The sequence below is a fragment of the Ochlerotatus camptorhynchus genome, unplaced genomic scaffold (assembly GCF_037179485.1).
Source record: "Ochlerotatus camptorhynchus isolate MF236.1 unplaced genomic scaffold, CSIRO-AGI_Acam_v1.1 ptg000087l, whole genome shotgun sequence".
NCBI lineage: Eukaryota > Metazoa > Arthropoda > Insecta > Diptera > Culicidae > Ochlerotatus > Ochlerotatus camptorhynchus.
The window spans coordinates 2,974,007-3,118,185 of record NW_027040577.1 but is presented as its reverse complement, the minus strand read 5'-3'; the positions used below and the strand labels follow the sequence as shown (position 1 = coordinate 3,118,185).

At 39.8% G+C, this 144,179-nt stretch overlaps 1 protein-coding gene across 4 annotated transcripts; it reads left to right on the top strand.

The window, feature by feature from the left end:
• Window positions 1-23,073: 23,073 nt before the first annotated feature.
• C15 lies at window positions 23,074-130,094 on the top strand. Of its 4 annotated transcripts, none has more exons than XM_065218492.1 (5): window positions 23,074-23,781; window positions 37,181-37,506; window positions 56,293-56,388; window positions 80,852-81,077; window positions 129,487-130,094. In XM_065218492.1, the coding sequence occupies exons 1-5, from the start codon at window positions 23,609-23,611 to the stop codon at window positions 129,683-129,685; spliced, it is 1,020 nt and encodes a 339-aa protein (XP_065074564.1). In that variant the 5' UTR covers window positions 23,074-23,608; the 3' UTR covers window positions 129,686-130,094. The 4 variants fall into 4 exon arrangements, with proteins under 4 accessions (XP_065074564.1, XP_065074562.1, XP_065074566.1 ...); XM_065218490.1 differs by having other exon boundaries at window positions 80,849-81,077; XM_065218494.1 differs by lacking the exon at window positions 56,293-56,388.
• The last annotated feature ends 14,085 nt before the right edge of the window (window positions 130,095-144,179 follow it).

Genomic DNA, 144,179 nt, shown 5'->3' with positions numbered 1-144,179 from the left:
AAGTAAGTCATGACTTTTCTCTGCAGCTATATGAATTGTAGTCAAATGGATATTGGTATTACATTCACACTTCCAGTATTTAGTTTAATTTTGATATTGCATGTGACAGCTCACGCCGCCGCTTACCACAGCCGTTGATTGCATTTTTTGGAATCCCTTGTACTTTTACTTTTTTACTCCAGTCAGAACCACACCGATAGTCTTCCATGTTATTCCTGATGTGTTCCACGACATTTTGACGTATGTCCATTATCTTTATATGATGATCTTGAGTTCCTAGTTGCATCGTATAAAACTGTGACACCAGCGCGGAAAATAGAAAGTGCTCATCTCCGGGTATTTTCTTACCGATCATCACCCAATTGTCATATCGCATGTACTCTATTTAGCTGATCTCCATTCACTTTTACTGTGTTGATTCCATGCACAGTGGTTGAAAAGTACATTTTGACGCTCTTAATTAATAGCACCATGGAGAGTGGATTTAGAGTTCCCATATTCGTTCCCATAGTAACCGGCTCCATAAACAAACTTCCCACTTCTCAGAGCTTATAAAATTCAAGAACTGCACATTTTCTTTTCGGTTCCCAGAAGGCAAAACTGAAGCATCAAAATCTTTCAAATTCAGTTAAACTTGTGAGTCGATAAGTGTTTTTCCATAGTGCTCATCACTGTTGTTCATCAAGCGTGAAGCAATTGTGAAAGAAAATATCAAATTTGCGGTAAATTTGAAAAAAAAAGGTAACTTGGAGTGTAGAGCACACTGCCCACTGGACGATTCTGGGTTTATTTGATTGTACGTCATTTCCAAGTTATACAGTGGGGGAAATTCGTTTAAACGCAATGTCATTTTTGCGTTTATTTTCAACACAAAAGATCGAGACAAAAAATCAAATATAGTTTGTCATAGCCCATCAGAAGTCTCGTATTTGAGAACACAATTTGATTGGAAGTTCATAATGACTTTTGAAAAAATCCCAAAAAAGATGATTTTGGGGGGGAAATTCGTTTAAACGCACTTTTAGTTTTATTAATCAAATCGAGTTCACAGTTCAAAAATCAACAATAAACAATAGTTAATACTTCGTTTGCTTTCCGTTTTTCTGAATAGTTTCGAAAATTCTGTTCGGCATTGATTTCACCAGCTTCTGCAGAGTTGTATCAGGTATCAAGCTCCAGGCTTCTCTTACGGCTGACTCAAGTTCACGAACTGTTTTAAACTGCCTTCCGCCTTTGTAAACCTGTCGTGCCAGGATGCCCCACAAGTTCTCGATAGGATTTAGATCCGGACTACGAGCTGGCCAATCCAAAAGACTGATGTCTCGTTCAGAAAACCATTTCAAAGATTGCTTGCTGACATGAATTGCTGCATTATCCTGTTGAAATACGAAATTTTCCGGCATAAAGTCTTCAGTAAACGGGATCAAAACATCTTCCAGAAGCTCCAAGTACTTTCCCGAATTCATCCTGGTTGAAATGGTGGCAATAGGGGTCTTTCCATGGATCGAAAAAGCGGCCCAACACATTAGAGTACCACCTCCAAAGTTCCTGCTCAACTTAACCTGCGGAGATTTCCTCAAATCGTGCCAATAATATGCGGTGCAGTCTGGGCCGTCCAAATTGAATTTCTTCTCGTCAGAAAAAATAACATTGTCCCATTCCGTAGTCCAAGACATGTATTTTTTAGCGAAATTCAATCTGGCGCTAATGTGGGCCGGTTGAAGATTGGGTTTTTTTGCTTTTTTGGTGTACTTTAAGTGGCCACTTCCATGTAGAATCTGCCGTACACGCCTCTTAGAAATGGAAAGCCCCATTTCTTGCTTGATTTGCGCAGCAGAGAAGTTTCCAGAGTCTCCCATTTGTATGATTTGGTTTCGGACACGGTTGGTGATCTTCGAATTTCCCTTTGTTTTCTTTTTTACGCCATACGTCTTGCCTTTTTTCAGCAGGTTCCTGATTGCTGCTTCCGATCTGTGGATCACACGTGCAATTTTGCGATTGCTCTCACCGCGACTTTTGAGTTCTCGAACCAGTATTTGCTCCGACTGGCTTAAATACTTTCCTTTACCCATTTTGCCGAAAACAAGCAACAACTACCGCGCAACGCAAATTTAAACTCGTGTTAATGGCGAACGAGGGCTATACAGTGTAAATATGACAGATGCGCAAGATAACAGGAGCATAGGTACGCTCAATGCGGCTTTACGTTAGTGTGCGTTTAAACGAATTTCCCCTCTAAAATCACCTTTATTGGATTTTTTCAGAGACCACAATGAACTTCCGTTCAAATTGTGTTCTCAAATACGAGACTTCTGATGGGCTATGACAAACTATATTTGATTTTTTGTCTCGATCTTTTGTGTTGAAAATAAACGCAAAAATGACATTGCGTTTAAACGAATTTCCCCCACTGTATATAGATACATTCATACCATTGGCATTTTGTATTTGAGATAAGACAGAGACAGGATGCGGAGGGCCTGCTTAGGGGGAGCGTAACCCATGTTATGGCTTCCATTTATTAAATAGTTCAGATAGGTTGGAAATGATAGGTTCATGGTGAGAAAATGTACCATATGGTACCCGTTCACTGATCAAAATTAGATTCAAATCGTCAGGCCCTGCCCTGGAATAAGGGGATTGACGATGATTTGTCAAGTTTCATTTTGCATTTGCATATAATTGTAAGTTTAGGTTTGCTTTTGTAATTGTAAGATAGATAGTTTGCCTCAATTGAAACATTGAGTTGTATAAACTTGACGAATCATACCTCTAAAATAGTAGTAGTTACAGTGCCACATTATCTAACAACCACTGCCTGCAACTAATGTTGGTGGGGTCGGCAGGCCTGATTACGGATCAAAACTAACATAACTCTAACACTGAAATGATCCCGAAACTAACGCTCATTCATTTCACTTTGAGTCATAAAGTAGTTTTATTTATTTTCCTACTAATCTATCTACACACTTAGTTTTTTCTACCGAGCTCGGCTGTGCGGGTCTCGGCGGGGAGGGGGTTTCGCTGAGATCTCGGCGGGAGTGACATTTGATTGCTGAGTCTCGGATAATGCCTTTTCTAATAATCTGCCTACGTTTCTTTTCTTTGTTATCTACTTTATTCCCTTTTTATTTTTCTGCTCTTCTTTCCTCTTCTCTTCTTTTGTTTTGTTTGTTAACATATAACTAATACTAATACCTCCTTGTTTTCTCTCTAATTTGTCTACTATGTCCCACCATCACGATGAGAGATGAGCTACCGTACATGGTAAACGCTCATATACACTCCCAAAATAGTATGCCGCAAGTAAGTATATCACAGAGGCAACTAAAGATCCAGAAACAAAAACCGATAACGCTGAAGATAATGAGCTGTGGTGATTTATATGACTATATAGTATTATTTATTTATACTAACCTAAACACAACGTGGGGTGACCCAAATCCAAACGATCACTAACCAACATAATAGACTTATCTTTTTTTTTTAGCAGATGTAATTTCGTATAGTTCTGTTTCTCTCTTTTCAGCAAAACAACAACAACAAAAACCTCTATAACTCTTCTCCATTCTTTTAATCTCCTACTATTCCTTATAAATGTATCGGAAACTAGTGGGACTGTCTGTGGAAGAAGGTCGTTATGCTATACGGTCTAGCATAGGCCTACGCCCAGGTTTCAGTAGGTACACACTCGCTTAACGGCAGATTGGTTTATAGTGGTCGACCAGAGTGTGTGCTGATAAATTAAAAAATTACAATTACATCAGTATTTCATACATCAGCTTGAATTACGTTGATCGATATTACATTTTTTTTTAGCCGGCGCCGGTGGTGTAGTGGTAAGCGTGACTGCTTTCAAAAACCGCAATGGGTCTGGGTTTAATCCCAGCCGAGGCCGGTGGGATTTTTCTGAGGCATAAAAATCTCTGGTCACGTCTTCCTTCGGAAGGAAAGTAAAGCCGTTGGTTCGGCCGGGTGTGTTGAATGGGTGCGATATCCTACGCAGGTGTGGAAGCTGCCTTCCTGCACATTCGATTGCCGTCAATGGATGGCAATCGATGTCTGTCGGTGATTGGCACTAGATTGCGGAACAGAGACCGACGTTAAATAAAGAAAAGAAGAAGTATATTACTTTTTTTTTTTGCTGTGTAATACACCAGCCAGCAAAGTTCAACAATCCATCGTTGCTTATGCCTTTGTTGTCATTTGGAACCAGTTTTGCGAGGTAGGCGACGATTGTGCGTATTTCTCGCGTAACTTTTGAAAAGAGCCTATTTATAGCCTGAACAATACGTAAAGAGCAAATTGAAACATTGAACGTCGCGTGAAAGTGGAACTTAATGAAGGCCTAAGTACTTTTTCGTAGTTTTTAGTTTTCGGATTTGAAAGATCGTCGGTTACAGTGGCCTGCTTACTGAGCAGAAAAACGCGGTCCCAAGTCCTTACATATCAAAGAGATGTATGGTAAAATCGCTTATGTTTCGTGTATTTTGCGAAACTCGTTGTTGTCGTTGGTTCCGGGTTTGAATGGATACAAAAATTTGAGCAACGGTATTATGTGATATGAGGGGCTCGGTGGCCTTAGAGCAACCGTTTTTGCTTACTGAGCAGAACATCATGAGTCTAATCTCAGGCCCATCCACATTCAAGATTCGTCAATCGTTTTATTTGTTAATATGACTACATGGTAATAACAGCAACTCGGTGATTAAAAAGGTGCTCGTCTGCCTAGTGGCAAACGTTTTTGCTTACTGAGCAGAAGACCGTGGGTTTAGTCCCAAGCTCCTTCGCGTTATATGATCGTTAGGACATCAATTCAGCTTATCGTTTACCAAAACAAACCCTTCTGCAAACCCAACCCTCTTATCCAACATCCCAGTGATTCCTCGTGGAAGTGCAAAGGTTTTCTCGGCTTCCATCAAAGCGAGTGTCATGTCAACACAATCCTTCCCATTCCTTTCTTGACCTGTGTTCGGGCGCGGCCGGCGCTGGTATTGCCTAATTTAAGATCACCAGTTTTTACACATTGAGGATGATTGCTAGTCCCAAGCATCGTCTATTGGTTCTCTGTGTAATTACAGCTGATCTGGCAATAACAGAGTAGCAACCGTGGGCAGTCAATCAAGCTCAAGCTCAAGCTCAAGTTAAAAAACAATAAAATTTATTGTAATGAGACCAAATTTGTTCGAGAAATTTGATTTTTATATGGTTAAGGTAACTAACAACCCCCCTTTTTCTATTATATTGAACATAACAATAAGTTCTATTGTATTTTTAATGTTTTAAACAATAACATTTATTGTTGCCATAACAGGTATTATTGCATTATAACAATAGGTTCTATTTTTTTGTATGGTAAATTTTTATTCGGGAGGTCATGAAAAATTCGTTGCTCGACGATAAGTACGTTTGATTGAGCTGAATTTTGCGTCTATTATGACTCAATTTAATGTCAAAATTGACGCTCGTATACGTCAGTCTCAGAGCACCTAAATTTATATGAATTTTTCTTAGTGTGTAGTAAAATTGTGATTATTGATATATTAGCTGGCTCCGAGTGGATGGCCCATCGGAAGTTCCAGAACATTAGTAAAATTGATTGCTACGTAAAGTTCATCAAAGTAGGTCATGACATTTCTCTGCAGCTATATGGAATGTAGTAAATTGTGATTTTTGTTATATAAATGTTGGTAATTGGTTCTGAGTCGTCACCAAATGACTCGCCGGAAAGCCTGAAAGATTTGTAAAATGAATGGATGGCTGGGAAAATTTCATCAAAGTATGCATTGCTATATTTACAGGACTCTGCCTGATCAGTAAAGGCACGCTATAACCAAGCTGGAGGCAGATAGTTCGATTCCCAGTCTGGTCGAGGAAATATTTTTGATTGAAAATTTTAGACTACCCTGGATATATAGTATCATTGTGCGTGCCACACAATACACAATTTTATGCATTGGTTGGGCTAGTGACCTCTCAATTAATAACAGTGGAAGTACATCTATAACACTCAGTTGAGAGCCGTTCCAAGGTCACTTTCACTTAACCACGCATGTATGCATTACCGTTATCAAATGGATATTGGTATTACATACACACTTCCAGGTTCAAACCTGGCACGTATTTAGTTTAATTTTGATATTGCATGTGACAGCTCACACCACCGCTTACCGCAGCCGTTGATTGCTTCTTTTTGAATCCCTTGTACTTTTCCTCTCTAACGTCGTATTTCATATTCCTCCAATCAGAGCCACACCGATAGTCTTCCATGTTGATGTGCTCCACGACATTTTGACGTAAGTCCATTATCTTTGTATGATGATCTTGAGTTCCTAATTGCGTCGTATAAAATCGAGACACCAGCGCGGAAAATAGACAGTGCACATCTCCGGGATTTTTCTAACCGATCATCACCCAAGTGTCATATCGCATGTACTCCATTTTGCTGATCTCCATTCAATTTTACTGTGTTGATTTCATGCACAGTGGTCGAAAAGTACATTTTGACGCTCTTGATTAATAGCACCATGGAGAGTGGATTTAGAGTAATGACGTCGTGAGCAAAGTTAATGAATATGACATGCTTCATCTTTTGAACACATGGGTTTTGTGATTAATCCCCCTAAAAGTGAAATGAAAAATTTATTTATTCACAATGTCGAGATAAATGGTTGATGCCTTCAGTAAAGTTGTATCAAAAATGGTTACAAACGACTTGGCTGAAGACATAAAAGTCGTAAATTCCACTCAAATCGAGATAGAGAGCGTTGCTTGAGGACGAACCCCCAAAAACACGTTTTTCATCAAAACACATATTTTCTTTAATTTTAGGTCTTCACTATGTTCAACAAAGTTGATTGGTATTCTAAAATACACATCTTTTTAGAACATATTATACCTGCATCATTTTAATAGGATGAGTTATTGATAAATGTTCTTCTATTTTCCTCATATTTTGGACTTGCGTATCGTTCTTAGGTGCAAGAACGTGCAGATGAAGTCAAATGCATCTAAAACTACATTAAAAGAGCTTTCAAATGGTGGTAAACTTGTCCGTCCACAACCGTCTGCTGGAGAGTTGTGATCAAAACGAACACCCGTTGATAGGCTTTATAGAAGTCATGTAAACAACAAGAGGATACTGTGTTTTATTCCCAGTAATAAATTCGTTTCCATAGTAACCGGCTCCATACACAAACTTCCCACTTTTCAGAGCTTATAAAAATCCAGAAATGCACATTTTCTTTTCAAACGGTTCCCAGAAGGCAAAACTGGAGCATCAAGAACGAAAAAATCTGTCAAATTCAGTTAAACTTTTGAGTCGATAAGTGTTTTTCCATAGTCCTCATCACTGTTTTTCATCAAGCGTGAAGCATTTGTGAAAGTAGGGGAAATGGCTTTAATGTTGGCCTATGTATCTAAGATTGGGCCCATCGCTAAAAATCTAATATTTATCAATTTTATCTGGATGAAAGCGTCATTAGGACGGTACTAATAGATATTTTTGGTAGCAATTGAAAATTTAGTCGATTGCTGAATTTATGTATGAGCCCAAATTACGAGCATGTGAAACAACGTAGAGGAAGAAAATTGCAGAGGTTCGGAATAGCTACCAGCTTAATGAGCTAGCATTTACAATACAAATATAACCTACCTAACCTGGTATTACTTGCCAGCTAGTATTCATAAAGTATTGATACATGGATCAGCCGTGATTGAACATTTCCTTGTTCCAATCGGTCAGCTTTCTGAGGAAGCACAGGAGGCAAGGAACAAGGATTGGAAGAGGTACATGTATTTAACCAAAATTACAACGAATAAATTAATAAAACTTTTACTAACCGCAATCAAGATCGCTTACAAATCGTGATCTATTGAACTGGCTCCCTAGTATCATCAGATCCATTGATTACTAGCATTTGCGGTTTGCCTAAAAAGCACAAGAAGCCATTGTCGAGCGATGCTAAACAGCTGCTAACAGAAGAATCTAAAGCAAACGATAATGATTATACTAATGGTTATGAAAAACTTATGATTATGAAAATAATGATGATAATTGAATACAACACAAAATATTGACAACAAAAATGCAAAACCAATCGAACAAAATTAATTTAATCAAGAAAAATATGTGGATATGTTGAAGTTGATTATCTTTTTTATACTGCTTTTATCATAAAACAGAGTAAAGATGTGGATACTTGTTTTGATCACAACTCCCCAGCAGACGGTCGTGGACGGACAAGTTTACCACCATTTGAAATCTCTTTTAATGTAGTTTAAGATGCATTTGACTTGTTGTAGAGCAAATAATGACAATCATTGAAATAGAGGTACACAATCGCGCGTAATAAGTATTCACAATCGATAAGAAAAAATCGTTGTGAATATGTTCAAATAAAGATTGGTCAGCATCAAAACAACAGCAAAGAGTTATGGAAAATTTTGAAAAGATAATCGTAAGAACAGATTATCAAATAGCAAGCACATGCCTCTTTGGTGCAAATAATGACTTAGCTTCAATGCGCAATGACTTCTCAAACTATCTAGCGGAAAGTCGGTTAAGACGGACACAGTTGAAAAGATGGACATTTACTGCTTTTAATCTTCAAAATGTGTTTTTTTTTAGAATAAATAAGCACTGCATACCTTTAATATGAACAAACCTTTTGATTTAATTTATGATAAAAGGCTGTACATACAATATATGTTATTAATTATTTAAAGCGGTAAGTGTTCATCTTCCCTTTTGCGACCGTTTGTATAAACTTTCCCCTACATTATTATCAGGTTAGGGATGTACCTAATGGTCTTGGTTTCTGAAGGTGAGCTAGCAATTTAGACAAATTATCATTTAAATCCATTACTTTCAAAGCATTTACGGTGATTTCACATTTTTTTATCTTGAACTAATTTTCCTCTAAGTTGCAAATTAATATTCCTATTTTTTCATTACCTTACATCTGGTCAAACTTTGGATACTGGGGAATTGATGTTCCAACATTCAGACATGTTCTGGGTTCTTAAAAGCTACACACTTAGAAATACGGAAATACCTAATCTTACAAGTGACGGAATCAATTTTGTCAGCCCTTCTACACAACAGTATTTTTTTTTTTCATCTTCTAATTTCACTTAACCTTGATTCGAATTTTTTCACGTTCGTCATCAAGATGAACTTTTAGCCATATTTTGATGCAATAAAACCACTGAAAAGTTCAAAGTAATACATAAGGAAGAGGTTTGGTTTGGTTATTTATGTTAAAGAGCTTATCAGACTTAGACTGGAAGAAAATAAAAAGTGTCAAAAAAAGGGGTTGACAAAATCGGAAATGCACAAGGCGCATGGACTTTATTTGCCCTCCTTACAAAAACAGGTAAATATTTTATTTTTACTGTATTTTGAGATACATCTAAATCATTGAACATTGAGTGCAGAAATTGGCAAAATAAGCTGAAGCATAGGCTGTTGATAAAATTACGATTTTAATGTATTTAATTCCGTGAACAACCATTTGATTTATAGGAAATCATGTATTGTAGTCATTATTTACCGGAAAATATTGCAACAATTACAATGATGTATAAATATTTTACTCTGTGTTTTGATTTAAAAAATCACCAGAATTCAAGGGATATTAAGTTAGATCGTTCTTAGTCGTCGACACAAGCAGCTGTGTGAATTTTTGAAGCGAGTCACGCGATAGTCTGTTTTTCGATAGCAACTCATTGTTGCGGTGCTTGCTCATTGCTTGCAGATCGTTCGTTTTTGTCGTTGCCCCGTTGGAAGCAAACAACTAGTGGAGATGTCGGTGGAAATAAAATTCAACTTCGCACATACCAGTGTGAAGCCATCTATCGAAGAAATTGCGAATTTTGTGAAATCACTGTTCGCGGATCCCACTCAGATGATCGCAAAGCGGAGGAAAAATCTATATTCATCAAGTTCAAATCAGAAGATATGATGCTGTAGTACTGACGGTAATTAAAATTATCCATCCGTAATTATTGTAATTAAAAGTAATTACAGTTAATAAAAGTTGAAATTTCATAATTAAAGTACATTAATTACATTTTTAATTAATGTACTTTAATTACAAAATTTCAACTGTAATTAATGGAGTTGAAAAGTATGTAATGTTCTACATTGTGTAATTAATGTAATTAAAGCATTAGTTAATGGAATTAATTTAGTTAAGGGTAATTGCGTGCCCAAATTCTCAATTGAAAGGGGAACATATTACATCAAGGGAACAAAAATGTGTGCTTCATTTGTTAAATGGAGGGGTCATCGGATGAATTCCTGTCCCAAGCGGAAGGATCGAAAGCAGCCAGTACAACAACGAACAGAAGAAGAAAACCAACAACGTAATGTGGAAGAGAGTATGTACGCTGGTGTAATGAATGGAGGTGCATCGCCAAACGAGGAAGCAGTTGAGGTCCTGAAAGAAGAGGTGGTAGTGATGGATGTGACGTCCCCAGACGCCGAGAAGAAAAGTGGAGAGGAAGCAACCGCTGCTGAGAAACAGCAGCCACCTGTTACTACATCAAACCCTGATAGTGGATTATACTGAGAAGGAGCGGATAAAGGACAACGAGGAGGCCAAGCGGCGGACGCTGCTGAAGGAAAAACAATTGGAAGATGCAAGGGAGTAGAGGGCAAGGATGAAAGCGGAAGCTAAACTGAAGTTGCCGACAAGAAAGAGTAAGAAGAACTCATTATCAATGTCCCTCATTAACATTTTATTGTAATTATAAAATTAATTGATGGTTCTCGGCACCATGGAGTCCTTTTTGAAATTTGAGATCAACAAATAAACTAATTGAAAAAAGAGATACTAAGAATAACGAAAACGATAATACATATACTTGCACAACCCTAGATAACACGTGTTGTCACTTCCCCAGTCACCATCGACAACAGTGGTTATTCAAACAACAGTATTCCTCGAGGATATCTTATGTTATGAATAAATTGATATTCATAAATTTTTATTTAGCACTCAGCCATGCGCTTTTGGCCTTATGAATTAGTAACGCATCAAAACCGCTTTGCTTTGTCCGTGTGAAAACTCATTGATCTGTTAGTACCGCCTTGTGTTCGACATCAATAATTCATCGAACAAATTATTGTTATTGCGAATGGCATTTTATTGCTATGGCTTTTTGTTTTAGCCACTCTTTGTTGCTTTCTCCGATCGTTTTCAGAATCCTAACAACCATCTTTTCTCCAGAACCTTATTGATACCATCACTCTGAACTGACGAGCGAAACTTAAATAGATGGAAAACTCTTCCAGAAACGATTTCATTCTCCCACCCCCAACTCGTGGGTAAAGCAAATCCTCGAGCATTTTCTCAAACAGCAATCAGCGAGGCAGGCAATTTATAATTAATTTGAGAAATAAATGAAAAATTCATGCGGCTTCTCTCACGAGCTATAATGCAATAGTAAGGAAAAAAAGAGAAGGCAAAACAACACAAGTGGAAACGAAATTAAACTTATATCACTCTTCATTTGACTTAATAGCGTTTTACAGATTCATTTACAGCCATTTTTATTCGCTCACACATTTACTGATACATTCAAAGAGAAGGGAGGAGAACTGACACCAACACGAGAGCAAAATTTGCATCGCCTCCATTACACACACCAACCCAGCCATTGATTTCAATGTATAGGTTACAGCGACCGGAATCACAGGGTTGAGCACAGCCCTGCGGATGAAATGCATTTTCCATTCTACAAGTAGCAGGCGGTATCTGAATCCTAATAGTTGTGTTGGTGCAGACCTATAACTGAGCAACAGATACACAGAGAACAGCAACGCAAATCACAATCGTTAATATTTAAATCGTAATTGAATACATTATTTCATCATCTCCTACAACAGAGACCAAATTGAAGAAAATAAATTTAAACAATAAAATAAAATGAGTTTTTCTTTTTCGATCATCTGTTTCTGCTGGCGCTCTTAAATGGCTTCGGATCAAATGGTGCAGAAACAAAGCAAGCCGCGAGAAATCAATTTTCAGGAAAATTAACTCCATCAGCAGAATTGGCCAGAGAACTGCTACAATGTGGCACAGAATTGCACTTCTGGAGAAAAGCCACAAAATGGGCCTCTTGGTGGCATCAAGCGAAATTGAATTTCTTGCCGTGAGTGAGAAAACAAAAATCATGTTTGCTCTCAAAGTCAATTGAAACAAATGGTGATTGCTTAGAGAGAAGAATGTGCGATACGATATTCATCATCATAGCAGGCACATCGAAGAGGCAAACGGGTGTGTCTGCTCGAGGATGTGCAAATGGGAAAGAAGCGAACCAATTTAAATGCAAGTTGAATACAAAGGGATATAAAAGCAATTGGCTTTTATTATGCGAAGTTTTTTTTTGTTGTTTTATTTGTAGGAAGGTACCTTCCTATTAAATAAGCAAGCTGAAATAAGTTGTGCTGCGAAAATTACGTTGGAAACAACATTGTCTTTTATTACTCACGATGGCGGGCATTCGCAGAAAATTGATTCTTAGACCTCAGCACTTGAGTTTTAGCATTATTATTATTATTATTATTATTATTATTATTATTATTATTATTTTGTATCAATGGTGATTGATTTCGAAACGAATCTTCACGCTAAACAAATGGCATATTCGTAGAATGTGAGCATAAATTGTTTGAAACCTGCTTGGATCCGTTATACGAGATCTGTAATAGTAGTTCTTGCAGCAGCCTGTAGTTAACAAGCTTTTTAACGTACAAAACCTCCATAAGATAATTTACTTCGTTTATTGATTACGTGGGAATCAGTTTCAAAATAAAATCGTAAAACAGCAAAAAAGGTTATCTTCCATTTAATTCCACTTAATTTTGGTATCCATGACAGATACGTATTTCGACTACAATGTGCAGTCTTCATCAGTGTCATTCCCACTAAAAAAACTTCGTAGCTATGATTAATTTAAAAAAAATCAAAAATTTTCGGAAAACCATCATCTGTTCATGCCGTGATTGCTTACGGATTCGGTTCAAATTTAATGCAAAACTGTTGGATAATCTTACATTCCATGGTTTGATGGTATAGTTAAAAACAAATGGGTACGTTTAGCAATATAACATAATTTAAAAGAGGTGATTGACCACAGGATGGTTAAAACCTATATAATCAACGCAGCCAACATATTTAAAAATATGAAAATAGATCAAAAATATACAAATGTCCTCGTAAGCAAACAATGCAAGATATAGTTCAGGGGAAAAAAGTCAGGAGGGGCTAGTTCGAAACGTAAACAATTACATGGATCGTCGGTTTCTCACGAATGACAACACACTAACATCCCAAGTAACATTGCAAGTTTTATCGAGGTTTTAAAGCATTCTACAAGTGTAAATTAGGGGCCTCCCTTAGCTCAGCCGGTAAAGGCACAGCTACAAAGCAAGACCATGCTGGAGGTGGCTGGGTTCGATTCCCGGTCCGGTCTAGGAATTTTTCGGGTTGGAAAATTTCTCGACTTCCCTGGGCATAGAAGTATGATTGGACTTGCCACACAATTATACCAATGCATAAATGGTACAGGCATCGAAAGCTCTCGATTAATAACTGTGGAAGTGCATCTAGAACACTAAGTTGAGAGCACGCAATAAGCTAATATGCGATATGCAATAAGCTTGGAATGCGAAGAAGAAGAAGAAAAACAAGTCTAAATAATGGTCTACAGAACCCTCATAAAACCACAATTGCTACTTGGGATGTTTCCTCTGATTTTGTGTATTGTCCGCTGCATCTGACTCAAATTGTCTCAAGCTATCGTTACGGACAATCCGAAGCTATAGCTAAAGGATGTTCAAGATTTGCTAAAAGACAAAAACTGTAATCACGTTGACCATGATGCATGAGTTTTAATATTTTTGTAGTAATAAAAGTTTTAATTTAATAACACCAATTTGTTTTACTCTGTACTGTTTCGGAATGTTAAATAGGCTGTTGATAAAATACGGAAACCGTTTCTCAAAGGCTTTAGATCAACCATCCCCCCATCCCATCCTCTGCGTAGACATTCGTCTATACCAATATTTAAGAATTTGCATGGACCGTAGATATACGCAATCACCACCTTCATCATCTAACGTTGTTTAACCCCTTTTTCCCATTTCTAGATCTTGAACTAAGTAAATTTCTTACGATCTTGGAAACAGTTTGAACATTCTGGGTCATAACATGGTTTGCTTCTAGGAGTTGTCTCATCGTTGGTATAAGTAAGATAAATGAATTTCCCTTTACGATTAGGTCACATTGAAACTGGAAATATGGGATCTCACATTCCCAAAGTCCTGCACCACCCACAACATAATTTCAACTGTTATTCTTAAAAGCAGAAAGTGATAGCCGGAAGAGAGAAACATTTGCAATGCATTAGAGTACATATTATTAGATTTATTTCCTTGATAGGCCGAATTGAGGGCCCAGTTTATGTCCCACATCCCTATATTATTATTTTGTTGTACTAAAATCGATGTTTGCACCATTTTATGAAGAATTGAGACTTTTTCCAATTCCATACACATCTTTTGGTCAAAACTGATATTGGGAAACTTTTTGATTCAGAATCTGCAGAGCGCTGTAGTATCCAACATAAAGAGATACGTTACGCATTTAATGATATTTAGCAGTATTCCGAATGTCAATCCTATGAGTAACCCAAACGTTTATCATACTTTCGAATTTCTGTCTGAAGGACACGTAGTAACAATCTGAGCAGGTTAAAACCAGCTGAACGAACACTGACTAGCTTGGAACAAAACAATCACTCAATCGTTTTCTTGTATGCCTTAGAACTTTATTGTCTATTTCTACCAAATAGTCAAACTGGTGGGTCAGAGCTTGAGAGCAGCGGTAAGTGAGAGATTTTGGAAGAGTGAGTACAGGAGTTTTCGCCTTTCAAGTTGCGATAATGTTCGCTTCCGGGCATTTCTAAAGCTACGCCATCCTCGGCAGCCAGACTTGATGTACTAAGAAGTTTTTGGCTCTCATCTTTAAGCTTTCAGCACCTACACCATTGTACAAAGTACAACACGAAAAAAAATAAAAACCTAATGTGATGTGATGTGATGTGAATGGAGCCCACCATCAGTGCAAAGATTACCAATGTCTGCAGATACTTTACAGGTTGTAAAATTCTGCCTGATGGTTTGTTGCAGCAGGGTGAATCAGCTTCATTGAAGACCTTTGGAAGACAAAACACCAGATAGCCATCTGTAATCACGTGACAAGGCACTGGCAAATCCACGAACTCTCGTCCAGTCAACAAATCCTTTGATTCCCTTAGGCTGCTTCTCCCCAACCTAATATACAATAAAATGTTTTAAAATATATGATTTACAGTAATGTTCCATTTTGTCAACCCCTCTGCATCCGAATTTTAATTATTTTAGCTAATAGGAATTATTATTTTAACTCTTTTTATTTGATAAGATAAATTTTAATTTTTCCACGTAAAGCTAGGTCTACCCTCTTTTTTCCAATTAAACTTAAATTTATAAACTAGTTTGATCACTCACGGTCCGCCGGCCGGACGTAACATAAACTTGAATGGAAGTATCGAATAGTCCTCCGGTTCCGAAACTGCGTGTAATTAGCAAACTCCAGAGACATAGACTTAGTATATCCTTGGGAATTAGTTGAGTTACTGTTATAATTTCACCATATTCCACTAATGAATGAATTCCACACTATTTGACAATTGTATGCTGGGCCGAATAGAAACATTTTAACCGGATCTAAAACCGAATAATAGAAGAAATAAAAGTCAAGCGTCCGTTCACAAGCAAAGCCTACTTCGTGAAAATCGACTTTTCTAAAGATCACCAAAAAGTCCTTAGCAGCCAACTTTACCACCGAAAGCAAACAGCTTCCGAGAGTTTTATATCCACTGCATTTCCGCAGCCATCTACGCCGGTCAGCACACCAGTGCCACATCCTACCGATTGCACTACAGTTCCGTCCGCGTGAATCACTTCCGGAGCACTCTCTTGGCTGAGCGAGGTGAATACACTTCTGTCGTTGCACATGTTGCTTACTAGCACCACTGTCCACAACCCAGCAACTGTGCATCTTCTCTCCGGCCCTTAACAATACCGCACAGGAACTGTTCTCAGTGGTCTGCTTGACCTTCGGGCGATCACCCTAGCGATGTGTCTTCTTGTTTTCATCTCGCTTGTCATTGTCACTTTTGTTCTTCAGGGCTTGAAACCACAAACAATCTTGCAAAAGAAGTACACAATCTCCGATTTGTCTTTCAATGCACTGTGCGACTTCACGCTACTCTTCAACGCCTTTGCGTCACCAGATGATCCTCCATACCGCTCCTTTCTGCGCACGTACTCGTCCAAGAGTTTGGACCGGACCGGACCAGACCAGGTCATATCTTCATCTGACCTGCTTTCAAGCGCTGTCACCAGATCTGGCAAACTCCTAAAAATCGATTTTCAGCTGATTTTCCAAATCCTGCCCGGCGTTCTTCAATCTCGAAGAGATCATCCAACTCGAATAGGTGCGCTTCCAAATCACCTCCTTCTCGTAAGTTTAAGTTACATAACTTTTAGAGAAGGGACACCCTAGAAGTCACGGTAACTTTTTCGTGATACTTCTGGAAATTATCCCAGAACTCGTGGGCTGACTGTGCTGTCTTTATGAAGCTTTATTGGTTGTCCACAGCCCCATAGTTGCGCGCCCCTTTTTGTCATCCTTGGTCCATTGGGCCGTTACAGGCTCCGGCTTGACACCATCGATGACGTAGAACAGCTCCTCCCTGGTCAGGAGCATCTCCATCCTGAATTTTCAGGACTGCCAGTTTTGATTACTCAGCTTCGAAAACTTGCTGATTGTGTCCATTTTCCTGGCTGTTGTAGGAACGGTCACGTACACCGACACAAACAAGCAAAAATGTTGCACCGACTGTACACCCGCCGATGATGGTGCCTTGCCCGTTCCGAACGCCTAACCTCCAACGAAAAAACGGTTCCTCGTTTTACGCAACAAATAACCGTTTTTCCTTACAACCTCCACTGGGCCCATAACTTGTAGGCCAAGTTGGACAGGTTCGACAGTTGATCTACGTCGACTGAAAACTGACAGGAACGGACACGAAATACTTTCGGGAGAATGAAAAACACGCTGTTGCAAAGTTACACGTTTTATTCAGAAATGAAAAAATAAAATAAAAACCTACTGACTCTGAAACTCGCTCAATGCGCTCATGTTTCATGTCCTTGAAAAATATTTAAGAAATTTTAAGAAGTGCCCTCAAGGTGAAAATAACATACTTTTGTATTTTGTAAACGTGCGAGTGCTCGTGTTACAAAAGATGGCGTGAGTACTGAAAGGTTAAGGCAGCCATCGTCTGTCCTAATTTCTGAGATAATGACGAGCACGGTCCTTTTTCTCTCAGCTACCTTCATATCAGCTCCTGGCCAAGGATAGGGAATAGCTCGATCTCTTTCCGAACTTGAGTAGTCTAGTAGACGGAGCCTAGCGTAAACAAATTGTTCGCATCAGCTCACGACCATTCAGCTTGTTATGATTAAAGCTGAAATAAAATATGTTTTTTCATAAGTGACAAACAATAGTCTACTAAGACTTTATCTTAGTAAGAAGATGACTTATGGCAGACCTGCCCAACCCTTCTAAAGATCTGGGCTAAAACTTAAAATGATGAATAAAATTGGACTCGAATGATATAGTTGCTACTTATCGCTGGAGTATATTTCAGCTACCAGAAAACATTCAATAACAAAACTGATTTGCCATGTTAATTGTAATTAATCAAATTTCATGCGATTACACAATAGTGTCCGAGATTTACTAGAAAATTTGAAGAGGCAGTGCAAGTCTGCAATCTTGCCGTTGATTTGAGTTACATCGTATCACCTTAGCTCAGTCGGCAAAGGCGCAGCTATAAAGCAAGATCATGCTGAAGGCGACTGGTTTCAATTCCCGATCCGGTGTAGGAATTTTCCGGGTTGGAAAATTTCTCGACTTGCCTGGACATAGAGTACGGTTGTACTTGCCACACAATAATACTAATGCAAAAATGACACAGGCTTCGAAAACTCTCAATGAACAGTTGTGGAAGTGCAAAAAGGAACACCAAGTTTCGAGCCGGCGTAAAGTCCCAGTAGGGATGAAACAAATCCAAAAGAAGAGATGACATCGTATCACCTAGTATCGTATCAGAAGGGGAACTTCGGATCAGAAAGTGGCTCCACTTTTCATTGGAGAACACTATTTAGCGCACCTAGCGGTAGAAGGCATCTTCTGTCTGTAGCTAAGATAGGCAGCATGATATGATAGTGTTCGTGTGGATAGAAAGCCCGTGTGAAACGCTACCACAACGCATCGCTGGTTGAGCAGAAAAACGTACCACTTTTGGATTCACCGATTTGTTGCACTTCCCCTTCTGTTCTGTGCCATGGGACATGATTTTTTTTAAAGTTTGTATGGGGCTGCCTCCATAGTCATGGATAGGTAAAAGACGGGGAATGGTAGTGACGATGAAAGAACACGACAGATCCTCAGAATATTTTCAAACCCCTGGGATATTGAGAACATTTGAAATCTTGCAGTTGAAACAACTATCTGTGTTTAGAGAATTCACAAGTTTGAAAAAGTCTACGAATTTTCAAAATTTCCAAAGATCAATTAGTTTGAATTTTAATAATTTGTAATTTTGAAAAATATTTTGGTAACGGAATTCTCGCATGCAATTGAAAAGCATGCAATCGGATTCCATGCTAATAACAATGTAAAATAGTTAATTTCAAGTTAATGTTTAAATTTATATTTTATTATCCCCCCTAAAATGTAACTGTGGTGTGACAAAGGTAATAATATTCTTTTGTTTCGGTCTCGATCTTCGGAGCCGTAATTTTATTTTTTACAATTTGACAAAACATGCTTAAATTCAAGTCATGTAGGGAGGGCCCAAGTGTTCCCAATTTACTCAAGGTAGTAGTAGTAAAATTAAATTTTATTTTCTTTGATGAAAGTGTTTCATTTGCTATTACATTTCATTGCATTTTTAGCCTAAGAGCTTATCATCATTGAATTTAAAGATCGAGGTAGGCCGTGCATTGAAACTGACGTGTTTTGAATTTGCTGCTGCTTTATTTTCCGAGATGTTTATTGAAAATTTAGTGCAATAAGTCCTTTAGCTGGTGCATTTTGGACACCTGAAAACTTTTTTCAATAATTTCGCGTGTGGTTATTAATGCAGTGTTTGGTTATTTAAAAAAAGATCGAAAGGGTTTTTAAGATTACCGCGAGTGGACAAAACGGGTTTTTTCTTACTTTGCCGCCGCCGCGAAACGTTGCGAAAAAGCAGATCTCCGATGAATTTTCTAATGTACGCTGTTGAATCGTGTCCATTTGGGTTTAGTTACAAGTGCATTACAAGTGTTACAAGTTACAAGATATGTCCAGGAGGTAACGGTGATATCCAGTGGAAGTAAGTTAAAATCGAACGTGCAAATTTTCTCTTGCAAAATGCTGCTGCCTGCAAGCCAAAATGGGCGCGTATCTATCGGAACCACTAACAACGAAAGATTCGAGCGAGGAGGCAATTGATTTGCTTGCTTTCGGTTCCAGCTCGATGCAAGGCTGGCGGATCAGCCAGGAGTAGTAGTTTCTAGTGAAAGAAATGATCTCCATCACATCAATAAACATAACCACGAGCAACGACGAGGAACTGCATCCCAAACCCCATGATAAGCAAGGAGTGGATGCATCCAACGAAACTTTTAAGCGCAAAGAATCATTACCAACATAGGAAAAAATTCCGTAAGATCCTTCCATTGCATTCGAGGGGGGCGATGCGAGTAGATGAATTCAGATGCAAGCGATGAAAAAAAGATTTTTCTTAGATTGATTTGTTAGCGTGAGATTTTTCGACCATCTAAACTTTAGATTCAGATGTGTCGCACCCCTAGATTGCATTATTTTATGATTCTTCAATATTGTACAAATATTTACACATAACAGACAACTACACATAGTAACTCGGAGCGTTTGGTACGGTATGTCCACGCATCCTTCCACCCCTGTAGATTCAAGAAATGTTCCCATTCATTTCCAAGAATCATCTTTGCGGCAAATACAACGCAGTAGGCCTGGCCGTATTGATGTTTATATCATATCTCAGATATGCTGTAAACATCAATTCAATTCGAGACAAGGTTTGTTTACAAAATGGAGATAAGGCCATTTCAATTGTTGGTCTTGAATTGATGTTTACAGCATATCTGAGATATGATATAAACATCAATACGCTCAGGCCTACTGCGTTGTATTTGCCGCATTTTTTTATAGTCACTTTAACGCTCTTGGGTCATTCGTGACTTGTCCGGGGGTGAGATTTGAACTCGTGACTTTGGCGTGAGTGGTATGGATGCTAACCACTACGCCGGGGTCACCCCACAAATGATTTTAAATTGGCCTACCGAAGATTAGTTAGATAATTGTGGGACCGAAGATAGTACCAGAGCAAAGTTAAAAAGTTGAGCACGTTTCTACGAGACCTTCTTGTCTTAGAGTTAGCTCTATGGTATAATCGCACTTCATTCCCACTCAAAACTAGCAATAGGTTTGTTCCCGTAATTGCTTTTTGCTTTTGCTGTAAGATGCTGTAATGAAATAATACAGGAATCCCCGATTTGGGCGACGGGTGGTGCCTTCTACCTACCGCTATTTCTCAGCTTTCTTTCAACCAATTGAGCTGATGTTTTGTATGTGATTAGGGCCAACCACAAACTTGATACTTATAATTTAACCAATTGTTGACAGACTGTTGCGAAATAGCGGTGGGTAGATGGCACCACCCCCCGCCCAAAAAGCAAAAAAAAAACAAACTTTAAACAACTACTCTCTTTAAGACAAGGGGTAAGACAGCTCCTAATCATGAGCAATTTCAGAGTTGCTTTTGAGGCACTTGAGTAACGCACATTGCTCAGTGAGCAAGATCACTGTCATTTGCTTTCTCACTTTTCGCATCACAGCAACATATGAAGGTGCGAAGCCGAAAAGCTGCTGTCAAGCAAAACAAAAACAAAAAGGAAACATTTGGTAGAAGAACTCGATCCGCCTGACCAAATACTCCAGATCCGGCAAATTATACGTACCCTGCATGTCCTCTTATACTCGCCGAAGCGATCCCATTCCCAATGCTCAACAATCTGCCGCTAGATGAAACTACGAACTAACCACTAGATTCCCATGGCGCCGTTCTGTTGCGACCGGACATCCTACCACTTCTAGTGCTTCTGCTGTGCTTTCTGAATGATCGTGATGTGGTCCGCTTTCTGCGATACACCACCTAGATTCTTCTGCAGCCGTCGACGGAAGTGTTTGTTGAAGATTAACGTAACTACTTTAAAGAAGATATTTCATCCAGAAGGATAAAAATTGTTTTGTTGTTTTATTTGTTATTCTTTTAACTATTGTTTATTATATTCGGAGCATGTTTCGTTCTTCAGCTAAATGCCGGTGATTGCTCGCAAAGATTTTTCGTTCTCCTCGGTGGAGCCGTTTTCTAAACAAATTCTGGAATTCACATCGTTTCAGTAGCCGTTCTGAACAATTCTTTTTTGTTTACAAGCAAGACTGACGCCTAATATGTAAAGGGGGTAAACGGAGTAAGCCAAAAGATAAAGAGGCAACAAATCGATGCACTTCGATTTAATTTTGAGGTACATTGAGTTACTCACGAGTTACTCGCTGCAAAAATGCAACTCAGAGTTAAGCTGTCTTACCCCTTGCTTTAAGACGATAACCTAGCAGCACACTTGTCTCTGAATAGTTGTTGTTATTTGTATGTAGTTTATTTCAGTTACAATCAAGTTCCAGCAACTTCATGATGGAAGTGTATTGCTTGGGTAGCTGTATGTAACGTTCAAAATTTTAAAAGCATTTTATGTATTTTTTTTAGTCTAGTGCATAAATTTAAATGTTCATCAAGGCCACAAAAGAGTCAAATGAATAATATTAATTAATAAACAGTCATTTTATTTTATTTTTTGTCATTATTTACATTTGGAACAAAGGCCTTTTTCACATATTCCGCGAAAATTAGCAGTGCACCTAAAATATGGAATTTTATATCTTAGATAATTTTCTTTAAATTTGTTGCAAGGAGGTGTTTCGAAAGAAGAAAAAAATCCAATGAAAAGGATCGATTCTTTCGATTTTACAGGAATTTGAAATCGCCCATTAAACTGGGTGAACGAAAAAACAGCAGGGATCTCTAGTTCCAAATCAATTTTATTGAATCCATAATAATCCGGTAATTAAAATTCAAATATAATCTAAGTTGTATTATAATATGTTTATTATACAGTAATTTTGTTATCGCACAATGATAACAGAATTAATGTTGATATCAATCTTAAATGAAAATTCCATCTTCAAATTACCAAACAGCAACTGCATGGAAAACAAGCATGGTAATCTAAAACACAAACACACATACCAAGAAACAAATCCCTAACGCTTCCATCAACTCGAGTAGAAACATTTTCCCATCCCAAGTTTGCCAGCACAATACTCCCTCCTCGATTCGGTCAGAATCTCAATAAAATGTATTCATTTTCACCATTCGTTCCTAAAAGGACATGCACAATTGCTTATAAGCAAATCATGCTCTCAAATGAGATAATACTCGCAACTCAACACACAATATCAGACAAACAAGCAAAACAAAATAAAAGACTGTATCGCCACAACCGGTTCATAGCTGACAGTTTAGCATTTGCATCCAAATTAGCACCAATACCCGTAAGTGTAGAATACGATATTCATGTAAACATACAATATGATCTTTACATGTCATTGTGTTGGTGACGCCTCGCGGCCCAATCAGAGAGTTGCTTCAACTGCTTTTTGCTTTGTTTACTTTTCTTTCATACGTTGTTTCGTCCAGAAGGCGTGGCTTTCTCTAAAGTATGCAATGTTCAGAGATGTTGGGCGCGTGAAGCAGCAACTTAATGAAAACCAGCAACGAAAAACAGTTGTACAATCACCGTTCGTCAGTTAGTGCTTCGATTGTCATTTGTGCGCAACCGTTCATTTTCGGAGATTTGCTTTCGCTGTTTGCGGGCGAATGGCAGCGTGAGCGCGTAAAGGGAATCACGGTGATAAAGTTTTAACTGTCTGTTGTCGTTGCTTTTTTACCTGTTCGTTCGCGGTCGCTGGATGCAAAAGACACATTCGCAGTTGTTTGATGATAAAAGTTGAAGAGCTATTAATTGAAAGAGTGATTGTAAATTTTGGAAAAGATTGAAGATTGCGGAAAGAGGATTTAGTGTGCACGTTGGTTGAATAATTTACAGTTTGTTTGAGTTGACATTGTGCAAGTAGCTAATTAGGTTGTTTAACGGTTCGATGACCTGTGAGATTAATGGTGTGAATTATGTGGAGATGTGTTTCGACGTTTAACCATTTTTAGCTGGTTATTGGCTTATAAGAAAAGTGTTTATCAGGAGAAAACCGACGGTGAAGGTGAATTACTCTTGGCTACCGTGAGCAATTGGAAATTTGGCAAAATTCCGCCGCTATCGATAATGTCGTCCGCTACTCACGAGGAGGAGGATCTGGATCATGAACAGGAGATAAACGTGGATGCAGATTCGGATTCACACTCGCGAATGTCCTACAACAGTAATGGTTCCGAGGATATAGATCTGGATGGTGATGGGAATGGAAGTTCCTGCTACGATGAATCGGATATTGCTAGGTAGGACTTTTGTTTTGAATTTATATCTTACGTAGTAGGTTGATGGTAACGTAACCTTTTCAGTGCAATGCATTTAGTCAGTGTTACAATGTTTAGACCAGTGATCCACTTACTAAGGCTAGTATGGTTGCATTCAACCCTGGGTGAATTCCCCACCGGTTGAAAAACGCTATTTCTACGGTATTAGATAAAATTAATCAGACATCAAAAATATACTAAGATGCATAACGAACCTTGTAAGAATAATTGGAAATCATCGGTTTGATGTATCATGACGATTGCTTGGAAAACCGACTTACGATCCGTGTGTCATATACCATTCGACTCAGCTTGACGAGATCGAAAAATGTATGCAAGTGTGTATGTTTGTGAGTTACACGCTCGTTCAATTGTACTCAAAAGTGAGTAAAATTCGACACATTTTCGTTAAAAGTGGAACTACCCTAAAAGTGAGTAATCTCATGTTTACTCACTTTTGAATTAATAAATAAAATAAGCAGAACTGAGTATACGCTACTCAGTTTAGTATTTATTTATCCTTTCAGAATATCATCCTATCGTTTTATGCTGATAGGATGAAGATGATAATCATCGAAAACATGAACATTTTATAGTTATAAAACGTTTAAATCATAAAGATTAACGTAATTAAATTATTGAATTTTTTACATCGAAGTTTGACTATCTGTGATAGTTTACTGGGGCAGCATCAGTTCCATTACTGTTCATAGCTTCTTTTAGACAATCTTTCGTAAACTTTCGGTTACCGATGTTGATCATTTGAACGCTATCGTTTTAGGATTTCCGATCCGGAAACGTTGAAGTTTTTTTTTTGCTACTCTCAATACTCTCTGGGAGCAGCGCTACTCCCGGATATTTCTGGGTTTTTATTGTCTGAAAACTGAAGAAGCTGAATGTTTGAATAATATTATTTCACGACTTTTCCTACAAAATAATATACCTTCTTGTTGTTAATATGAAGCTCAATCCCTCGGAATTATTTGCACCGAGAATTGATTCAGATGATCCTGAAATAAGGTTAAGTGGGTACATGCGTGAAAAATAATAGAAATTTCCCCGTAGGAAAAATAAAATTAAAAATTACTTACGACAGTATGTGGAACTCCGATTCAGTAAACCTGTTTCGGAGGAACGAAGAATGTTGCCTACGGATGCTTTGAGCTGCTGATTGCAGAAATTCCACGGATATTGTTCGTGAAAGTTCTAACTTGGGTAAATACGGTTCTCAGATGTTTATGAGATTTGATCTTACTCATAAGTGAGGAAAGTTTAATTTTTATTTAATTACAGTTAATGTTACTCATTTTTCTTAATTGATGTTACTCAGTTTTTGACATTTAGCATACAAATACGAAACTGAGTAAAAGTTACTCACTTTTGAGTAAAATTGAAGGAGCGTGTATAACATTTTTAGAGGAATATTTCTCTACTTGATGCAACAAACACCAACGTCCCGTAGAACACTATTGATTATTTTTGGAATCGATCAACTGGTTCCGAAGCCATATGCTGTATCTATGGGTGAGGCAGAAGGAAACTAGTCGACACTGTCATTCTCAAGGTGTTCTTATGCACGTTGAATCATGCATAAGAATACCGTGAGAATGAATGAGTTGACTTTAGTGTGATTTCGTTAACTGGGCTAAAAGCGCAGCTCAGTTAGCAAAATTCCATTAGTTAACTGGGTTGACTTGTTCAAGGTAAAAAAAAACCTTGAGGGGAACTTCAATGTATGGTTTGATCGACGTTTAAAAAGGTGAAGTATATTAAACTGAAACAGTGTAAAGTGAGGTATTGTTATTTTCACATCACAAAAACTCGTGAGTTAAGAAACGCTTAACGCTTTCGCTAAAAACGCTTTCAAGAATCGATATAAGTGTGAGATGAAAATAATTTAAAATTTATTTCAATCAACACTTAGTATTCCGCTCACCAATAATGAAAACGAAATGTGAAACCAAATGTGACGTATATTTTTGACGTATAACAGCTTTTTGGACTACAGCCCAGTTAAAAAGCAGCCCACTTAAAGAACGCCTCACCTATAGGTACCATACATCGGTTCCAGAGACATGGTTAGAACATGTTCTGCTGAGTATGGGCCTTAAGACAGGACATGAGCTGAAACGTGCCAAACACATCATGCGACTCCTCAAGCTGCGGGTACCACCGGGAAAGTGGCCATAATCTGATGTAAACTACGGTTACTTCAAAATTCAAATACACGATTATTTGCACCGGGATATTCCGAATGTTCCATGTTCAAAATCAACCATGTGTGAAAACGTATTGCATTAAACATTATTTTACCTCTCTTCCCTAAATGCAGGCTTGAGTTATTTTGTCGGAATTTGAAAAAGTATGGTAGAGCACTACTTCATCGTAATCGCCCATTTCCGTTCCGCAAAAAACATCTATAATATCAATGATTTCACCGTGCACAAATCAATAATACGTTTGTTTCTATGCGTTAACTCATAAGCTACCAAATAGTCGAGCGCGTTGTATGAATATTTTACACTCATTGTTCTCCAAACAAAGGAAGCACTCCTAGCAAATCCATTTGTTCTGCCTTCATTCGTAGAATGACGGAAAACCAATATGAAACGTTAGGACGGAAAGGAAACTAGCAAATTGAATAAGTAATTAAGATACACTGAGGCAAAAGAACGTAAGAATTCCATAAGAACCACTCATGAATGTCAGCCACAAGAAATCGGTATGAATTTTATTGATTTGCCTTTATGAAAAATAATGTTGGCAAAAAAAAATAAAACGGAGCAGACTGAAACCGAACCATGAACGTTGAGATTACGGAGCCTGTGTGTTTACCACTCGTCTTTCAACGCTAGGAAAAATGAAATGGTTAAAGGCGTGTAAGAGCTACCACCTGTTAGACGAAAATCATTCAAAAGTCATGCTTATGAAATTCATACGAGGCCGGCGCCGGTGGTGTAGTGGTAAGCGTGACTGCTTTCTAACACCCCAATGGGTCTGGGTTCAATCCCAGCCGAGGTCGGTGGGATTTTTCTGAGGCATAAAAATCTCTGGTCACGTCTTCCTTCGGAAGGGAAGTAAAACCGTTGGTCCCGGCCCATGTGTGTTGAATGGATGCGATATCCTACGCAGGTGTGGAAGCTGCCTACCTGCACATTCGATTGCCGTCAATGGATGACAATCGATATCCGTTGGTGATTGGCACTAGATTGCGGAACAGAGACCGACGTTAAATAAAGGAATGAAGAAATTCATATGTGTCGTTCAGAAGTCGAGCCTTATGAAATTCTTAAGTGCATTTGCCTTAGTGTAGATTTCTAACAATATCTCTTTAATTTGTGACTACTTAACAGAAACGTAAATAAATTTGGAAGCCATGGGGGAAATGGCTCTAATGTTGGTCTATGGATCTAAGATTGGGTCCATCGCTGAAAATCTGTTATTTATCAATGGATACTTTTGGTCGCTATTGACAATTTAGTCGATTGCTGAATTTATTTATGGGCCCAATTGACATTACATCCATTTCCCCTATATAGTAGAATCACTCAATTTTTGGGTTCATATCCGTTCGAAAAAGAAAGGTAATCTGCGGTTTGTGCTTATTACGATGGAAATTAGATCAAAAATCTAAGAAGGATCATATCTCTCCCCACCTACACTGGGCCAAATGAACGTAAGAATTCCATAAGAAACACATATGAATTTAAGCCACATGAAATCAGTATGAAGTTTATTGATTTGCCTTTATGAAAAATAATGTTGGCAAAAAAATAATAAATCTGAGCAAACGGGAACCGAACCACGGACGATGCAATTACGGGATCCGTGTGTTGACCAATCGTCTTTCAACGCTAGGAAAAATTAAATGGTTAATGGCGTATGTGAATGGCGAAAATCATTCATAAGTCACCCTTATGAAATTCATATGCGTTGTTCATAAGTCCGGCCTTATGAAATTCTTAAGTCTATTTTCCTCAGTGAATGGCAATTATTCAGGTTTTCCCTTTTCTTACAAAGGCCTCGCTTGGAAAACTGACTTTCAATCCTAGATCAATCGACTCGGCGATATCGGACAAAGTATGTATGTGTGTGTGACAAAATTATGCGAGATTTTTATATCAGCAACCCCTGAACCGAATTGGACTCAACAAGCGATAAACGACAGGTATCGTGTCTCATTATTAAATATTTTTGAAATCAGTCAACTAGTTGAGATATCGGTTTATCGGCAACCACTGCAATAAATATGACGTTACAAGAACTAATGGCAGGTTTTGAATAGAACACTATTGAATTTATTTATTTTTTGATTTAGTCAACTGGTTCCAGAGAAATTGCCGAAAATTTTCTAGTAAATACGGATTCAATTTTGCAGAGATCGGTTTCTGTGTTCCGGTGAAGACGGGTTAAAATTTTCCGAGAACGGTTTATTAGTAGAGCTTTCATCTCGGGACGTGTATGCCGGGATTTTTGTTTTGCGTTTTTTTAAAGGAATTTGTATCGGGATGTGAGATTTGAACCAGTGACTACTATCGTGAGCAATATCCAATGCATCTATTCATTTATCTATTCCCTTCAATAGGCGTTTGATGCAATTTTGAAACGGTGCCAAAAACGGAAGATTTTGTGGTTTTATTGTCGAAATCGAACCATTCCAAAATCTTACGTTTTACTATTCCTCAGGAATCTATCTCAGCATTCCGTAATTAATTTCCGTTAGGTAGGGGAAATGGCTACAATATTGGTCTATGGATCTAAGATTGGGCCCATCGCCGCGTCACCGCGGAACCGTACTAATGGATATTTTTTGTCGCTATTGAAAATTTATTCGATTGCTGAATGTATGTATGGGCCTAAATTAGGGGCATTTAGGCCGACATTACATCCATTTCCCCTATGTTGTTCAAAAATTTATAATCTCCTTAGATATTTAAATTACCTCGAAATCATTATCACATTTTTCTTGGAATTCATGTCAGGAATTTTTGGAGTTCTTGTCAGAATTATTTTGATATTGTTGTCAGAAATCCATTGATATTGTAATTTGAATAATTCTCAGAGTTCCTATGAAATTATGCTCACAATATCCTTTGGAATACTCTAGAACTTCTCTTTACAATTCCAATGAAATTATCTTCATAGGTAGCGTTAATGTTGGCTCATTTTTAATACTAGGGTGCTTCATTTTGAGCACTCTCCAGTTTGAATCATATCCCCAAAATATGAGTACACTCCGGTCTTTTTTATATTTATAGCCTACAATGGTCCATATAATTATAGCTTACATTGGTTCATGTAGGCATCTTTTAAAAATTCTGTATTTACACCAAAAATTTATTATTTTTTTAAAAGTATACCATAGGTAATCGTATGGCTTGAAACGGATAATGTGATTTGAATCAAGTTGATTGGTTGTCTCGATAAAAACGTACCGTGTAAATGGTGACTCAGCGGCACCAACCGTGTTAAAAACACTGTGTTAAAAAAACGCTTACAAAAACCCGTATAAATAAAGAATTTAGTGTATGTGCTAAATATAATGAAGATTGATGAAGGTGTATATTATTTGTGCGATCTCAAAACCTTCATTCATCTATATATTTGTTTTGCATAGACTCATCTAACATTTGTTTAAATGAAGCACCCTAATGTTATACCCTTGGAATTCTTCAAAGAATTCACCATAAGTTCTTTTCGCAAAGACCACTGAATTCATTTCCAAATAACCTTGTCATTCTCAACGAAAGTCCTTAAGAATACTTTCCAGAATTCCCTGAGTTCTCTGCAAAGTGCTCTTTTAATTACGCCCATTGATTAAATGTCTATGGAATTAATGGCGTGGAAAAGCTGCTAGGCAGAGACTATGAATTTGCTCTTTTGACTTGTTACCCTTTCTACCTATAAAAAGTATGCAGCTTGAAAACCGAAGGGCTAGGTGTCAATCGACTTAGCTTGAGGTGATCGGAACATGTATATGTATATGTCGTGTTTCTCGTAAACCACTGCACCAAATTGGACGCAACATGCTCCATCGGAATCGATCCACTGGTTCCGGAGATATGTTCCGCTGAATACGGGCCTCAAAACAAGAAGTTAGCTGAAACGTGCCATACACATCACGCGACACATCAAAATACATTAGAATTCGAAAACATGCTCAATGGTGGTCACATTGAGTGCCTAGGTCCTCATTGGCCACAACCGGTCATGGTCCGGGTATCCCCGAGAAAGTCAAATCACATGAGAATTCGATAACAAGGTCGATATGAGCCATAGTAAGCGCCCAGGACCACATTGGCCACATTTGGATATGTTCTAGATGCCTTTGGAGAAGTGGTCAGAATCTGCCATGAGTCAAAACTCATCTAGCGACGCCTCAAATCACAGTAGAATTCAATAACAAGCCGTTTGACGATCATATTGAGTGCCCAGTACTTACCACATTAATCACACCCGTGTGCCTCGAGGAAGTGGTCAGAACCTGACTTCCGTCAAATCTCATGATGCAATATATCGAATCTTATATTTGTAAGAAGGTTTCGATCTGATCATAGGGGGATAAATCCAGGTTTATGTTTTAACGTCGGTCGGTCGCAATCGAGTGCCAATCACCAACGAGCGTCGATTGTCAAATGGTGACTAATAAGTGACAGCAATGGAGTGCCAGGGGGAGGCTTCCACACCTGGAACCTATTGAACCCATGGTCCGGGAACAAGGGCTTTACTTCCCTTCCGAAGGAAGACGTGTCTAGAAATTTCTTTGCCTCAGAAAAACCCCAACGACGTCGGCTGGTTTTGAACCCAGACACTGGGGTAAGAAAGCAGTCACGTTTAATCCTTTTCGCCTTAGTCGGCGACCCTTTTCACTACCCCCTCACTACGTCGCCAAATTCATACTGAGCCGTAGATATGTGTATCACTGACAAGTGACATTAGCATGAAAATATTCGTTCTATGAGCAAATGGTTGAAAAATTCAATTCAATTTATCATTACTAAAACACAAGGTCGTGGTAATTTTCCGGAATAGGGTAAGTGAAGACAGCAATTGATGGTTGATGAGTTTTATTCTGATAATTACGATAAACTTAAACGCAAATCTCATGTTCACAATGTCGCATTCGCATTTGCACAATTTCGTTGGAGGTACAAGTCCTTGATTATCGTACGAGTGGTACAGGTGTCCATCCGTTACTTCATAGGTAGCAATATGGGATGCCTCTTAGATGGAAGTGATACAACGTCCAATGATCGAGAACTGTCCGGTTCACGTCCTTTCAATTGGTGAAGATAGTGTATATCTTACATCCTGTATAAAGGGAGAGAGAAGGATAAGTAATTTCCATCTAATTCCACTACCTTATTTGCATATCCTTGACAAGGATATTTTTGAAACTCTCAGGGAATAAATAAACACATAGGGTTAAATACCCCATTTCCGACCTATTAAGCACAACCCGCATTTAATTCTTCTTAAACTAGCGCAGTGTTAATGAAAGAAAAACCAATCGTTGAGATATTGTCAAAAGTCTAACACTGCCAAACTCGGATTCTAAACTCGGCCTAACGCATTGAAACGCCATTCAAACGCCAATGAAATCATATCGGCCTATCGGATGAAAATAAAAATTGATTCGGTCGGAGCGCTTCTTTTGTTTTTGGGAATTATGGGTGCAAACCTTCATATCACGCGTTCTCATTGACTTCGTTCCGTAGCTTATTAACTAAAGTATCGTACCAAATGCATAATTGACTTGTTAACTCTGAAATCATGGATTTATTTGAAGTTTTCTACTCTATAGGCCCAAAATGGGCGATTAGGCCGAACTAGTTCTCTACCGTATTAGCAGTTTTTTGAAAAGTTGGTTTATTCAACCTCCTCTACTAGGCTAAATGCCCGCATCTTGGACTTAACGCTACCCATCAAATCCTGTACACTTGCGCCATCTTTCTTACACACTTTTTCCACTCTTTCTTCAAATTCTTGTCGTTTTTGAAGGAGCTTGCAATAGAGCTAATAAACTATAGAGGAAGAATAGCGCTGCCGTCGCTGTCGAAACATCTTTTCCTTACATCTAATAGGGACACAACTGTCAAAGCGAGAAAAAATTATGAAGTTTGACAGGTCTGTACCCGGTATTATTCAACATTGGAACAAAAGGAACACCAGCGCAATTCTTGTTCTATAGAATATTAGCTCTATTGAGCTTGCCCTTCATAATCGCCCAGAATGTTTCTATTGGGCAAAGTTCTGGCGAGTTTGGCGGATTTGCCTCCTTCGGCACAAAAACAACATCTTTGGCTTCGTACTACTATATCACCGGTTTTGCGTAATGGCACGATGCCAGATCCGGCCAAAACAGAGTGTCACCTTCGTGGGACCGGAGGAAGGATAGCAGGCGCTTCTGGAGGCATCCTTCTTTATATATTTGGTCATTATGTACGGCTTACTGAATTTACCGCACCCACTTCTTATTCCGGAACATCCAGGCGGGACTTGCCGATGAAAAACACCAGGTCGAAGATCTGCTTGACGTCCGCTTTGATGTAAGTCTCATCGTCCATTACGATGAATTTCGGCTGCACCAACCACTCGCGGTAGAGCTTCCTGGCCCGGAATGTGGTCACCGTATTCTGTTTATCGGTTCGGTTAGGTGCCTTCCTTACCTTGAAGGCATGAAGTCTGACCCGCTTTATTGTCTGCTGGACGAACCAGACGGAAGAATTTACCTTCAATAAATATAGTAGTTCGTCTGCCTCCTTCATGGCAGGACGTTCAAAACCACTGTCTTTTATTCAGACATCCGTAAACACAACGTAGGAAAAGTTCTGCCCGTGCGCGATCATAATGATGCCGAGACCAGCCGTTCGATACGCGTGGGCAACGCTTTATCATATTTCGATGTGATTGTCCTTTCCGTTGCAATTCCGGAGAAACATTTCTTAGTGCATCGGCATCAACTCTGAGGATTCTTCTTCCCTCCCAGCTACGATGGTGTGGCCACCAAGGTAGCCATCTAGCAGAGCATGTTCGCTCTTGGCTCATCGTAAACCGCAGGATTCTTGACCGAGAAACATGCTATGTGATCACTGCAGTGTCATCAGTTTATTATACGGACGAACAATACATCGAACCAGCAAAAGAAAGATCACAACAGAAGCCGTTTTACCCAGTTTGCCTACGCTGTGGCAATATTGATGATTTATTGCCCCCGACAATGCATTGACAAATGTTTTAGAATAATTCTAGTTTTTTTTTTTTTTAATATCTTGTGTAGTACCAGCTGTGTGTTGTATTATATCCCAATACACTATCAATAAATATAGTAGTTCATCTGCCTCCGTCATGGTAGGACGGTCAAAACCACTGTCTTTTATTCAGACATCCCTGAACACAACGTAGGAAAAGTTCTGCCCGTGCGCGATAGTTATAAACAAAAGAAAAGGTTGCATTTTTTTCGAGTACAATTTTAGGGTATCGTATGTTGGATTTTGACCCATTTCAAAAACAGGTCACTTTCCAGTGGTTCATAAAACTTTGCCAGATATGGCCAGTGTGGTCCTGGGCACTTCAAATGGCTACCATAGAACTGCATTTTGAATTCTCAGTTCATCGATTCTAAAGATATTCATAAGTGTTCTATAAGCTATGAAAACTTTCATTTGGTGGTTGTTGCGTCCAATTCTGTTCATTGGTTGTTGATAAATACGGCGTGTTTTTTTTCAGATCCTGTTACGTTCAGATCTCCGAAACCAGTTGACGGATTCCAAAAAGATGCGAAACTTTCTATGAAACCATGTAACCTTTCATTTGGTGGTTGTCGCGTCCTCGAGCTAAGTCCAAATGACAAAATGACAAGAGATTAACGAGCTGAACGATAAAGATGTCAGCAATTGAAAGCAATAATGATAGAATCTTCTTATTTTTCGTGAAAAACGGCCTTTGTAATATAGCTCACTCGGGCCGGTAGTAGGAAACAACCAAATTGTTGGCAAGCTGCTTCACGCAGAAAAGCCGAAGGTGATACGCGTGTGTTAGTGGATTTTTTTTAGCTATGTCTTTTCTCGATTGCGATCATACCAACCGGTGGAAACTAACGATTTTTCAATTGGCTCACTACTTGACTAGCCTATTGGTCCCAGGCAAATCGATTAGCGTACCCCATTTCAGTCAAAATTCTAGCACTACACTATCTTTGTTTTGATTCGCTATGAAAGTTTGACAGATAAAATGAGGGGTTCGTGGATTTTCCTATGTTTCGAGGGGTGCATCGATTAGCTTGGGACCGAAGAGAGTACCAGAGCTGAGCCAAATAGTTGAACACGTTTCTTCGGGACATTCTTGACTTAGAGTAACCTCTATGATCATACTATGTCTTCAACCATGTAGATTGCAACAAAGCAGGCAAGCAATATATCATAATCCTTCTACCACTCCGATCGAGGTGTGTTGTTGTGAGAGTTTGTAGCGTTAGTCGTAGCAAGCGTTTTGTCTTTATCGTGTTTGGATTCGCTGAAAATATCACATCCTAGGTTTACTTTCTTATCCGAGGGCCTCACTCAGCTCAGTCGATATAGGTGCAACTATAAAGGAAGACCACGCTGGAGGCAGCTAGGTTCGATTGCCAGTCAGGTCTAGAAATTTTTCATGTTGAAAAATTTCTTGAGTTCCTATGCATAGAGTAAAGTCTGGAACGCGCAAAAATTGGTCAACTTCAAATTGATGTATTTCTGTTAAAAATGCATTAATAAACTCTAAAATGCTGCATTTGGAAGTTGAGTGTATATTCAATTGTTGCTATGATGATTTTTCACCGTTTGCTCTCCAGTTTCCAAAATGATGTCCAAGCAAGAGGAGCAGCGTGTCAAAATTTTGCTCGCGCAGCAAGATAATCCGACATTCCCGCACGCCAAGTTGGCAAAATTGCTGGATGTGGCCAAATTGACAGTGATAAACGTTTTAAAAGTGTTCGGGAAGCGTCTGTCGACCACCAGGAAGCCTGGAAGCGGCGGCAATCGTAATCCGAACGGGATCCTTACCTCTCCATCCGGGATGTCGCTGGCAAGCTCAATGTCTCCCATACTACTGTGCAGCGGGCCATGAAACGAGCCGGGTTTGTCAACGTTTGAGAAGGTGAAGGTGGTGAACCGAGATTACAAACAAAACACGTCGGCAAAGCAGCGGTCCCGAAAGCTGTTTACGAATCTGCTCACAAAGTTCGACTGTGTCGTCATGGACGACGAAGCTTATGTGGAGGTGGATTTCAAGCAGCTTCAGAGACAGGAGTTTTATACTGCATCAAGAAAAGGGAAGGTGGCTGAAATTTTCAAAACCATCAAATTATCAAAGTTCCCGAAAAAATATCTCGTCTGGCAGGCCATATGTACGTGTGGTCTAAAAAGCGGCGTTTTCATTACTACGGGAACCATCAATCAAGAGATCTACGTACAGGAGTGCCTGGAAAAGCGGCTGCTACCATTCCTAAAGCAACATAATATACCTGTTCTGGCCGAACTTGGCGAGCTACCACTATGGGAAAAAGGCAATCGAGTGGTACGATGCGAACAACGTAGTTGTGGTACCCAAAGACCACAACCCTCCCAACAGCCTAGAACTCCTATCAAACGGTATTGGGCCTTGGTCAAACGGAATCTAAAATAAACTAATAAATCCATGGAAAACGAGCAGCAGTTTAAATCTAACCACTGCGCAATATTCAGTGGAAGGGGTTAAGCGGAAGGCACAGCAGTTCGAATTTGGCAAACCAAAAGAATAAAAGAACATTTGTTCCTTTAAACATATGTATTGAACTACCAAAAGAAAAATACGAAGATTTTTGTGATATGAATTTTGACTGAAAGAAACGATTTTTGTGTCGACTAATTTTTGCGCGTCCCAGTCTTTATGATCGTACTTACCACACAATCATACTAAATCAAAAATAGTACAGGCTTAGAAAGCTCTCAATTAACAACTGTGGAGTTGTGAGCCAGCGTAAAGTCCCTGTGGGAGCGTAATAAAACAAAAGAAGACGATGAGCTTTCCTACATCAACTTTGATGCTACAAACTTTGCAACTGTTTACTTGACGATTAGTTTTTATAATGAGATTTCGCGGGATTTCCAGTATGCTGTATGTGATTGGTTTTGACGGCCCTAGCAGATAAGTAGTTTAAAAAAAAACCATTACAGACGTAAGTAATAACATGCAAAATTATGTACGTGAAAATAACAGTAAACATTCTTGCCCATCTGTTTTCCAACATAATTTTGTTATTGAATTATTTCGTTGTTCAACTTGCTTCAACCATAGAGGTAAAGCTAATAACAGAAGGTCTTGAAGAAACATGCTCAACTTTTTAACTCAGCTCTGGTGCTCCCTTCGGTCCCAAGTTAATCGATGCACCCCTCGAAACATAGTAAAATTCACGAACCCCTCATTATATCTGTGAAACTTTCATAGCGAATCAAAACAAACATAGTGTAGTACTAGAATTTCGACTAGAATGTGGTACGTTAATCGATTTGCTTGGGACCAATAGGCTAGTCAAGCAATAAACCAATTAAAAAATATAGTGTTCAAACATGGATGCTCCACGGTGGATTCAATTTGATGAAATGTTTAGAATACGTTTGATATTTTGGATGACATTCGATTGATTTAATTGACACATAATTTGACTTCTCTTCTATTCAGGGCTGATAATACAGTTTGTTCCGTCTTGAAGCATACCATCAAAACAAATATACCACCATCATAGCAAGTTATGACCATCCTAACAAGTATAAATTGTCCTAAATGTTTCAATAGATTTAAATTGAAATATAGATTCACAAATTAACCTAACCCGAAACAAACTCCCAAAATTTTCATCAGAATGATTTATTACTCCCAATATTACCTCCACATCCTGTCCTTTTAAAATTCTGTGTAAGTAAAATGTTGCATGTACGTTAACGGTAGCATATCAACTAAGAAATTTCACCCCTTTTATCCAAACAAGCACTGAGTGCCGAAATACGTGCTTGCAGTAAACCGTTAAAAGCTAAACGTCTCATTCGTAAATTATTAATCACGCTGTGAACTCTCAATACGCATAGGTCCCCCGCACCGAAAACTATCTGCTCATGTTATGAATCCGGGGTAAATACCGAATGCGAAACCCAGCCAGCCGCACTATCTTTCATTATCTGAATTTAAAATTCAATTTATTATAAACAATAAAGATTACGAATTCATGAGATTCACTTGGATTTAAATGGGAAGAAAGATTAAAATCGGTTTGTCTTGTTGCTCTTAAAAGAAGAACAATTCCTACATGATAAGGTAATTGTGATTAACTTTCTTCCTTTTGCTCTCTTGGCTCTTCTCCAAACAGTGATCATCAAACCCCCTCGGAACCGACGACTCGATCTCCCAACGAAAACCTGACCTTCAGCATATCGAGGTTACTATCGAAACCATACGACAGCCACAAAGACAAGGACATTTCGGAGGATAGCGATAGTCAAAAAAACGAGAACCACATTTCTGCCGCCGGACTTCAGTATACGGCCGGCGCTCTCTACAGCTATCCAATCTACCCACCCAGTCATGTGCTACGAGTGCCTCCCCAACGGGGACCCTGCAATCCACTGTCCTGGTCGCTGCCTCCGCTACATCCGGCTGCACTGGCCCACCAAGCCGTCAAGGACAGACTAGCCGGTGAGTAAGCGTGCGCGCTCCCTATTATTATTATTGACACTAATTGACTATGGCATCGCCGTCGCCAAAGCACCGATCTTGGTAACTTTGTTGTATTAAGGCGACTGGTCCCTCTTCAACTTTATAATAATTTCCGGTGTGTTTCAAGATTTGAATCTCCGAAAAAGGTGTGTTATTTTTGATCTTCCAAGATTGTTAACTAGCAAGGTGAGACACTCTAGTTGGGTCACGACATAATAAAATCGAAACACTGATGCAAACGGAGACGCAAACCAAGCTATCAATTTCAACCGTTTACCAACACGACATCATCGTATTGCCACCGGTAGCAGCTAAGTTGCTCTCAAAAGTGTCTATGACTGCTGATGACGTTAATTGAGGCCTCTGGGTGAACTGTGTTCGGATGGTATTTTTTTTCTGCGTTTAGTTTTACACTTCAAGACGTTTCACCTAAAAACATAAATTTTAAATTATTTTTACTTGAAAGTGCGAGCATTATTCAATGTGCTACGTATGTGATCATTCCCTAAATTCGTTACATAACAGTATGAAAGCTGCAGGAAAAAGCTGCCCAAGATTTAAACATATCTATTTTCAAACCGACATTCCAGATAAAGAATGTTTTAATTTATTATCGTGACAACTATATTTAACCATATTTTATATGAATGATAAAACACATAACCGTCCCCCAAATTCCATTGCACACGACATCAGTTTTTTCATATATATTTTTTTTTCTCTACTGAATGAAAATTGACCGCCTGACATTCCTGACCCATCGGAACAAGATTATTAGCGAGAATTAAGACGACCTCCCGAAATCCTTAATAACAGGTATAAGAACGGAACACTTCAAACATGTCCCAAAATTCACATAATAGGATCTTCCTCTTGTGTTTGACCCTATACTTTATACAATCAACAAAGCGTGCGCGATCATTTTCTTCTTTCTCTCACTCTCAGCAATATATGATGTTGTTCCTTTTCGTCTCTGGTCTGGTGTGGTGTCAGTGTGGGTGCGGATGATGTTAAATTATAGGGTTTTTATCATCGACTTGCCGAAGCTTTGCGGAAACCTTCTGTTACTTTTTTTTTGTATACAGCCTTCAGCAGCAAAGTAGACTTCATTTTTTGTGACAGCTATATGAACAGCCGATACCAGCTGTTCACCATCTCGTGACAAGCCGTTGAAACATGAAAAGTTTTCTACTTGACGGTTAACGACTGTTTTGACGGAGATGGATTTGGTAGTGTCTTCAATTTATTCACACAGCATTCTACATCGAAACTACCCAGTAGAATTCTTACCTGAACACATACTATCAAAATCAAAGTATTTCAGGAATGACTCAGCGTCCAAACAGTTGATCACTGGCCAGACATTTTTATCTCTCCTTCGACAACACAACCTATTAATTTCAATTAACGTCAAACGTAAATGATTGGCTTTCCAAAGATGCTACGGGAAGAGGAATGTGTTGACAAATTTTTAGTTCTGCCTCACTGCCACCACACGAGATCATTCAATCCGAGACAAAACAAACAGAACAAAACGGACCACTGAAGCAAGCAGAGCAGACAAGAGCATTTGGGTTATCACCTAGTTGCCGAACAAGTTTCCGCACTTAAAAGATTTGGACGCCGCCCGGAAAACACGGGTGGTATCGGTTCATCGAATGGTATCGGCTCTTGTCTTTTATTTTCCATTCATGTTATTCGTCTGGCTCTGGTATTTTGTCTTGATTTAGTCATTCATTCATTCAAGAAGTTCAAGACCTCTTACTGGAGGGTTCTGAAAAAATAGAAAAAAGGATAGGTGTGAAAATGTGAAGCCATAGAATTGAATTCTTTCTGAAAGTTTACACCAGCAAAATGAACTGAAATTGATAAGTTAATTTAATCTTCATCTAACGCTGTGTGGAATGGTGAACGTTGTAGTTATTATCGTAGTGGTGTGATAATTATTTAATACTTGAGAGTGAGAGTGTGCCATTTGCCGCGTAAGAATTGATACTACAAGTGCCCCGTTGTCCCGTAACGTGGGTAGATCACCTTTTCGTGGTACGTTACGGGATCTACCACCGATTCCTAGTCCTGACTACTTCAAACTAGGGGAACAGAATTTTTCAGTAATCCAAGGAACACATCTTAGTCCTTGTTAATTTTTATGCCTTGTTGATACTGACAAGACTCGGCTTTGTCCACCGAGAATGATCTTGAAACAAGGAACAAATGAGTTAGTTAGTCTTCATCTATGTGATTCCTTATCTTCTATTCGTTGTTCCCTAGTTTGAAGTGGTTAAGACTAGGGCTCTGATGCATGGTCATTATCGGTGTCATTGTTTAACTTTGTTGCTAAGGAATCCAATTTTGACTGACAAAGGGGCGCGCCTTTGGAGGATGTTTCAACACTCCGAAGGGTATAAAGAGCGGGACCTTTCAATTAGAGTTGCATCCTTGCGATAAATCTAGATAGAGCTGGAATTAGGGCGTAACAGCCTTTGTAAACAATGACTTCTCTCGTTGATTTCTAGGAATTCAAGGCACGCCTACACAAACCAACATATCCATCGGGTAGGGGAAGTCTTCCCCTACTCGATGGTGATGTTGATTTGCCACTGAGAGCCATGGCTTTTAAGAAATCACCGAGAGAAGTCATTGTTTACAAAAGTTGTTACGCCCTAATTCCAGCTCTATCAAGAAATGCGAGAATGACAACTGTAAAAAAAATCGAATACTTCATCATTTCTCAATAGTGATGGATACGACATGTACTAAACTAAGGACACGGGATATAGGGTTAACTATCCCATTTCCGGCCTATTAAGCACAACCCGCAATTAATCTTTCTTAATCTAGCGCAGTTTAGCACCAAACGGAATGTTATTATTACTGATGGCTTCCGTAAGATTTGATAAAGAGAAACCAATCGTTGATATATTTCCAAAAGTCTAACATTGCTTCTTGACGCCAAACTCGGCCTACGGATTCTAAACTCGGCCTAACGCATTGAAACGCCATTGAAACGTCAATGAATTCACTTCGGCCTGTCGGATGAAGATAAAAATTGATTCGTTCGGAGCGCTTCTTTTGTTTTTGGGAATAATGGGTGCAAAACTTCATATCACGCGCTCTCATTGACTGCGTTCGGTAGCTTCCCAACTAACAATTTTCGCAAAGTAAACGCTTTACTCATTTCATTTAAACAGCCTCAAGCTGTATTCAAATGTTATACGATATGAGGAAACCTTTATTCAACCTCTATACAAGCAAATCTGGCGAACTTAGTCAGCTACTTATGGCTGTTGGGACGGTTGGGACAAGCTCTTATTGCATATCCATTAACGCTTATATACAGCTGTTATCCAGCTGTTTAGTTGTGTGTGGACTTGAAAGGCGCTTATTCAGCCTTTTCCCGGTTATCCAATAATCACTACACAGCTTTGTCTTGAAGCCGGATTAAATATTGTCCACGATATTTTTTAATTAAGGAATCTATTGAGTTTATATTTTGCTGTAAATCAAATTAATCCAAATGAGTCACAAGCAACACCACTAAATTATTTACCCTGCACCGGAAATCTCGAATCGAACTCGAGACGACCGCATTGGCAATCCTTGACACTAACAACTGTGCTACGCCAACACTTTGAACTGATGTAAAAAAATCAACATACCCTTCTACAACAAAATCGCTGAGTAGAGGCTTTATAATAGTGTACATGACTCACTTTTATCGACTAGTTACTTCACCTTTGTAAAGGAGCAGAGTAGAAGCTGTAAAACTGCACACGTCTAAAAATAAACCTAGCTGACTGTAAAAATGCGTCCAAAGTAGTGCTAACACAGTTGATTAGCTGAGTACAGGTTGTTTAGTTGTTGAAAAAACACTTTTGATGTTTATGTTATTCAGCAGGAGTAGTTGGTTGTGTAGAAGCCATCAAATGAGTAATATATTCACTTTATTAGCTTTGTTTTGCAGCTACAAGTTGAAAGTTGATTAGGATGTGTATAAAAGTGACATTAGCGTTTATTGGCTGTTGTTATTCAGTGAGATTGGTAAATTGAATAATGGTTGTGAAAAAGTTGAGTAAACGCTCTACAAAACAATTTTGCTAGCTTCTGCTTGTAGCTGTATCTGCAGCTTTTTTCAGCTATTTTACAGCACAACGCTGCAAAAGTTGGCTTACAAAGCAGAAAATGTTAGTTGGGTTATTAACTAAATTATTGTACCATACGCATAATAGACTTTTTAACTCTGAAATCATGGATTTATTTGATGTTTTCTGCTCGATAGGCCCACAATGGGCGAATAGGCCGAAGTAGTTCTCTACCCTACTACAATAGATCAAATTACTGGTCGCAGTGGTGTTAGGTCCCGAACAGAAGAAAAAAAAGTGCCCCGTAGTGATTATTGTCTCATTAAATTTGTTTTTTTAGCAAGTAACAACAACCTTAGCGTGACTAAATGAAGGCCTAATATATGGACAACTCATCGCATATAAAACTTCATTGTGCCTTAATAAGCGCAGAAGGTGGAGTTTCTTTGCAACTTATGTTTGTTGCAAAATATTTTGCAATTCAGTTGCATGTAACATGATGTTTGGATGACACAAGTTGCAAATGAGGTTTCAACTGACTTAGCTGTAATGTTTCACTGAAGCATTTAAAACAGTACAGTGATGCTTTAGAATGCATGTGAATGGCAAACTATTGAAGCATTTCTTGTTTTTATGTTAATGTGGTATGAAACATAAATAACTTGAATATTAAATTCATTATATTTATTTATGGTGGATTACATATGGTTGCCAGTCTTACCAACAGCACTGTAATTGTGCGCATTACGAGTCGGAAATTTCAGTACAACAATATTTATTTGTGGGTTTGGGTGTGTTTGTGTCTGTGATTAATTTTTGGTTTCATTCTAATCGAACGACTTTAGCAGGAAGATGAGTTCTTAAAACTCAAAATTATGCTTAAAAAAAAGTAATAATGAACGGGAGTGTTAGTGGTGTACATAATGTACCCAGGCACTTTATTGGTGGTCTAAGGTGAGGCGTCCACTGTTGTGAGCCGATCACCGATGTTCTGACAGGCTGATAGATACCACACCACCGTCACTCTAGTCAACATACCTACAAGCACCCTATTTCGTGAACTGACCAAACCCTAAGCCACTAACCTATATAGATTCTAATCAGCACATCTAATTTAAAATAGTAACTTTGATGTAACGATTAAGGCCTAATAAGTGGTTGTTTAGCCTTAATTAACCAAATAAGCGATTTTTATTCAGTAGCAATAGTTCCTTTCAATTTTCATTTTTGAGCTGACTACAAGCTTATCAAACGGGAAACTGCTGAAAAACTAATTTGAAGATGTATTTTATGCACCTAGGGTAGATGAGTCAGTTTTAGCACTAGCTAGGCCAGAACAAATCTCAAGTTTTTTCTTTTCAATCTGTATCTGAATATTTAAGTATAAGTACAGATGTTTAGGCTTGCAAGCATATAAGGGGATGCAATGTATGCGAACCCACGAATCTGCACTAATACGTGTGTATTCAGAGAAATTTAAGAGTTTCATCGCCATTAGCTAATTGCAAACTGATATTTTCGTAAAAGCTAAACCTTGCTAGTATAAAACAGCAAAAAAGGTTATCTTCCATTTAATTCTACTCAATTAATTTTGGTATCTATGACAGATACGTAGTGCGACGTAGTGCGACACATGGTAGTTGCATTTTTATAACTGTGATTTTGACATTTTTACCTAGATGATGAGTACTTAAGGGTGTCAGATTTTGATAAGTCTTTAGTGGTATTGACACTGATGAAGACTGCACATTGTAGCAGTCTTCATCAGTGTCAATACCACTAAAGACTTATCAAAATCTGACACCCTTAAGTACTCATCATCTAGGTAAAAATGTCAAAATCACAGTTATAAAAATGCAACTACCATGTGTACCACCTAACCAAAAAACCAAAGATTTAAGTAAAGTAAAGGAAAAAAATCTATACAACTCTCTAATAAGGAAAAAAATCAAAGGCTTCATAGTCATCATAATGATTTAATGGAATTGGGTTGTTAGCGAAATCCTTAAATAAAACAGCAAAAAAGGTTATCTTCCATTTAATTTCACTTAATTAATTTTGGTATCGATAACAAAATTAATTAAGTGCATTTAAATAGAAGAAACCCTTTTTTGCTGTAAGCATTCCACTAACAACCCAATTCTATAACTTCATCTTGCTAGTATGTTAAATGAGTACCATCCCCCGAAGAGTGCTGTGGGTGACTAGTTTAGGGCTGACCACAACATGTTACATGTTATTTATTCATTGCCAAAGACAGTTACTTTCAAGGTGGTCAGTATTTCTAGATATTGTATATGCGAAACTTGAGAACCTCTGTTCACCAGCCAAAAAGTCTTCATCTCTTAAATAGCCTAGTCGAATACAGGACATTTCTAGCTAGTCAGGATCTCGAGATATTACATATGCGAGGAATTCACGTGTATCCTAGCGCACCGTAGTGAGAAAATTCTGTACTGTCCACCAACGAAAAGTTTTTGATCTCCTGGACATCTTTGCCGATGACAGTAAGTTTTTTGTAGGTTTCGAGATACATCATATGCGAGAATTGCACGTGTATACTAGCACCATGAAGTGAAAAAAATCAGAATTACTGTGCATCAGTCAAAAGGCCTTGACCCCCTGAACAAGTTTGCCGAAGACAGTAACTTTATATCTGGTCAGGAGCTCTTATACTATATAAGTGAGTACGTGTATACTAGCGTCGCAAAGTGAGAAAATTCTGAACTATTGTGCACCAAGCAATAGGCTTTGACCTCCGAAAAACTTTGCCGAAGAAAGTAACATTCTATCTGGTCAGGATCTCGAGATATATCACATGCAAGAATTTCACATGTATACTAGCGCTATGTAGTGAAAAAATACAGAATAACTGTCCACTATCGAAACGGTTAAGATCTCCTGAACAACTTTGCCGACAACAATAACTTTCTATTTTGTCAGGATCTCGATATATTATATGCGAGAATTTGCGTGTATACTAACGCCGCGTAATGAGAAAATATTGAACTATTTTGAACCAAGCAATAAGCTTTGACCTTCTGAATAACTTTGTTGAAGGCATTAAATTTATACCTGTTCAGGATCTCGAGTTATAGGATATGCTAGAAATGTACATGTATACTAGCACCACGCAGTGAGAACATTCTGAACTACTGTCCACCAGTCCACCAGTGACCCCCTGAACAAGTTTGCCAATGACAGTAACTTTCTAGCTGGTCAAGATCTCGAGCTATTGTATATGCGAGAATTTCATGTATATACTAACGCCTCGTAGTGAGGAAACTCTGAACTACTGTTCACCATCAAAAAGATCTTGACTTCCTGAACAACTTTGCCCAAGACATTTACTTTGTATCTGATCAGGATCTAGAGATATTTTATATGCGAGAATTTCACAGTGAGAAAATTCTAAACTACTGTCCACCAGCCAAAACGCCTTGACCTCCTGAACAACTTTGTGTCGAAGACAGTAATTTTCTATCTGGTCAGGATCTCGAGATATTCCATGTCGTTAACAATAAAGTCAAATCCCACGTATTATGGTTTTAGATCGATTGGTAGCACGGCAGCAAATTGGCAATGGAAAACTTACTCTGTTGTACAAAGTTCAACGCGCGAGTACTCGTGTTACAAACGCTGGCGCGATTAACGAAAGGTTAAGGCAATTCTAAAGGGTGCACCAAACAAATTATGAAAAACACTCCAAGAAAATTTTATAGAGAAAAATGTAGTCAATATTAGGAAAATTCGTAGCAATTATTACCAGTTTCAGGGAATTATGGGACCGCAGAGTAATTTCAAACACATTTGTATAGAGAACGCATAATGTGCTCTGCCGAGAACGCCTAACATTTTAAAATTATAGATTCACAAGGTATGGGAGAGAAGCTTTAAAACACTTACATTTAATTTAAATTAATTTAAAAAGTCGAAATCTACCTATTTAAACCACTGTCATCATTTTTTTACCATTTCGAATATTGATACGTCTATTGAGTAGCCCATTAATTTTTATCCCACGTAGGATTATGTAAAAAAATAATAAAAACTTCTTCAAAGTTCAAAATTTCAATCCAATGCATCACCGTTGAATTTTTTGATACCTGCATAATCAATCCGTTTTTAAACATGACCGTGATATGGCCTGTAGAGGTATATGAAGCACTTCCCCAGCTGATAATTGAGAGATTTCTACGACAAACAATGCAATTAATCAATTTTTATATTTTGTGTCAAGCACAATGGTAGTCTATGCTTCGGGAAGTTGAGACAATTTGCATCCTGAAAGGTTTGCTAGGCCACAACCTTTCATGAAGTCAGTTATCTGATAGTGAAAGACATTCCACCGAAAGCCAAGGATATACTGTGGTGTCTCAAAAGAGATTGGCGCCTTTATGAGGGGGGAAATTACATATTTGATATGTTATACGATCAAATAACGGTAAAAAATTGGTCGTCTAAAATTTGGTGTATGTTTTTACTCGTGCAAGATATTTATGTAAAGGAATGTTTGCAAAAACGCCTGTTGCCTTTTATGAAGAAACACAGTTATTCCGTGTGGTTTTTGCCAGACCTTTGCTTCCTGTCACTACAGGAAAATGCCTCAGGAATAGTACACCGCCAACAACTTCCAAGTTGTACACAAGGACAAAAATCCTCCAAACTCACCGGAGCTGCGCCCCATCGAAAAATTTTGGGCAATCGTTAAGCGAAATCTCAAGGACACTCAGAAAAAAAAAGATGAAAATGAGAAACAGTTCAAAGCAAATTGGCGTTCAGCATCAAATAAGGTTAATACAACAGCGGTTCAAAATCTGATGGATGGTGTGAAACGTAAAGTCAGGCAGTTTTGCATTTGTCAAGTCGAAATCCTAATACAATAATATTGCTGTATTTAGTAGCCGTTGAACTTCAAAAAGAAATAAAGTTTGATCATTTATATAATAACATAATAAGTGTGCACTTAATTATATTTGACCAATATTTGACCATTCCACCCTATATGAGCACTAATGAACGTATCTAGGCTTCGGAAAGAGGGGTAGTAGACTGTTAGTGGAAAATGCTAATCATGACATGATGATAGTATGCCACCTTTTTGTTACAACCGTCAACAACAATTCTCTAAACAATGTTATCAAAAAACAAATCACTATCTGTCAGTTTTTGTAATGTAAAATGTTTTAGTAAAATGTGTGTAATCTTGCTGTCGGTAGATATATTATTTAACATTAATCGGTATTTGTTTGGGCTTGAATGGTAACTCCTTTCTAACAAACCCTACCCTTTTTAACATTGTTATTTTTGAAGTGCATTGTTCCAAATGAGCTTATTTTGTCATTTGTAGTTAAAATATGTTTTCTTTTAATCAGTTTGAATTAAACTGAAAACCATCCACGACAAAAAAAATATGTGACAACAGGACAATTTTGGTTAAGGTATACCTAATGAATGTTAATATTAAATTTAAAGTGTACATTAGGTTGCTTCATTTAAAAAAAGTAATAAATTTCTGATTGCCCACCCTCCAGTTCGATTCATAACCCCAAAATAAAGGGTGTATTCGATAAAAATAACACACCGAAAATCTTCTGTAACATTTGAACCGTATAAGAAAAAAAACCTGAAAATTTTAGTAAATCTTATTCATAGTGTATTGTTTACATCAGTCAAGTTTCATAGTTATTCAAACAGTAGTTCCAGTCTTGTCGTCGAAATAAGAAATTGTCCGTTGTACAGCTTGGAATTGCAAATACAACTGTGTCTCGTGTGATAAGAACCTTCAAGAAGCATCTGAGTGCCCGAAGAAAGGAAGGAAGTGATCGTATAAGTGGTGCAACAGATCAAGAACCGTCCAAACATGTCAATTCGAGATGTCGCTAAAAAGGCCAAGGTGTCTTGTCGGTTTTGTGCAGAAAACCATGAAGCGTCCTGGGTTATATGTGTACAAGGTGCAAAAAGCCCCAAACCGGAATGAAAAGCAAAACATCACTGCGAAAACCTGCGCCCTTGCGTGTTGCAACGTGATGGATGACAAAACTTACGTCAAAGCCGACTTCCGTCTACTTCCTGAGCAAGAATATTTCGATGCCAAGTCTAAGTTCCATTTTCCGGAGGATGTTCGAAAGAAGAAATTATAGAAATGTGTAAAGAAGTTGCTGATCTGGCAGGCGATTTGCGGATGTGGGGAAATAAGCGCTGTACTACAGGAAATCAGGTGGACAAAAATAGGAAAATTGACTTTTTCTGACTCAGATTCTGGAATACTCTATCAATAGTAAACACTTTAGCTAAGAAGTTCCCAAAATTTTAGGTGTCTAAGATTTGTAGTTTCAGAGATATTCAACTCGAATGTTGAAAAAATGCTGAAATCATGCACTTTTTGCTTTAAAAACAAGCCCACATTAAAATATTTCTTTATAATTTATTGAACAGTTATTCCTGTGTTGTTACATACCATTTGAAAGCTTATTAAAAGACCTTTCAATGAAAAGACAATATAATACGAAGGAATAATTAAAAAAAGAATTACAAAAATCTAAAATGATGGATATAACAAGAAAAACATCAAAATTATGTTATGTTGGTCAGCCATTTTTCCCCAAACATTCCCAGGTCATTTTATGCTCCATAATAAAGCGTTTTGAAATATAAACATTGGGTGATTTTCATGTAATAACATTATTTTCGCGTAATAGGGGAATTTACGAGAGACAGTCTAAGCAGCGTGCATGCTTCTTTTTACATTTTCTCGTTCTCACGCACACAACTGAAAACCTTGTTTGTTTACATTCTTTTTATGCCTGCTGATTTATGTACTTAAATCGACCTAAAGGGTGTCCACGATGAAATTGCCACACTATGAAATTGCTCTAACTTTTTAACCGTTGCACAGTGGTTCAAAACCCCCCAAAACGTGCGTTTTTTTATTTTTCGGTATGAAAACAACATTTCAAAAGGATGGTGTCTTCAGAAGAGTTGCAGAATTTTCAAAGGGCTATCGTTTGGTGCTGAGATATTGCTGATCTATCCACCTAGAAGGGCAGGGCAAAATTAAAATTTTACAAACTTGCTCAAATCATGTTGGTGTCTTGAGCAAAGTTGTAGATTATGTCAAATTAAACAACTTTGCTGAAGACACTAACTTCGTTAAACGATTGCGTAACGAGTTACCGAACGTTTTCTTTGAATGACCCCCAAAAAACAGTTTTTTTTTAATTACTTTTTTGGACGCGATTTTATCAACAAGGTTTGTCCTAGAAAGTTATTTGCAATTACAAAACACACATTTGACCCGAAGACACTTTACCTCTCTGACCATAACTGTCAAAGTTATAAACAATATTATAGTCAAAATACGCATTTTTCACGTCGACACACCATAAAAACCGGCAAAAACCGGCAAATCAAACAGTTTCCATTCGAAAGATACGCTTTCAAACTACAAAACACCATAGGTTTTATCTTGTTCTGTAATGTTCTTCTATTGATTTATCCTCATTCAAAGAGGAGCGTATTTTCCTCATACAGCATTCCGGTTCTACCTTTGGTCTTCAGTTTGCCATCCTACTAACACATTCACATCTTTATATAATACACAATGTTTACCGAGTTTATGTGAGAGCTAGACAAAAATAAATTACAGTTTTTGATCAACCACGTGCTGCTTAGTTTCAGTTTGTTTGTGCTAGCAATTCGTACCGTTCAGTTTATTGTGTTAGACGATCTTTATCTTAAAATCTAAAATGGAGTCCAAAAAGATGTGCAACCTTTCAGGTACGTAAAAATAATAATATTGATACTTCCATTTTGCTGTATACCTAAAATGCAATGTAATTTGTTAACACAGAGGGTATTGATAGACGGGATCTGTTCCTCTCCTGGAAAGAAGCTAAAGGAACGTTAAAGACAAAAAGCTCTGCAGTTACATATAAAGTCATAGAATTTTATAGTATCGATACGGATCTTATGCCGGAAATTCATTCCGAGGTGTCAAAAATTACAGAAGTACTGTGCAAACAATTCAAGCGTCTTTGGATTAAACAACACCGAACGATGACCCATTTGTTCGAACAAAACGTTAGGTTTTTTGAACGACCATTTGAATTACCCAAATCTATTTTAATGCAGCTTCCGTGCTCATCGAATGAATCAAAACGCGGTCGGAAGTCATTACCATTTACTGATTGCTCGGAAAGTGTCAAAAGATTGAAGACGTCTGAATTACATGCTGTATGAGAAAAATACGCTCCTCTTTGAATGAGGATAAATCAATAGAAGAACATTATAGAACAAGATAAAACCTATGGTGTTTTGTAGTTTGAAAGCGTATCTTTCGAATGGAAACTGTTTGGTTTGCCGGTTTTTGTCGGTTTTTATGGTGTGTCGACGTGAAAAATGCGTATTTTGACTATAATATTGTTTATAACTTTGACAGTTATGGTCAGAGAGGTAAAGTGTCTTCGGGTCAAATGTGTGTTTTGTGATTGCAAATAACTTTCTAGGACAAACCTTGTTGATAAAATCGCGTCCAAAAAAGTAATTAAAAAAACTGTTTTTGGGGGGTCATTTAAAGAAAACGTTCGGTAACTCGTTACGCAATCGTTTAACGAAGTTAGTGTCTTCAGCAAAGTTGTTTAATTTGACATAATCTACAACTTTGCTCAAAACACCAACATGATTTGAGCAAGTGTGTAAAATTTTAATTTTGCCCTGCCCTTCTAGGTGAATAGATCAGCAATATCTCAGCACCAAACGATAGCCCTTTGAAAACTCTGCAACTCTTCTGAAGACACCATCCTTCTAAAATGTCGTTTTCATACCGAAAAATAAAAAACGCACGTTTTGGGGGGTTTTGAACCACTGTGCGTTGGGTAGAATTTAATGAAAATTTGGATGGATTTAGTTCATAGTGTATTATTTACATCCTGCAAGTTTTAAAGTCCTGTGATCAAAACTCGCGGAAATGGAGTCGAAAGAACAGCTCGTGCGTGATAAAATCTTGCGCATTCATCACGAGAACAAGGATCTCTCGCATCGTTCCATCGCTAAAACGTTGGGAATCGCGAATTCCACGGTGTCGCGAGTGATTAAGTGGTTCGAGGAACGGTTGACCACCGATCGGAAGCCCAGAAGTGAAGGAAAAAGTATTCCGTACAACACCAAAAATCACAACCGCGTAGTTGGGGCCTTCAACCGAAATCCGAACGCCTCCGTTAGGGATGTGGCTAAGAAGCTGCACCTAAGCCGAACTTTTGTCCAGAAGGCCAAAACTAAGGCTGAGCTTCGAACGTTCAAGGTACAAAAGGTTCCTAATCGCGACGAGAAGCAGAACAAGTCCGCCAAAACCCGTGCCAGGAAGTTGTACCTCAACATGCTGACGAAAGTTGAATGCTGCATCATGGACGACGAAACATATGTGAAGGCTGACTTCAAACAGATCCCCGGCAACCTGTTTTTCACGGCCAAGGATAAGTTCAGCGTTCCGGAGCATGTCCACACTCAGAAGATGTCCAAATTTGCGAAGAAATTCCTGGTTTGGCAAGCCATCTGCACGTGCGGGAAGCGGAGTGCACCTTTTGTGACCCAGGACACGATGAACGGACAGGTGTACATAAAAGAGTGCCTCCAGAAGCGGCTGCTTCCTCTCCTGAGGGCCCACAACGTCCCAACAATCTTCTGGCCGGATTTGGCCTCATGCCTACTACTCCAAGGACGTGCTGGAGTGGTATGCGGACAATAAGGTCAATTTCGTGCCGAAAATGTTCAATCCTCCGCCCCATCGAGAAGTACTGGGCGATTATGAAGCAGCACCTTCTTAAACGACCTAAGGTAGTGAACACAGTCGAGGAACTGAAGAAAGTATGGGTTTACATGCAAAAAACGGTTGATTCACAGGTTGTGCAGAATCTTATGGCCGGGGTTAAGGCCAAGGTGCGGGCATTTGCGTATGGACTGTAAATAAAATACGAGTAAAATGGTAAAATGAAGTTTAATAGTTATTTCTCAATCCCTGAAAATTTGATGGCAATCGGATGAAAACTCGAATTTTGCGAATCAATTTTGTGTGTGGCAATTTCATCGTGGACACCCTTTAATTGTCCAAACTAGTCTATAATCGTTTTACTACGCTCCAAACTTCCCAGGTGAGTGGGATGATTGTTGGCAGCTTCTTTTTCTTCGGCAGCCTTTCTATTTCATTTACGTGTTAACCGGTTGTCCTATTATCGGCACCTCTAAATTAGCTGTATTATGTAAAAATCTAGCATGACAAATTTTTTCAGACATCAAAATGTAATCAATTTGTAGCTGATTAACCAAGGAATCGTTTGAATACATCTAACAAGATTTTCTGCTGGGATAATTCAGTGCCATTACCGTTTGAAAATGGGTTGCCGAGAATAGTCGTAGGTTCCGAAGCCAACATTTACCCTATTTTCAATTTTCACGATGAAACTGATTTGTTATATTGAAATATGTTGTTGAACAACGGACCTAATTTAATTGTTGATATAAAAAGCAAAACAACACGACGTATAAAGAATGTATTGTGATGGTTCTTATATGATCATTTATATTTATACCTGTTATTTGTGGGCTTTATTGTGTATCATAGGTAGAATAAAGCATCTGCTACCCAGTATTAATACCTATCATTCAAGACTTCTTGGAATATTAGCAGAAGAAGCAGCAGAAAGTTTTCATAAACAGTTTGAAAAATATCGAACTCACCATGCTAGAAAACGATCCAGGGTCGAAAATTTACATGATGTCGTCATTCGGGCAATTAATGAATCAGATCCATTCATTAGTACCATTTGAATGGAGAAAAGAAGATAAACAAAAAAAGCATTGAGCTATCCCGATATTGTCAAAAGTTTTATGATATTCGAAGATTCTGAAAACTGCTCAACTGTTGGAGATGATAATTTCAATGGTTGGAAGAATTTATGGAAGCTGTCGGCTAAGTTGAAGAAGATTTTTCAAGTGATAATATCAGTGCCGATAATAAAAAATGTACAATATCGAGAAAACAATAACAAAAAAGATTGAAATAAAATGTATACCTCTTCTCCCAGTTATTTTTTTAGTCACTTTAACACTCTTAGGTCATTCGTGACTTGTCCGGGGTGATATTTTAACTCGTAACTTTGGCGGTACTTATTTCTCACTCATTATGTTACCTATGAAATAAACTAGGAAAAATAAATATAAACATTCATTTAAATGGAAGCTATCTTGTAAAATTTACAAAAGTTGTCCGTAAGTAAATGTTAGTGAAAAAAAAACTTGAAAATATTATCATTAAAGATCAATAAAAAACTAAGCCCTTATCAAAAGTTGTTCGTGAATCATCGAAATGTGTTCCTCGTCACTTAGTTAATAATTACAACCATTCAACATCTTACATTGAAGCAAAAATTAAGAAAATATTTTTGTCCGCCTGCTTGTATGGAAATTTCTCATAGTGCACTCCCTTCATCACTTCCGGAACAATCAATGTTTCGATTTACACGGAAGAGTGCCTTAAGAAGCGCCTCTTGCCATTCATAATAAAGCACAAAAGATCAACTCTGTTTTGGTCTGCCACTACGCTCGAAACGTGTTGGAGTGGTACCGAGCCAACGGAGTCAATTTTGGTGTTTGGTTGTCATGACAGTGATCAACAAGTCGTCTGGCACACATTAATCTGTCAATTTACCCTATTTTGACAATTTTTCCAAATAATATATTTCTTAATCTGCTGTTAAACTGATCAAAACAACAATAGGCTTTTTTGGTCATTTCCATAGCAACAACATATTTAAATTTTTCAACATAGTCGAAGCAAAGTTAGAGCGATATAAGTGATTTTTAAAATCCTTCCAAAGTAATTCCCATACAAACTTCAAATCATTGGCGCGACCACTAAATCTTCATTAATCTTTACCAATGTTTGCACAGGTTCATATTTTGGGGTTATGAATCGTTATGGTGGGCCTATCAGAAATTCATCTCTTTTTTCAAAATGAAGCACCCTAGTGTACATTTATATAATAGATAAGGTGATGATATTATAGAATTTATAGTTCCGTTAGAGTACGGCAGTGTGAATTTTGTATATCTAGCATGCAGAATCATAAGGGCCTAACTGTAATAATCGATTATCTTCTTAGATTTTCTCTTTTGTTTTGCTCGATTTGATTAACATTTCTCGGTGCGTTTGATTTGTTCGATTCGTACCGTCATCAAAAATTGCCCTTTGCTCATTTCAACTTCTATATATAATTTGTACACTGCCATACTCTACCGGAACTATCATTTCTATACATTGCCTTATCTATCATATAAATGTTCGCCTTAAGTTTGATATTAACATTTATTCAGTGTCTCCCTCAACTTCGTAATCATAAACTTCACGCATGAAGTAGTATAATTCTGATTAGTAAAGTATAAAACGTTTTCAACATACAGCCACAAAATGAAAAATTAAAATGGCTTAATTGCAAAATAAGTCAATTTTCTTAAAAAGAAAAAGAAAACTAAATTGATTACTTATTTCATCGTGAATGGATTTCAGTACATTCAAACCCGATTGAAAAAAAATATGTTTCGACTAGAAACGAGCAAAATTACAGCTGATGTGATTAATTGTAATGTAAATTATTACTGTTTGAAAAATGGTAGTCGAATAAGAAGCGTTTTACTAAAATAACACAAGCTTCATGCAGATTAAGCCCATCAAACTCAAAACTATACCTCTGTGGGAGAATTGAATCTGATCAAAAGAATTTCGTTCGTTATGTGCCTCATGAGGAGACAGCCATTATGACTGCCACAGATTGTAGTTGGACATCACCTAATAATGTATTGCTGATATATGTTTCATCAGCATGAGAAATCATGTGAAATCAGCACACCAAAAGGTGCCGTATTAGAGTAAAATACCACAAGGGCGAATATGAATGCAATAACTCTTCCACGAATTGATTGGAATATTATTAAAAACAACTAAGAGTCCAAACAAAATGGTTTAAAAAAAAAACAGGAACATGACAATGGATCTCTCTGTATGCAGCCGCCGGTCTTAATTTGATGTCGTTTATAATTATAAAAAAGTTGAAGTAAAGCAGACGACTGGAAAATTACGACTCGGAACAAAGAAACGGATGGTTGCACAAGAACAACACGAACCGGACAAATGAGTACAGAAATGAAACATGCTCGAAAAATGTAATAACAAGCCGTGTGGTGATGTTTACGTATGTCAGTTAAATACAAGGAGTGAGAAATGGCTTCTGGGCGTGTATCAATTCTTGAGAAAATCGTAGAAGGGAATGCCATTTTCTTTTGTTCAAAGTTGGTCTCTACCGCCTTGATGTACCGAACGTTGTGACGATTAAGTGTGTTGAGAAATGGATGCACTGTTATAGCACGTCTACTAGATTAGATGTAGTGACAGTATAACGGTGCATACGCGAATCATTCTAGATTGACCAAGAGGGTCTCGAATTTAAGATCAAATGCGAACTCTTCAAATGAAAACCCCTTAAAACAATCGATCCGTTTCATTCATTAAAATCTAACATCTCCCCGAGGCACTTCCGAAAGGCGACCGCCGGTCGCGACGGTTTAAATGAACCTCACGAAGAACACGCATTTTATCACGAAACAACGTCCATAAATCGAGTGCTTAATAAGTCGTTGTGCTCGAACCCCGACATTCCACAGTGGTCCGGACGAAGTTTTGTTCTTTTTTGTTTTGTTGGTCAGTGTCAAGAATATCATTTTAAAGCACATATACGAAACAGGTTTTCCGAAAGAACGGACATAGCCATCACACCCGCGAGCGGAGGCCCTCGAAGATGATTAATACCAATTTAATGAAAACGCATCGTCCCCGGTAGCTGATATCAAATTAATTTTATTACAAAACAGAAGCCATATCTCCAGGCGTAGAGGAAACGAAATAAATCGGTTTGGATGTGGCGCCTTCACATGCGAATAATTACTGCAGAGAGATCTCATAAAACAAATCTTTATAGAAATGTTTTCTCAACACGTACTAACACACGCCTTGATTGATCTCATCTCTATCTCCGACTTGGATCCGAAACATTTAAGATCAGCTGAGACTATCATCTTTTATGGGGCCTTTAAAAACAGATGACTGCGTGCTGCTTTCATCTTCAACGGACAGTTGCGGACAAACAATTAAATCTAATAGCTTTTTGCCGGCGGTGGCGACAGACATACGCGCTACGTGTATCAGCCGTGTACATTTCTTTTTTTTTATCGACGTGGTTCCATACGCAGGCATTCGTTTTTTTATGAACGATAATTTTATTTTATGAAACTTTTGAACGACTCTTGGTCACCGGTTGCATGAGCTATGAACACGATAGTATTGCTGCTAATAATCTGGCTTCAAGTAAGCTTTCTGGCCTTATGAGGATAACATTATATAAATCACTTTTATTCGGGGTATAGGCATGATGATATTATGACGGTGTCGACTTGTCCAGAATTTCAATTTTCAATGATTTTTTATTTCGGTGCGCAAAAATAAAACTGTTTTTAGACTTGAGTATTTGCCCAAAAACCTTTAACAACTTGACTGAGGCAAAAACAAAAGATATATTTAACAAACTTCAACTTTACAACTGCCCGTTTTTATGATATATTTTATGATTTCTTGCAGACATTCACCATTTAAACCATTCAATAATTCATATCGTAAACAATTGTACCAAAATGACTAACGGAGACTTCGGAAGTCATTTGACATCTAGCGAAGGTAAGAGATAATCTATAAATTACAATTTTATTATGTAAAATTATCCTTCACCTCTTATGGCTGATTTTTAATAAATAAAACTTAGACAAATTGATTCGTGGCCGGTTTCCGTACCCATATAAAATTTTAAGCTAATTCAAAATCATTTAATATTTAGTCTGGATTGAATAATTTCATTTGATATTTAACTAACAAGACTCATCGAAGCCACGTCGCAAAATTCATAAAATATTTTTGACATGTTTTAAAACCAAGATCCGGCATACTAAGCACAACTCGCACTTTCAAACGAATTTGATAGAAAAATTAAATGTTTCTACTAAAAATGACTACTAAACTTATTGGCCTTGTCGGTTATACAGTTGGATTTGATAAAGAGCTACCAATTGTATATATTTTCTTTAAAATAACCCTGTTTCATAATTTCAAATCCATCCTAGAGTGTTTGATCTCATTTCCGCCCTACTAAGCGCAACTCTAATAACATTTGTATGGTTATGCTGCTAAACGACGTGTTCAGGGTATGATCCATACCATTTGTGGAATTTTTCTATCATTTGGGTTATCGTTTGGGTATGTTATTTTTTATTATTCGGGAAACTGCGCTTTACCATTATTTTTCGAACGAATGTGATAGAAAAAATGGAATAATTCTGCTTAAGATTACATCTAAATTGATTTACCTTTCCAGTACGTAAAGAATTTGATAAAGAGTCACAAATTGTTGAGATACTGTTAAAATTAAACAGTGCTTTTGGATTCCAAATTTGTCCTACGAGTTTCAGTTCCGTACAAACGCATTGAATCACCATTGGATTTTCTTCGTCCTAGGGAAGAAGGCAGAAAAAATGGATTCGCTTGGAGCACTTCTTTTGCTTTTGAGAACAATTGGTGTAAATATAGGGTGTCCCAGAATGTCTAAGCATGATTTTAAAAAACGATAACGTACAGAAAATTGAATTTTTATTTCGTATTCATATTCTATATAGTATTCTCTTACAGTTAAACGTAGAAAATTCGAGATCCGAGCAGTCGTAAGCCAAGGAGCGAATTTTAGATCTCACGCTACTCATTAGCTTCTGCACAGATGCCTTTGCAACAATTTTGAATACTTTTTTTTCAGTCTTTCACAAATTTTGTAATTTAATCCGCTGCCTTTATATGCTTCCGCAAATATGCTTTGGTCAGGGCCCAAAAAGTTTCGATTGGCCTGGTTTTAGGACAGTTTGGCGGATTCATCTCCTTGGGTACGAATTGGACTTTGTTGGCTTTATACCAGGCTATCGTGTCCTTGGAGTAATGAACCGACGCCAAAACAGTACAGAGGCGCCATGTTTGTTTAAACACTCACGCACGTAAACATCGGTTGTTATTGTCTCCGTTGTTACAAACGGTTTGGAAAGCATACCACACTTACAAATGGCTTGACACTTTATGTGATGAACTAGCCTACGGCTAAAAATCACAAAAATAAAGAAAAAAAAAAATTGCTTGACATCATAATTTTTTTACATTTTTTTTTTCGACTTATCCGCGTCGTCAACACTTCGGCCATCACGAACGGTGTAGTGCTTCTTATACGCCTTTAGACCCATTATTACCTTGGCCCGCTGGACGTTACTCTTCGAGGATCCCACTTTTTTAGCCACGTCTCGATCCGAAGCACTTTTCTTGCGAGTGAAAGCTTGCACGATTTTTCGGTCCAGATTTCGGTCAACAGGATTCGGTTAACGTCCAGATTTTTACTTGTCCTGGAAAGTAAGGGATAGGGTGCTACCGTTCTTGGATGTACTAATTATTAAAGAATCTACTTCACTGGCATTTGAAATCTACAGAAAAATACGAAACGAGTTATACCAAACACTTCCAACCAACACTTCTCATGAACATAAAGTGGCTGTTTTTCACCTAATGATTCGTTTACTAGATACTTTGCCACTTGGTGTAACAGGAAAGAAAAAAAAGAGTTAGATTATATATTTGAGACAGCTAGAGTAAACGGATACCCAAGAAAAACCATCCAGGCTATAATTGAAAAACACAGAAACAACGAATACAAAAGATCATTGACTACATTAACATCAATAACAGAAAGCCTACGACAAGTATCTGTAGATTACGACTATAACTTAACCAGACTATTACGAACAGACTATTGTATTCGATTTAGGAAAAGCAGGAATGTGTGACAAAATATACATAGGACAGACAAAAAGTACTTTAGACACAAGAACATTTAGCGGAAGTGACAAAAGCTACTAAGGACACGGAAAAAGGTATCCATTACCATTTCAAATCCAAAGTGGCTGAATATGTACCGGCACACATCTACTGACGAAGGAGGACATAACAATTGTACGACACATTACAAGCAAAGACTAGCAAATTTACTAAATAAGAACCAAATAAATAAATACCTGCCTTTTTATTTAGACTATTTCCTGCAACGCGGAGACAACCACACATATGCTGAACATGCTAACCTGCAAGATACACCCCTTACAGATAGCGTTAAAAAATGATAAAAAGAGACTTTAATCCTTAAAACAAAGAGATAGCGATTTGTGCAGCAAAAATGTGCAATTTTAAAGCACTTACAACTTTGTAGAACATTTAAAAAATTGTAAAATTCAAACTAAAAAGTTATTTTTTAAGGGGGTACTACCGTTTGTACTTCATTTCCATCCTAAAGCTTCGTCCACTTGAGATTTTGAAAATTGACGAGCATGAGCATGAGCATGATTGACCGCCCACGGTTGCTACTCTGTTATTGCCACACCAGCTGTAATTACACAGAGAACCAATAGACGCTGCTTGGGACTAGCAATCATCCTCAATGTGTAAAAACTGGTGATCTCAAACTAGGCAATACCAGCGCCGGCCGCGCCCGAACACAGGTCAAGAAAGGAAGGAGTAGGAATGTGTTGACGTGACACTCGCTTTGATGAAAGCCGAGAACACCTCTGCACTTCCACGAGAATCACTGGGATATTGGGTAATAGGGTTGGGTTAGCAGCAGGGTTCGTTTTGGTAAACGATAAGCTAAATTGATGTCCTAACCATCATATAACGCAAAGGAGCTTGGGATTGAACCCACGGTCTTCTGCTCAGTAAGCAAAAACGTTTGCCACTAGGCTGACGAGCTCCTATTTAATCATCGAGGTGCTGTTATTACCATGTAGTCATGTTAACAAATAAAACGATTGAACAATCTTGAATGTGGATGGGCTTGAGATTAGACTCATGATGTTCCGCTCAGTAAGCAAAACCGGTTGCTCTAAGGCCACCGAGCCCCTCATATCACATTATAGCGTTACTCAAGTTTGTATAACTATGCAAACCCGGCACCGACGACACCGAAAAGTTCGATCTTACCATACATTTTTAATATGAAAGGACCTGGGACCGTGTTTTTCTGCTCAGTAAGCAAGCCACTGCAACCGACGATCTTTGAAATCCTAAAACTAAAATCTACGAAAGAGTACTTCATTATTATCCACTTTCACGCGACGTTCAATGTTTCGATTTTCTCTTTACGCATGGTTCAGGCAATCATAACAAGCTATGACCGACGTGACGATAGTTTAAGACCTGGTTAAACAAGCTATTCAAATGAAAATTACGTTCTCGTGAAATTTACGTTCTCGAATTTCACTTGGCATATAATGAACAACAGAAATACGCGATAATTCATATTTTCAGCGGTTGGTGGTTAATTTTAAATATACTAACGGTACTACCTACGACTACGACGGCGATTACGACAGCGACTACGACGGCGCCTACGACAACGAAAACATGGAGTTTGTAACTTACCATTTGTCTAGGATAAAAAACCTTTGCCCGGCACTTAGACTGGTTCTTCATGACCACTATCTGTCACTGTTTGCAAAATATCTGATAGCAATTACCTTTGTTGTAATACTTCCTGTATTGCCATGGTCATCTGGGAGGAGGGTCGCATCTAGTGCTTTCCCCAGGAACCGTTCACGGCAACCAGCTACCGCCCGTCCAGTCTTGGGCGTATCCAGCGAGACCCACCTGAAATGACTAACGAATGGAAGACTTTGACTACCCAGCCATGCAATTGAGGAGTCTCATTCTATTGCGCTCATCTTCTGGCACCACCCAGGGGAGACTTGGTCCTGTACCCAATGCTTAACTTATCTCCATTCCACTCAGCTACTCGCAATTTCTTGCGATATAGTGGACGGAATATTATTATATGAGACAATTCAATGCAGACGTCTTTCCAAATTTGGAAGATCGACAGGTAATCGGTGAGTTACTACGATAGTTGCTATTCAACAACTCGTCAACGTCCCATCGTCAACGCCAGCTATGAGAATTTTCCATTGCAGACGCCAACGAAATGACGTCATCGAGCTATCGATCAACTACCCTGGTTATCGCCTGGTACCTTATAGCACGATGCTAGGAGGCGAACCGGAAGAATCGATGAGCTACTTCCCCCCTTGAGATTTTGAAAATTGACGTCTTCGACAAAGTTTCTAAAAATGACTTCATCTATTATTTTTCCAATAATGATCATCAATTTTCACAAGATATAAAAAAAGATATACCGAAAGCTACAACAAATTTAAACAGTACGTTTCAGTGCTTAACCTGTAAAATGTCTACCTTGTTTGACTCTTATTCCTCTTCGATCCTTGTTTGGACCCTACCCGAGGTAATCCTGCTTGGCCATCGACTTGGAAAATTCCTCTTCAATCCTTCGGATTCTTATAGTAACCTGCTTGGAAGTCGATTTGGAGAAACTTTCTTCTGCCGCCATGGCGACTAAGCGCAAAAGAAAAGGACAATCGCTTAATCCCTCTTCTGATTAAATTCAATTGAGCAATCAATTTGATATGCTTCTGGATGATGACAATAATCCATCATCCAGGCAAAATTCCATTAAATATTCCCGGCTTAGTGCCGAAAAGGAAAAGGTTCCCCTTATTGTTGTAACCACTTCCGATTTCCACTTTTCGCAAGTTGTACTTAGTTCAATTTAAGTTTTCACTTCAAATTAGCCGTCGGGGTGAATGCCGTGTATTGGCTGAAACCAGGGTTGCTGCCACTTACTTGCTATAAAAAATTGTTTTCGGATCTATAAAATTAGACGTTATTATGATATTTTTTACTTGAAGTTAAAAGAAGAGGTTGTAAAGTATGTGTTTAACACATGAAACCTGTCAATTTTGTTTTCAGAGCGTCACAATAAGCGAATTTATGATTCGTGAGTGTTCACTCAGAGTGAGCGCTCGCGAGTCGTAAAATCGTTGATTGTGACTATCAGAAAGTGAATTTTACTGGTTTTATGTGTCAAACACTTGCCTCTGAACCTGTTGTTGTATCTAAGAAGTTCCAAATAGCATTATAACATCTAATGATTCCCAAATTCCTGAAACCTTGGACGGATTCAAACATCTTCTCAAGGACCTTACTGAGAAGCAACACACATTTTTACTTACGACAGCAAAACTTAACGTCTTTTCAAGGTTTTCTTGAAAGGTCTGCCCAGTGGTGAATCCCTGGATTAGATCAAAGATGAATTCACTAAATTACTTGAAGTTGAGCCTGTCCAAGTTATCAAAACGAAAATGAAATCCCGTTCTGGCGATTCACGCAACGAGATCTCCAATGATTTTTATTTAGTTTACTTCAAGTCTAGTGAACTAAACAACCTTAAGGCCTAAGGAAAGCTAACCTTATGCTCCATGTCCGAGTGAAGAGGTAACACTTCAGGAAGACTGGAGGAAATTTCCAAAACCTCACCCAGTGCCGTAAGTGCCAGGGATGGGGTCACGGGACCAAAAATGGCTACATGCCAGCTAAATGCATGAATTGTGGTGATTCGTCTCACTCTAAGGACGACTGTCCTGCGAATAAAGGTTCTAAAAAATTTAAATGTTCAAATCTTGGTGAAAACCACAAATCACCCGTTCACGTTCTCGACCAGGTTCAAATTCCTCTGCTGTTAACAACGGTCAGCGAGGAACAAATTCTACATTCGTACCCGTTGTACAAACATCACCCCTGCTTCAAATTATTCAAACTATGGATACATTGTATTTCAGATCATCTATTGGCCAAATTTGAGTGCTCTAGGACTTTGCTTACCCCCTAAAGATAATTTCCATTTCCCCTAGTTATAGCGAAGATCAACTCGCTTTGTATAGATATATTTTTATTATACATTTCGATACATTCCTTTTACTATCACGTTCATTCCCAACAGAAGCTATACGTGTGTCCATCTCCGGCACCGTGTCAGCGGGCCACCTATTAAAGTGCAAAGCCAGCCCATACCACTGAAGAAGACGGTCCGTATTCTGGGGGTACTTGTTGACCGGTCCCTCAACTTCGAGCAGCACTTTAAGGCGATCAAGAACTACTGCCGCAGTAGGATCAACTTGATCCGCACCATCCCTCGCCCCCACCGGTCTAACAATCGTGACACTCGTTTCCGGGTTGCAAGAGCCGTCATCGATAGTCGCCTACTGTACGGTCTTTAGATGACGTACATCGCCACCGAAAAGCTCGTGCAGATACTAGCACCAACTTTTAACACCTACGTTCGGATTGTCTCCGGTCTTCTTCCGTCAACGCCCGCCGATGCCGCATGCATCGAAGCGGGTATTCTGTCCTTCCGCCATCGTATAACCGCAGCAATTGCAACGAAAGCCGCTGCCTTTACCGCAATGACCTCCGGAAAGGACAGGATCTTTCTCCTCGATGAGGGGAACAGACTGCTCCGCATGACTGCCAATTCGGAGCTCCCCCCAGTGGGCAAGGTCCACTGGTACGGAGACAAAAGTTGGCGCATACCTCCACCAAAAATTGAGAGCCGGATAAAGAGCAGGTTCAAGACTGGAGATAACTCTGCAGCGCTGAAGAGAACAATAGTCGAACTGCTAGGCTCGGACTACCCAACCCATGCCCACATATACCCGGACGGATCGCTGTCCCGAGCCGGGGTCGGAATTGGAGTAGTCGAAATTTCAGCACCGATGAGTAGCAGCCTACCGCCACAATGCTCGGTTTTCTCCGCCGAAGCTGCGGCCATCTTTGTTGCCGTAACAACACCCTTGGACCGGCCCATACTGGTGCTATCCGATTCGTACAGCGTGATACAGGCCCTTACATCAGAGACCATGACTCACCCCTGGATACAGGGTATTGTGGAGGCCACACCTCCAAGCACGGTGTTTTCCTGGATACCTGGGCACTGCGGTATCCCAGGAAACAGCGAAGCCGACAGCCTGGCAGGGTCTGGACCAGCTGGCCCCCGTTACACCGACGAAGTGCCGCTACAGGACATAAAATGATGGATAGTCATCAAAATGTGGGAAGCCTGGGAAGCAGAGTGGGGCCAATCCCAATCCCTCTTCATCCGAAGAATCAAAGGAACGACGAGCAAGTGGACGGATATGTCGAAACTACGGGACCAGAAGGTGGTTTCTCTTCTTTGGACAGACCATACAAGGATCTCACATAGTTTTTGTAGGACGCAGTTCCACAGAATGTGCTACGTTTGCGGAACCACTGCATCGGTGGAACACATCCTATGCCTGTGTCTGCAATACCAACAACTACGGGAGCAGTACGCACTTCCCAACAGCATTAGGGACATACTGGGCGACGGAACTTCCACTTTAGCGACAGTTATTTATTTCCTCAAGGACGCTGGGTTATACAACAACATTTAGGTCCTTTTAACTTTCTTTTGGCTGACGGTACATCTCTACCGGACAGGGGATTACCCCTCCTACGGTGGAGCTCCAATCTCTTTCAAAACCCTACCCAACTTTGATGTACCAGATTGTTTTTGACGTAGGACTACGTCTTTGATTTCTATATGGGGGTACACTTTGTGAAAACCGAAAATGGAACATGTAACAAATTAAGAAAGATTTTGAACGTTAATAACTCAGCTGCCCCTGGTACAATTTCAATAGTTTTATCACCAATCGATCAGAAATATGGCTACGCATCGATAACAATGCTTCCGAATGTTGATTTTCAACAAGAAATTATTGAAAAACTGGTAAATGTCCAGCATTGTCCAAAAGCGTCGAATTAACTAACAAATCCACCAATTACCTACATGCATATGTTGCTTCCCCAGCACAGTCGTCAGCAGGGTGCCTTCCATTCATTTTGACTAAAAAAATGTTTTATGAAATTATGGAATAATAGGATATTATGATGATATTTTGTATGTGTAAGTAATAAGAAAAGATTGTAAAGTTTGTGTTTCACACATCAAACCTGCAAATTTAGCTTTGACAGAGTCACAATGAGCGTTTTTCTGATCGCCTCTTCGCGAAGAGTGAAGAGTGAAGAGTGGGTGAGATAAATCACAAAATCGCTTATTGCGACTCTCATGTAGCAAAATTGGCAGGTATTATGTGTCAAACACAAACTTAACAATCTTTTCTTGTTGTTTACATAATCAAAATATTTTCATAATATCTTATTATTCCATAATTTCTTAAAACATTTTTTTAATCAAAATGAATGGAAGGCACCCTGGTCGTCAGAGAGTAGTAAGTATACGAAACATGTCGAAGTGGCATTCGCCTCCGAACCTCGGGCACGTGCGAATAGGGAGGATGGAATTGCGTAATATTTTGCACACTCCTCGCCATACTCAGAACCACACGCTCCCAACGAGCGTGGCACTGTGTGGTGGTGTTCGTTCGTCGAAATTAGTAGCAGCAGTAGCAGCAGTAGCAGCAGTAGCAGTGCTTTCGGCGTGTGGCGTTGAAAATTGTTCTCCAGTAACAACGAAAGGCTGCCTGCAAGCAGCGAGCTGCAGAGCCCACATAAGCAACCATCAAAGGAGGAAGAAGCTGCACCGCTATGCTATGGATCGGAATCAGTAGCTCTTCGTGAGTCGCTGAGGGTCGGTCATCTATGCCAAGCGTGTCACCCTCGCTCCAAACGACATACAGCACGACAGCCTCATCCGTGTTGAACACCCAGCTCAGAATTACTCAACCATCACTACAAAACGGTCCTTTTCAGGGCCACCAAAAATTTGTTAGAGAGTATTATTTGGACACTGGTCAAGGTCATCAGTTCCCGCAAGCAGCTAGCTATCAAGGCTCAACCTGGTCTCTATATAAGGTGTGGAATTGTAGGCCCGAATGTATTGGTGAGATTAATCATCGTCCGACCATTTTCCAGAACACGCTGGTAGGAAGTGTTAAAAATGCATATAGAATTTGAGAGAAGTGGGAATAATTCACTTTCGCTCCACAGTGCTTGAATGGTTTCAAATCGGGTCCAGATTAGCCTCCCAAAGTTACAACTCATTTGGTTAGAAACAGACTTCACACAAGCCATTTGAAGTTGACATGTAAATTACTATGGGAAATCTCAACTTTTTGTTCATTGCCTTCTAGTCTTTTTCCATATTAAGCTGCAAAACAGTTCGATAGCCATCTTATAGAAAATTTTCTCAGCTACAACTTTGCCGAAGATCATTTCTATGTAAAACGAGACAGGAAAAATAATTATTTAAGAGATTGGTAAACTTATGACATGATCAAGCAGCTGCACTGTAGGCAACACTGTATTTTGCAGTGTAACATAGTAGCCATGATTGTTGTGTGTGTTGTGTGCGTTAAATACCCCAGAAACACCAATGTTGCCTGCTGAGCAGTTGATTGAGCATCATCATAAGACATCAGCGCATTGAACCATTGATAACTTTCAATCCTTGCATTTAATCAAAAAGTGGTCTTCAGCAAAGTTGTAGCTGGGAAAATTTCCTACAAATACAGTTGTTTGCTTTTGCAAACCGGGAAAATTTCCTACAAGTACAGTTTTTTGCTTTTGCAGACCGATATGGTGAATTATTAGATAGACATGAACAAAAATCTTGGTTTTACCATAGTAATTCCCATACAAACTTCAAATGGTTTGTGCCATCTCAGTTTCTCACCAAATGGGTTCAAATTTTGAGAGGTGAGTCAGGATCCGATTTGGAATCGTTTAAGTATTGTGGAGCGAAAATTTCAAATTTTGCTTCACTCTAGTGTATATTCAGTCCCCAGAAAGCCAATAAAATCAAATTTGTGAGAAAATTAGCTCTCACGAGTTCAAACTCTCGAAGTCCCTCCTTTTTTACATATTCTGCACAAACGATACTTTCCGCCCCGCCCCATTCATATAATTCGGAAGGGAATCCTGTGAAGGGTGAATTGAATACACTTCAATACCAAAATGCACATAACTTAAAAATTCATAAATAACAAAAAAATCAAAATACACCTTTTAAAGCCGGGTAGATGCATCGAAATACTCAAGTTGACAGTCCCTTGGATTCTCTTCATCAACTTTCTCTTTGAAATAAATACTACAAATTTGATACGCTTACAAATAAAAAACGGAAAGGGTTAATATAATTGATGATTGATCAATTAAAAGAACTAAATGTTCACATTTGTTCCATCCACTAGCGGTCCTACGTCAAGCATCCGTTCGTGCCCCTAGGCACAGACCCTTCTACTTTTTTTCTCGTTGCCTGTATTGTTAGTCTTTTTACTAAAATCTGTTTTAATTGCTTCTATTTGAGTACATGTGAATTGTAAGCCAACTCCGTAACAAAATTTGCTGGGGCCTCCCATTTTATAGAGATGAACTAGCCAACGCAATGGGTAGGTCACTCCACACACCAATATTTGGTCATTTTTTTGTCAGTGTTCCGCACGTGTTCCGCAGGTGTGCCGATTTTGCCGGTCATAGAGTAAGCTGCGATTGATTGTAAAATACCCATCCCGGCAACCCGGTATTTTTGACACCTTAATGTTTTGGTTTGAAATCGCAAGCATAAATCGGATTAAGGATGACGTGGGCTGGTGTACGAAATTTTGGTGTTTTGTGTTCATAGGATAATAAAAGTCCTGTGTTATAGAGTATTATAATGCCCTTAAAGGTAGACCAGAAGCCTAGCCTTTCGTGATGTGAAAAACAACGGTCTATCAGCGGCCGAAACCGGTGGGGAACATTGTTGGAGACCGAGGGGGACGACTCTATCTACGATGCAGAAAAGATTGTGTTTTGCTGTGGCTAGCTGCGCTCACGCTGAGTAGATAGAAATAAGATTGATAACGATTCTGAAGATTTCCTGCAAAAAGATGATGCGCGATGCTAATAGATGGGAGAAATGAAAGAAGATTTCTCGAAAAGTGATTCGATAGTGTGAGATTTAGATGTGTCGCCCCCCTCGTTGGAGACCGACTATAGAGGATGATGAATATGACTTTTGTAGTTTGTTTTGTGTGAGTTGCAGTATTATTTGAATTAAGGGTACTAATGGGGTCTGATAAAATTCTCTTGCGCTCACTCTAGAACCTACATTTCGCATTAAGATCTATAAGTGAACAGCTGGTCTGAGTTCTTGTGGTATATTCAACTAAAGGAAGTTCCTGAATATACAGTCAAACAGCACGTAATGTTGTGAACAACTTCAATGACAGTTGTCCAGTAGTGCTCCCATTTTATTTGCAACAAACCAATGCCTAAGAGATTGTGCCGAAGGTCTGCCGATGTATGTGCCCAAGCAGTGCCGAATCTAATTTCGGCATAATGTGCTGAGTGACTTACCCCTTGAGCCAACGGCTAAAAATCTCTCTAATAAAGTTTAAAAAAAAAGAAGCTATACTTTTGGATTGATTTTTGAGCAGGAATGGAAAGAAAGTACGCAAAAAGAATAGGAGTTATTGAAATCGCAAAATGCAATAAAAATTACTTTTATTCATTTCCAAAAACGTCTTCTATCATGTTTCGACCAAACAAATGTGAAAAGTAGTCTCACGACAACCATAAGGTCAAATAAATAATCTCTTAAAATAAATGAGTTTACATTCTCTTCCTCCCCGGCACTATTCGCGTGACAATTATGACAACATGACACTGTCACGAAAACCTACCTCAGCAAGCTAAATGCCTTTTTAAAATGCTACAACAATCCGATAGCAACAACCGGACCGTAATTATTTTGCAGCCATTGTCGTCGTCGTCGTCGTCAGTCGTCAGGATCACTTCAGCGACGACAACGCAAATGGTAAAAAATGACTGACTGACTGACACGCTGATACCGCAGAGCTGTAAAGGTAGAAAAAAACAACACGAACACGACTCCGATTATGATAATAGCAATCGTAAATTTCATTTTCGGTGGCACTAAAGTTTTGTCATGTTGGTAATTGAACCAGTTTTTGAGCGGATAATAAACAACCTTTGGAGTTTATTGTGAATCATTCCAATTTACCCTCGATAGCCCACCAGAATATTCATATTCCACCCGAAATGGATTGGAAACCAATATTTACGACAGCAAACCTAGTCGTAAAAATCGAAACCAAACGTGCAAATAAACACATTTTTATTTTGCGCAAAATACCTACTCCATTCGACAACGTCTCTCGGTGGGCCCATAAACATAGCTTTTCCCAGTATGGTGAATGATTTTTCAGAACCAGCCGAGCTTGGGCGCCGGTTTTGAGAATTGAAAATCGTATTCACTTACATGGGCGTGCACAGGCTCTTGCGAAACGAATAACTTGGTTGTTCTACGAACATTGAATTCCGTGTTTTTAATTAACAAGAAGAATGCTTCAAGCACTATTCTTCATCTCCCTCTCAAATCGTTCTCTACCAATGCCACTCTTATTTCGATGGTGCGTATCAGAGGGATTCCGTTAACAGCAACAAATAAATTCAAAACGCAAACACCGCGCCCCCATGTTTCCGAATCCGCTTCCTTTCATGGATACAAGCGTTTTATAAATAATAGAAGCTAAATTGTGCGATCTTTCTTCGATCACATAGCTTGTGTTGCACGTTTCCAAGCCCATTTCAGCGGCGATTGACGGTCAGAATACGGAAAGAAACGAATGGAAAAACGACGAACACTCTATAAACACTTAACGTGTTAAAAGTTTCCTATCCCTTCGAACCACAGAACGGCAGCAGCGCTTGATTCTTGCCCGTGTTCAGAGCCTATAGCGACTGAAATCAATTCACTTGGTTGTTGCTTAGTTTACCTCCTATGCTTAGGCAAGCATACTGTAAACTTCAGGTTTTTATCTGGGAAATAAAATATATTATTTATAGTTATAGGATGATAACGCCTCGCGAGCAAATGCTCGACCCCAAAGCGCCAAATATGGCAGTCAGTGTACGGAACAGGGAGCAAGCGGGGCGGGGCACCTTCTAATCCATTTGACCATTGGAAGAGGTAAAAGCTTATGTACAACTCAATTAAAACTCGACCAAAGCTGGTGTCTGTTTCGAGATACTGCTCTATGATGACAGTATTTCATAGCATTACGTGTGGCTCACGCCTTTTCATTCAACTTGGAGATTTGTATAGCGACCTGTCCTCAGCTGAGCTACGAACGATTTCCGCGAGAGTATGCTCGACAGACTATAATCCCAATTAATTGCTCCTTTCAATCTCGAGGTGAGCCCCTCTCGCCACACCATCTCAGCTAAATACAGACGCGAGGCGAGATTGTTGCAAAAGTACATTAAACACAACTGGCTATAATGCTCCATTTTGATAAACTAAAACAGCTGCAAAACATTTTCTTTTCGCATTGAATTCGAAACTTTTACCCCCATCTATTGGAGATAAAGCTTCTATTCATAATAATATTCATAATGGAAACCGCTTCACCCGGAGCCGTATCATAAAGTTGTAAAATTTAACGGTTATGGTCTCGTTTTCCTAAATAAGCCCTTTTCCACCAACACCAGCATGAAACCTACTAAGCTGGAAACGTTCACGTTCAGATAAACGGTGGAAAACCCTGCATCCATCATAAACAAAACCCTTAGCAGAGTAACGCCGGTGCGGTCGGTGGTGCACGGTACACAACAAGGGTTGAATCGATAAGGGAGGAGTATGATGAAGGAAGCAGGGAATCGTTTATGGATATCAAATTTGGTGGGATAATATCAATAATCTCGCTCTGGAATCGGAAATTGAGCCTCTGTCAAAAGGACGGACTAACGGCCGGAAAGAGTGCCGTTGTTGATTGCTTGTTTGATCAAATTTGACACATATTTCGATTCTGGGGTTAACGTCTAGGAGAAATGCGGTTGCACTTCAATATTTATAGGGTGAAGCAATGCAAAAAATATACCCATTTCATGCAATCAGAGAATGTTTTAAACATTTTTGTTAAATATTTTTCATTGAAGCATTACAAACTCATATACGGGGTAGTGAGGATAGGAATTTTAGCATTATATTTAGAATCAATTTTTTTTTTTTAGTTTTATAAGGTTTGGGACTTGGTTATCAAGTTAGTGTTCTTTGAGCACTTCCACAGTTGATAATTGAGAGTTTTCTAAGCCTGTATTTTTGCACTAGTATTATTGTGTGACATGTACAATCATACTCTATGCTCAGGGAAGGCGAGAAGTAGTAAAATTTGCGTTTATTTGCTGGTTTTTTGATGTTTCAACATTTGGTTTAACATTACAATTTGTTAGCCTTTGGCTCTTCATCTTTGTTCTAGTTAATTGGTTATTCTAATGCGATGATTGAGTTTAGCGCTAGTTTACAGGATACCCTTTTAAGGGCTTGTTTTCGTTTGAATTTAAAATTTGATAACCTACCTACTTGAATACAGGAACTACCTAACTACTTAAACTAGGTTGCTAAATCACGAACAATCTGGTGGTTTGATCGCAGACAGGTGTTTGAAGACCGGCCAGAGGATGAATCTCAGAATTACGAGTTCGCGGTGGAATGTTAAGGATCATTCTGAGGATCTTGTTTTGAATCCTCTGAAGCTTTAGGTGGTGGTACTTAACACAACTCTTCCAGATTGGCATACCATGCTCAATAGCCGGCAGAATGATCTGCTTGTAGACAGCAAGCTTGTTTTTGAGGGACAGTGTGGACTTCCTGTTTATCAGAGGGTAGAGCGACCTGATCAGGATGTTACACATGGGATCGGAATAGTAATTTGCTATCGAGGGTGAGACCAAGGTAGACTACTTCACTCGACCATTCAATGGAAGTGCTATCAAGATGGATCTTGACGTTAGCAGGCGGAACAAGCCGAGGTGAAATCCAGTGTGGAAACAGAATGGTTTGTGTTTCAGCTGAATTGATACAAATCTTCCAGCTCTTGAAATAGTCGGACAGAACATCCAGGCCTGATTGTAGTTTACTCGCCAGAGCACGGATCACTCGACCCTTATAGATGAAGGAGGTGTCATCTGCAAACATTGACAGGATACCACCACCCAACAGGGGAGGAACGTCTGACGTGAAAATGTTGAATAGGATAGGCCCAAGTAGGCTACCCTGAGGTACCCCCTGCATCAACGTTGTACGTATCAGAGGGGACATTGTTCAAAAAGACCTGGAATAATCTGCCCGACAAGTAGTTTTTGATGATCTTCACGGGGTAGATCGGAAAGTTGTATCGATTCAGCTAGGCCATCATGCCAGACATTGTCGAACCCCTTTTTGACGTCCAACAATGCCATGGCAGATGTATTGGAAACGGGCTTATTCCGCTTGATGATGTTAGTAACCCGTGCGAGTTGGTGGATGGTAGAGTGGTCTTTCCTAAACCCAAATTGCTCTTTGAGAAAGATGTTATTATCATTTGAAAACACCAGCAGACGGCTGATTATCAACTTTTCGAATAGCTTCGAGATGGAGGACAAGAGGCTGATGGGGCGATAGCTTTTGGCACTGGTAGGATCTTTGCCAGGCTGTGTATTGGAATCACTTTGGCTAACTTCCAGCATGCAGAGAAGTAGCCAAGCTCCAAACATTTGTTGAAGATAACGGTCAGATGGTTGAAGAAGTCAATACTCAAGTTTTTCAACTCGAGGTTGACTACACCATCCATAACCGCGGCCTTCATGTTTTTAGTGCTTCTAATAGCTGCTATCACCTCATCAGCCGATATTCTATTATCATCATGCACTACTACGAGGGTGTCAGAGTGATGGGGGGGGGGGTCCGAGTTCTGGTCAACAGAGTAAAGAGGAGGGATCGGTCTCGACTTATTTTTCAAAATTTTGGTCATCTTCCAAAATGGCTTCGCACAATCTGGGAGAGAGCTAATATTGTTGGCAAAATCGTTACTTCTGAGTCTGGATAATTTTGGTTACCCTATTGACATTGGTATTCAAGTGGGGCAGCCCAGACCGCTGGAACTGCCTACGAATGGTGTTACGGAGCCTGATAAGATTTTTGGTTGGGCTGTCAAGGTTCAGAGTATGACTCACCTGTCTGGATGCTGGTACGTGTTGCTCCCTGGCACGGGATATCGCCTCTTCAATGGTTTTCAGACACCGATCGACTTCTTCGAACGACTCCGGTAGGATGTCGTAGTCTATTGCTGTGTCCACACAGCGCTGGTACTGCTTTGTTGATAATTTCGTCGGGAAACTTGAAACCTATTGGCTGAGGAACCTACTTCGGCCACCCCCGGATAGTGGTCCGAGCTCAGTTCTTGGTAGGCAACAGGTTGAGAGATGTTACCACCAATGTTTGCTGATGAAGATGTCGATGGTGGCATGAGCTCCGGAGGGAAGACGAGAAATTGTTGTGTCTTGCTTTTTAGCTGCACATTTACCGACTGAGCTAAGAGAGGGCCAATTAGAATCTAGGTACAATGTTCTATTTTGTTAATAACTCAGCTGGATTAACATATGTCTAATTCTTCTGATTTGTTTTAACAAGTTGCACTAAATTTTGTTAGCAATTAGAGAGATCACATGAACATTAATACAGGTGAAATAAAAACGACTATCGTAGATAATTCTGAAAGCTAGATATGTGGAAATTTAGATTCACGCATCCTGAATGCAGTATTTCATGTTTAACTCTCTTTCAGAGTATGGATGAAGACAGTACCTTAAGATAAAAGGCCCGATGCCGATTTAATAGCTTTTTTATTCTTAATTACAATGTTCGATTCTCTTCATCAATTTTCTCTTTTGTTAATAAGTCGGCAGGATTAACATTACTCGGTGTGTTTGTTGTTGCTTTTGCTAGCCAATAAAATCTTTTACATCATTGTACCCTATGCTTGATAATGTTTGCACCATTAAACAATTTCAAAATTAAAAAAAAATCTCAAAAATTTTGTTTTTGTGTTTTTTTTTTTATTTATTCAAAGGGGGAGGTTTCTCAGAATCTTAATTTATTGTAATCATCGATCGAGTTTCCACTTGCTGCAATTACGCCTCCACACGCTTCCGGAATGCACGGCAGGTTCTAATAATGTAGTCTGGATCCATTTCTCTCCAGGTACGGGTCAATGTTTGTCTGAGGCTTGCTGTACTCAGGTGGCGTTTAGAACAGACCTTGGCCTTCATGACGCGCCAGCGGATTAAGATCGGGGCTGGATGGCGGTCACATATCCTTCGCCCAGAACGGACGATGTTCCTGCAAACACTGCTGAGTGCGGTTCGAGGTGTGGCACGGAGCCCCATCTTGTTGAAATACAACATTTGGCTTCGGACCATACTGTTCTTTGATCCACGGAAGAATATACTTACTTAAAATCCCGATGTAGATCTCCGTGTTGATCTTGTCGCCTTCTGGTATGAACACCGGGTCCATTTTTTGCCATCGGAAGCCACCAATCCAAACACCATAACACTAGCAGGATGCTTGGTCAGATACACGTTCTTGTGCTCGTCGGCCACGTCTTTTACCGGAAGAGAACTAATATACCGGTCGGTTCTGGAATTTGATACGGGATCGACGGTAAACATGCTCTCGTCGGTGAACAGGATTACCGGATTTTTTCGCTTAAGGAAGTTCAAGATTTTCTTGCATCGTTTGCGGTTGGTAATCACGTGAGTTTTTTTTCCGTGCCCTCGACTTCGCCCCGCAATCTTCCTTTACGATCTTCCGTGCCGTAAAATCGCTGATCCCGTGTTCCTTTGCCATTTTCCTTATTGAACGCACTGGATTCACCCGAGTATTCCTTTTGATAGCAGCGATAACCCTTGGAACCCAAGCTGATCTTGGACGACCTGTAGCCACCTTCGCGGATAGTTGCCCTTTCTTTTCTCGGTCTAAAACCCTTTTGATGGTCCACCGGGACACTCCCACGGCGATTGAAATGTCTTTTTGCGAACATTTGCGCGTAGGACAAATCACGAATACGCTGCCACTTCGTCATGGTGCAACTGTCAAACTAAGTAAATCATTTTCTTTTATACACAGCCTACTACGGTATGAGCTATACACGGTAAGAAAAAGTACCCAACGGCCAGTTCACTTTTACCTACTTTTGACTAGTTTGTCTCCTTTTCTCCTTGTAATGTTGTCAAAAACGGAGGAGAAAAACCACCCAACAGGGGTAGTAAAGTGTGGGAACCCAACGTTGAGTATAATCATATTTACCTACTGTTGGGTACATCTAACTTACTTTTGGTTAAAAAGCCAGTGGAAAATTCCATACGAACTGCACACAAGTAAATGAAAATTACTTTGACCCGCTTTACCTACTTTTGGGTTCCTGCACTATAGTGCCGAGATGAGTGAAAAGAACTTAATTTTGGGTACTTTTTTCTAACCGTGTAGGTTACGTGCATGCAAAGAAAACCAAGACATTGTATGCACAGGTGAAACGGGAACCTTATTTGTACGATAGTGCAAACATTATCACGCATACGGTATTACAACAATTTCGGGAAATTGCTTTACTCAACTGTAGTAATAAAAAGAGAAAATCGATTAAGAGAATCGATCATCGCAGTTAGGCCCTAATGATTCTGAACACTAGAGATGGGCACTGGCTGGAGTGTTGACCCAACCCGAAAATATATCTTCTAGCTGCACGCTTGCTTGGATATTCATGGGAAATATATATGTAGGGGCAGACGGGGCAAGAAGGTCACCCTAAGGTTGACATCACTGTTATATGCAATAACTGCAATTAATACATTGAAACGTTGTCTACTCTAGTTCTATCATATCTTTCCTAGCACCTGATGGAATTCAATGTAGGGTGGGTGAGCCAGTAGTGGAGGCACTAAGCCAATTTATTAATTAAAAAAGAAATATACGATGTACACACAACTGTTATACGTCAATCTATAGCTTTCAACCTCCCGCATAAACAATAACCATAAGAAGCGCCTAACAACCAATTCGGGATATCATCCCAACTTTATGTGGTATGAACGTACCATCTATGATATCGTTAGTGTATGGTACCCGTTTATTAGGGCTCTATTTTGATAGAAAAATAATACATTGTAATAAAATTGCATAAAATTTTAGAAAGATCGTCCTCCATTAATAGGAACACTGTTCCAGTAGTTGTGGTAGTTGATATCTTTGGTTCCTATAATAGTGGAATGCGTTGGTTTCTTATGGGTTCCACTATTAATAGGAACACTACCGCAACTAAAGGTGCAAAGGAGTGAAAATCTTAAGGATCATTAATTATTTTCCGTCACTTTTGGGCATATTTTGTAGGAGAGCTACCGATGAAAAATAATCTTATCCTGATCCTCCTCACTATTCCGGCACAACCTCCATACCGCAACTATAGGTACAGCACTATTACTGGAACACCTACCCTATTAAGTTTTGGATTTTGTTAAACCAATTTTATTTTATTTTTAAATTTGATAAGGCTCAATCGAATTAATTTTATAGAGTTGATGATTCTTGTTCACTATACAAAACTAGAGTCAAAAGGTACAACAAAATAAGCACTTTATCTTCCACTATCCAATAAGGTCCGCTTCCAGTGGGTTCATTGTATGACAGTATGGGTGCCAACGGGAGGCAGAGCGCTTTCATTGTAGCAATGAACGCAAAACGTGGTCATCACTCACACACTCATCGAGAAATGGTTGCTTTTCAAAGTCGACGACGCATCGACCGAAAGAACTGCTGATGAAGAACAATGAGGAGAACCACACAATGGTTGCTGCCGAGTAAATAGACGATCGCGTGACACACATCGAGAGTGGCCTGCTCCTGTCAACAGTGAACAGTGAACAGTGAATATTGCACGTAGAAGTTAAAAACTTCGCCTAGGAGTCATTGATGGAAAATAATATGATTAGTGTTTACATTCCATGTTTAGTGTACAAGGTGGCGATGAATGAAAAACACGTGCGCGAGTGGATTTTGTACGGACGTACTGCGAATCCTGACTTTTCAATACGGGAACTTGCAAAAAAAGGTGGATTTACCTTAATCCACTGTTCACGGTGTGTTCAAATCATTTTCAGAACGTTTGACCACAGACAAACAGACATATCACTCACAATCACATTCATCGCAAATAATCTTTTAGTAGGGAATGTGTTTGCATTTGTCATGGTGGCGCCACTGAAGCATTGAGCAAGCCACCACATTTCGAACTTATCAGTGCTGCCAGCTCTTTTTCACGTCTAGTTAGTAGATGTCAGCTCTTGAAAATGATAAGTGGTCAAGGCATCTCACTGGAGACACAAACCACATTACATCAACCATATTACATCAAAACTGCTGCACATTAGTCATTCCGTTCCTAATATTACGTTGTACGATGTACACAGAATTCGAGAACAAATCATGTTGTTGACTGTAATATTCTATCAATTTTTACCAGTCATTGATGTTCAATACTTCACCATGAATATCATTGATTGCATCTTCTGTGTACACATTGAAGTGATGAGCGGTGGTAGAAAGGGCACTAATAAGTGATGAGAATTTTTCCTACGGATCCGTTTTTCTGCAGAATTCAATCAATTCTACAGATCTTCGGTAAATTTCGTAGAACTGACATCACTGACTTCCATCTGTTTTGTTTTGATTCAACACAGCTGACGCGTTGACAGAACGAGGGAAAAGCAACTAGTGAAAAAATTGCATACACGAGGGATGCTCCGGTTGCAAAATATTGCTTGGGAATCTGGATGATAGATGGTGCTAGTGCGCATGCAAAATACGCTTGACTATATTTTTTGAAGAATTTTCTCCTAAGAGTTATGTCTGTTTGTCTGTGGTTTGACGGTCAAGAGGAAACCGAGGTGATAAAAATATTGAACGTGCTGATCCTGTCATAGACCGAAAGGTGAAGAGGATATTGAAAAAAAAACCCGAATCCCTCTGTTCGAAAGGTGGCTTGTAAAACAGGAATGTCACCTGGTTTATCCAAAAATCAAAACAGCGCTTGGGGCTGAAGTAAAAACAGTTCCAAACCGCAACCACAAAACAGAAGACAGCAAAATCACGGGCTCGACTTTGGACGACGAAACTTATTTCCTGGAGGATTTCAAGCAGCTTCCATGGCTGTTTTTCTATTCGACCATGGTCAAGGAATCAAAAATATCTCCAAATGACAAAATGACAAGCGATCAACGAACCGAATAATAACGCTATGTCAGAAGTGGAAAGCAATAATGATATAATCTTCTTCCTTCTTTTTCATGACAAGCAGCCCGTGCGACACAACTCACTCGGGGCGGTAGAAGGAAACGAGCAAATTGTTGGCAAGCTGCTTCACGAAGTAAAGCCGAAGATGATACACGTGTGTTAATGGGAATTTTTTATTTATGTCTTTTCTCGATTCATATCAAGCTTTGTCCTCATCCGTGTATATTGCAATAAAGCAGGCAAGCAATATATCATTATCCTTCTACCACTCGGATCGAGCTATGTTACAGAGCGAGTTTGTCATGGTAGTCGTAGCAACCGTTTTGTCTGTATCGTTGGTTGCTTTATGTGTTTGGATTCGCTGACCATGGTTAAAAAGTACTACGGCCACCACGGAGTCTGTACAGCGCAAGGTTCGAAAATGTTATAAAAATAAAACTGAAATAAACAACTACAATTGAAATATAATGTGAAATTTGTGTTTTACTTAAGTTTTGATGTGTCCGGATTATTGTGGATACCGTAGTCATTCCATTTATGCGGTGGGTGGTACCATCCACGCACGATGTTCTGAGGCATAACCGGGATGTTCTGAGGCATAACATCTCTGATCACGCCTTCCTTCAGAAGGGAAGTAAAGCCGTTGGTCCTCGGTTCATGAGTTGATGGGTCGATAAGTAGGGTCCAGATGTGGGAGCTGCATCTTTGGCGTCGGTAGCATTGGTGCTCAGCACGAAAAGCAATATCGACGGAAAACAAACCAAGGAGAAGAAAGAATGAATTTGGGTCCCTGAATTTGAATCAGACGTTAGAATCCTTTTGCGAAGTTTATTTTAAGCGAAAATGCTAAAATTTATTTCATATATTTCACAGTTTTGTCTAATTTGAGGTAATTTGCTTAAACATCGTTAGAAGTTGAAAGAAAATCCTAAAAAATGTTATAGTGAACACTTTTTTTTTTGTTATATTTTAAATATTTCGAATTTAGTGACACATAGTTGAGTCACAAAACCACTGAAAAACTAATGCAAACATTAGCTGCAGCTCTATAAGCGTTTGATGATATAGTTAGCTATTGAACCCCAGAAAAATAAAATTGAAATGCACCAAATTATATTTTTAAATTTTTATTGAAAAAAAAAACTCATTGAAACAATCATTAGAGTGCCTTGGTGAAATATTATTAAGATTTCTCTTGCTATCAAATACCGAACTAAAAATGCAAGGCATTTGGATCAATTCACCCCCAGATTACAGAAATCAAAATTTCGAAGAAGTGTGATGTGTGTAAGGGCGCACAAATAAAGCACAGTGCAATTCGCTTCAATATAAACTTTAAAAGCAAAGTTAACATAAACATCGCTTGGGATGACAGTTCCATAATGTGACTGAATTTTGTATTCCTCTCAAACTTTTGATTTGTTTGTTTCGTTTGTCACTGCACACACGTTTCTTTCGTGCTGAACGTGTTAACACACAGACTTATGTGTTAACTAATGTGTGCTTAGTGTGGTTCTCTATCGCTGCTCGTCATGGAAAGTTTCCAAGAAAACTCATTAGACTAGGGTAGGTGTTCCAGTAATAGTGGTGTACCTATAGTTACGGTATGGAGGTTGTGCCGGAATAGTGAGGAGGATTCGGATAAGATTATTTTTCATCGATAGCTCTCCTAAAATAAAGCATTTTTGCATATTTCAAACTTAAAATATGCCGAAAAATTACGGAAAATCATTAATTTTCCTTAAGATTTTCACTCCTTTGCACCTACAGTTGCGGTAGTGTTCCTATAATAGTGGAACCCATAAGAAACCAACGCATTCCACTATTATAGGAACCAAAGTTAGCAACTACCACAACTACTGGAACAGTGTTCCTATCAATGGAGGACGATCTTTCTAAAATGTTTTGCAATTTTATTAAAATTTAATATTTTTCTATCAAAATCGAGGTTGAAAGCTATAGATTGACGTATAACAGTTTCGTGTACATTGTATATTCTATTTTTAATTGATAAATTGGCTTAGTACCTCCACTACTGGCTCACCCACCTTATTTGAAAATCTTTTAAATTTACTCACGAGAACCTCTGTATTGCTTTCTCTGGGTATAATATTGGATACCTTTAAAATCTAATCGAGCCTTTTTTAACTAACCCTCAAAATTGTCCCGAAGTCTTGAAGAAATAAATTAATGAATTTTTGAACAGTTGCCCAAATAAGATTCATGGATAGCCAACCGATAAGATCAGTTGTTGAAAAGAACACTTTTTGAAAATAAAATCGAAGCCATTTGTTATACAAGTGTATTCAAGAAATATTTACGGAAAATGATGAAAAGTCGCATTAGTCTATTGCTATTTTATTTTATTTTTCAATATCCTGAGTATCAACTATTAAAAAAGCAATACGTTTTATTAGCTCGGTTCATATACAAAGAGTTATAAATCATAAAATCTCAGCCGGGTCTGATTAATAGATGATTTATGTAGCCGTAAGTAAAACCAATCCAATTTACCGACCTAAAATCATAACTCCTCCTGGTCGACGACCGTAATCAAAACGTATTGCCCAGGTCTAATGACAGACGGTATAATGTGAGGCCATTTCTAAATGGTCAGTCATTATTCATATGAAATTCAGATTATACCTATAAATTACTCCGGGCACTTAAACACGGACAATTTGCATGACTCTTTGCGACAGCCGCAATACGGTAATAACAACAGCAACGGAAGGCAGCGGAAAGCTCATTTCACATTTAGTCACGACATCACATTGAAATCCGAGTTATGTGTGACCGTCCAGTTGAACAGAAAATGAACAAAACGATTAAATATATGTAGGTAAATAAAAATTAAATGATGCTTTGATAAATCCTGCATTTATGCGCTTCTCGCACACACTGGAGTGGTCGCTTCCGAGCACAAATTTTAATCGTATTTTAATAACATCGCCATTAAGCGAAACACTCCCTCCAAGCCTAAACGGTTTCGAAGCATGGCGACACAGAACATTCAGCTACTAACCACTCCCCGTTATTTTGCCTGGTCTTTTTTGTCACTTTCAGCAGCATTCCCCATCGCCCGCCGGATCGGCCATCCCTATCAAAATCGAACGCCACCGAAGCGGAAAAAGCCCCGCACCTCGTTCACCCGGATCCAGGTGGCTGAGTTGGAAAAACGATTTCACAAACAAAAGTACCTTGCATCCGCCGAGAGGGCAGCACTGGCGCGGGGACTGAAAATGACAGACGCCCAGGTCAAAACGTGGTTCCAGAATCGACGGACCAAATGGAGGTGAGTTATTCCATTCTTAGCTAACAAAAAATATGTATTTGACGAATTAGATTTTTTAATGCGTAGACAGTTTGATGGGTTTGATGATGGTTTTTTTTTATTGCTGGCAGATTTGGAGCAATCAGAAGGTCCGAAATGAATCAAACCTTGTTATGTTGAATTGAACTTCCTTTTCCAACCAAATCTGGCAAAGTGGAAATGTAACAAAGAAATTAAATCCCTCCAGACGGCTTTCAGCTTCACAGTCATCATCTTTATGGCTCTTGCAGAAAATTTGAGGTTACATCCCAAACCCTGCATTCGGTTGGAAGATTTTCCTTGTTCTTGGCAAATGAACAAAAAGTTATCCCTGTTGATACCAGGAATCTTGAGACAGAAGAAAACTCTCCCCAAGGACAAATCCTCACCGACCGGAGAACAGCCCGAGACGAGACGAGGAGATAAAATTTAATGTAATTACTCCTATTTAGATAATTAAGTCTGCTCCCGAAAAAGGAAGCTATACCGTTGTTGGCAATGCTGTTTGTGTATGTTAAGAAGTTACGGCCAGTGGATGCTGTAACGTTTATAGCAGTTTAAAAAATGGCTGCCGCGAAGCGTAGTAATATTAATTGATTTTTAAATACCTTCATAAAACCACCGACCAAGTGTTGATTAATGAACACACTGCGTTGGAAATCACCGGCGTACGTGGCGAAGAATGCAAAGGAGGATGTGCCGAATCATGGAAAGACGGGCGAGCTCTTTTATGGTATCAACGGTATAGGTCGAGATGATCAATGTGCTGTACTTGGGCAATGATATTTCTCATTAGCATTTTTCAAATGTGATGCTAACCCACATATATCAAGCGTACTCAATGCGTAAAATTTAACGGTTTAAGCACCGTTCAAAGCATATAATGTTAAGGGATCGGGAGCAACATCTATGTCGTTTCTTATTTTGAATCAAGTATTTAACAATCTACCAAGCGTCTCCATTGATCATTGCGTCATTGGAAATCAGGCCCGATCAGCTTGTGAGTTTTACTTTGGCCATCAATGCTATCAATGAATGTGGACGCCTCATCTAAAGGTACGTTTTGACTTTGTCAGTTCTTGATATGCATTTTTTTTTGGAATTATGCCCCTGGTTGACAGTGGAAATGTTACAAAATGGATTACAAATTTTAATCGATAAATGAAAAAGACGTACCACGTAGCAACACAGCAAACAGCATTATGTCCATGGTGCTTTCGTCAGCTTCATCTTTATTATTATTTAATGTCCATGCTCTAAGTGAAACCACATTTATCTTTTATCCTGCGCCATCAACGAGCTGGACTGATAACAAGAAACAGTATGACGACCCATGCTGTCCAGCACCGAAAAAAACAGCCCTTATGCTGCTTCAGCATGAGCCCATAACAAACGAATAAAAATATAATGAAAGCATGAATTATTCAGAAATCGTAATTAGAAATGTTAATCTCGTAATTGTTGCTCACCTAATTGTTTCGTATAAATTACGTTAAAAAGCACGACTCCTTCATTAATATTCCTTTGCGTTGTTCGGAGTCGGGCTTCAGCGTGGTCGGTCCCCTTGACGATGGTGCAATGCAATTTGCCTCCCGCTTTTGGGGATGTTCTCTTCGTTTGCGCCTTTTTTTTCACGCTGCGGGATGCTGACCGCGGCTACTTTTTTCGAATTCTTTCTTCTTCACGCCACGAATAGCGCAGCACTCCATCGTTCACGATTTACTCGATTATGGTAAAATTATGTTATTTTTAATTGAATTTCAATTAAACACAGATCCAATCCAGCACGGCTTAGCTCTGTACCATTCCGAGATGCTTTTACCCTTGCTTCTGTCAAGTTTCGACCTGCAGCACACAGAGGAGTACTGCTGCGGCCGTAACCGCGGATCTACACCAGGTTTAATTGACAGTTAGCCGACCGTCGATGCCGCTTTGATTGAATAACATTCCACTTTTCTCTTCTCCGTTTGTGGACAGCTGGGAATTCGGTACATTCTTCACGACCAAAGTCTGATTTGATTGCACTTTTTTTCTGACTCGGTTATGGTGTTGCGACCGCAAGTGTGTACAGCAACTAGCTTTCTAATCCATTGCAATATACGAGGACGATGTGCCTACGACAACCGCAACGACGACGACGACGATGGTGGTCACAGAAGACATGAACTTCAGCAGATGCAAATCGAGTAGCACAAACTAATGTTGTTTACACACCAGGTACCGGTGTTAGCTGTCAATCGTGACGTTTTTTTTTTTCTGGCAGTTTGGGAAAGATGCAATGTTTTTGAATTGCTTCAGAGAGCGAAAAAAAAGTGGCAGGATTTTTTATTACGAAAGACTGTCGAGGTGTTTTATAGCTCATAACCCATTTACTCCAGATACGAACGACTTATACACAGCAAATTGTAATCTTTAGCTCAAACATTTTCGACGTCGGGGCCTCCCTTAGATCAGTCGATAAAGGAGCAGCTACAAAGCAAGACCATGCTGGAGGTGGCTGGGTTCGATTCCCGGTCCGGTCTAGAAATTTTTCGGGATGGAAAATGCCTCGACTTCCCTGGGCATAGAAGTATGATTGGACTTGCCACACAATTATACCAATGCAAAAATGGTACAGGAATCGAAAGCTCTCCCCAAGTAACCAACAAGCCCGTTAATCGCCCTTTTTGGTATATAAGGCGGCTATACGACTGATATAAAGTTCGAAAACCCTATATTTACCTTATATCGCAAAAAGGGCGATTAACGGGTAGTTATCGGGCTTAGTGGGTACTTGGGTCAATTAATAACTGTGGAAGTGCATCTTAGAACACTAAGTTGAAAGCACCCAATAAGCTAATATGCTATATGCAATAAGCTTGAGATGCGAAGAATAAGAAGAATAAAAAGAAGAAGAAGAATAAGAAGTAAGACGTTTGATCAAAGTTGTTGTCAGGATTGGTAATAAAATGTAATCGTACTGAATATCTAGGAGCAGTGCTGAGTTGCATCACGGTACTGACAGCCTTTAGATTGATAAAAGAGATTCCTACGGTTAACAATCAAAGGAACTGAAAACCCTCTCTCCGTAAAACTTCTCACCAGTATGACACAACAACCGTGAGATATCGTTGTTTTGCTTTTCTCACTCATTCGCAATATCACTAACATCTGCCATGTTTTACCATCATATCACCGAGTAAAAATAAACAGACATATAAATTGACCGTCATCTCATTTCGAGCATAAATACGGCTATGACGGTCATTCCCCTTCCAAAATCACGGCGATAGCTGTGATGTATCAAGGAAAAAGTCTTATCCTGCGTTATACAATCGTATCATAACCAGTAATTATTATTGTGATAATTCATATCTGCATGAACACGTACTCCCTGCAGTCACGAATGCTTATTCATGGATAGAGATTTTGTAGCTATTCATTTTTTCGGATACCGTGACGCGTGAGCTCCAAGAATAAGGATGCTGACCGCATATCGTATCCACATTACCGAAACCCAAGTATCAAGGGATCCTTTAAAAGCAAAACCAATAAAAAATCCTTGCGTAAATAGGAATTCACTTCTAAATATTGCAATTGTGGCTAGGAATCAAAGCAACCATTGGTATCCATCAACAAAGAAAACTTCAAATCGTTACAAATTCGTTTATTATTCAGTTCCAAGCTGGATCGGGTATCAAGATTGGATCTGCATGTTTTCGGAAAAACGTTGATCGTTTGCTTTTAAAACCCAGCTCAGGTTGATGTTTACACTTACAAAAAGTTCGGTTTCGCACTGATTTGTCGAAGTTGGTTCTATGATGGTCCCTGCAATTTTTCGGAGCAATTCAAAAATATAGGATTTTTCGCTTCACTTTTCACATGAAACGTAATAATGTTGAAAAGATATTTGTTTTGACAGTAAAATTCTCGTGAGCTTGTCAATTGTGAGTTGCGCCAGTTTTGAGATTTATTAAGCATCGTAAACAATGACGCGTACATAAAAGAGAATAGATATAAGGTGATCCAAGAGACGTTTCTCAGTGGAACTGACAGCTAGAAATCTAGAGTGTGTGAGTGATCTGGTGTTAAAGGTGATGAATGTAATCATAAACAAAGCAGAAATTCATATGAGAATAAACTGCCAGTTCTACTGTGATCTGTCAAATGTTCTTGGTAAACTAAAAAGTCAGCTGATCGCAAGTGTCTCGTGGACAGCCTTATTGCCGATGGATCATAAAAAAAAAGTGAAAGTGGCTTTAATTTGCATGTTAAGAAATGGAATTTTTGAAGATAAACGGATATTTTTCGACATTGTAACGTAATAACACCCACATATTTATAAAATTTCATAAGAAAATGAAAATCCAACGTTTTCTTTAAAATGTTTCGTATGTTCTGAACTCAACAACTTTTAGCAAGAACAGGAAAATGAGGGAACATTATTCTCACTTCCCACTTCCCACTTATAAATGCCCAACAGAGATGATCAGTGAGTGAATGATTTTGCTACTCTCTCCTTGTCATTTAATCTCACTGTCATGGATGGCTTTTATGAAGACGGTCTAGTGAGGTAGAGGTGTTTCCAAGTGATATGCTAGTTGACCGTCATTTCTGAGATGTGATGGTTATGCGAGGATGACCGTCAAGGTACAATAACCGTTATGATAATGCACAGCACTGCCTAGGAGTGATGAATGACAACCGGCTTAACTTCAACAGCCACGTAGGCTATGCCTGCGAGAAGGACGCCATCACGGCAGCTACTAGAATCATTTCGAACAACACAGGACCAAGTAGTAGCTACAGGCGTGCTGGAAATCAAGCAGAATCGAAGGATGTTGAATGAAGATTCAGACTCATCCCAAGAGACAATTTTGGTTTTATGGGGGTTCTGTAGAACATGATTTAGACTTGTAGAATGCTTCAAAACCTCGATAAAACTTGCAATGTTACTTGGGATGGCCATGCAAAATATGAGAACGCTTACAGAACCAGCTCGTCGAAAGTAGTATGCGTAATAGCCGGAATGATGCCAATCACTTTGGTTAAAAAAAAAACACTAAAGGCAGGCAGTCAGAAAAACTTCAGAGGAATACGTAAAATAGTGAGAACTGAGCCGATGAACATATGTCAGCATTAATGGGATAGGGCAGAGAATTGTTGACCAATCAATAGACCAATCTCTCGATCTGGGTGGACAGAGAGCATGGAGAGCTAAATTTTCACATGACGCAATTCCCACCTACACCGTTCAAAAAAATCATGTAAATTTCTGCGAGATATAGCGCACATAAAATTAACGCTAGATTTGGCATAAATTTACGCGATATTTCGTTTAAATTTAAGCGCAATAACGCATAAATTAGCATTATTGTATGCAAGCTTGTAAACGATTTCGCTGTTTATGCCAAGTATAGCTCAAAATTAAACGAAGGGAGATTTTACGCGGTAGTTAAAATTCAGAATTTTTTTCTGTGTAGTCAAGATTGCTTCATGAAGTAATTATATCGATTCGGACACGCAAGGTCACCCCACTACCTGGAGTTTGGAAACGTGGACGATATACCGAATTGTCGACTGTCCTAGATTTGAGTCAGTGCGAACCGAAATGGTTTACAACATGGAGAATGTCTAGAATCACCCGAATTGCCATCAAAATCCGAAATAGTCCAGAAATTGAGTGATAAAACATATAAATAGATAGATAGATAGATGGATAGATAGATAGATAGATGGATAGATAGATAAATAGAAAGATTCGGTATTAGTATATGTGTTCACCTACCGTTCTCCGCCGTGTTCCACTCCGGTTGCCACTTAGCCAAAGACTCCTCTCTCACCACATTCCGTGTACGCTGTCATCCGCTAGGGTGATACCGATAGGGATCATTCCGGTGATAACGCATTCTGCTTCCAACGAGATGGTTCCGTATGCACTCACGACTCGCATGACCATGAGCCGGATCGTACTGCTCAGTTTCTTTTGGTTCTGCTTGGTTTCCAGCGCTGCAAACCAGGCCATACCTCAGTATTACACTCCAAGTTTCATTAACAACCCTATAGGTGGAATCAATTTGCACCTTAGAAATAGGCAACTAAAGTGCTCGAATCAGCAGGTAATGTGGTATTAAGAGGAGTAACATGTCAGTTAATTGATCAGGCAACAAATATATGAATATGAATATTAAGAATCAAGCACGATTAATATGAATTTTTAGAATCAAGCACGATAGAAACGGAATAAAAACGAAATTTGGAAAAAATAGGCTTCTGATCACCGAAAGAGCCGATCTTGATCTTTCCCGTTCAGACCGCCAAACTGTAAAGTCTTAAATCGAAAATTTTAAAAGTGAATCTAGAAGCTAATTGAAACAAAGTCTAAGTGAAGGTGAAAACAATTTAACCGTAATGCCATAAGTGAAGTGTGTTGCAAAGTAATAAAAAAAACTACAAGGGACAGCCCTATAGGGTTGTACGCAATAGTGACCTAGAACTACGTGTTCTTATATAATTAATCTTATTTGTTAACTGCAGCATGAGCTTGTGTTTTGTGTAGGAATAGGAATCTGACCGGGGTTCTCTCTGTTTATACTCTTTAGTTTGACGCGCTTGACATAGATGGCCCACAGCGACTCAAGAAGAGCTACTGATTCCGATCAATAGCGGTGCGGTTTCTTCTTCCTTCTATGGATGCTCATGTGGGCTGCAGCTCGCTGCTTGTAGGCAGCCTTTCGTTGTGTACTGGAGAGCAATGTTCAACGCCACGCGCCGAAAGCACTGCTACTGCTGCTGCTGATGCCCACGACCAGACACCAGCACACACGGTGATTGGAACTGAATCCGATCAGCGGTTGTGGGCAGCCAAGATAGCTAGATGCTTGCGGGGAGCCATTCGTTGTTTACTGGAGAACACCACCACTGATTGAATAAACACCGTTTGGTGAGACCGGAAGAAATTCAACTTTGAAATCTGTGTAAAGGAAATCGCTTTTCGCAGGCAATCGGTGATAATTTTAATTGCACATTCATGTAATTTTCAATAGTGACAATTTTAAAAATGATGAAGTATTAAACTTAACAGATGCGTTGAAGTATTTCTTATCGATTGGTGATAAAATTATTGAAATTGGTCCAGGGGCAGCTGAGTTATTAACGTTCAAAATCTTTCATAATTTTGTTACATGTTCCATTTTCAGTTTTCACAAAGTGTACCCCCATATACAAATTACAGACGTAGTCCTACGTCAAAATAATTTATTATTTCCAGAGTCTATCCTGTTGAAATTAAATGAAAAGCTAATATAAATTATTTGAAAAATCGAAAAAAGTAAGAGTTGAAGTAATTTAAAAAAAAAATATTGAAGATTAATGTTTAATTTTTAATAGAAATAAAAACGTGAGTCTAGAAACTTCTAACAAGGAAGCGCATCCAGAAAATTGAAACTACGCGAGGTAATTGGTGGAAAATATTTATTTCGTTCAAAGTGTTTTTTTATGTTACTTCATACGCGAAGTTAACGATTTTCAGAGTTGGTTGGAAATGCTAACATGAAGCTTTAGTGTGATGATTTATTAGCTAGAGAATGATCTTTAGAAGAGGGTAGGTGGATAGTTCCGTTAGAGTACGGCAGTATGAAAATTGAATAGAAGTTGAAAATGGGCGAAGGGCCATTAAAGCGACAGTTTTTCAAGATAGACGCACATTTTTGCCTAGCCCGTACGATGTACGCGGGGACTTGAAGTATGTCTCCAAGTCCACAGGCTATGGAGACATACTTCAAGTCCCCGCGTACATCGTACGGGCTAGGCAAAAATGTGCGTCTATCTTGAAAAACTGTCGCTTTAATGGCCCTTCGCCCATTTTCAACTTCTATTCAATTTTCATACTGCCGTACTCTAACGGAACTATCCACCTACCCTCTTCTAAAGATCATTCTCTAGCTAATAAATCATCACACTAAAGCTTCATGTTAGCATTTCCAACCAACTCTGATTTATTTCGTGTTTGGGGTGCTAATCTTCGTTCGGGTGCTAACCATACGTGATTGTGTCAATTGTTGGGATATTGGCGAAAGGTTTATCGGGCCGATTGTGTGAGTTGCCGACATCTTGAGATAGCTAAATCAGCACCCAAAGCTATCCATGTGCTGTTGATCGGACTGGGTGATCCCCTGGATTTATTCTTCGCCTCGTGGCTGCGTGCTACTAAGAATCACCTCAGAGTGCGCGGTCATCAGAAAGGAACGTTTGGCCTCGCGAGCACTACCCGTTACCACGTGGTTGCCACAATCCACGAGTAGTCTGTCTGGGGAAAGCTAGCCGCTGCCAGAGCGAATCGCCCAGACTTACGTCCCGGGTAAAACTCAACAACCAGTCCTGATCAGATCTTAGCTCTCCCAATGTACATCTCCGTCGCCCTAAGGAAGCCGGGAGTCCACTTCCTGGTGATAGAGAACTCTGTCTTGACGTCCAAGTCACAGCATGGTCCTTGAAGTCGGTAATCCACCGGCTCTCATCATCTTGCGACGACCCGTCGACAGTTTCGAAGAACAGACCGGTCACAACGTCCGGACACACGTGGCGATAGTCGAGCACCCGTGATCTAGCACCCGTCGAGCACTCCGTGGCTGGTGAAAGGTAATCCAACGATCGACGGAAGCCATAAGAACCGTTTCTTTAGTACCCACACGAACACATACCACCTCCAGTAGGGAAGACATTTTATATTAGCAGGAGAAGAAAGGGGAGAGAGGATTTAATACCAGTTGATTGACTCACGTTCAGAAACCACATATATGGAATGACGTCACAGTTAGGAAAATGTAGGATGAGGGAAAGGTTTTAATCGTTACAATACAGATATCAAAATTACAAACAATAGACTTTGGAGATAAATAGATTGCATGAATGGAAGTACAAAAAAAAAACTTTTTATTGTTTCAATAAACACCATGCTTTTAGTTTCAAATTAGTAATTTAAAATTGAATTTATTACGCTAATCAAATCGAATTTTGGGAAATTTTGTGGGAAAGGATATTGGGAATTTGTTGAATGTTTAGCACATCCTTGAAGGTGGATTCTGCTGTAGGGTTGGACAAACAGCTAGCAGGGCAAACCGAACTGAGTTCTGACAGACGACTCTCGTCGTCTGGCGCATAAGTCATAATTTTGGAGGCCTTACCAGGATCCTCCTTACATAGTTACTGACCAATAGCACTTCCGTTTTCTGGTGGGTTATCTGCAGCTTCGCTCCTTGCATCCAGTTGCTAATCATATCGATCGCCTCGGTCGCCAACATTTCCACCTCTTCCAGCGTCTCGTCTGTTACCCTCAAGCCAACGATCTCAACTCTTTTGGGCAGCTTCAGTGTTAGCACGTCGTTGTACATCCCGTTCCAGAGCGTTGGACCAAGGATGCCTTGTTGTGCAATTCCCGATATGATCCTAATCGATCTCTGTCCCATGTCTGTCTCGTAGACCAAAATCCGGTTCCCCACTGTCCGAATTGCATCTACCATTGATCTCCCTTTCCGGAATCTGAACTTGTGGCAGGTGCCGTGTATTATAAAAATCAAATTTAAAAAGTTGAACATACATTGAAATTTTCCAAGCCCCATCGAATTACCCCTTGTTTAGTTTTGACGCTTGAAGTGTTCTCAAACAGTTCACTCACCGAAATGTTCATTAGATGGTAAATGAGTTCTCTGTACCATTTCGGGCGCCAAAGTGTAATTCGATAACCATACGAAGACTCTAAAGGTCCGTTTAGACTATCTGTTTTCTAAGTCTGATTTTGACCGCCGCCATAATGAAAAATCTGCTCGATTTTACTTTCGACACACTTTGTCGAACCCCTCTGTTTGCTGGTGTTTACACTGCTTGCACATGTCGGAAGAAATGTCAATTTAGATTTAAACACAAAATTGTATCCGGAATCAAAAGTAAAGGCTTCCATAATGAATTTCCGGAAAATTGCTCTAGTTTGGGCAGGCGTATTTGCTTTTATTATTTTAAATAAAATGAGGACGAGAAGGTGAATTTTGTGGAGTAGGAAATGGTTGCTCAAAGGGAACACCAGCAGAGATCTGGCTCATCTTGTGCTTCAAGAACTGCGATATTAAGACGAAAAAGGATTTCAAAACTTCACCAGGATGTCGATACCAACATTCGACAAGCTAGTGGGATAAGTTCTCTATAGAACTACATGATTCCTTGAGTTCTTGAAATTTCTGTTAAGATGTCAATTCTGCATATTTCTCTGCACACTTTCGGACTTCCCTGAAGTTTTATTTCTGTTCTCTGGTAAAATATCTTTGAAGATCTGCAAACTTCTCTAAAAATGTACAAAGTTCCTGAATCTATGCAGATTTAATATCCTTAAATATCAACAATTATCTCTGATGTTCACTAAATGTCTGACAATCTACGAACTTCTCGAAAGTTTTATAATTTTTCCTGTAGATTATCATAATTCAATTAATATCTGCAAATATCTCTTAACATCTACGCAATTCCTCTAAGTATAAAAAAGTATCTAGACATTTTTGATCTTTCTGGAAATTTAAGGAAGTTCTCTGAGGATCCACTAATTTTTCTGAAGTTATGCAAATATCTATAAAGATTAGCGAACATCCCAGAGGTTCTGTAAATTTCACTTAAAATCCAAGAACCTCAATAAAATTCTACAGATTCAACCTCAACCTCAATAAAATTCAGTAGATCTTATCTAAAGTTCTGTACATTTTTTGTGGGTTCTTGGACTTCCATACAGTTCTGCAGATTTATCTGAAATTCTTTTAAATTGCTTAAAGCTGTACAAATTATCTGAAAATATTTGAATTTCCTTGTGTAAATACTTTTAAAGATCGGCGCACTTTCCAGAAGTTTTGTGAGTTTTGCTGAATTTTTGCATTTTTTTCTAAAAATGTACGAACTTCCTGAAGTTCCTTCTCTTAAGACCTACGGACTTTTCTGATGTTCTTCAGATCTATCTATTTCCAACTTCCATGGAGTTCTGCAAAATCTTGGACTTTCGTACTTCGATGAGATTTGTTTTTGGAATTGAACTACTTTTCTGAAACACTGAATCACTGAATGTCTCTGAAGATCTGCAAAATTCCTTGCAGTTCTACAGATTTCTCTCAATATCTACTCTCCTGAAGTTCTGCAAATATCTTTAAAGTTCTGTAAAGATCTACGAATTGTCTTGAGGCTCAATACATTTCTCAGCAGATCTACAAATTTGTCTGAATTCCTCTGTAGGCTACCTTGAACATCTAAAAATGTCCATGCAGATTTTTTAACTTACCCAAAGTTCTCAAAACTTATCTGAAAATAGAGTTTCGTTGAAGTTCTAAATGTTTCTCTCAAGAACTACAAATTTCCCTGAAATCGTATAAATACCGCTAAACTTCCCTGAAGTTCTGCAAGTTTCACTGAAGATACATTAAAATGCATCAGAAAAGCTGCACTTTTTCTTGAAGATCTAAAAATCTATCTGAGGATCTATGACCATTCCTGTGTTTTTTTCCCAAAATTCTGTTGCTTTGATCTAAAAATCTAGGAACTTTTTTGATGTGCAATAATTTTTCAGTAGAAAATTCTGTAGAATTCTGTGAAATTCCGAGTGAAATTCTTTACATTTCACTGTAGATTCTTGGATTTTTTTGATGGTTTGCGAAGTTCCTTGAATATATACCAAAATTTCCCTTATAGTTTTACAAATTGATCTGAAAATATTAAAGCTTGCTTGAAGTTTTGAAAATTTCTTTGAACATTTTTCTGATGATCTATGATCTCTCTTGTGTTTTTTTTCTGAAATTCTGCAAATTTCTATAAATTTCTGTAAAATTTTCTGAAGTTTTGTAGTTCTGTTCTCAAGATCTACGAACTACCCTGAAGCTCAACAAATTTCTCAGTAGATCTCCAAACCTCTCTGAAGCTCTAAAAAATTCTAAGAAGGCTCTCAGACCTGCTGTCTGGCAAATTATACACTTTGAATAGTGAAATCGATGGATGTCATCAAAACACAAATCAAATCCTTGAAATTTTAGAAGAAAAAAATCAATGTTTTCATTTCACTTGCGGCTATTTTGCTGAATGAGTCGAATGACAATTAACCACAAACCTATTGCGTTCGACAAATCAAACGTCAAATCTAATCATCATGTCGAAAAAGTGTGAAAGCATTCGAACATTGCATCAGACAAAATTATCGAGCAGTCCGCTCGAATCAGACCAACAAATCAGATAGTCTAAACGTACCTTAAGCAAACCACGCGTAAACGCAAGGACATCGACCTGCACAATTCTGATTTCAGGATTTGGTGACCCGTCCCATCCTTTCATGCACTTCGGGTGGGAAGCGAATTGACATATGTGTTAACTTGATAGGAGAATGCTTTCCTTCGTATTTCTGTTAAAACTAATATGCGTGAAGGCGATTAGAACTTCGTGAAAATCAACTTCGTCGATTTAACGTAATTTCAGACTTCAGACTTGACTCTTTCACTTCGTTCTGGTCTGTGGAAGAGGCGAGAGCGGTCCAAGTTTAGTTATCGCACCGTGGTGTGAAATTAAAGGTGATAAAAGTAAACGTGAAAATTTCCTTAACTTTGCTAATTTAGATTTTCTTTATAAATCCCCTCGATTAGTTCGTTAGTTTTCGAAATTAAAGCAGAAAGTGCTTAGTGCGTTAGTTCGGCGGTTAGGAGTGTGCGAAGGTGTTTTGAAATCGAGGTAATTTCTTGTGCATAAGTGTGTTCAGTGTGCAGATGTTGAATGCCACGCAACGGCATTTCTCTTTGGCAGATTTCTGGCACGTTGCGAAGCTCGTCACACCACCTACATCAGTCAGCGACCGTTTTCGACCCCATTTTCCAGCTTTGAAGGACACCCGGTGGTACCCGAGGCCGGAAGAGGGCAGCAAATGGTTTTCCTGCGCCCTAGCCCTAGGCACAGCGAGCAGCAACCCACTGGTTTCGAACCGGTGACCTTCATCTTCAGCGGCATCCACTTTCCGCAGTTTCCCGTCGACGGATGCGACGGTCGTAACCCGTCTTGGTAGAAGACCACAACTCAGCGTGTGAGTCGTCGTTGGAAAACGACATCGGCTATGTGCACACACATAAAATGAACAACATTCGTCGCACACCACACTAAATGAATACCGCCAGAGGAAGAGAAAAGAAAAATATAGCTAGCTAGAGGGGCCTCCTTTAGCTCAGTCGGTAAAGGCGCAGCTACAAAGCAAGACCATGATGCTGGAGGTGGCTGGGTTCAATTCCCGGTCCGGTCTAGGAAATTTTCGGGTTGGAAAATGTCTCGACTTCCCTGGGCATAGAAGTACACACTTAGAAAAAATCTTGTGGGCATAGAAGTACACACTTAGAAAAAATCATGTAACTTTAGGTGCTCTGAGAGTGACATATACGAGCATCAGTTTTGACATAAATTTGAGTCATAACAGACGCAAAATATAGCTCAATCAAACGTAATTTTCGTCGAGCAACGAACTTTTCAGTCTCGGAGCACTTAATATTACATGACAAGTTTGTTTACGTCTCATCTTTTATGTCATACACGGTAAGAAAAAAGTACCCAACGGCCAGTTCACTTTTACCTACTTTTGACTAGTTTGTCTCCTTTTCTCCTACTAATGTTGTCAAAAACGAAGGAGCAAAACCACCCAACAGGGGTAGTAAAGTGTGGGAACCCAACGTTGAGTATAATCATATATACCTACTGTTGGGTACAACTAACTTACTTTTGGTTAAAAAGCCAGTGGAAAATTCCATACGAACTACACACAAGTAAAAGAAAATTACTTTGACCCGTTTTACCTACTTTTGGGTTCCTGCACTATAGTGCCGAGATGAGTGAAAAGAACTTAATTTTGGGTACTTTTTTCTAACCGTGTAGATGGACTCCGTCACGTGTAAAATTAGTAATTTTTTAGTGTGTATGATTATACCAATGCAAAAATGGTACAGGCATCGAAAGCTCTCAATTAGGTACTGCATCGTGACGTCATAAATGAACTCAGTGTTAATCGGCTGAACCTTTTTGACAGTTCAGTGGTACTGTTTACAAGCACTTAGTCGTTTTTTCGAAAAACAATATTCTAAAATTTTCGAATTTTAACTGGAAAATTCTCGAGGAACAGCGCGTTGAAAGGATGTTGGTTGTGGACATTGCAGAAGTGTGGTTTACATCTCACTGCAGTCTGAACAATTATCGAGAAAATCCACCCAAGAAAGTCCACGTAAACAGTACCACTGAACTGTCCTCAGATTGAGGTTAACCCCGACGGTGCAAAACCTAATTAATAACTGTGGAAGTGCATCTAGAACACTAAGTTGAGAGCACGCAATAAGCTAATATGCGGCATGCAATAAGCTTGAAATGCGAAGAAGAAGAAGAAGAAGAAGAAGAAGAAGAAGAAGGGAAGAACGTGGTGGGAATCAGACACACCCATAATGGCGAGATGCTCTTTGAGCTGAAGAAGGACTCATAGATAAAGAGCTCAGCTCAGCTAAGGGGCTCGGTGAAAAATGGGCTAACTGTCAAAAAACCTGAAAACTTATCCATTGTGCACTGGTCTTTAGTCGACAACGGAAACAATGTGTGACGTTGAAATAATTGCAGAGCTATTGAGCGTATTGGGTTCCTCCCGATAACGGTAACTGGGTGGCCTATAGAGCAAGCTGCAATGCAAGTTATGAACATGTACCCAATTCAAGAAGTGGTTGCCAGCTCATACGAAGAACATGTGATAGCAAAAATCAACGGAACCTCAGTGGAGTCTGGCTCCGTGTACCTAACCGCGGACGGAAGATGAGTGGAAGAAGTATTTACAGCGGTGAGAGCTACACTTAAACGGTAGATAAAGCATAGCAAGACGAACTGCTTAATAATAGGAGGCCCAACGAAACCCTCCGAAATGTGCGCAGACAAGCTTAAATTCATCATTGAGGCGACAAAAGGAGACAGCAATGAAGGTATACAAATCTTCAACGAGGAACTCGTAGCAATAGCGAAGGAACTGAAATTGGAGAAAGCGATGGGATCCTAAACATGGCTTTGAAAACGGGGTGCTGCAGAAATGTCTAGATGAAGATGACTTCCTATACAGATGGAAGATTCAGAAATTAGTACTCCTGACGTAAACAGGAAAACTTCCTGATGATCCAGCATCCTGCTGGAAAGGATTATCCTCAACAGCCTGATCGAGAGAGCCGACAAGTCACCGGTCAAAAACGCATTCAATAGCGCCAACAGGAAAGCCATCACTGAAGTATTGCACAAGATGAGGGTCCCTACCCGAGCAAAGCTAGAGAACAAAGTAAAATCAAAATTTGCTGTTATGATTTAACTTATTTTGAATACTCCAGTTGATCTCATTTTGGTTGACTTAACGATTAACACAGCAAAAATGAGAGCAAAATTTTACACTGTTGAATCAAACCGAAAACTAATCCTGCATTCAATGAAATCAATTTGATTATTAATTTTGTATTCACAATGTTCAACTGACCACGGGCCTGGCATAAATGGTTAGCATCCATGCTTCTCACGCTGAAAGACGTGAGCTCAAATCGGGCAAGGCACGACTCGTTAGTTCAACGACAGATGATCTTAAATTATTTTTGACGTAGGACTACGTCTTTGATTTCTATATGGAGGTACACTTTGTGAAAACCGAAAATGGAACATGTAACAAATTAAGAAAGATTTTGAACGTTAATAACTCAGCTGCTCCTGGACCAATATCAATAATTTTATCACCAATCGATCAGATATATGGCTACACATCGATAACAATGCTTCCGAATGTTGATTTTCAACAAGAAACTATTGAAAAACTGATAAATGACCAGCATTGTCCAAAAGCGTCGAATTAACTAACAAATCCACCAATTCCCTACTTGCATATGCTGCTTCCCCAGCACATTCGTCAGAGAGTAGTAAGTAGACGAAACAAGTCGAAGTGACATTCGCCTCCGATCCTCGGGCGCGTGCGAATAGGGAGGATGGAGTTGCGTAATATTTTGCACACTCATCGCCTTATTCGGAACCAAACGCACAATTCTTCGAGATAGCCACCATCCGTCGTCTGGCTCGCCGTGGCGGTGTCTGACGCATCTCCGGTCTGATTTACGAGGTGTGCTGAAGGTGTTCCTGAAAAATGAGATCCGTGACGCTTTCACCTACACTAAACACGCCAAGCGTAAGCGGCCATGGATGTAATCTACGTTTTGAAGTGACAGAGACGCACTCTGTTTGGTTTCGGAGGTTAAATCATCACCAATTTTGGCAACAAAACGGCTCTCTTCAGGGCCACCAAGCTTGTTACAGTAAAGAGTAGGAATAGAATTCATCTGCCTGTTTGTCCATATTCAGAACCAACGATCAAACAAAATGCTCATGTAATCAATTTGGAAGCAGGGGTACAAATTATTTTGATCAACCTTGATCAACTGTGAATCGCCACGGTCGGATATATTCGATGGAAGAAGCAACAACCTAGCATCCAATTCGACGAAGACGGCAGGAAACATTTGGGAAGCCGAGTTATTTACGAAAGAGAGTGTCGATGAAGAGAATCGATCTATGTAGATAGGAGCTATTAAAAAGTGACGCGAGATTTGTTTTCCGTACTGAGATCCAATGCTACGGACGCCAGGGAGGCAGCTCCCACACCTGGAGCCTACCTATCGACCCATCAACTCAACCGGGGACCAACGGCTTTACTTCCCCAAGGAAGGCGTGATCAGAGATGTTATGCCTTAGAACGTGCCGATGGCGCCGAATGAGATTGGACCCAGGCCTGCTGGGGTGAGAGGTAATCACGCTAACCACCGGCGCCGATATCTTTCAAGGTGATATCACGGCGAATGAGAATGACCCAAATTTGAGTTCAGTTATCTCAGAAATAAGAAATAAAGTGCAGGAACTCAGCGATGAGTAAATTTGCCTCATGTTTTCCTAGGATTTTTAGGGAAAAATTCCCGAATTTGAGAAAAGGAAAGATTGGATTCACTCAGTCTATTTTCGTCAATTTCTTCATTTTCTGGCAGTTTTTTTAGGTTTTCCACAGGAAACCATGAGACAAATTTACTCATCGCTGAGTTCCTACACTTTTGGCGATTATGAGTGAACTAAACTCAAATTTGGGTCGTTCTCATTCGCCGTGTACGCGAAAGGAAAAGAGCCAGTGTCGCTACTTGATAGCAAACTACTCATAATGGGAGGAGTCTTAGTAGCTTTTATACCACTTGGTTTTACATAATTCTGCTTTAAACTGAAAAGATATAAAAGAGCGCTGCTGTATGGCATTAGCTCATTTTCGCTTCGGACGGCGTGATGAGCAGCAATAGCAGCAGTAGGAAGGTGGTGGCTAGTCCACTTTTTCACACCCAACAAGCAACAATTGACTGGTCGTGGCATAGGAGGAAAGGGTCTGGTAAAGGAGGCACCAAGCGTCATCGCAAAGTTCTTCGAGATAACCGCCATCGGTCGTCTGGCTCGTAGTGGTGGTGTCAAACGTATCTCCGGTCTGATCTACGAGGTGTGCTGAAGGTGTTCCTGGAAAATGAGGTCCGTGATGCTTTCACCTACACTAAACACACCAAGCGTAAGTCTACTTGTTACTTACAAGCAGGGTTGCTTCCACTCACTTGTTATAAAAACTTATTTTTCGGAATTATGCAATCATGATGATTTAAAGATATGCTGTACTTGTAAGTAACAAGAAGAGGGTTTAAAGTATGTGTTTGACTCATAAAACCTGTCAATTTTGCTTTCAGAGCGTCACAATAAGCGATCTTATTATTCGTGAGCGTTCACTCAGAGTGAGCACTCACGAGTCGTAAAATAGCTGATTGTGACGCATTGAAAACAATATTGACAGATTTTATGTGTCAAACACATACTTCACGTCCTCATCTTGTAACTTACAAGTACTAATTATCACTATACCATCTCACGATTTCATAATTCTGAAAAACATTTTTTTTATAGCAAGTGAGTGGAAGTAACCCTGCTTACAAGTACAGCATATCTTTATATCATCTAATGATTGCATAATTCCGAAAAATATGTTTTTATAACAAGTGAACGCTTTATTTCATTTGAATTTGTACTGGACCACTCTTCATGGGTTAGAGGTTCGTGTGGTATTTCATGAAGAAAATGTCCATAAAGCACTGAGGAATGTTATAGCTGATGGGGTTGTATTGGCAAAAACGGGATTTTTTTTTCTTGAAAATTACTGGAACATCAGGGAATATCAGGGAATTTTGTTTTCTTCATTGAGTCGACACCCTGAAAACGTTAACAGCAGAACTTCAAGTTAAATTGATTTAATTTAAAAAAATCTTGACTGCATAATGAAAGCACAATATGATATCAGCCTTATGTCGCGACAATTAAAATATAAATGAGGTTTCATTATGATATGAACTGCAAACTTTAATATCGATTTGCTTTCATTTTGTTAACCGACTTTGCTCGGGTGCAAGATTCTGAAATAGTGCTTCCAGAACCGGGAACGTGACAGACATGCGACATACTTAGATCGATTAGGATCACTTCAGGTGTTCCAGAATGCACGATCCTTGGTTCAACGCAATGGAACGGGATGTACAATCGCGTGTTGACGCTTAAGCTTCCCAAAGGTGTCGAGATCGTTGGCTTTGCGGACGACGTCGTATTAACGGTAACAGGCGAGATGCGAGAAGAGGAGGAATTGCTAGGAACCGAGGCAATTGAAACGGTTGAAAACTAAAAACAAGAAGCGAAGCTGCAGATAGCCCAAAGGAAGTACTATTGATCAGTAACTTCAAAGCGGTGTAGTAGGCCGAAATCATCGTCGCAGAGCATGCTATAACATAGGAACGAGTGCTGAAATACCTGGGAGTGATGATCGATGACCGGCTAAGTTTCAATAACCAAGTATGCCTGCGAGAAGGCAGCGCAGGCCATCACGACGGTAGCTTGAATCATGCCAAACAACTCTGGAGTCTGGGTTGCAGCGCTGAAAACCAAGCAGAATCAAACGAAGTTGAGTAGTACATTAAGGTACTTGGCCATGCAAGACGTGAGCGCGTAACGAACCAAGCCATCGGAAGCAGTATGCGTTATCGCCTTAATGAATGGGTTGTATCACCTTGGCAGAAGACAGTGAGTGCAATAAGTAGAACGGCGCCAGAGGAATCGTGAAGTAGTGTGAGCAGAGTTCATGACCAGATAGCAATGGGACACGGCGAAAAATGGTAGATCTATCCATTGGCTTATACCGAATATCTCGACCAAGGTTTACAGAAAGCACGGAGAGGACATAATTCCTATCTCATCACGGTTGCTTCAGGAAATACACCCAACACTGTAACAGACAGGGTTGCTTCAACTCACTTGATATAAAAAAAATTTGTTAAGAATTATAAAATCATTAGATGTGATGTGAGGATATTTTTTACAAGAAGAGGTTGTAAAGCATATGTTTGACTCATAAAACCTGTCGGTTTCGCTTTCAGTGCATCACAATCAGCGATTTTCTTATTCGTGAGCCATTACTCAGAGTGAGCGCTTCCGTATTAAAATGGTGAACTAGCCATCGGTTAAAAAGTTCTAAAAAAAGTGAGAGGTTATAACCAAGACTCGATCGTAGATTTGAAGTAAGATTACGTGCTCAGTATCAATATTTTCACAAATTACACATTTTCGTGCACAAAACGCACGGAAGTTTTTGTTTATTGAATAGATAATAAAAAAGCGAAAATTGATTGCTAAAATTTTCGAATCGCCAGGTATTCGTGATCAATCATATAAATTCGAGATTTTTTTTGCTTTTTTAGCGTCCTGGAGAAAACCTTACCTTAATTCGAAGTGTTTCTGGGTAATATACCAGATCATGTGGTATTCGGTCATTGCGAGAATTTTTATGTACCACTTCAATACTATTACGCATTTGACCACAAACGTTTGGTTGATGGGTATATTATCAAAGAGCTTTGGTGATGATGTGGCTAGCAGCAAGGTGAGCGAACGTTCAATGAAAATTAACTCTTAAACAACAATAAGCTATGGTGGTCCTGAAAAGGACTGTTTTGTCGTGATGGTTGAGTAATGCTGAGCTATTAAGGTGTTCAACACAGATGAGGCTAGCGAGCTGTATGTTGTTTGGGACGAGGGTGACGCACTTCCCATAGATGGCCCACAGCGACTCACGAAGAGCTACTGAATCCGATCAGTAGCGGTGCGGCTTCTTCCTCCTTCTTCGGTGAATGGACGCTCATGTGGGCTGTCTGTGGCAGCCTTTCGTTGTGTACTGGAGAACAATGTTCAACGCCACGCGCCGAAAGCATTGCTGATGCTGCTGATGATGACGACCGACCGAACACTACCACACACGGTGATTCAATAAGCACCGTTCGGCGAGACCGGATTGAATTCTATTTTGAAATCTGTGTTACGGAAAGCGCTTTTTGCAGGCAACCGGTGATAAATTTGATCAGCATAGCAACAGTTGGGCATTTATGTAAATTTCACCGTGTAAATTTCCGACAAAAATTTCCAATCGATTGACTTGTTCCGAATTAAAATCCATCCGCTATTGACAGAGTTATAAGTGTTCAAAACCTATTGCCAATATGTTGCCGAAAGACGTAATCCTACGCCAAAATAAGGTGAGCGCGCGTGTTATTTTTCTAGAATAGAGAAGAAAATGTTTATGAAAATGTCGAGCCTTACTTAATATTTCCTTTGGACTAAACTGCTTTTATTTTGAATGGGGTTAAAATGACATTATTTATTCATCCGAAGCGTTATCGATCGGTGGACGGAAAACCAGAATCACGATAAACAGCTGAATGTTATTTTTCTCGTGCGTGCAGCACTGACTGGTGGTGGTGGTAAGAATCGCATGCCACGAGGAACATCCAACCAAAAATGGAACTCGAAGACCTAAGGACGTGAGGGCCGTACATTTGCTGCGTTGTGTTGTAGCTCTTTTTTTTTCGGTAGCTTAATTTGACTGATTGCCATTCGTCTTCACCAGAACACCGGGGGCCACTCCTCCTCTTCACATTGTTCGTGATGGAGGGATTTCCATTGTATGTATAGTAGAACACATGCTCATTTTCACTCCTCGTTGACTTCACTTTTTAGCTGAGGTACATTTTTCGACCTCATTCCGTGCCATGATGCCCCGCCGCCGTATCAGCGCACCACACGTATAGAAGGTAATAAAATGAGTTTTTCCAAATAGCGAGCATACACCGGCGGCGGCTAGTAAATTATTCAAATACTCTTGAGCATTTTTTAACTTGGCTGACTGGGTTCTTGTTCGGGACTATGAATATAGAATAAGTCTAGTGAACCTCCCGCCTCGAAGAACAAGGGCTGTGATGTCAATTAGGGGTTGCTTTTTCTCTTGCGCTTCTGTACAGCCCTCTCATTAATTGACACGAAACGGGTGGACCTATTTTTCAATAAACGACGCGGCTCCGAAGGAGTGGGCTAGGGCGGAAATGAATCGATCGTTTAAGAACGGGGCCGGGCTGCCATTTTCAAATCCAGTGGAGTGGGCACATGCCTGGCTATGATACCCGCCATTAAATATTAAAAATGGATCGGTTAGTTGAACGATTTCTCTACTAGCGAAAAAGAGTTTGTTTTCCATCACGGAGTTTCACGATGTGGGGGAGATTACTTTATTTAAGTAGAAAAGCATGATTTCATATTTTTTTTTTCCATTGCAGAACTCTGCTGATCGTGTATGGCACTTGTTAAAACCGGCTACGGCGACATGCTCTCGATGATGAACAAGTGAGCCGCTGGATAAACTTTTTTGACACTTTAAAAGACTTTCTTCTCGCTGTGGGGACCAAAGTGGGTGGAAAGCATGGTACGACGATGCAGAACACTGAAATAAGCACGTATGAATTTTTAATGGCTTTTTATAGGCACCGACGTCGCCGCTGGAAAGCATTTGGCTTTTTTTGGGATGGTAGCTACTTACGGGATCATTGTGCGAAGAAGCTGCTCAATATTAAAACGTCATTATGACGGCGGTGACGCTGGTTTCAAAAATGATGCATTGTTATGGTGATTATTTTCCTCCCGTGAGAGACATCCAAGAAGAAGTTAAAGATGAATATAGGGCAAGCTGAAGTCGATAGTCTCTTATAGTGCGATGTTTAACAGTTTTAAATCGTAGCAGCCCTTTTCAGTTATCCAAATCAAATATTATTTGCTGACTATACGAAGGGGCCAATGACTTACCTCCCTCCCTCTTGTTCATCATATGTAGACTTGGCACTTGACACTTGATGAACAGCAAAATATATGGGGATTTCAATTACGCAACTTAAAATCTAATATAATCTAATCTAATCGGATACAAACGCAGCCAGTACCAGTTATGATTCGAATTAAAATAAATATTTCAATTTCAGGGAAAAAACTGCAAAGCAACTGACAAGCAGATAAACTGACGCCTAGTGTTTCTCTGTATTGACGTTAGATTTTGGCACATGTCTAAAAATTTAGCGTTGCCAAAATCGAACGGTTTTAAAAATTTAATTTATAATTTCATAGATTTTGAACCACCGTGAGTCATCTTTATGACTTAGACATAGATCACTAGGAGCAAAAATACATTATTTTCAATATCTGTTCGATTTAGGCACGGTGTGAAAATCGAGCCTTGTCCTAGACGAACGAGTACTGTATATTTAAACAGCAATGCATTTCGTTAATCTACAGAGGTGAAAGGATGCGTGGACATTAGAGTGATGCAAAATTTGAAATTTTCGCTCCACAACACTTAAACGATTCCAAATCGAATCCTGACTAACCTCTCAAAACTTGAACCCATTTGGTGAGAAACTGAGATGGCACAAACCATTTGAAGTTTGTATGGGAATTACTATGGTTAAACCAAGATTTTTTTTCATGTCTATCTAATAATTCACTATATCGGACTGCTTCAAAAACTTTCAACTGTACTTGTAGGAAATTTTCCCAGCTACAACTTTGCCCAAAATCACTTTTTGATTAAATGCAAGGATCGAAAGTTATCAATGGTTCAATGCGCTGATGTCTTATGATCATGCTCAATCAACTGCTCAGCAGGTAACATTGGTGTTTCTGGGGCATTGAATAGGACACAAAAATCATGGCTACTATGTCACACTGCAAAATACAGTGTTGCCTACAGAGCAGCTGCTTGATCTTGTCATAAGTTTACCAATCTCTTAAATAATTAATAACTTTTTTCAGTCTCGTTTTACAAAGAAACGATCTTGAGCAAAGTTGTAGCTGAGAAAATTTTCTATAAGAATGGCTATCAAACTGTTTCGCAGCTTAATATGGAAAAGACTAGAAGGCAATGAACAAAAAGTTGAGATTTACCATAGTCATTTACATGTAAACTTCAAATGGCTTGTGCGAAGTCTGTTTCTAACCAAATGAGTTGTAACTTTGGAAGGCTAATCAGGACCTGATTTGAAACCATTAAGGCACTGTGGAGCGAAAAAGTCAAATTTTGCATCAGTCTAGTGTACATCCTTAGAAATAACTCATTTTACACGTCTATCTTCGACATAAAAGATAAGACGTAAACAAACATGTCATGTAATATTAAGTGCTCCGAGACTGAAAAGTTCATTGCTCGACGAAAATTACTTTATGTCAACATTGATGCTCGTAAGTGTCATTCTCAGACCACCTAAATTTGCATCATTTTTTCTTAGTGTGAACCTACCTTTGTATAAAAAAAACGTAACCTCAAAATCAAGCCAATTATCGCAATGAATCGTCATTCACTGTATCGCCGAGAGTTGCAGCAATCCGTATACGGTTTATTCTTCATATGTGAATGCTCTCACTGACGAAACGAACCAATTCACGCATGCGTCACTCACTCACAAGTTCTTTTTTCCTTTATTTAACGTCGGTCTCTGTTTCGCAATCTAGTGCCAATCACCGACGGACATCGATTGCCATCCATTGACGGCAACCGAATGTGCAGGAAGGCAGCTTCCACACCTGCGTAGGATATCGCACCCATTCACAACACACATGGGCCGGGACCAACGGCTTTACTTCCCTTCCGAAGGAAGACGTGACCAGAGATTTTTATGCCTCAGAAAAATCCCACCGACCTCGGCTGGGGATTGAACCCAGACCCATTAGGGTGTTAGAAAGGAGTCACGCTTACCACTACATCACCGGCGCCGGCCTCACTCACAAGTTGGCAGCAACACGATGCCAATAATCATTCTCCGCAAGCGATGCCACTCAATAACGAATATAGCTATATTGATATTCATTCTTCATGAAGAATATCAATCTTGGCATAGCTGGTCATTCTTCATGAACGGATTTCTGGAACGACCATAATCTTGAGTGTTGATTGTGGTACCGCTGTCTGTTATAGATGTTATAAAGTCTGGAACGCGCAAAAATTTGTCAACTTCAAATTGGTGTATTTCTGTTAAAAATGCATTTAAAAAAACCTGAAATGCTGCATTTGTAAGTTGAGTGAATATACAATGGTTGCTATGATGAGTATTCACCGTTTGCTCTCCAGTTTTCAAAATGACGTCCAAGCAAGAGGAGCAGCGTGTCAAAATTTTGCTCGCGCAGCAAGAGAATCCGACGTTCTCACACGCCAAGTTGGCAAAATTGCTGGATGGGGCCTAATCGACCGTGACAAACGTTTTAAAAATGTTCGAGGAGCGTCCATCGACCGCCAGGAAGCCTGGAAGCTGCGGCAATCGTAATCCGGGCATGGCAGCGACGACGAAGAAGGTGGCGGTGAAATATAAGCGGAATCCTAACCTCTCTATCCGAGACGTCACTGGCAAGCTCAATGTCTGCCATACTACTGTGCAGCGGGCCAAAAAATTAGCCGCGTTGTCGACGTTTAAGAAGGTGAAGGTGGCGAACCGAAACAAACACGCCGGTAAAGCAGCGGTCCCGAAAGCTGTAAACGAATCTGCTTACAAAGTTCAACTGTGTCGTCATGAACGACGAAACTTACGTCAAGGAGGATTTCAAGCAGCTTGCGGGACAGGAGTTTTATACTGCATCAGGAAAAGGGAAGGTGGCTGAAATTTTCAAAACCATAAAACTATCGAAGTTCCCGAAAAAATATCTTGTCTGGCAGGCCATATGCACGGCATTTTCATTACTACGGGAACCATCAATTAAGAGATATACGTCCAGGAGTACCTGCAAAAGCGGCTGCTACCATTCTTAAAGCAGCATAATAGACCTGTGCTGTTCTGGCCGGACTTGGCGAGCTGCCACTATGGGAAAAAGGCAATCGAGTGGTACGATGCGAACAACGTGGTTGTGGTACCCAAAGACCACAACCCTCCCAACAGCCCAGAACTCCGCCCTAGCGAACGGTATTGGGCCTTAGTCAAACGTAATCTCAAAAAAAAACTAATAAATCCATGGAAACGGCGTTTAAATCTAGCTGGCGTTCGGCGGCGAATAAGGTCGATGAGACCACTGTTCAAAATTTAATGGACGGGGTTAAGCGGAAGGCACAGTTCGGATTTAGCAAACCAAAAGAATAAACGAACATTTTTTCTTTAAATATATGCATTGAACTACCAAAAGAAAAATAAGAAGCTTTTTATGACATGAATTTCGACTGAAAGAAACGATTTTTTAGTCGACCAATTTTTGCGCGTTCCAGTCTTTATATATGCCGATACGCATATTTGCGTTGAAACACATACCTATACCAAAGATGATTGTAGTATCGATGTACTCATTCAATCTAATACCACAATCCACGTACTAGCTTACAGGAGTATAAAGTTGGAACAATAAGCTCAGTCATACGTATAACGAAAGTTGAAATCGATTGAATTATTGCAATTTTCTTCTTCTTGACCTTTACCTACTGTAGCGAAAGTTTTGCGAGTCTTGCGAGGTTTTTGAGTATTTTTATGCAACCCGCGGAATGCTTTCAGTCTGTGAGCTGCATTCAGCCCTCGGACTTAAACTTGTATGATCTGATGCAAACTAAAACTCGTTTTTTATTACAAATAATAGGCTAAGGCACTGAAGAGGTAAAATATCTCCATATAAAAATGCACCAAAAATAATCTCGAAAACTGTAGGTTTTGCAAAGCCAGTATTTTCAGAAGAGTTCCTCAAAATTTCATTCTTCAAAGACATGCCAAAGACAGCATTATTCAATACTGCTTTATTAGAAAGTTATTAGCAGCGCCGCCTTAGCGGCAGAATTCGGTACTAATTGGGTTTCACAAAATGAAGGCCCAGATGCTAAGGATCAACTTTCCTGAAGAGACTCAAAGCTTCCATTATGCATCATTGAGGAGAGGAGCGGGACATTTCGCCGAAGGTTATTTTGCCAAAAGGGTCATTTCGCCGAATGGGTCATTTCGCCGAAGAGCAAGCCATTTTCTACGGTTTTGAACTTTTCTCAAAGCTCAGTATGTTTTGAAATCAGTCTCGAAAAAAGATTAAGAAGGTTCGATTTTTTCAACCTGGCAAGCTATTCAAATGTAATGCTTTCTTCTTTTGAACATAAGCAGTTCTTTTGAGTTGAACTGATTTCAGAAATTTTTAAATAATCAATATTTTTGATTTATAGGAATGCTTCCTTCTTTTGAACATGATCATTTCTTTCAAGCTGTGCTGATTGCAGAAATTTTCAAATAATAAATAGTTTTGATTTATATAAATGCTTCCTTCTTTTACATGAGCAGTTCTTTCGAGTTGCTTTACATGGGAATATATATTATTTAACTACTTTTTTTCGATTTAATTCAGTGCCAACATTTCAAAGGGGCGTAATTGCATTTGTAAACAATGGCTTTAGCCGTCGATTTCTCGCGAATAAAAGCTCACTCATGGAAAATAATGACACCAGCAGGTAGAGGAATGTTTCCTCTACCAGCTAGCATTGTTATTTTGGAGAGGTAAGTTTTCATTCGCGAGAAATTGACGGCTAAAGTAATTGTTTACAAAAGCAATTACGCCCCTTTGAAATGTTGGCACTGAATTGTTTGTAAGAAAGTTTGAACATCGGTATGTGCTAACCTCTCAGTATATTATTTAAATGCGTTCCAAATTAATTTTATTTGTATGATTAAAATTCTGAGAAATGACCCATTAGGCGAAATGTCCTTCAGCGAAATGTCCTTCGGCGAAATGTCCTTCGGCGAAATGTCCTTCGGCGAAATGTCCTTCGGCGAAATGTCCTTCGGCGAAATGTCCTTCGGCGAAATGTCCTTCGGCGAAATGTCCTTCGGCGAAATGTCCTTCGGCGAAATGTCCTTCGGCGAAATGTCCTTCGGCGAAATGTCCTTCGGCGAAATGTCCTTCGGCGAAATGTCCTTCGGCGAAGTGTACTTCGGCGAAATGTACTTTGGCGAAATGTCCTTCGGTGAAATGTCCTTTGGGGAAATGTCCTTCGGTGAAATGTCCTTTGGGGAAATGTCCCTCGGCGAAATGACACAGCCCCTTGAGGAGCTATTGATTGATACCGCATTTTGGTACTTATCCGACCGTGGACGCCTTACATCTCCTAGGCTGATCGCAGCGAATTATTATGTCCCATTTCCACTTTGCATCTTCATGATGATAAAAGCATGCGAAGAACGAAGAAGTATACTCATCTTGCGAAAATCGAGGAAGTGCCAAAGAGCAAGAAGCACGAATTTTTGCGTGTTGTATCGACACTCATATTTCTCTCAAGCAGATCACTCACCATGATTTACTTTTACGCTGGTATCCTCTTAATTCGAGTGTGTTACTTTTATATTTTAAACCATATTTTTAACATACTTTTAGAGCTAGAACATATTTTCACAAATAAATGAAAAGTACTTGCTTTTCTTTCTTTGAAAATACCCATTTTTTACAACTTCGAATAAATTCAAAAAAATGCGTGCAAAAAACTCCTTGAATGGGTACTTTTGTGTTAGCGTGTAGCATCACCATACTTGACATTGTCCGGTACATAATTGCCTGCCCTTTCTTTGTTCCTTCACGAACTTTCAGAACGCTGAGAAATTCGATTGCAGTCATTGAAAGTAGTTAGTTGCTTCTTCTTACGCTTCTGTATCGAGCATTTTGCCGGCTCTCAACTTAATGTTCTAGATGCACTTCGACAGTTATTAATTGAGAGCTTTCTATGCCAAGCAATGCATGAAGTTGTATATTGTGTGGCAAGCACAATGATACTATGCTCAAGGATGTTGATTTGTATTCGGCGGTGGACTGGGAGTTACGGACAGCACAAGGTTCACCACCGGGTACCAACTCCAGGGCAGGGTAGGCAGGGATAATCCAAGCAATTCACGTACTGCTGCTATTAACTAGTTATTATTTATTCTATTCTTTAATTCTTTGTTTTTCACTGGTTGACTTCCAATTTTATTCTGATCATCCTCGGTTTTTTAGTTTTTTATTAGTTTAAATGATCTTTATTTTAGTTTAACTTGGACGATTACCATATAAATTTTTACTAAGTGATTTAATTGCTTTCTTCATCTTTAGGTATGGGCAAAATTCAAAATTTGTTTTACAGAATTAGTCCTAGACTTAGTACACGGTCGACCACCTTGGTGGGATTGGTTTGTTTTGTTTTTAGAATTTGAAGAGAAACTACTTAATACTACTATTTACAGCTTAAAACTAACCTACTCTACTATATACACTTAACCTACTATGTACAAATTGCTTATTAAAGCATGTTCAGAAAGATTGCATTTTTGAATAAATTTGGTTGTCATATCATCAATTTTGGAATCTACTTTGGGAATTTCTGCCTCTTGATGGAGGTCTGCTATTCTTGTGTCGAATGGACGATCTAGGATCATCCTCAACACTCTATTCTGTGCAACCTGGATTTTGTTCCTGTGGGTCTGAGCGCACGATTCCCACACCGGGGCGGCATAGAAGATCGCGGGGGCTATGATCTGTTTGTAAACAGCCAGTTTGTTTTGCCTTGAGAGGCGGGATCTGCGGCAAATGAGCGGATACAAACACCTAACCAAGGCGGAGCACTTAACTAGGGTTTTCTCTATGTGCGAGCGGAACAGGAGCTTCTCATCGAACAACATCCCGAGATAAGTAACATCAGTGGACCACTCGACCCTTGTACCATCCATTATTACGGTACAGGAGGGAGACGGTTTAAGTTTTAATGATTGTCTGTGAAGGAACATGATCGCTTGGGTTTTCGAGGCGTTGATTTTGATTTTCCACGTGGTGGCATAATCAGTAAAGGTGTCAAGGCATCGTTGGAGCTTGTTTGTAATTTCACGAGGCATCCTACCCTTGACGGCTATCGCGGTGTCATCTGCAAACAGAAAGAACACGCAACCGTCTCCTAGAGGAGGGATGTCCGACGTGTAGATGCTGTAAAGCAGTGGTCCCAGCAGACTCCCTTGCGGAACACCTGCTGGGATCGGAAATTGTCCCGAAAGGGAACTATTCAACGACACCCTGAACGACCTTTGCTGGAGATAGTTACGGGTGATTTTCACAAGGTATGGTGGAAAGTTGGAGTTACAAAGCTTGTATATAAGTCCGTCGTGCCAGACATTGTCAAACGCCTTTTCGACGTCTAACAAGGCCATGGCTGTGGACTTGGATACAGCTTTGTTACTCCGGATGTTATTCATCACCCGCACTAGCTGATGATTGGTGGAATGCCCCTTACGGAACCCGAACTGTTCCGGAAGAAGAATGTCATGTTCCTCCACAAACTTGTTTAGTCGGCTGAGGATCAATTTTTCGAACAGCTTGCTCAGCGCTGAGAGCAGGCTAATCGGCCTGTAGCTTGACGGTAGTGAAGGGTCTTTCCCAGGTTTGCGGATCGGGATGATTTTTGCCACCTTCCAGATGCTTGGAAAGTAGTGCAGCTCCAAGCATCTGTTGAGGATGGCAGCCAGCAGCGAGTGCACCCTCGCGCTGAGATTTTTCAACTCTAGGTTGAATATTCCGTCAAACCCGGGAGCCTTCATGTTCTTACTGTATTTCAGCGCTGAGCAAATTTGTTCCTCTGTAATCCGTTCTTCTGGAGGGACGGCACAAGGGGAGGCATCTAACGTCAGGACGCACTGCGCAACCTGGTTCTCGAGTGGACTTGGGATTTTAGAGCCAAGCAAATGCGACTGGGCAATGTGCTCCCCAATCGCATTGGCCTTCTCTTCGTTGGTGATAAGCCGTTCGTCATTGACTCTAAGTGGTGGAATGGGCTTGGGGTGAGACTTCAGCACCTTGGCAACCTTCCAGAATGGTCTGGAACGGTCGTCCAGGTTCTGAACGAGCCGCCCGAAACTCTCGTTCCGGATTGAGACCATTCTGGAAGCGATCTGCCGATTCAGATCGACCATTTCGTATTTACGCTGCAGATCCCCAGTCCGCTGAAACTGGCGTCTACGAACATTTCTGAGCCGAATCAAGAGTTTGGTGTGGGAATCAATTGCTTGAAACTTACCCCTCACAGGAACTCGTCGAACGCACTCTTCGTCAGCCACGGATATGGCTTGATGGAGACCCTCCAGGACCCGGTCGATGTCATCCACTGTGTCGAGCGGTGGGTTGTCGTCGATGTGGCGGTCGACCACGCGTCGAAACTGGACCCAGTTGACTCGATGGTAGTCCTTCCGCTGGCACGGTGCAGGGGCCACGTTGTAGCCCAGCTCGGTCAGCACCGGTTGGTGGTCCGAACTCAGGTCGTTGACGGCAACCGGCTTGGCTAATCTGGTGTTTGCCAAGAACAGGTCCAGCGTCGATGGGTTGCCCGTCGGTGATGTGAAGGTTGGTTCGTCCGGAAACCAGACGGAATAGAGACCATGCTGGGAATGGTCGAATAGCAGGCGGCCGTTCTGGTTCTGCTGGTAGTTCCGCCAGGCCTCGTGCCGGGCGTTCAGGTCCCCTCCGATTACAAAGCGGGCATTGGTGTGGGTTATGATGGCAAGGTCGTTCTTGAACTGCTGTGCTGTACCATTGCTAACGGTACATTGCCGGAGGCAGTAGGCGGCGATGAACCGGACGTTTCCGGTCGATGTTTCCACCTCTACGCCAACGGCCTCGATGATGGAAGTGCGGTAGTGGGGTAGGGTGCAGTACTTGATGCCTTTCTTGATGATGACCGCGACACCGCCCCCCCTGGAGCTGGTGCGATCAAGCCGGACAATGCTGTGGTCGGGCAGCCAGAAGCTGTCACCGGTCTTGAGGTGAGTCTCGGTGAGAAGGCCCACGTCGATGTCGTGCTTGCGGAGGAAGTCTGCAAGCTCAATGTTTTTCGCCCCTACGGAGCGAGCGTTCCAGTTGGCGATCTTTATGGGTTCACGGTCCATAATTAGCGACGAAGGAGATGATAGCTTGGAGCTGTTGTGTTCTTGTTGCGCAGGTGCGCTTGATGATGATGGCCTGGGCCAACAGTGTGACGATCTCATCCGTTGACAGCGGAGAATCGTCTGTAGCTTCACCGGTTGTACCGGCCAATCCCGGAGCAGGGGGATCCGTCGATGGGCCGGAGGCTTGACTGGGTACTGCAGCGGCAGCCGACTGGGCAGCAGCCAACTGTTGGTTGAGCGGGAGCGGCGCCAACACTGGAATTGGCCGTGATTGGACCGGTGATAACGGAGGAAAGTTCTGCGCGTTGTTTTCCGGGACCTTCTTGCGACCGGGCTGGTTGTTGGACGAGGCCTTCTTCCGGATCTCGGCGTATTCGGCCCGCTTCGGACAGGCCTTACTCGTGGCCTTGTGGGCAGCACCGCAGTTGGCGCATGTGGGAGCGGCTTCCTCGATGCTGTCGCAGTCGTCGATCTTGTGGTTTTTGCCGCATTTGATGCAGCGGCTGGCCATGCGGCAGTTCCTGGTGCCGTGCCCGAACAATAGGCAGTTCGAGCACTGAGTGACGCCACGGTGGGTTGGCTTATACCGCTCCCACTTCACTACGATGTGGAACAGTGTGCGTGTCGTATGGAGATCCTTCACGGTTGTGGAGTTCTTCTGCAGATGGACCAGGTAGAGCTGGTCACGATACTTGATGGCCTTGCTGCGGGTCATCTTGTGGATTTCGACCGGCTTGAGGCCGTTCGCCTTAATCTCGTCCATTAAGGTGGTGGTGTCCATGTCGTGGAGCCCGCGCAGCACCACTTTCAGCGGCTTGGTGGCCTCGACGTCGTGGGAGAAGTACTCCAGCTTCATCCTGTCCAAGAGGGCCTGGACTGCGTTGTAGTGATTTACGGCCGAGACCATCAGTTTGTAGCCTTCCGTGCACCGTTGAATGGTGCAGCGAAGGCCCTGCTTAATGTAGAAATCCAGCTGCTCCCATAGCCCGGGAGGGAAGCCCTTCACATAGAAGGGTGGCAACTTAACTTTTTTAGGCACCGTCTCAGGGTCCGACTGCGGCTGGGCTCCGTTCTGCAGGGCGGAGAACGGATTGTTGCTCAGCAGCTTTTTTGCTGCCGATGCGGTGGCGCTGATGTCTTCAGGTCTGGGTCGTTTAGTTCCGGGAGGCCCCGGCTGCGGGTCCGCAACGCCTGTCGGGACGGGCAATGGGGTTTTCTTCTGCTTCTTCTGAGCTGGCTCGGTGGTCGCGCCGTCTCCTGGGAGAGTCTGTTTTCCCGGTAAGCCGGCACTCGCGTTACCGCGCGATTTCTTACCCATGGCTGGGTCAGCGAGAGCGTCACTATACAACGCGGAGCTAATTCGACTTGCGAACGAACGAACGAAACTAGAGAGAATTCAAATCGACTGAACTGCTCAACAGTCTGGCAGCGAATGAATGATGATCATCCTCGGTTTAGGGGTCCCATATTTATACCAAGTTTGGCTTACTTCGAGAACATTAGAAACAAGCCTGTTACTAACGAGGTTGTTACTGTTGCTAACCTAACAACGTTGTTTGCTAGTTGTTGTTCCTAAAGACGTTGCTGACTTGGATCGCTTTAGGAAGTGTTCGTCTCGTACATTCTGCCCCCGTTGGAATGCAATTCCAATTCTAACTGAAGATTCTGGTGGTTATCCTGTAGCGGCAACGGGGCTAACTTGCTTACTGCTCGACGATACACTCCAGTTGTTGTATGTATATCAGCAACTTGCACGATACCGTCCTTCCCTGGGTGAACTGCGATGATGTTTCCTAGTTTCCATGTTTGTACTGGTTGGTTGTCCTCTGCCAATAGAACAGCTGTGTCGACGTCGATATTGGGTTGTACTCTCGAGACCACCTTTTCCAAAAATGGTCCCGCAGCTGATTCAGATACTGCCATCTTGTCAGACGATTGATAGAAACGTCCTCGTATGATGGTTTGAGTATCGGTTCCAGTGGTCTTCCAAGCATAAGATGAGCCGGAGATATCGGTTGTGGATCGTTCGGGTAATCTGACGAAGCATACAATGGCCGGGAGTTTACATTCGATTCAATGCTGGTCAGCACTGTATACAATTCTTCAAAGATCAAGGTGGCAAAATGCAATTGCAATGCAATTTTACCACCTTTACTCCAGCCTCCCACAATCTTCCGAAGCTCAGCGATCTCGGTGGGATAAATTCCCATTCCACTTCTCAACGTAGCAGGAAATTGTTGATTTTATTCTTTTCGAGCTCATCATTGAACAAGGCAGGTAGCTGGCGTAACTCCTTGAATGCACCAACGAAATTTGTTCCGTTGTCCGAGAATATTTTCCGCACCATGCCCCGTCGATTCACAAACCGGTCTAGTGCGGCCAGGAATGCCTCCGATGTTACGTCTGACAAAAGTTCAAGGTGAACTGCCTTCGATACTAAGCACACAAATAAAGCGATGTATGCCTTCACGACCTGTGTCTTACGTTTACCTTCCTTCACGAAAACTGGCCCAGCGTAGTCGACGCCAGACAGTTCGAATGGTGCGGCGATGTTCACTCGGGATTCAGGAAGATTCCCCATTATTCCGATGTTGCTGTTGCAGCATGCGATGACTTAGAAGATCTACCTTTCAATGGAGCAGTCTTGGCGATCGGTACCTTAGATGCTGCGGTAGGAGTAGTGGTTTCACATCTTTCCAGAATCACGCACCGCTGCTTCAGGAATGCGATCATCTTCTCTTACTCAGGAAGCTCGGACTGGTTGATTGAAGCTTCCCAGAGTTCACAAGTCTGGTCGTCTAAGGCACGTGTCAGTAGTGTCACCACAAACAACTGAGATATTCCGGTTGAACGCTGGTTGAGCTTAACGAGATTGTCGACGTGACGGGTGCATTCATCTACCAGGTTGCGCAGATCCTTTGATGATTTCTTGAGAACCTTTTGCATATTCAGGAGGCCAAGGATGTGTGACTCGATGATCAATCGCAAATCGTTCTTCCAGGATCTCCCATGCTCGTGCATAATTGTTGTTTTGCAGTGTCTCCAAGTCGATCACACCTGCAGCAACTGCCTTCAGCGAATTTTCCAAATGATACAGCTTTACAGTCTCGGAATCGTTTGATCGCTGCATCATGTCCTGAAACATGGCCTTGAAGCGTGGCCGTCGAAGGTTGGTAGAGGAGTAGGGTAAGACTGGGTGTGAATGATGACAGGTTGACTTGAAGCCTAGTTCGCTCTTACTGATGTCGAAGGCACTGACACGGGCAGGGTTGCTCTGTTCTCCATCTCAATCATCTCGATCATCGTCTCTATCATGACCAAGGTTTCATTGTAGAGGGCTTCGAATGCAATATACTTTTCCTCCTGAGCATCGACGTTCTCCTCTTCCACGGAGGCGGCGATGGCATCGTGAATCTCGTTGTATTCTAGATAAATCACTTGCAGGTTCTTGGAGTAAACCCGCAATAAGGGAAGCGGTAGCCTCTGGTTCGTAGTTTCTGCTGCAGTCAGGGAATTGAAGATCCGTGTGAGCTTCGCCTTTACTTGGCCACGCTTCTGGATCAACACCTTCACATCTTCCGAATTTTCCATTTTCCGGGGTGGGGTGCGAGGTAACATCTCCTCACACGCGAAGGTTTCCGGTTACTCGGAAGGAATACTTCACACTTCGCAGGTTTTCTTGGCACGGTTCACGTTAGAACTACAATCGCAACGGTGGAACATACACTCACGAAATATCCGCTCGATTTAGTACGACACGTGGACGACGGAATAAAATCACGGAGTTTTGCGTTGTCAAAGCCACGCGAACGCTTTTTCACGTTGTCAAGCCACGCAAAACGCTTTTCTCACCTAGCAGCAGCACGCCAGTCCAGCATCCGGTTCGAAGGACCAATGATTTGTATTCGGCCGTGAACACAACGACGATATAGGCGGAACGGTGGACTGGGAGTTACGGACAGCACAAGGTTCACCACCGCACACCTAGAAAAAATCATGTAAAATTAGGTGCTCTGAGACTGACGTATACGAGCGTCAATTTTGACATAAAATTTAGTCATAACAGACGTGAAATTCAACTCAATCAAACGTAGTTTTCGTCGAGCAACGAACTTTTCAGTCTCGGAGCACTTAATATTACATGACATGTTTGTTTACGTCTCATCTTTTATGTCAAAGATAGATTCCGTCACGTGTAAAATTAGTTATTTATAAGTGTGCGGGTACCAACTCCATGGCAGGGTAGGCAGGGATAATCCAAACAATTCACGTACTGCTGCTTCCAAGACCAAAATTTTTTGTCCCTGGCAGATTCAAATATGTTTTTGCGGATAAATTCGCACGCAAATATATGATCTGGTAGAGAATTTGCAGCTGCGGCCAGAAAACAAAGGCTTTCGTCATTGAGAAAATGATGAACTCGGAGGTTTACAAAACGGAATGTCTCCAGAAGCGAATTTTGCCCTTCATCCAGTCACATGATGGTCCGGTAACATTTTGGCTGGATCTTGCGAGTTGTCACTACAGCCGGGAAGTACAACAATGGTACAATGACAACGAAGTTCAGTTTGTTCCGAAAACCCTCAAATATCGGGTGTGTCATCGACCTCGTTTGATACACGCAAAAAACTTCAAAAAGGCAATGATCTGTGCAACATTGGACCAGAAAGTGTTGAAACGCGCGGGCTTTCTCATAAATCCTATATAGGTGAATTCGTCAAATACTGAGTAAAAGGCCGTCAAATACTGGCTGTAGGAACCGAGCTTAGTTCTATAGTTCGCACAGGTCGAAGTGTGATAATCGACAGAGATGAGTTCGAGGTGGTAGATAAATGTATGTACCTCGGATCATTGGTGACGTCAGAACTGCAGCATTTTTGCCGGAAGTCGTGCTTATTACGCACTCCACCATACCTTTAAGTCTGGTAAACTTCGCCCCGTACTACGTGTACCATGTACAAGACGCTGATAAGACCAGTAGTTCTCTACGGGCACGAGCCGTAGACAATGCTCGAGTAGGAGCTACAGGCAGTGGGAGCTTTCGAACGACGCGTGATAATCTTCCATTTCCCCTATAACTTTTGCATTAACATATTACTAAATTTTCCAACAAGAAAAAAAAATCTCGCTCAAACCGGAAGTTGTACACGATGCCTCCAACATGGTCTGCTTTATAACCATAAGCTAGAGGAAAGCTTCAATTGTTACAATACCATAAATTGATGTATCCCATGAATAATTAAAGACCTGGAATTTCGTAACAAGAAATGACATTCTTCACCACAAAACCTCGTACCATCCAACTTCAATCCAAACATATTTTTCAAAGCTAACAACGTTAACCTCACTCAAAACACTCTCCATATGGCTCGCGAACCGTCTGCCGAACAAACCATAGCATAAATACTAATTTGCTCCAAATTAAATCCTCCGCAGAACATGTCCGCCCCCTATCTGCAGCCCAGCTAGCGCCTCATACCACACACACACACACACGCGGGCGCAGAAAAGCTTTCGCTAAACAAGTGTTAATTTTATAAAGCGAAACATAGAATTAACATAACACATTTTAGCAGCACCACAGACGCAAAAAGTTGTTGGAGCCAAGTGTAGTGGCAGGGCAGCGTCGGCGTGTGGTAGATGAATGGCATATGTTTCGAAACAGATCCCATTCAGGTACAGGCCGACTACTTCGGGCGGAGAACGCGCGCGCACGTTGCATATCATAATAATTTATGGTTTTCGGATTAAGTTTAATGAATTTCATAAATTATGAAAATTTCCACTGACGCTTGGAAGCGAACCGATGGATGTCGGTTGGAAAAACCATCGCCGACGGTTTCTAATTTGCTGTACGTATGTAGTACCTATCATCACTCACTGCAGTGTGTATTACCTACATACATATGCACAGAACTGTCAGTGTGTTTCAGCAGCTTGAGCGATGATTTATGCACTGGCGAAGGCTTTAAATCAGTATTAAATTTGATTAGGGGGATCTTCTGTGGAGGAGAGCTGTAATTGATATTCGTTTACTCGAATACATGTGAGCCAATAAAGCCATGCAAATGGGTTTCCAAGGGCGGAGCATTCATCGCCTATGCATTTGGTCCTGATGCCGATAATTGTGTGTTGACAGTCTATCCCTCGACAGGAATCGCACTTTGAACTGATATTAATTTTACAATATTCAATTATTCATGAACAGTCATTTTACCGAATCCAATTCAATGTCTGATTGCTTTTTGCTTGCAATGCACGGTGTTACAATGCATGATATTTAATAGATGTAGCAAACATTTGACTGCTCTCTGCTACAGTGTGCATAGAGCGTCCCCAAGCAAGAGTAGTGGACAGTTTCCGCTTCTTCACTGAGGAATTAATTATGTATGGAAGGCTGGCGTAGATATCAACGCAAAACGTTTCACTCGTTCCTGCAGTGCATATCGCATTTTAAAACGGGCTTCTGAGTGCCTGTGGCATGGAGGCAAAGTATTGAATGATTTATCACGGATTCTTTCACCACTGATGCGCACTCGCGCCACCACTTGTCAATACCCTGTCCAGCCGTTTTATCGCTTATTGAATGACTTTATTTGCCTGCTCGCTCACTATAAAACAGGAAACTATTAGTCTACCCTGCTATCATCATACCAGCGTAGAAACTAGTGTCAATTAAGTCCAACTCTTTCCACCCTAATCCACGAATCCCGAATCAAGCTGGAGGTAGAAAGCCTACATAATTGAGTTGTTTATTTGACAAATCCGATTCCGATCGTATTAAATCCTAGGAGAGGGTCTTTGTCACACCTCGAAAAGGCAGAGTGACAATAAAGCAACAACAACTACTACGGGAATGAAAATCTGTACACAAATCGACAATCTGCACCACTTACGAGCGGTGTACTGGCAAGTATTTATGGCTGAACTGTTGAGAGTGAGAGGGGATTTAGTGTATAGAGTGCTATATTGAGTTGTAAAATGAATGTTTCCCCGTTCTTCCGCCTACCGGTGTTTCTACAGAAATCGTGGGCAAACCAATCGGAGCTATCGATTGCCGCCTAAGTGCAGAGAGAAACTCCAACCAGGGTATTAGTGAGTATCTAAAAGCTCGATGAATAAGAAACATTAGCTCTTTCCACTCGATAGCTGTTCGGTAGCCTGTTACCGTTGGGATGGAAAGAATACAAGAAAATTGTCACAACTTCTTAAACCAACATGCACATTAGGGTGGGTCAACTTTATGCCTCCCTGCTGCCACCCCACCACTCTTTCGATCTGTTTTGAAGTCCCCAAAAAATGTACAAAATTTGAACGAGATAGTATGGCTATGGGTGTAGTTACAAATATGAATTAACTAGTGGAGTAAAGTAATTCATGTGCACTATGTTAAAGCCTCTACTCAGTGATCTTGTTGTAGAAGGGCAACCATACATTTTTACATCAGTTCGAAGTTCAGCTGTGTAGTGATTCAGTTCAGTGATCAGTTCAAGAAGCAGCTGTGTAGTGATTATTGAATAACCTTTCAAGTTCACACACAACTAAACAGCAGGCTAACAGCTGTATAGAAGCTAACTAAGCTCGCCAGATTTGCTTGTAGGTCGAGTAAAACTTTTCTCATATCGTATAACATTTTAATACAGCTTGAGGCTGTATAAATGAAATGATTAATGCGTTTACATTGCGAAAATTGTTAGTTGGGTTATTCATTTGCTTGCCAAAAATTAAAACACTGCCCAACTTAGACCAATTCTGAGACTTAGATTGAGAAACTATACAGCACAACTTTTTCATAGACCGCTTGATTCGAAATTTGTCCAACAGGTTATTAATATTTTATTTTAGGCCAAGTGCTCCACTCCAAAATCAAGTGCTCCACTCCAAAATCCAGACACTGTTTAAAATGTATGCGTATGCGTGCCGCAATGCGTACCATATCCGAAACCCGAGCAAGAGCTGAAATCGAATTGAGAACTAAATATGATGTTGTGATGTAGCTGATAATGATTACTCAGGTTGTTGTCGTTTTGGTCGTTTTAACGGTTAAAATATTAAAATTGAGAGCGAGGGGGGCGACACATCTAAATATCAATTTTAGATCCTCAAAAAATCTCACACTAGCGAATCAATCTTCGAAAAATCTTCCTGCATTTATCGCATCTACTTGCATCGCACATCATCTTTTTGCAGGAAATTTTCAGAATCGTCATCAATCTTCTTTCTATCTACTCAGCGTGCGAGCAGCTAGCCACAGCACAACACAATCTTTCCTGCAGCGTAGATAGAGTCGCCCCCCTCGATTGAGAGCAAAAAAAATCTTCCTTCGACATCACATTGAAAACTGATTCTGCTATCAGTGAGAGCTAACTGAAAACTAGATTTGATACACATGTTTCCTGTTGATAATAAAACGAGTATTCAGTTTGATGTTCTGCTACGGCACTGAAAACAAAACTGTTACATCTTAATTTTAAAGAGCAAATGTACAGCAAAATACAAAAAAATAAAATTATCAAATTTGTCAATCGCGTAAACTGAAATCAAATTATGATTTCAGTTTGATATTGATATCGAAATTTGATTTCGATTTGCTGTCATTTTGATGCTGGACTTTGCTCGGGAACAGCACGTAAATTTTAACATGACCTTTTGTTATCGTCCAGAATCATGACACCTGTTTTTCATGTTGCAAATTAAACGTCATAATTAATTACAAATAAATAATATATTTTTGGGTCTTCGACAGAGTTGTTCTGCATACTTTTTCCAATCTAAATCTCAGGTTTGGTTAAAAATGAACAGTGCGTTATTTTTTGATAGGCAACTGAATAGTTTCGTTCCATTTCCCATACAAATTTTTAAGTTCTACCGCAAATCCAGATCGTAACCAAACTCGTACAAATTTGGCACCGTTAATGGAGACCTCAATACATATGGAAAAAGCAATGGGTAGCCTTGGGTTGTGACCCACTATACAAACTTGACTCACCCTAATGCACATGTACATACTACCATTCATGCCAGCTGCCACACTGGCTCCTGTAAACAATGATATAGGGGAAAAGGTTACATTTATGGCGCTGGCATCATTTATTCATAGCTTTTCCCGGCCCGTCGGGACGTACCAACACAAGAAACTGACGAAGAGAAATCCTTGTTCCGGACTACAGCAATAGAAACAAGCAGTAGAATGCCGTTCTCTGAAAAGTTAAACCTGACAGTAAACAGCAACGCCATCACGACGACAACGACAACGACGACGACATTCACTAACAATAGCACTTCGACATTCGACAATTTCTCTTCCCGTTCGGATTCTGGTTCTGTTCTGATTAGATTAAATGCGATATAATCAAGTGATTCAATGATTAAATAAAAGTAAATATCTGGTTCTCGTCAAGATACAGCTCGGTTAAACACGTACGATATGTGACACATTGAGTAATGGTTTCCAATTTGCTGTTGGAATAAGCGGTTATATGCGATAAACGAATTATGTCGCGTTTGAGTGAAATATTCATGATGCTTAATTGTTGTCTTGACTTGAAAATACACTGCATAATGGAAAGAATCATCTTCAAATAAAATTATGGTTGGCTTGATTAGGAACAGTATTTTTTTATGGATTTCAAAAAATTGTGAAAGATGCTTAGGTGCTGCCAACAACACAAAACGTCTGAGTGTACGTCAACTGTATTGAAATGTATTAATTGTTTGAAAATGAATAAAGAACGTAAAATGAACATGGACGTCAACCATGCCGCATTTAGCTCGGTGTTTGCTGTATAAATGACTTTTTGATCAGAAGAAAAGCAGCTTGCGTTTCAATAAATAGCAGCCAAGTTCCAGGAATGCGAATCAATTCGATTTTTTGTATTTGAATATTGCGGGGTTGTCAACAGACTACGTAGCATTACGTCAGATTGTTGAGGAAAAACGTCCTCATTTAGTTTTATTATCTGAAACTCATATTGTAGAAACTGAAGCTTTGGATATATTGTAGCTGCTTGTTTATCACATTCTAGACACACTGGCGGTGTTGCTATTTATGTCAAAGAATCAGTTCAATTCAACCTTCGTACCAACGAAATTATTGATGGCAACTGGTTCTTGGGCATTACAGTTGTACGTGGCATGAAGATGGGTAATTAAGGTGGTTTGAATCATTCTCCCAGTTCTAGTGACCAGCGTTTTGTTGAAGTTTCAGAGAACTGGCTCGAGACATTCCTTGATTTTAGTAAATTAAATATATTGGCTTGTGATTTTAATATTAATTGGCGTGATAGCCGTAATTCGAATCATTTGAAGCGTTTAGCTGAGTTTTTTAATTAAAAGCAAACGGTAAATAAATATATACGCGTATTTCCAGGCACAATAGAACTTTAATTGACCACGTTTATTCCAATTTTGATTCCATTTGTTCAGTTACGGATACTGATTTGAAAATAACCGATCATGAGACCTTAGTGATTAATGTCTTAGACCATGTTAACGATAACGATAATTTTGTAAAATTGAAGTGCTGGAGGAAATATTCGAAGCAAACTGTTGTAGAATGTTGTTGAGAGTAGCGTGGATTTTCCATTCGTGGCCGATAACTTAGATGAATCTACAGCTGTTCTTAATAACGCTTTGAAAACGTGTACCACCCAAGTCACATTTTAAGTTTTATGAAATACTATAAAGCAACTATAAAACAACATTCATAAAACTCTGTTCAAGGCTATTTTGTCATTAATGCATCCACCAAAACCTCATTAAGACTAGAATATGTCTAGTTGGCCCACCCTGGAGAAGGTTGAATCTCTTCAAGATTGATTTACTGCAAAAGGTTGTAAGACGAACGAATTGAGAACCATTTGAAAGCTACAACAAAAGCTATTTAGCAACAATAAAAACCCTTTCCGAGCCATTTCTCCTAGCCGCTCGCTAAATCCACTAGGAAAGCATTAATCAAAATAGAAAAGGATTTATGAATCCGATCTTATCAAAATAATTAAAATAGAAACTGATGGTATAAAAATCTTGTTGAATATTCAAATTTATTACAATAGTTCTCATTAGGTGGCCTAGTTTTAAGTGCCTAATTAAATTGTATGTGAAATGTACGTGAAAACATCGAAAAAAAATACGTCCGCCCTCGTAAAACGTTGATTTGACTAATTATTTTACATTGAAAAAGAATTATTCTTCAGATCGAGGTAGGCTGAGATTTTTTATGATTTTCGCATTTAAATGTTTGCTCATTGCTAAATTTACCAAAAAAATAGTTATATCCTAGGAACTATATATTAAAAAACGAAGATTGTAAAAAACAAGCAAACTAATTGTAACATGGCGGTGGCATAAAAGTTGATTTTCATGGGTCATTTGTGAAAAAGTTGTTTTGCTTTCAAGAAATCCTTAACAAATTCATAAGGTTTTAAAATGGCTTTTATGAAGAAAATTGGAGCCTTAATTGTATTTATCTAAAGCCATTTTGCTTGATCCTAACCTATTCAGATTTATAGCAGCATTTATGAAGGCAAAGTTGCCTGCAAAAAGTCGCGCTGTACGATCCAGGGTTCTTCTAGGAAGTTTTCTCCCGATGGATTGGGAGCAGTTATTCAGATAGTTTACGATACTGTTTTGCAACATTTCGCATTTCGAACCGAAAAAGATCCCCTTCTTCTGGATGGTTACAGAAGTGCACCATCCAACGATGCAGGGATGTACGCTTGAATGAAATTTCCGAAGAGTTGATTCTTTCACCGAATAAAATCGCTGCTATGGATCGGAAACCAGCTAATCTCCGCTAACTAACAGTTTCAGTGGTTTGCTGTCGGTTGTTATTTCGATTGTCATCTATTCGCAAGATCTGAAGAAGGCAGGTATGTTTTTCAACTTTCGACAATGTTTTATGAATTCGAGGGCCCGCTCACTTTACTCTTCTCCGCCAGATGGTCAGTCGTTGATGATGTGCTGGTTCTTCTAAAGAGGTAAATTTTGCTGAAATCGACTTGAATGTTTCATCCTACTTCGTCTATCCTTCGAGATTTCCTTGTCATAAATTTGGCTTTTATTAACTATGAGGAACCATTTTTTAAGCTCAATGTGTAAACAGAGTAATTGGGGAGTTTATGATGCACTTTAAAAAGCCTAAAAAGCACCATAAATGATTTTTGCTCTAATGCAAAACCTAATGGTTTTATAGTTGGTTTTATAATGATAGAACACGTTTGTAAAGTATTTTATCAAGACATTAATAAACAATTGCTAATGACATTTATGCTTGAATTACAGAGCAGTTTTAAGGAGGGATTGAGAACTGTTTTAAATTTATTTTTAAAACAAGACAGTTTTTGACTTTCTTGACAGACTATAAAAGGTTTTTAAAACAGTAAAAAGCTGAATTACTAAGCAGGAATGTTGAAATGCTGTATTTATACTAAATGGTTTGTCCATTGCCGTTAAAAAACCATCATAAATCAGAGTGGATGCCACATGGTTACTGAATTGTTACTTGGGCAAAATAGTTCAGCAAAAGTTTGTTTTCTTGAAAAACTCGAACACTTCGAATCTGTTTGGACACATTTCGATACTACAGACATTATTGCAGTCTTGGTTGATATAATAGCACTGAACTCCGGTATACATGGCAATTACTCGCATATATACGATTCGTTTATGAATGGCAACGAAAAATGCTATGTTCATATTGGAAATAAAAAGAAACACGAAAATGTCTCACATTGGACAGATCATTTCTCGATTACTTACGGGGTGTTTGGTTTGAACCGGTAGAAAATTGAGAGCCAAATGAACAACAAAATTTATGACACCAAAATAATCCGGGACGGAAAGGTTACAATGAATTACACGATTCACACACACACCCAAGTAACATTTTAAGTTTTATAAAATACTACAAAGCTACTATAAAACAAAATTCATAAAACCCTGGTCAAGACTGCTTTGTCATTGATGCATCCACCAAAACCTCATTGATGCTAGAATCTTGTTGCCCTCCTGGAGAAGGTTCTGAAGGGTATATTTTCGAAGATCTTCAAGATTGATTTACTGCAAAATGGTTGTACGATAAACACATTGAGATCCATTTCAAAACCGTATTTACGCTACAATCAAAGCTATTTGGCAACAATTAAAACCATTATCCGAACCATTTACCCTAGCTGCTTGCTAAGTTCACTAGAAAAACAACAACCAAGATAAAAAGGGATTCATAAATACCATCCGATCTTATCAAAATAATTAAAATAAAAAACTGATCGTAAAAAAATCCTGGCGAATTTCCAAAACTATAAAATAGTTCTCATGAAGCGGCCCAGTTTTAGGTGCCATATAAAATTTGATGTGAAATGTACGTGAAAACATCGAAAAACTTGAGTCCGCCCACGGAAAACATCGATTTTACTAATTATTTTACATCATTTCACATCGATAATTAAGCTTAGCCAAGATTTTTGTTTTTCATGATTTTTGCATTCTAATCTAATCTAATCTAATCTAACACCAACACAGCCAGTTCTTGAAAGCATCCTGGAAAATAATGGATATACCTCCATCATTTTTCTTGTCCATTTGATATATGTTTCACATCAAAGATGCGTCACACATATCAAAAGGGCCATGCCTACTGTGCAGCATTTAAAGGGCAAGATGATTCAGAAAACATCGGGCCTGTTTAAATCAAAGATTAAAACACGATGCTTCAGAATCCAATAAATGGATGAAACGTGGACATCTCGTACCGTACGTTCCGATTTTGGTAATTATATGATTGGTTGGTCGTTGGAAGCATCAAAGCTAGAAAGGTTAAGTGATGCTCCATTTTCTTCTGACGGTTGGGGCATGAGCACTAACTCTTGTCCTAGCCTCTTATGACTTATGGCTATAGCGCCATTACTCGCCTTCTGAGAAGAGAAGAGGGAAAGGAAAAGGCGTAGCTAGACAATTTATCTGGAGGGGGCCTAGATAATTCTGGAAGGGGGGCCTAGATAATTCTGGAGGGCACCTGGCCCCCTGGCACCCCCATTATCTATGCCTATGAGAAGGACAAAGGGAAAAGGATTATGTGAAATCTATGAACATAAAGAAATATTTTTGATTTGAAATATACAATATAGTAATGCATAACGGCGGTGGTCGCTACCCGAGTGTCACTATTTTCACTATTATCAAGTCATAAAAAGTAGCAAGGACTAAAATGTGATCCTTTGATAACTGGAAATTCCTGATTCCCTAGATTGAAGTTGAAACGACTAGGGTTCGGTGGAAGATCTAGACCAGTAACACACCACAAAAAGGTGATCTCCCAAAGTTACTGGTTTGATAAAGATAAAATGGAACGAACTTACCAAGTTTTTTGAACCTGCAGGCTGCTTGACATGTGTTGATGTAGAAGTCCAAATTGTAGACGAAGCTTGACGAAGCTCAACATGAATTAATTCGGTTTATGGTAGTTGCGCGGAATGTCTTCCGTCGATATGAGATAAACTAATGTTTGGATGTATGTAGTCGAATTTTAATGTGCATTGGCATGCCTTTTCGTGGCCAATAGTCAGGTTCAACGCTGCGACTCAACGAATGATGGAACTAATGATGGGACGAATAATTGGACGCCTCGCGGAGGTTCTACTTGGCTTCGGAACAAATAATAGGGACCTAGAATGAAAATTTAGAAATTGTCTCTTGGGCCTGGTTTTGGCCAGATCTGCAACCGATTATAGACTAAAAAACTCCACGATCACCGGCACAGCCTACTCCTTCAAAAAGGATTCGAATCACCAACGTTGAGATTAACAGGCTTATGTCTTCACCACTGGTCTATCAACGCTTTAAGGTTTTGAAATGGCTTTTTTGAAGGAAACTTGCAGACTGAAATGTATTTATCTAAAGCCATTTTGCTTTCGCATTTCGTACAGCTGTAACCTCGATCATTCCCGAAAAGATCCCCATCTTCCGGATGGTTCTGAAGGTGCAGCATCAAACGATGCAGGAATGTACGGTTGAATGATTTTTTTTTTCAAGAGCTGACCCTTTCGCCGAATAAAATCGCAGCTATGGATCGGAAACCAACTACTGTCCGCTAAATGACAGTTTCAGTAGTTTGCTGTCGGTACTGACGCAATTATTCCGATCTTCATCTATTCGCAAGGTCTGGAGAAGGCTGGTCTGTTTTCAGGCTGTATTGACAATGTTTTATGAATTTGAGGACCACGTTCACTTCACTTCCACCAGATGCTCAGTCGTCGATGGTACTTCTGGTTCTTCTAAAAAACTAAATTTTACTGAAATCGACTTCCCTTCGGTCGTTAGCATCGCTTGAATTTTTCCTCCAACTTCGTTTATCCTTCGAGATATCCTTGTCATAAATTTAGTTTTTATTCCCTATGAGGATCCATCCTTAAAGTTCAATTTGTAAACAGAGGGGATTTTACGATACACTTTTAAAAGCCTAAAAGGCAACAATATATGCATTTTACTCTCATTTAAAACTTAATGATAGAACAGGTTTAAAGAGTATTTTATCAAGACATTAATAAAAAAAATTGCTAATGAAATTTATGATTGATGTATAGAACAATTTTATGGTGGGATTGAGAACAGCTTTAAATTTAATTTTAAAACAAGACAGTTTTTGACTTCTCGCCAGACTGGAAAAGGTTTTTAAAACAGCGAAAAGGTGAACTACTAAGCAGAAACGTTTAACACTGTGAAATGCTGTATTAAAACTAAATGGATTGTTCATTGCCTTTATAAAACCATCATAAATCATAGTAGATGCCAAATGATTGCAGAATTGTTTTTGGGCAGTCTCTTCGCGATTTTCGCGACATCATTTAATGTTTCCGTGATTTTCGCAACTGAAAGTTCAAATTCGCGACAAATCGGCGAAATCCACGCCTGTTGTAACAGCCCTGAAAACAAGGTTGCAAATGCTCATTTCAGCTAAAATAATGTTTTTCGGAATAATAAAACCAAAATATGGTATGATGGCATGTTTTACTTGTAACTTACAAGAAGAGGTTACAAAGTATGCGTTTTGAAACATAAAACCTGTAAATTTTGCTTTCTATGAGTCACAATCAGCGATTTTCTGATCGCTGAATGAGTGAGTGAGTGAGTGTGTGAAAAATCGCTGATTATGACTCTCATGAAGTGAAATAAACAGGTTTAATATTTCAAACACATGCTTTGTAACCTCTTCTTGAATCCTACCAATTCAAAATATAATCATGGCATCTAATTATTTCATAATCTAAAAAATTTTGTTTTAGCTGAAATGAGTATTTGCAACCTTGCCTGAAAAGTTGAATTGATTCCTCAGTTGACGTGGAACTACTCAAATAGTTGGATTATTAAATACATTCGCGTAAAATTAAAGTTGTACAGTGTACACTAGACTGATGCAAAATTTTTTTGCTCCATAGTCCTCAAACGGTTTCAAATCAGGTCCTGATTAGGCTCCCAAAATTTAAACTTATTTGGTAAGAAATTAACTTGGCACAAACTATTCGAAGTTGTACACCCAACCGGGAAAACTAAGATTCTATTACTGATTTGCATAAAAAAAATATGCAGAACTTGCAATGTTTAGCAAAATGACAGGTTTTGTAATGTGGGTGCTGTAATGTTTTTAAAATAATTTTGTTATTTTCATGTTAACTTTTTTTTCGAACAAAAATTGTTTCCCCAAATTAATTGCGTCTAGAAATTCATCTCGTAAAGGGTTTGTATAAAAAAAGGGATTGAAAAACATGCTTGTACGCATTGCAAGAGCTGCCATTACATTTGTTGCATGAAACATATGCAGAGGATGTACTACATCCATCCTTACATTGGATGTAAGAGAAATTTGTTTTGCGTGTCTTGCTGTATGATCCAACTAAAGCCAAAAATACATCAATGTGCCAAATGTAAAATAACAAAACTTTTGCTGTGTTTACTCGTCGTTTGCTAACTGAATCATGCTTAAACAGGAACTTCTCTGTAATTTCTGTTGTGTACAAACAAAATAATAAATTTGTCTTATCTCATTTCAGGCGCCAAACAGCCGAGGAACGTGAAGCGGAACGACAAGCGGCAAACCGGTTGATGCTCTCCTTACAAGCGGAAGCTCTCAGTAAAGGCTTTGGTCAGCCTCCGCCATCAGGTGGGCAACCGAACAGCGTTCCAGGGGCACCTCTGGCTGCACTGCATGGACTTCAACCGTGGGCTGAAGCACACACTGCGGGTTGCTGAAGGAACAGCGCTATTAGGCATATTGAGAGGACTTTCCTTTACCATCTTTAGAGCCGTAGCGATATAGTAATAAAAATTTCTTTGTGATATATGAAATTAAATTAGAAAAGGAGATCACTTGAGCAGGTTCTGCTAGGTTAGGAACGTTCATAAAACCTGTAAATTTATGTAAATAAATGCGGATAACAAAAAGCAAGAATTTATCTTATTGTGTAAGATAATTCAAAAATCAATATCATAATGACAAAAAGTAGAAATAATAACGTATTTACTTAGCCTCATTGTTCTTTATTTCGACGCTGACGTCAAATGTACAGCTAATGTTGAAAAATACATCTTTACATGCATCAGTATTTAAAAGGCATCATTTCCACGTTTTATGTTGTAAAGTTTAGAAACTTTTCAAATGGTTTGACTACCAAACTACCTTTTTGTCAATAATCACGACAATTTCACACGCAGTTAAATAGCAAACCATGCTCAGAAAAGCATGATGGAGTACATAAAAACATGCTACAACACAAATAAATCATCTTCAACTGGCAACGTTATGCAGTGCAAGGTGAGAAGCCGATAAGAAAACAACCCATTAGCACACGATTAAAAAAGGCAAAGACATGAACCATGTAAATACTATTTCCCATCAACCGAAGTAAATATTTAAGCTAAATAAATTAACGCATCAAAGAGCAGTAATTAATAAACATTTTCTTTTCGACAAAGCACATAGCATTCCGAACCACAAGCTTCATTTTAGCTTAAGTGAGAAACTCCTTCCCGTTCGCAAAAAAAACTCTCAGAATTGAAAGGATGAAAACGTTGTAAAGATAAGGCCATGTGAGAACGTCAAGCGAAAAAAGATACAATAAAATAATTAATAAACCCATACCGCAAACATACTGATAAGTACGAACTATTTCAACGAAAGAAACAAAAAACATATGGTATGACATGGGCTCTATAACGTACTTAATCCTTTCGGCACGAACTGCGGTGAGATTGGTGCGTTACTCAATTAAAGGATCCTTTCGTTAAAAAAATCACTTTCCGCTTACTTTTTCCTGAGTGATGTTGAGATTTATAGATGGTTTTAATAAATGCATTAAGGTGCAATTCGTATGCAGAAGTAGAGAGAGAGAGGAAGTACTTTTTACCGGTTAACGATATCAATGACTGTGTGAAAGGAATCTCTCGCTGTCAGCGAGTTTATTCAATCATCCGACCAAATTTAATTGCTCAAATCCCTGAGGAACCGCACCATAAAATCTAATCTGATAGGGCTATATGGAGTGATCGCTCACCAGCAAACATAGCAACCATTTATCCCTCAAACAAGTGCCAATTCCCATCACCAACGCTTACTGTGCACTTGACATCATGCTGGGAAAATTCATTCTCTGCTCTGCTACCATTACCTCACTCCCATTGAATTGTGCCTAACATGTCGGTACGGCAAGTGACACACATAATAAAATCGGAAGCAGACGCTAACCTTAAAATTATGATATCCCTCTCGTCCTGCAGCTGGTTCGAAGCCAATGCATACACAAAACATCCCTTGCCAAGCCGTTTGCCGAAAACGCAGTAAACGATCAACCCCCTATTCGTTCCAATTGTTTAATGATGAGAACTATATTATATTACACAAATTTTGCCAGTCCATTTTCTGTGAATCACAATTGGAGGACTCCCCTCTTGGTGGCATAAAAATGTAAACCATGTACATTTGGTTATTGTCACTCTTCAGAAGAAGTCATGATACATGAGCAAGGGGGAATGTATTATTGAAAATGTTAGCTAGGTGTATACAATTATTTTTGGGTTGATTAAGATGTTTTATTCTAGTACATATAACGCAATGTGACTTTGATTATTTGATATATGGTTTATTATAATATCATACCTATAAGCAAAACACTGATAACACTAACTATTTACTATATATATACTAATAGACAATATCTTAACACTGATAGCTATAGCTATTAGTAGGTTCTTCCGTTCCAAATCATTTCCTGGGAATCCCGTTCATCCCGGGATTGTATGCCATGGTTTAAAATTTTAATTGACACTGTTTCACTGTTTCTATTTTTAATTTGTGTGCCACATAGATCTTTCTATGATTATATCACGATTATTTTACGAGACTCTGTTGTACGTTTGAATACACTGGGGCACCACTGAAGCTATGCTGGAACGTTACAGTAAAATATACGATTCCACGACGATGACGAATCCACGGTAATTTGAAAAAAAAATACAAGTGCTGACCGGTTGGATACACCTTAATGATTTTGTAGCCCTCTTCTTTCAATCGGATCTCGATTCAATCGTCAATCGATTTGATCAAAGCGTCGGACAACGTTGATGAGTTGACAATCTGGGCCATTACGCCGCCACGAGTCCTCCACACACGGCTACCTGCTGAAACATGAACACAGCTGGGTACCGTAGGCTGGTATCAATAAAGATTTTTTCCTTGATTTTTATTTCCGTCGATCTTGTTTTCCGAGCTGAGCACCAATGCTACCGACGCCAGAGAGGCAGCTCCCACATCTTGACCCTACCCATCAACTCATGAACCGAGGGCCAACGGCTGTACTTCCCTTCCGAAGGAGCGTGATCAGAGATGTTATGCCTCAGAACATCCCGGCGGTGCCGACTGGGATGGAACCCAGGCCTGCTGGGGTGAGAGGCAATCACGCTATCAATAAAGATTGAACTCGAAAAAAAAAATGCAACACTTTCTTTTGTGTATAACTTTTTTTTTCGAGTAAAATTAGTTTAGATTATAATGTTTACCCCACACCACAGCGTCCTAACAAGAAGTACGGTCGACTTGTCACGCGCTCCGTTAATTTGGAAGTTTTCTCGCTATTATCTGACGTAAATAATCAGTTTTTCTCGCTTAGTGATTCCTGGCATAATTCCCGATAAATTTATCAAAAAGTGAGTTTTTTTCTGAGAAGAAAGTGTGTTTTCGGCATCATCGAACATTGTTTTTGCGATTGGCAATTCGCCAATCATTTTGCGCACCATCGGTGCGTGGTCACGCATACCTGTGCACACGGATCATCGTCATCGAGTGTCAGCATCTGCCTCCACATTCAAACCGCTCATCCATCATCGTGTGTGCAGCTGAGTGCCGAGCTTCATACAAGCACACATCAACGAAGACCGCCCGCACACGCGGATCGAAGATCATCAAAGCTGCGCGTCGCTCCGCTGCTGCTGTGTAAACGCTCGGTGATAGTAGTATAGGATTATCAGATAAGTTTTTGTTCTTGTTTCTTTCTTTCTCCCATCTCTATTGAATTTTAAGTTTGTGTTTCTGTGTTAGTATTTTTTTTTTTCTTCGTGTATTGTGTCCGAGTAATTTTGATTATCGTTGCAGTGGTAGAGCGTTTTTCGCTCCCACTAGTACGGCAAAATGGACATTTTGTCGGAAGACGAAATGGACGTTTTGTCGGAAGATGACACCACCTTGCCACGCGATAGCAAGAAGGGTCGAAAACGTCTGTCATCCCAGAAATCAGATGATGCCATCCCTGCTTCGTCATCTCAGTCTGGTAATGGACAGGGACAGATAAGCCCCCGATCGCGAGCCTACCCAGAAGACTCGACTGGCCCATGGGTTGTTTACTTTCAGCCCAAAAAGAAACCTTTGAATGTAATGCAAATTACTAATGATCTGACGAAGCGGTTCTCGGCCGTGACCGAAATCTCGAAGGTGAGGTACAATAAACTTCGCGTTGTCGTCTCTAACCTGAAACAAGCTAACGAGATTGCTGCCTCCCAGCTCTTTACACTCGAGTATAGAGTGTACATCCCAGCTCGTAATGTGGAGATCGAAGGTGTGGTCACCGAAGCGAGTCTGACCCCCGAGATCTTGGCGAAGCAAGCGGTTGGCCGTTTCAAGAACCCCTTGCTTCCCACGGTTGAGATACTGGAAGTCCAGAAGCTGAACTCAGTATCTTTCAGCGAGGGTAAAAAGAGCTTTACCCCCACAGACTCGTTTCGGGTGACCTTTTCTGGTTCAGCCCTTCCTCACTACATCGAGTTGGGAAAACTTCGGCTACCTGTGCGTTTGTTTGTTCCTCGGGTCATGAACTGCCAAAACTGCAAACAGTTGGGACATACGGCCTCTCACTGTGGCAGCAAGGCACGCTGTTCCAAATGCGGGGAGAAGCACGAGGATGGCACCTGCACAGTCACTGCACCAAAATGCGTGTACTGTAAGGGAACTCCTCATGGTCTCTCATCGTGCCCGGCGTACAAACAACGCGGGGAGAAACTAGAACGCTCTCTTAAGGAGCGTTCCAGGCAGTCTTTTGCAGCAATGCTAAAAACAGCCACACCATCAACCAACGACAAAAATCCCTTTGCTGTTTTGTCTGATGACGAGTCTGACTCTGACTTGGCTGAGGAGGGAGTTTCTTTCAGTTTTCCGGAAGGTTCTGCACGGAAACGAAAACGCATCCGTTCGCGGAAAGTTGCAGATAAGGAACCCCAAATCAGCTTGCCCAAATCAAGGAGTGATGGAAAAAAGGAAGTTTCAACTCCTCCTGGTTTCCGCAGAACTGACTATAATCAGAACTTTCCATCTCTCCCGGGGACATCAAAAACCCCTGATGGCCCATTTTTAAGAACAGAAGCCCCTTCTTCATCCGGGTTGTTCTCATTTGATAAAATTGTGGACGATATTCTCAAGTACCTCAGTATTTCTGATCCTCTCAAAAGCATTGTTCTGGCAATGCTTCCTTCTGTGAAGACCCTCTTGAAGCAATTGACATTGAAGTGGCCCCTCATTGCAGCAATCATTTCCTTCGATGGATAATTTTCCAAACGAGGTCGGGGATTTGATCACTGTTCTACAGTGGAATTGTCGAAGTCTCATTCCTAAAGTAGATTCTTTTAAGTTTTTAGTTCACAATAATGATTGTGATGCATTTGCTGTTTGTGAAACTTGGCTCTCTTCAGATATCGATCTTCCTTTTTACGATTTTAACATTATTCGACTGGATCGTGAGGATTCGCGTGGAGGAGGAGTACTTTTGGGGATCAAAAAGTGCCATTCCTTCTATAGAGTGAATCTTCCACAATTTCCAGGTATTGAAGTTGTCGCATGTCAGGCTATTATTAAAGGTAAGAGCCTTTGTATTGCTTCTGTTTATATTCCTCCTAGAGCCGTTGTTAATCGACAACAACTTTCAGATATCTGTTCGGTACTTCCTGCTCCACGGTTGATTATGGGAGATTTTAAATCCCACGGTACAGGCTGGGGGGAACTGTATGATGACAACCGTTCTACTTTGATATATGACCTCTGCGACAGCTTTAATATGACAATTCTTAACAATGGAGAAGTAACACGTTTGGCTGGCCCATCCTCGAATGGAAGTAGATTAGACCTCACACTTTGCTCTAACTCATTATCGTTGGATTGCACGTGGAATGTGATCCAAGATCCCCACGGTAGTGATCACTTGCCGATCAAAGTTTCAGTTGCCAGTGGGTTCAATCCGTCGGAACCCGTTAACGTCGCGTACGATCTTACCCGTAATATCGATTGGACAAAGTTCAAGAATGTGATAGAAGATGCCCTAACGTCGGTAGAAGGGCTTCCACCGTTGGAGGAATATAACTTCCTCTCCAATCTGATCTTGGACAGCGCGCTTCAAGCTCAAACTCGGCCGGTTCCAGGAACGTCTTTCCGTAGGAAACCTCCTTCCCCTTGGTGGGACCAGCAATGCACTGAGGTTTATCGTAAAAAGTCCGACGCGTTTAAGCTTTTCCGGAAACGTGGAACACCCGTACATTTCGAAGCGTACTCGGCTCTTGAACGCGAACTCAAGAGCCTCATCAAAGCCAAGAAACGCGGATACTGGCGGCAATTCGTGGACGGATTATCGCGCGAAACGTCGATGAATACGCTTTGGAATGCGGCGCGAAGGATGCGTAACCGGTCTTCACACAACGAGAGTGAGGAGTACTCGGATAGTTGGATTCTCAAGTTCGCGCGAAAAGTATGTCCTGATTCTGTGCCGGCACAGATGATTCCTCGCGAAACGACGAATTCTGTAGACGAGATCAGCCAGCCTTTTTCAATGCTGGAACTCTCACTCGCGCTCCTTTCGTGTGGCAATTCGGCTCCGTGGGCTGATAGAATCAAGTTCAACTTGTTGAAGAACCTCCCAGACGTCGCTAAGAGGCGCATGTTGAACTTGTTTGGTCAGTTCTTGGAGCTTAATATTGTTCCGGATGATTGGAGGCGGGTGAGAGTTATAGCCATTAAAAAACCTGGAAAACCCGCGTCAGATCACAACTCGTATCGTCCCATTGCGATGTTATCGTGTATTCGAAAATTGTTGGAGAAAATGATCCTTTTTCGCCTGGACAAATGGGTTGAGTTGAATCACCTACTCTCAGATACTCAATTTGGTTTCCGTAGGGGCAAGGGAACGAACGACTGTCTCACGTTGCTTTCCACTGAAATTCAGTTGGTTTTTGCTAATAAAGAGCAAATGGCTTCTGTCTTCTTGGATATTAAGGGGGCTTTTGATTCAGTATCGGTTGAAGTCCTTTCAGAGAAACTCCACGCTTGTGACCTTTCTCCATTAATTAATAACTTTTTATACAATTTGCTGTCAGAGAAACATATGAGCTTTTCTCATGGAAACTCTACAGCTTCACGATTTAGCTACATGGGCCTCCCCCAGGGCTCATGTTTAAGCCCCCTTCTGTATAATTTCTACGTCAGAGAAATTGACAATTGTCTAAGGGACAACTGCACGTTGAGACAACTTGCAGATGACGGAGTAGTGTCTATGACAGGACCCAGAGAGGCCAACCTGCAAGGACCCTTACAGGATACCTTAGACAATTTGTCTACTTGGGCTATCCAGCTAGGTATCGAATTCTCCACGGAGAAAACTGAGTTGGTCGTTTTTTCTAGGAAGCATAGCCCAGCACAACCGAAGCTTCAACTTTTGGGTAAGCCGATCACTCATTCCATGTCTTTCAAATATCTTGGGGTCTGGTTCGATTCCAAATGCACCTCGAGATCCCACATTGAGTATCTGAAGCGGAAATGCCAACAAAGGATCAATTTTCTCCGAACAATTACCGGAACGTGGTGGGGAGCCCATCCGCAAGATCTTCTAACGTTGTACCGGACAACGATTTTATCGGTTTTAGAGTACGGTAGTTTTTGCTTCCAGTCGGCGGCTAAAACACACATCATCAAACTAGAACGGATCCAGTATCGCTGTCTTCGTATCGCGTTAGGATGCATGCACTCGACTCATACGATGAGTCTCGAAGTGTTAGCGGGCATGTTGCCACTCTCTGATCGGTTTTCGGAATTATCCCTCAGGCTCCTCACCCGTTGTGAAGTTATGAACCCACTGGTGATTGCAAACTTTGAGAAGCTTCTTGAGCTAAACCCTCAAACTCGTTTTATGTCATTGTACTACGTGTACATAACACAGGATGTCAGCCCTTCGCAGCATAATCCCTATCGTGTTTGCTTCTCCGACTTCGACAGTTCTGTTCATTTTGATTTATCAATGACGCAAGAGATTCGCGGAATCCCAGAGCATCATCGTTCCATGATTGCTCCGTCAATTTTCGCTGCAAAGTTTGGCCAAGTTGATTCCGCAAGATCGTTCTTCACAGATGGATCACTAATAGAGGCGTCCGCAGGTTTTGGTATTTATAACGAATTTCATAGCGCCTCTCGAATGCTTCATGCTCCTTGTTCCGTATATGTTGCGGAACTGGCGGCAATACATTATACGCTAGAAACGATCGCCTCACTTGCACCAGATCATTATTTTATTTTTACGGATAGTCTCAGTTCTGTCGAGGCTATTCGCTCTATGAGGCCGGTAAAGCACTCCTCGTATTTTCTCATGAAAATACGAGAGCTTTTAAGTGCTTTATCTTTAAGATCTTTTGTCATCACCTTTGCATGGGTCCCATCTCATTGCTCGATTCCGGGCAATGAGATGGCTGACTCACTTGCTAAGGTGGGCGCTATGCAAGGCGATATTTACGATCGACAAATCGCCTACAATGAATTTTTCTTCATTTATCGTCAACAGTCGCTCGCCAGCTGGCAAAATAAATGGAGTGAAGGGAGTTTGGGACGATGGTTATATTCAATCATCCCTAAGGTGTCGAAGTGTCCTTGGTTCAAGGGGTTGGATGTGGGTCGAGACTTCATTCGTATGATGTCTCGCCTCATGTCCAATCACTACTCGTTAAACGCTTACTTGTTCCGTGTTGGGCTGGGAGACAGCAATCTCTGTGAATGTGGACAAGGTTACCAGGACGCAGATCACATTATTTGGTCATGTGCTGAGCACCGTGGAGTCAGATCCGAGTTGTACGATTCTCTTCGGGCTCGAGGTAGACAACCTAATGTTCCAGTTCGGGATATTTTGGCTAGACGCGATCTGGAGTTTATGCAACTCATATATGTTTTCTTGAAGAATATTAACCATAGATTGTAAGTTTGATTAACCTTGTGTTTAGTTTGTGTTTTGTATGTGTGTGTGTATTTTTTTTTTTTTTAGATTTGTTTCTGTAATAATTGTATAATTACAGAGTTGATATAACGTCGATATGATTAAGTATATGTTTTAGAAATAGTGAAATTTTTGAATCATAAATCATATTCCACATCTCCTTTTCCCTCTCCCGATCCAAACAATTGTCATCCACTAACCTCGAGAAGACCGCGAGTAATCGGTTCCAATCCTTTAATTTTGGATTTAAGACATTTATAATGTATAAAGAAAATGATAACTTGGCTCTGTAAAGTTTATTCGATTGAGCCTGTACAAATAAAGTAATTAACAAAAAAAAAAATATACATAATGTTTACATCTCGTCACAATCTGTCAAGTGTTCATCGAGATGGCTTGGAAAGAAGTGCTTCAACAAAAAAATTATAGGAGCGGTCGTGGAAAATCTAGGCCAGTCCCACAGGAGGATCGCGAAACAGTATGAAACTGACAATTCGACCGTGTCCCGTGTGGTAAAATCGTTCAAGGAGACCCAGACGACCCGGCGGCGAGCTGGCAGTGGAAGAAAGCGAAGAAGACCGACCCCATGAACGCAAGGAAGGTGAGGGATTACTTCAAGCGCAATCCTAACCTTTCGATTTGGGACGCGGCCAAGAAGGTCAATTTTTCCGTCTGGTTCATCCAGCAGACAATGAAACGGGCCGGATTTCATGTCTTTAAGGTAAGGAAGGCACCTAACCGAACCGATAAACATAATACGGTGGCCAAATCCCGCGCCAGGAAGCTGGACTACGAGTGGAGTTTTTCGTCAGCAAGTCCCGCCTGGATGTTCTGGTGAAGTTCCGGAAGAAGAAGGTTGACAAATTTGCCAAGAAGTACTTAGTGTGGCAGGCGATCTGTGGGTGCGGCTAATTCAGCAAGCCGTACATAACGACCGGCACCATCAACGACCAAATATATAAAGAAGAATGCCACTAGGAGCGCATGCTGTCCTTCCTCCGGTCCCACGAAGGTGAGACATTGTTTTGGCCGGATCTGGCATCTTGCCATTACGCGAATGTGGTGATGGAGTGGTACGAAGCCAACGATGTTGTTTTTGTGCAGCAGAAGGCAAATCCACCAAACTCGCCAGAACTTCGCCCAATAGAAAAATTCTGGGTGATTACGAAGGGCAAGCTCCGCAAAACAGGGAAGCTCTTCAAAAACGACAATGATTTGAAGATTGAGTGGATGACAGTGTGTAAGAAAGATGGCGCAGGTGTTGCACATGATTTGTAGGGTAGCGTTAAGTACAAGGTACAGGAATTTAGCCTAGAAGAGGAGATTGAGTAAACCAACTTAGCAAAAAAAAATAGCTAATAAACCTATTTCTCGAGAATTCCCGTGATCCCAGAAATGACAAAAAACGCCTCAAAATAAACGTAAGGGTTGAAAAAGGACGTTTTGTCCCATAACAAATCAAAAGTTAATAGTATTTGTCAACATTTTGTTGTTAGAAATTCACAAAACAAATCACAATCTAGTTTTGGACGCAAATGCTTCTTCAGTTTTGTTGCAACAAATTGCAGATAGGGAAAAGACTCGTTCACTTTCAGTAAATGGCAGCAGGATTGTCATGTATTCAATCTATCAAATGAAACGTCAGTGCTTGAAAACTCAATTTCTCCTGTCGAATGGTTGATTCTCCGAGCAAAGTAAAGTATCAAATTGATAACAAGTTCTATTACCCGGTTATCACTTTTTGATAACTGAATATGTTATCATTATGGTTGAATTAACAGTCATCATAACAAAAAATATAACAAAAAATTGCTCGTTGGATATCACGAAAATAACTAATTTTGTTATCATTGATAAATGTGCTTATTCCATTTCTCGCGTGACGCGAACCGAGTCGAGTTGTTTATGACACTCAATTCCCGTACTCGAATAGAGTGACAAGTGTCGATACGAATGAACTCCGATGATCTTTCGGTGTGATCGGAATTGACGAGTGCACGGATGAATTTGAGTTCACTCACTCGACAAAAAGTGACACAACAGCGGGGCCCTGTTTACTAAAAATGAACACATATGTTCATTTTTAGTAAACAGGGCCCCGCTGTTGTGTCACTTTTTGTCGAGTGAGTGAACTCAAATCCATCCGTGCACTCGTCAATGACGTTTTCATGCGAATATTGTCGATACGTCAGAAGCAATCGAGAACGTTTGAAAAGCGAGAAAATGGAAATGAAGCGGTAAGTTTTACTTTTTATGCTTTTGAAAATACTTTTTTATTAAATAGGTAATTATATTACTGCAGAATCCGTGTGACAAACCAATAGCAGTTTGCTTTCCGGATGGAAGCACATCCATCGGTTGCAACAGATAAAATGAGGGGTTCGTGGATTTTCCTATGTTTCGAGGGGTGCATCGATTAGCTTGGGACCGAAGATAGCTAAGCCAAAAAGTTGAGCTCGTTTCTTTGTAACCTTCTGGTCTTAGAGTTACCTCTATGGTAGTAGTGTTGTCACGTGGTACGATAGCAGGTTCGTCACCAAAGTTTTCGAGCAGCTCCATCTGTCACGTTTGTGGTTATCACCGAGGGGGTCGACTCTATCTACGATGCAAAAAAGATTGTGTTTTGCTGTGGCTAGCTGCGCGCACGCTGAGTAGATAGAAAGAAGATTGATGACGATTCTGAAGATTTCCTGCAAAAAATTGATGAGCGATGCAAGTAGATGCGACAAATGAAAGAAGATTGATTCGCTAGTGTGAAATTTGTTGACCATCTAAACTTGAGATTTAGATGTGTCGCCCCCCTCGGTTATCACCCATATTCTTGTTTTCGTTCGAACCGTATTTTCCATACAAAACAACTTTTTTGGGCATGGAAAATACGGTTCGAACGAAAACAAGAATATGGGTGTATATCTCGGTATGCTATATTGATAAAATGCTTCAAATTCTACAATATGAGTTTCTGCTAATAAACCTAAGAGTGGACGTTTCGCTTGTAGACAATCCCGCAATATTCAAGTACAAACAATCTAATTGATTCACATTTCTTCTGGAACTTGGTTGCTATTTATTGAAACGTAAACTGCTTTTCTTTTGATCAAATAATCTTTTATATATTGAACATTCAGAGCCATATGCCACTTTGAACGAATGGCCTGACATTTCCAGATTTTATTCAGGTTATAACTTCGGATAGTGTGAACCAATCTCAGAATTTCTGAAATAGAGATCTGTTGGACTCCAAAACCTTTCGATTGGCGGTTGGTTTGTCAAATTTGGTTCAGTTATTCTGATGATAACTTCGACACCAGTCAATTGATTATGATATTCAAGAAAATTTTATAAGACCACAGGACCTTTCGTTTGGCAGTTGATTTGTCCAATTTGTTACAGTTAATGAGGAGATATGCCATTTTGTATCAATAACCTGGCATTTCAGATCATATTCGGGTCATATCTCAAGAATCTCTTAACCAAATCTAGATATTCTTAGTTCAGGCATTGTAAGGTATCAATACCTTTCATTTAGCGATTGTTTGGTCAGTTTTCGATCAGTTGTTGAGAAGATCGAGGGTCATGCAATACAAAGAACTGGTACGTTGAAATTATAATGCAATCAAAAGTATTCTATGCGTTTTGAAGTAGTACTGACGGTAATTAAAATTATCTATCCGTGATTAATGTTATTAAAAGTATTGAAAATGTAATTAATATACTTTAATTACGAAATTTCAACCGTAATTAATGTAGTTAAAAAGTAGTTAATGTTCTACATTCTGTAATTAATGTAATTAAAGCAGTAGTTAATGGAATTAATTTAATTACAGCCGTTGCCTGCGTTGGAGTTAAAGGTTATTGCGTGCCCCTAGGAGAATATATCTTGTTTTATTAATTTCAGGTCATAATTCTAGAATCTCTTAACCAATTCCAGACATTCCCAGCTAGGATATTGCCTATCCTGGTTGTTTTGTCAAATTTGGCTCGATAGTTGCGAAGATATGTGATGTTGTACCAATGACCTGACAAACCCAGACTTTATTCAGGCCATAACTTCAGAACTTCTGAACTAACTCCAAATATTTTTAGTTAGAGTATTGTGGGACTTCTATTCCTTCCGTTTGGCGGTTGTTTTGTCATACATGGTTCAGTTGTAAAGAATATATGATATGTTGTACCAATAACCTGGCATTTACTATAGGATTTGAATACCTTTCGTTTGGCGACTGTTTTTGTCAAATATGGTTTAGTTGTTTAGGAGCTATGCTGTTTTGTACGAATAACCACAATTCATAATTTAAAAAAAAAAGATCCTCGGAATTAACCAAAACAAACCTGCACCTCTCTCAAACAAGGACCAAATTACATAACCGGTAGTGCTATCGAAATGGCACAGAAAGTTACCTACAACCTTAAGTTATAATTCCTAAATGATAGCAAAACGTGTGCTCTATTGTTTTTATCCTTAACTATGATTTTATTTATTGAAGAAAACAGATATTTATACCAAAATCAAATTACTGTTTTGTTAGAAAATACTGCATACGCGCTTATCATAGCTTGAGCAATGAACTTTTTCAGTTTGACGTTTCTAGAAATGAACAGCACTTCGCTGTCGATTCATCCTTCCTCTCGATGCAAAATGAACATCTCGCGTCGTGCGAGTCGACATTCGGAATAGAGTGAGAAATGTCACGCGAGAAGGAAACGAGAATGTTCATCTCGATTCGCCTTGATAACAAATTCTGTAAGCCATACAAATTTATTCCATAAATTTCAAATCATGTTATCATTTTGATATCAAAGCCTTACGTTGATAACTGAAATATGATTAGGGATTAAAAGCACTATTTTCTATTATTTCAATGCGAATAATATTTAAAGTTTTGAACTAACCTTGCATCGTTAATAAATATATAGTGAATTTTTCATGATAACAACTGATAACATAATTGATCAAGACTGATAACTAAATAAGTTATACGATAACAACTGAGAACAAAATTATATCTGGGATAACAAGACTTGTTATCTATATGATATCGGGTTGTTATTCTACTTTGCTCGGGTCCTGACTACAATATTTGCTGTAAAGTTGCTACATTCTAGCATATGTTTTCCTATGAATATGATGTTTTCTGATTCACCAACAAGTAAGTGCAACATTCCTAACAAACATTGGAAGCTTAATAAGAGCTTAATCAGGCAAAAATATGCTTCTTCAGCTAAAAAATAGCTTATTCAGCCCTTAAATCATCACAAATTGTTTGTTGGGTTGTTAACGTTTAACTGAAAAAAATATATGTTTTTCACCATGCTTGCAGCTCGAAACAAAATCGCAACGTGCCCGGATCAGAGACGCGTTTACCAAATACTTACATGATACCAAACATAACTAGCTTAGAATAAATAAAGATATTTTGTATGATCGTAGCACACATTGAATTCCAAACCATAAAAAAATCAACCTTCCCGCTGTAAAATAATGGCTCCTCCTAAGTCTGCTGATTTTTCAGCAATGTGCTGTCACTTTATTGACAGACCATTTTACTGGTTATCCAGCAAAATGATTTTTTGATCAGTGAATTTTAGGGAAGTCCAGAGCTCTAATTTATTGAGAAGTTAAAAGAACTTCTGCGGAGTAAAAATATCGTTAGGGAAGGCCCGACTATTGGGAAACTTTAAAGATCTTCAAGAGAATATTCAAATAACTTCGTACGTTTCAGAAAAATGTTGAAAACTTCATCAAAGATCTAGAGTAGTTTTTAGGAGAAGTTCAGAGTAGTTCTGACGAGAACTTTGTTCTGACGAGAACTTAGTTCTGAGGAGAACTTCAGAATATTTCTGTAGAGAATTTCAGAGTAAGTCTGAGGAGAACTTCAGAGCAGTTCTGAGGAGACCTTCAGAGTAGTTCTGATGAGAACCTCAGAGTATTTCTGAAGAGAATTTCAGATCCAAGAAATCGA

What these genes read in the sequence shown, in the direction of transcription:
- C15 (XM_065218490.1), top strand. Translation starts at nt 23,609, where the DNA reads ATGTCGTCCGCTACTCACGAGGAGGAGGATCTGGATCATGAACAGGAG. An exon ending in CGTCAAGGACAGACTAGCCG is followed by an intron (nt 37,507 to 56,292) that starts GTGAGTAAGCGT and finishes GATTTCTTGCAG; the next exon opens with ACATTCACCATTTAAACCAT. An exon ending in TCATTTGACATCTAGCGAAG is followed by an intron (nt 56,389 to 80,848) that starts GTAAGAGATAAT and finishes TGTCACTTTCAG; the next exon opens with CAGCATTCCCCATCGCCCGC.